The sequence below is a fragment of the Rhopalosiphum maidis genome, chromosome 2 (assembly GCF_003676215.2).
Source record: "Rhopalosiphum maidis isolate BTI-1 chromosome 2, ASM367621v3, whole genome shotgun sequence".
NCBI lineage: Eukaryota > Metazoa > Arthropoda > Insecta > Hemiptera > Aphididae > Rhopalosiphum > Rhopalosiphum maidis.
In genome coordinates, this window is record NC_040878.1 from 62,274,412 (window position 1) to 62,412,565 (window position 138,154).

The 138,154-nt window shown below is 26.9% G+C and overlaps 10 protein-coding genes and 3 non-coding genes across 27 annotated transcripts; 5 read left to right on the top strand and 8 right to left on the bottom strand.

Moving 5' to 3' along the window:
* The first annotated feature begins 5,114 nt into the window (after window positions 1-5,114).
* On the top strand, window positions 5,115-10,040 carry LOC113553360 (sterile alpha and TIR motif-containing protein 1-like). 2 transcript variants are annotated; one of them, XM_026956662.1, is made up of 6 exons: window positions 5,115-5,230; window positions 5,777-5,950; window positions 6,038-6,308; window positions 8,394-9,231; window positions 9,500-9,652; window positions 9,740-10,040. In XM_026956662.1, the coding sequence occupies exons 3-6, from the start codon at window positions 6,134-6,136 to the stop codon at window positions 9,831-9,833; spliced, it is 1,260 nt and encodes a 419-aa protein (XP_026812463.1). In that variant the 5' UTR covers window positions 5,115-5,230; window positions 5,777-5,950; window positions 6,038-6,133; the 3' UTR covers window positions 9,834-10,040. The 2 variants fall into 2 exon arrangements, with proteins under 2 accessions (XP_026812463.1, XP_026812462.1); XM_026956661.1 differs by having other exon boundaries at window positions 5,777-5,937.
* A 9,873-nt stretch (window positions 10,041-19,913) lies between these two features.
* On the top strand, window positions 19,914-30,888 carry LOC113554298 (sterile alpha and TIR motif-containing protein 1-like). Of its 6 annotated transcripts, none has more exons than XM_026958071.1 (10): window positions 19,914-20,148; window positions 21,119-21,313; window positions 21,960-22,173; window positions 22,966-23,479; window positions 23,664-24,480; window positions 27,773-27,925; window positions 29,775-29,857; window positions 29,917-29,998; window positions 30,152-30,341; window positions 30,433-30,888. In XM_026958071.1, the coding sequence occupies exons 4-10, from the start codon at window positions 23,017-23,019 to the stop codon at window positions 30,631-30,633; spliced, it is 1,989 nt and encodes a 662-aa protein (XP_026813872.1). In that variant the 5' UTR covers window positions 19,914-20,148; window positions 21,119-21,313; window positions 21,960-22,173; window positions 22,966-23,016; the 3' UTR covers window positions 30,634-30,888. The 6 variants fall into 6 exon arrangements, with proteins under 6 accessions (XP_026813872.1, XP_026813871.1, XP_026813875.1 ...); XM_026958070.1 differs by having other exon boundaries at window positions 21,119-21,309; XM_026958074.1 differs by lacking the exon at window positions 21,960-22,173.
* A 7,966-nt stretch (window positions 30,889-38,854) lies between these two features.
* LOC113554299 (sterile alpha and TIR motif-containing protein 1-like) lies at window positions 38,855-47,625 on the top strand. 4 transcript variants are annotated; one of them, XM_026958076.1, is made up of 10 exons: window positions 38,855-39,113; window positions 40,142-40,511; window positions 40,578-40,807; window positions 43,725-43,931; window positions 44,000-44,237; window positions 46,403-46,555; window positions 46,721-46,803; window positions 46,891-46,975; window positions 47,077-47,257; window positions 47,346-47,625. In XM_026958076.1, the coding sequence occupies exons 4-10, from the start codon at window positions 43,772-43,774 to the stop codon at window positions 47,520-47,522; spliced, it is 1,077 nt and encodes a 358-aa protein (XP_026813877.1). In that variant the 5' UTR covers window positions 38,855-39,113; window positions 40,142-40,511; window positions 40,578-40,807; window positions 43,725-43,771; the 3' UTR covers window positions 47,523-47,625. The 4 variants fall into 4 exon arrangements, with proteins under 4 accessions (XP_026813877.1, XP_026813880.1, XP_026813878.1 ...); XM_026958079.1 differs by lacking the exon at window positions 40,142-40,511; XM_026958078.1 differs by lacking the exons at window positions 38,855-39,113; window positions 40,142-40,511 and adding an exon at window positions 39,909-40,093.
* Window positions 47,626-48,914: 1,289 nt separating this feature from the next.
* LOC113553586 (prolyl 4-hydroxylase subunit alpha-2-like) lies at window positions 48,915-59,613 on the bottom strand. The gene is made up of 9 exons (XM_026956979.1): window positions 59,327-59,613; window positions 59,108-59,253; window positions 58,827-58,970; window positions 55,894-56,061; window positions 55,570-55,736; window positions 54,742-54,969; window positions 53,150-53,407; window positions 50,298-50,460; window positions 48,915-49,184 (listed from the first exon to the last, which is right to left on the bottom strand). Exons 1-9 carry the CDS (start codon window positions 59,515-59,517, stop codon window positions 49,159-49,161), a joined length of 1,491 nt encoding a protein of 496 aa, XP_026812780.1. The 5' UTR covers window positions 59,518-59,613; the 3' UTR covers window positions 48,915-49,158.
* A 1,149-nt stretch (window positions 59,614-60,762) lies between these two features.
* LOC113554062 (prolyl 4-hydroxylase subunit alpha-1-like) lies at window positions 60,763-66,926 on the bottom strand. Of its 2 annotated transcripts, none has more exons than XM_026957737.1 (10): window positions 66,757-66,926; window positions 66,339-66,493; window positions 66,099-66,251; window positions 65,815-65,979; window positions 64,126-64,274; window positions 63,735-63,968; window positions 62,461-62,688; window positions 62,084-62,128; window positions 61,844-62,012; window positions 60,763-60,842 (listed from the first exon to the last, which is right to left on the bottom strand). In XM_026957737.1, the coding sequence occupies exons 1-10, from the start codon at window positions 66,924-66,926 to the stop codon at window positions 60,763-60,765; spliced, it is 1,548 nt and encodes a 515-aa protein (XP_026813538.1). The 2 variants fall into 2 exon arrangements, with proteins under 2 accessions (XP_026813538.1, XP_026813539.1); XM_026957738.1 differs by lacking the exon at window positions 60,763-60,842 and adding an exon at window positions 62,244-62,364 and having other exon boundaries at window positions 61,961-62,012.
* A 533-nt stretch (window positions 66,927-67,459) lies between these two features.
* On the bottom strand, window positions 67,460-67,885 carry LOC113552537. The gene has a single exon (XM_026955401.1). The coding sequence runs from the start codon at window positions 67,883-67,885 to the stop codon at window positions 67,460-67,462; it is 426 nt and encodes a 141-aa protein (XP_026811202.1).
* A 6,354-nt stretch (window positions 67,886-74,239) lies between these two features.
* LOC113552904 (prolyl 4-hydroxylase subunit alpha-2-like) lies at window positions 74,240-80,570 on the bottom strand. Its single transcript, XM_026955920.1, has 10 exons — window positions 80,354-80,570; window positions 79,859-80,010; window positions 79,601-79,756; window positions 79,352-79,519; window positions 76,448-76,596; window positions 76,158-76,388; window positions 75,261-75,491; window positions 74,994-75,038; window positions 74,760-74,928; window positions 74,240-74,387 (listed from the first exon to the last, which is right to left on the bottom strand). Exons 1-10 carry the CDS (start codon window positions 80,536-80,538, stop codon window positions 74,308-74,310), a joined length of 1,566 nt encoding a protein of 521 aa, XP_026811721.1. The 5' UTR covers window positions 80,539-80,570; the 3' UTR covers window positions 74,240-74,307.
* Window positions 80,571-81,929: 1,359 nt separating this feature from the next.
* On the top strand, window positions 81,930-86,101 carry LOC113552318. Its single transcript, XM_026955140.1, has 4 exons — window positions 81,930-82,293; window positions 83,384-83,895; window positions 83,959-84,225; window positions 85,842-86,101. Exons 1-4 carry the CDS (start codon window positions 82,053-82,055, stop codon window positions 86,052-86,054), a joined length of 1,233 nt encoding a protein of 410 aa, XP_026810941.1. The 5' UTR covers window positions 81,930-82,052; the 3' UTR covers window positions 86,055-86,101.
* Window positions 86,102-87,039: 938 nt separating this feature from the next.
* LOC113555003 (CAD protein) lies at window positions 87,040-98,491 on the top strand. The gene is made up of 27 exons (XM_026959246.1): window positions 87,040-87,136; window positions 87,212-87,350; window positions 89,348-89,627; window positions 89,707-90,026; window positions 90,206-90,385; window positions 90,445-91,051; window positions 91,113-91,334; window positions 91,617-91,820; window positions 91,888-92,106; window positions 92,175-92,727; window positions 92,794-92,969; window positions 93,040-93,239; window positions 93,324-93,952; window positions 94,018-94,175; window positions 94,243-94,353; window positions 94,409-94,651; window positions 94,708-94,956; window positions 95,020-95,184; window positions 95,240-95,401; window positions 95,455-95,626; window positions 95,710-95,825; window positions 96,255-96,606; window positions 96,666-97,024; window positions 97,506-97,647; window positions 97,707-97,777; window positions 97,846-98,024; window positions 98,089-98,491. Exons 1-27 carry the CDS (start codon window positions 87,040-87,042, stop codon window positions 98,489-98,491), a joined length of 6,708 nt encoding a protein of 2,235 aa, XP_026815047.1.
* Window positions 98,492-99,930: 1,439 nt separating this feature from the next.
* Window positions 99,931-121,212, bottom strand: LOC113555004 (calcium-transporting ATPase sarcoplasmic/endoplasmic reticulum type). Of its 5 annotated transcripts, none has more exons than XM_026959250.1 (19): window positions 121,155-121,212; window positions 121,015-121,070; window positions 116,299-116,488; window positions 113,682-113,699; window positions 113,391-113,473; window positions 113,214-113,327; window positions 112,059-112,340; window positions 111,776-111,998; window positions 111,404-111,668; window positions 111,093-111,306; window positions 110,720-111,013; window positions 110,375-110,659; window positions 110,102-110,314; window positions 109,637-109,993; window positions 109,409-109,561; window positions 109,201-109,334; window positions 109,006-109,123; window positions 108,813-108,930; window positions 105,990-106,096 (listed from the first exon to the last, which is right to left on the bottom strand). In XM_026959250.1, exons 3-19 carry the CDS (start codon window positions 116,414-116,416, stop codon window positions 105,990-105,992), a joined length of 3,096 nt encoding a protein of 1,031 aa, XP_026815051.1. In that variant the 5' UTR covers window positions 116,417-116,488; window positions 121,015-121,070; window positions 121,155-121,212. The 5 variants fall into 5 exon arrangements, with proteins under 5 accessions (XP_026815053.1, XP_026815052.1, XP_026815051.1 ...); XM_026959248.1 differs by lacking the exons at window positions 121,015-121,070; window positions 121,155-121,212 and adding exons at window positions 117,730-117,850; window positions 117,913-118,203; XM_026959247.1 differs by lacking the exons at window positions 121,015-121,070; window positions 121,155-121,212 and adding exons at window positions 117,730-117,855; window positions 117,913-118,203.
* Window positions 121,213-122,033: 821 nt separating this feature from the next.
* Trnaa-ugc lies at window positions 122,034-122,105 on the bottom strand. Its single transcript has one exon. It is a non-coding gene; the product is annotated as a tRNA-Ala (tRNA).
* A 3,462-nt stretch (window positions 122,106-125,567) lies between these two features.
* On the bottom strand, window positions 125,568-125,639 carry Trnaa-ugc. The gene has a single exon. It is a non-coding gene; the product is annotated as a tRNA-Ala (tRNA).
* Window positions 125,640-125,795: 156 nt separating this feature from the next.
* On the bottom strand, window positions 125,796-125,867 carry Trnaa-ugc. Its single transcript has one exon. It is a non-coding gene; the product is annotated as a tRNA-Ala (tRNA).
* Between the last annotated feature and the right edge of the window lie 12,287 nt (window positions 125,868-138,154).

The following is a 138,154-nucleotide window of genomic DNA, read 5'->3' on the forward strand; positions in this document are numbered from 1 at the left end:
ACATAACAAGGAGGACGAAAAGCGAAGAAGACACAAAAGACTGAGAAGTTGACTGGTTTTCATTTTAACAAGTTAGCAGTTTTAAATGTTTTAAGTAACAATGCGTTAATGTAAATAATACAAATTATATTCAACAATAACTGTATTGAGATGTTTCTAAGTCAATCTCCCGTTGTTGTTAATGATGTTTACCACCCACTCTAGAAATAAATTGTAAACTAATAAATTTGAATGTTGATTCTAGTTATATTGTTGAGATTATGTACGATTGGTCTAGAGCAGATAACTGAATAATTAATTCAGATTTGGCTTCAATCAATTAACTTAGCTTATTTAATAATAATAATGAAAATTTTTATTTTATTATTACCTCTACTACGTATTAACAAACTAATAAAAATAATAATTGTTGTAGTTCTTCAAAAACAAATATTCATAGGTAATTGAAATTGTCATCAAATGATTATGTTAGTATTTCCTATAAATAGCATAGTTTTCTAAATATTTTAACTTGGTTTTATTTACCTGATAATATGATATTTTCGTTGTTTTAAATTTTGACCTCTGATTTCTGAATATGTTTTTGTTTCAACTATTTTTAAATTTTGATAGCCGATGATGGTAGATGGGGTTAAAATATGCAAAATACGTAGTACTTCATCTAAATAATCGGAAACACATAACAAAATCCAGCGGGAAAACGGGAATATCTACACAATATTAGATACTTAGAAAATAAATTATATTTTATTTGTGATTCAACAAGAATAACAATTCTTATTAGGGATATAATCGAAGACTTGAAATTTTATAAAGTTTATAGATTAAATTTTAAATCGTCTATAAAGTTTGTTAGAACTTAAAATATGAAAAATACAAAAATTATATTGCAATTAATATTTTATACAATATTTATTTACAATAGTTACAAAGCTCTAAGTTATAGATCAATTTAAATTGATAATTACATATTATTTTAAATAAATCATTTTGATTCTAATATTAATAAAAAAAAAAAAATGAATTACGATTGTGTGTCTTAAATTTTATTTGAGATATTCAAAACTTATACAAAACTATTTATTCATTATTTTATTTAAAATAAAAATATTTAGCATCAAAATAAAGTCTAACAAAAGTTATCAAGTAATCTCTTATAAGCCAAGATGCATGATTTGATTAATATATAATAATAAATTGAAAATAAAATGTTTAACAAAATTTTGTGCTGCTGCCGTAATGATAGCAGTGCAAAAATAGAAGTGTTGTTGGATCAATAATAAAGTCCTAAAAATTTTAAAAGTTTTCTAACAACCTCTAATAACTCTCCAACAAATCTGTTAGATGGTTTTAAAAGTTAACTGTTATTTTTTCAAGAATGCTTTGCTATGTAATCATCATGTTAGTTGTACATGAATTCAATATTTCAATATATTTTTACATGTTGTGATAACAATTTTATCTTCTTTATAAACATAAATTGTTTATAACAACAATTTATAAAAACGTTTTGTGTTTCTAACGAATTTTTTGGCTAACTAGACGTTCTCAATATAGACATATAGTTATAGTAGGCTTGTAGGCTGTAGATTAAAAATAATATGTGATGGTATTGACTCACACTATATAATAGTACCTATGCAACATTTTTCTGTAAAATTAACCAATAAAGTGTATGGGTTTTTATTTTTATACGAATATTTTTGAAGATAAAATCATAGGTCTTGCTGCATTTTTGAACAAAACTATAAAACTGATAAATTATTGAATTTTGTTATTAAGTGACGTATAATACACATATTTTTGTTTGTTATACTATTAAAACCCTATTGTGTAGCATGATTGAATGAGTTATCTTTCAATTAAATAAAATTCCATTTTAATTAGCCCATTATAAACTATATGTCTACATTACTTCAGTACTTATGTGATAGTGTTTCAATTACTCATGTTAGCTTACTTAAATAAAAATAACAAAGAAAAACGTTATAAATACATCTCCAAAACGACCAAACATCCAAACAATATGTAATTTTTAATTTTTTTTTTGATAAACTACAAGGCCAATTATATCTGCGATTCATTACAACAAACAAACAAAAATGATTATTTCTAAAACTGATTTTGTTTAAACATTCCCATTTTTTTTTATTGCTTTTCGTAATTATTTTGAAAAATACTTGGAACTTTTTATTTTAAGTTATTAAAAATATAGAAGATACAAAATACAATTTTTTGTCCGTAACCAACCCTAAAGTAGAAAATCGAACTATTTTTTTGACTATTTAATATTTATAGATATATACATACTTAGAAAAAATAAAAAAACACATCAATGTACAATCTATAAATTCATCAATCAGCTTAGAATTTATAAATTATCATGAATCGTTTCGTGCCAAAACTTGCTTACTTCAACAATCAAACACATTAAAAATATTATAAATTTTGTTAAAAATGTTCAAAATATTCAGATGGATTCTTTTTTTACATACCAATGAGTTCTAAGAATAGAAAATTGATTTTAAATTTATAAATAAAAATGTAAATTTGATAGGTGTTCAGTTATGAAAATATATAGTTATAAACATATACACAAACATACGTATATCATAGTTTTAGACCTCTATTATATGCTTTTCACGGCGTGTTCTGTCGAATTTAAAATGCATAGTTTTATATTGGAGTAACTGTATACGCCGGATATAAACCGAGCTTGTTATTCAGTGAGCGAATGCCCAAATATAATAAAAACACAAACTTCTAATTTTAAATTGTTTTAAATTAGGAGAGGCTCTATATTAGTGACTGAAAACGGCACAGAATACGCAACGTACGAAACGCGGTGAAAAACGCTGTATATAGCCCCGGAATAAGTTGACAAAACTTATTAAAATGTATTGAAATTCGTTTTTAGAAAACTTAGTACAGTATATTCTATATAAACTATATTCATTACGAAATTGTTAACGTATAACGGGTTAAAAGATAAGTGTTTAATATAGGTATACTAACTATATAATATAATAATATATTCAATATATTGTATATCATAAGTTATCATTAATATATCATATCTTGATCATCACTATTATACGTTATACATTATACCAAGTTGGTAATCACGTCGATTAGTGTAAATCGTAGATCAGTGTTGTGCGTTACAGAATTCATCAATCAATATGGAAAATTAAGTAAAGTTTATTACTTCGGAAAAAAAAATCACAGGCATTACTGCATTAGGTACTTAATCTTCATAAATATCATATTATACGAACTTGAAAAGATGGTTTAAAAAATGCTGATATATTTTATAAAAAAAATTGTGATACACAGCTACGTAAGCATTGTGACAAATTAACTTTTAATCTAAATATTTGTAGAGTATTAAAGTCCAAAGGTGTACATTTATAATTATTAAAAACATTTACACAATATATAGAATTATAACTTCACTAGTAAGTAAATTTTCTCAATTAACTTTTTTTATGTAAAAAGTTATTATTTAAAAAAAATTGAACAATTAGACAAATAATATAGTATAGTTTTAATAAAAATATTAAAATTGCACAGAAAATTTGGTTATATTGTTTTGTAGAAATCGAACGGATTCATGCTCCAATAAATGAAACATACAATATAGTACTTTACTGGAGCAATTAATAATGGTGCTTCCGGAAATATCACATAGCTATCCTATTATCAAACATCTTAGACATTGTATACAATGTCCAGGCATAGTATTACTATGGCTGATTTATCCACTTGGACCGTAACATATATCATATATCGCGATAATTTTAAATATCCAATATGTTTTAATATCTTTTTAAAAGATTAAAAGCTTTAAATCAAAATTTTAATTATTATTAAATACCAAACAAGAGGATTTTTCATTCATTTTTCTACAAATAAGTACCTTAATAATTTTGCGTTTTATTTGATGCTCTTTATTTAAATTTATATTTACATTTTAATACTAGTGTATACGTTGTCTTATCCTTTGCATCCTACTTGCCCTAATTCAGTATAAATGCACGATTATGGTACATGTGTCCATTTATTAGAATCCAAACATTAATTGTCATAATAAAATTTGATATTCATTTAAAACTGTATCTAAATAGTAAATAGTATACGTATGTTCACTTAAACTTATTTTAGATTAAATAATAGTAATATTACTATTATCTATAACATTAAAAAGCAAAAAAAATTATAATCGGATAATATTCTAACAATTTACTATATCATTAAACTCGGTATTTCAAGAGCGTGACGACAATACTCTTAAATTTAATTCTCATAATTATTCAATATTCCGATAATTTTAATTTTACAACTTGTAATCTATGGTATTTTCTTTGGCATTAGTGTTCTAAGAATATCTTGATAAATTCTTATTTTTAAATAGTTTTTTATTCGTGCAACGTGTTTTGGTCTTCGATCGAAATTAATGATAGTTTTCGATTATGAATTTAATTATTTATTTAGAAATTAAAAATATAACATATTATACCCAAAACATTTTTAGCAATACTTTCATGAACATTTAATTTTAACATTAATTTATAAATTAATGAGTGATCGAGAAATCATATACAAGGTGATTTTTAAACATGCTTACCGCATTTTTATGCTTAAATTGTGTATATATTCAAATTCTGATTTTTACGTAGTATCAAGATGTTAAAAAACAAGGTTTTTATTCAAAAAATTATATTTATTTTTTAAATATTTGTTATCATTATAATTTTTTAAGTTTTTACTTTTTTAAATGACAACCTAGAGTTTTAATTTCATATTCCAAAGCAGAATATTTTTCTGAGTATTTTGATACATAAAAATCAAATTTAAGGCGAGTAGTTTATGAATTATATGTATTTAAAGTTTATACAAGTGGAGTAGTGGACAAACATTTTGCGGGGTAATCCGTAGCACTCCATACAAAATACCTGACTCTATCACTGTTTAATTATAACTATATATGTAATATTTTGCTATCGACGTAACTTCACTTTTTTAGAATATAATACGTGATTATTCAGTGAGTGATAACTCGTCAAATACTATAAAAAGAGTATGTTATAATTGTGTAGACGAAAATATTGTATATTAGTATCGCCGGTGCAATGCGTATCGTTGATTTCTTTTTTTTATATTATTTTTCGCAAAAAAAACGTAATTTAAAAACTGGGCTCACTTAAATCTACTGATTCGTTTCAGAAAGGTATGTGTTATTATTTATTTTTAATAAGCACTTGAAATATAAACAAAAGTGTGTAATTTTTTTTTTTTTTTGAAGGCCTAACAAAATATTTTTAATTTTTTGATGTATAAGTGCATATTTGATGATTTTTTAGCGCCTAAAAGTTTTTACTCTATTCATGATATTTTTAATATCAAAAAGACAAATAAACAGTTATAAACATTTATAACAAAGATAATAAAATAATAAACATGAAATAGCTTAAGACATTAATTATTTTTTGCAAACATTAGTAACGATATTTTTAATAATGTTGTTGATGAAAACATATGACCAAATATACTTAATGATATAGGCTGGCAGACAATCTCCATTTGTAATTGTTCTTTGTATAAAATTATATATTATAATTAAATTCAAATTCAACACACCAATAATAGTGACCCACTCGACACATTTAATGTACATCAGAATTGTACCTACTTGCCTTACTTTTTAGTACTTTATTTTACTGTTTAGAACTGTTAAACTATTTAAATAATATCTTAAATTGAATAATATTTTTAGGATTTATTACCAATCAAGATAATCATAAACGTGATGGCTCCAGGTGCATTGGAACAGAAACAAATGATTTACTCGTCGACTAAATCGCAGTTAAGTTTGACGTTAAATAAAAACGATGTTCACGGAATTCAACTTCCGAAGATGCTGTCATCACTCATCAAGTAATCTTATGATGTATATATTAAGTATTTATCAGACGACATATCTGTTTTATGATAGACTATTTTAATAACTTTGCACATATTATATTATTGGTTTTAGTATACACAAATCGATTATTTTCCCTTGATAAAAACTCACTGGGATATCAAGAGTGACAACTACATCTTTAAGAAAAATTTCAACGATCTGAATCTGATGCAGGAAGCTATGCTGCTAGAAAATGTAATAAACATTTTTTTGTTGGTGGAGAGTCTGAATTTGGAAAATCCTGATTATGTGATCAAAAATAGCCTGAACAATATCAAGCACGTAATACACATATTTAGGCGTCAAGAGAAGAGGACGACTAGAGAATCAAAATTTATTACTGGTAATATTATGTGCGAATATGTATTTTAATCTCCATTTTGAATTTCGCTCTCAACATACGATTAATGGATAACATTTAAAAGCAATAAAAAAAATCATAATATGAATATTCAATATCTAAATCAGCACTGTATAAGGCTAATCACACGAGTTAAATTTAAATTTCAAATCACTCAATATTATATGCATATATGTACATAAAATATTGATATACTACTGTAATATTAGATTCTGAGAGGGACAATGAATTTACACCGATTTTACAATGATCAATAATGTTTGATATTTTTTTATTTTTATGTCCGTTATCGCTATTTAGGTTAGTAAAAATTATTCGATTTCAAAATTTCTGGTGATTTTTGACATTAAATCAGATTTAGCTTATTACTTTAGGCCCTAAGTTTAGGTGGTAAAATGTAAAAAGTTTTCAGTATGACCGCGAATAAAAATTGTTATTTGTATTCGACAATATAAATTTTGATTTTTTTGAAGTTACTTAAAAACGAATTGTCATAGTTACCTGATACATGGTTTTCATCAAATTTCAATATTTTGATTTCTATAAATTACAGAAGTTTTAAAATTTTTGACTATTTTTGAGCTATTTATAGATATGAAACTTTCAATTTTTTTAGTTTTTTTTTTTGGAGGAAAAATTATTTGCTTGGTCAATATATTAGTAAATTTAATATAAGATCTCACGTACATTTTGTTCTTTTATCTATATTTTAAAAAATTATATTGGAATTTGAAATTGTTTACAAAATTCGTCAAAATCATAAAAATTCACAAATTACAAGTATTTTATAGCAAAGTATTTATAAAATCTTCAATTTTTATAACTAAGGTATAAAAATTTAATGCAATGTTTTCCAAAAGTAGTTCATACTGGAACTAAAAAAATGTACAAACGCTATTATTGATAATCCAAGTTTTAAATTATTAAAAGAATATTGTAAAGTTATTATTTGATTATAATTAACTTGTTATAATTTAAAACTTTATTCGTCGGAATTTCAAACTTTTACGTGTATTATGAATTTAACTATATGCAATGATTTTTTCAAAATATGTAGATTAATCTTAAGATATTACCTATTTGTTCTAAGAAGCTATTCAACCTATTCATACTATTTTACGGTGAGGTGGTATTGACTTAAAAGTTATTAAGAATAATATAATATGGTCTAAATATATTATCTATATTATTATTGTAGTAAGTATTTAATAAATACTAATTATATAATAAATGCAATGTTTTCGGAAACAATTAAATCAACTTACCGTATACTAATAGTAATATACAGGCTCGGGAGTTAAAGCATTTGCTTATTTTTATGAATTGACTTAAATTGTAGCAAAGTGCTATGGAAGTGTATGTCATGTTGCAACACGTTCAATTATGAAATTTGAAAGTGCTTTTTTTGCTTTTTTTCAACAATTTTTTTAATAGATGCTTATTTCCAGTTTTTCTGATTATTTTTACTTTTTTGACCAGTTTTTCTACTTTTTATAATTTTTTCAGAAAATCCATCGGAAATCTATAAACAATAAGGCAAAATGTCTCGAAAGTGAAGTTTGATTTTTTTTATGATATAAAAATGTATTTCTTTTTTTCTTTTTTAGTTAGAAACTTTTCTTAATTATTTTTTTTCAATATTTTTTGTAATATTTAATTATATTATTATTAGCATAGTTACAAATTATATCTAGTTGTCTAGTACCTTACTTTATCATGTAAAATGAAGGTTTTTTAAATGGATATTTGAGTGCTTATAGTGATGTTTTGAAGCACTGTTTTAAGCGCTTATTTTACTGATTTTATGTGCTATATGTCCCGAGCCTTGGTAATATAAATTACTATAATAGCTATATCTAATAATGTATTATGAAGTATACATGGTGATATAAGCCGACAGATTATTATCGCTCATAATCGTTTTTGTATACAACGATGTATCATTAAATCAAAATGTAATACATCCATTGATTATAGCCCACTGGATTTATTATACAGCAGTTTTTTTTTTATCTTTCATCTATTCAAGTAATAAATGTATTGAAATAAATCGTGATGTTTACTTAGGTTTACTTGAACAATTATTTGTACACAGTGAAAATATGTGTATGGATGTAATCGAGTGTGGTGGTCTAGAGATAATTCTCGAAGAATGCCGTAGCCGAGATACCACGACTCTGCAAAATTGTGCACGTGCACTGGCAAACTTATCGCTGTTTGGCGGTGCCAAGATTCACAAGTTGATGATCCATCATCACGCACATACCTGGCTGTTTACGTTGGCGTTCAACGCGGACGATAACGTCAAGTATTATGCTCTACTGACTGCGGCTGTTTTAGCAACTGACAAGGATATTAAAGCGGCTATGGACAACTGTGATACCCTGAATTTAATCGATCCTTTCATCGCCACACATTTTACGGCGGATTTCGACAGAATTGATAGGATGATTGGCCGATGCCAAGGTGAAGACTGTCGTTGGCTGCAACGGCTCGTCCCAGTTTTGAGCTGCGACCGTCGTGAGGCACACACTTTGGCAGCGTTCCATTTCAGCATAAAAGCGGGTTCCCAAAGTCAGAGTCTCCGTAGCAGAACCGCTGAAACTTTCAGGACAATCGGCGCCATTGTACCACTGAAAAATTTGGCGGGTTCCCTCAATAATGTCACTTCTGAGTTAGCGGCAAAAGCGTTGTGGTGGATCGGTGAACAAGTGCCGCGATCACTCAGCCAGGAAGTACCACGGTGGACAGTCAATGATGTCCTCCAGTGGGCCAAGAGTGTTGGATTTGAAGAATGTGCAGAAAGCTTAGCGGAAAACCAGATAAATGGCGATTTATTGTTGAAGTTGACCGAGAAATGCTTGAAAATAAATATCGGATTGTACAACGGAATTATGCGAAAAAGGTTCGTCTAGGGATTTTAAAATCTTACGTACAGTAAAAACGCTTTTAACCATATTTTTATAACCTTAAAAACAAATAGCACATCCAATTTAACAGTTTAATGTAATTTGGGGTTAAAATTTTTTTAAAACTGAATTGCTTTTAGGTAAGCGTTTGGAAATTTCATTGCGTACAATGTGCGATAAATCAATAAAATGACTTATCGTATTTTTTCAATCAGTTTTAAGCTATTAAAATATATTATATTATTTTGTCATTATTAATTCTAGATTTACGAGGGAATTACACAAATTAAAACAATTAGCTGATTATAGCTGTAAAGACCCGACCAATTTAAACTCGTTTTTGCAATCAATTGGGCCAGAATTTTCCGTCTATACGTATTCTATGTTGAATGCTGGAATTGACCATGATTCTATTAGGTTAGATATTTTAGAGTATCTAATGAATACAATTATCACTTTATTTTTATATTTTTATATATTAATACACGATGGATAATGTTTTAGTTCTTTAACGGATGATCGCCTCGCATACGAATGTGGAATCGAAAACAGCATTCATCGTAGCATTATACTAAACTCTATAAAAGGTGAACGTTGACAAATTGACCGCATAATTAATAAATCTTAAATTTACTTTAGGTAAGTGAAAATAATAACCAATATTTCTTCATAATGTAAAATGTAAAAATGTATGCTTTATGATACATACACATTTTCTCGAATCTTGATTGATTTAAAATATTATAACAAATATAGTATGTAAAATATATTATGCTAAGTTACAAATAATTATGTAAATCCACAACTCATGTTCCAATGAAATATGTTATTTGGATTATTGAATTGAATAATAAAAAAAGTTATGAAGCTCTGAAAGTTTTTTTATTACCAAAAAACTGACAACTTTATTTTTTTCAACGTAATAAGTAATTATAATAACATTATATAAAAATATATCAATAATGTAGACGTAAAGAGAGATTCCGGTTTATTGATTAAACCCTCCAAAATATAATTTATTTTATTTAATGATAAATACACGACACTAATATTTTAAGAGAGTTCAATACGAGAACCTTTTGAGAAACGCTTTAAGGTTCTAAAAAAATGTTGTCAGAAGACTAATATATTAAATAAAAAAGGTTATCAAGTCTTTAAGCAAAACTAAGATACGATAATATATAAGTATTAATAGAAATTAATATTTTAGGGATAATGTATCTAAGTGATGTAAATTTTACTTATGAAGTCTATCAACATACACAAAAACTGTTAACGTGATAAATATAGAGATTAAAATCACATGTAATTTATGGGTAGTAGTGATAGTCGGTATGATAATATATAATATATGTTGAGCAAACTAGGATGCCAAAAACATTTATAGTATAATTTAATAAATAAAAATTAAAAATGTATTATTATTTATTAGTATTGGCTGGTCATTGGTCACCATGATCTAAATCTTAGAATATAAATTCAACATGTCAGAATAAAACAATTTTCGTAATAAATAAATAATATAACATAATAATTTGATCGTATGTATTATATATTATATGTCCTCTTAAGATAAATTGATTCGGCGATCGTGATGGGGCTAATACAGATCTATTTGGTTTACCCAAATGTTTATTTAAGGCAAAGGGAGCCTATGCTGAATTTAGCATAAATAGAAATACGATTTTGCAACTATGTACCTATCATTAATTGTCAAGGCCTTATTATTATTCAAAATGACGTTTTTAATACTCATAATAAAATTAATAAGCTAATGGTATGTCGTAGACATCGAAAGTTCACGCACTTTTATAGATATACGACGACTAATATATTATATCTATGACATGGTGAGTAGGCACGACTGTACAAAAAGGAGTGAATAGTCCACTCACGGCTTTTTTTTTGTCGACGATTTATCGTATGTAACGTGATCTCTCGTCCCATCTTGTGGAGTATTCGAACATGGTGGAGAGTAGATCTGTGACGCTGTTATATTCCGTAGTGGCGTAGAGGTGGTTGAAGATTGGTGGACGGGTCGTTACAGTATTTAACATTTATACATTTTACTTGCAACTTTTACGAATTGCTTCAATCCAACATTTTAATATTAATTGTGATATTTAAATAATATTTTCAACAACATAATTTATTAAGATACCTAAATAGGTATAGTAGGCACACACGTATTTGACTTGAGCAAAATATTAAAGCCGTACGCCCGCGTTTGAAGAGATAACAAATAACAAAAATTAAGAATACAAAACAAAGTCTAATCTATAGGTAGCCAAATTATAATAAGACGTATTTTTTGTATACTGAATATTTATTTGTTGTGTTATTGTGAGTATTTAAAAAATTAAAAAAGGAATTTGTTCAATCCACATTTAATGCGTAAGAACTTGACATTAACATTCAAATTTTTGTATAAAGTAATACGTATAAGTTCGTGTTAAAAAAAAAAAATAATTTGTTTTTTTAGACTTTTTTTTTAATTTTATAAATGTTTAAATAAAACTTTCAGAAGGTATACATACATTTTGTTTTATGTGTGTAATGAATTAATTCAATAAAATATAAAATTAGAATTAATAAGAATAAAAACAAAAAAAAAAAATAAGAAAATATTTAAGTAAGACCAATAACAACAAGAAGTTCTACATTAATAATTTGGCTGTATTAAACTGCAAAAAAAAAAAAAATCAACATTATACAATCTGCGACAAAACCGATAAGATAAATTAAACAAACTGGTGCAATTGATATTATATATATGTCGTAGGCCATATGGAAAATTAGTTTTTTTGTTAAAAAAAACTAGGCTCTTTGCAATGTGCAGTGGGGTAGCCCGTTTGCGAACTACTTAATATTTTTCCAAGCTGTTTTCAGGCTCATTGCATACAGACTAACAGCAGTTAGGCCTTTTAAGAAGTACGATCATTTTATGGTAAAAACTATTTTAATTATTTTATTTTAAGGTTATTGATAATTACACAGTACAATATACAGCTATTTAACATAAATAATGTAAAATGTAACATTATTATTCATTACTTATTACTTATTCATTTTGTACAGTTGTTGACTATTTGACTAGTTCTTTGATTGTTATCATATTATATTGATGTGTAAAATTTATTATAAATGTTATTACATTCAATTACTATTATATAAAATTCTATTTTTGTATAAACTTTTGTAAGATGTCATCTCTACTAGCGCAGCAAATACTAAGCCATCCTGTTGTAGAAATTTTAACACATTCTTTCATAAAACTTCAAATCATGAAAAATATGATTATCAAAATATAGATTATGTAAGAGTAAGTGAATATTAATGTCATACTCATAGTAGGGTTAATAGGGATTTATATTGTTATCATCGCATTTATTGCAGTATTATTCAGTCATAATTAATAATCATATTTGAATTTTAAAACGTCAATACTTGACTAAGTATTTCCTACACATAGTAAGTTATAATAATTTTTAGGATACTATTATTATAATATTTCCATTACTAAAATATTGAAATAGTTACAGATTTTAATTTATTATAGATTTATTTATTGATTTACTTGCATAGGTAATATTTTATAAGACTGTTCTTTTCAAAGTCGTTACACATTTCTCACAACATCCGTCCAAATAATAATAATACATTTTTTTTTGTTGTTGTTAGTAATATATAATAAAACTAGTAATTCAATAGTCAATAACTGCACAAAATTAATAAGTAATATATAATGAATAATAATGTTACATAGGTATATTGTACCTACTGTGTTATTATCAATAACTCTAAAAATAAAATGATTAAAATAGTTTTTACCATAAAATGATTGTAGTTCATAAAAGGCCTAACTTCTGTTAGTCTGTATGCAATGAGTCTGAAAAACCGCAGGCTGTTTGGAAAAATAATAAGTAGTTCGCAAACGAGCAACCCCATTGCAAAGAGCCTAGATTTTTTTGCAAAAAAAACTTATTTTCCATATGGCCTATGACATATATAATAGATATATGTAGATACTATGTACATACCGATACGAATGATATGATAACAGATATACTATATAGGTTTATACATGCATCCTATGTGTTATTATTATTATATCGTTTAATTAATAAGTTATGTTAGATACGAATTTTTAAGAAAAATCCAAATTTATTTTTAAATATTAACGCAATAAACTAAATATTGACTACTTCACAAGTGAAAGATTATCGCAAGTGGTAATTCTACTTAGTACCTACATAATCTGTCGTTTAATATGGAACAAAACGATAAACAATTAATAATTTTGAACAATTTTAAATTTAAATATAATTCGAAAATAAGTAGTTATTCAACATGAATTACTCTAAGAAAACATGCAGAGCCAAATTTTGGTCTTAAACAACAAAAATATTACTCTACGAGAAAAATAGTTTTTGGTACATAACCATGATTCAGATTCTACAATTAAACGTTAAGCCGTAAGTAATAATATAAAACTAAAAAAAAAGGGTGGGCAAGTGGGTATCGCTCTGTTATATAGTACAGGTGAAGAGTAGGGTCGCTATAATGGATATGTTAAATTTGTATGCAATGACAGTTATCATTGTATACAAAAAGCGATTCTGAGCGGAGTTAATTTGTCAGTCTAGGATAATAATTAGTAGGATATATTATATTATTACCTATATTTGATTTGTAATATATCATTATTTTACGCGATTTCGTAAAATGTTAAATTTCATACACTTATAAATTTTTTTCTATATTGACGTTAGAATTTTTTTTTAAAGTTATTTGAAGAAAAACTTATGGATAACCTTGTATTGAGTTTTTTTAACTTTATGTATAAATTACAAAAATTTTACGAATTTTCTTCAAAAATTCTTGCAAATTTTCGCGATTTTGATATGTTTTATAAACATTTGAACTTTAAATGTTTATAGACAAAAATTGTCACTAACGATTTTTGATTTTTTTTACTATAAGAACAACTTATAATAAAACTTCTATTAAATTTTTAGGATTTATTGGATATCCAAATTTTTTTTCGACATTTCAAAGAAAACTTGGAAAAATCTAAAATTTCAATTGTCTATAAATAACTTTAAAAAAGTAGAAAATTGAATCGTAAATATATAACGCTAATATAAACATTTGGTGAAAATTTCAAGTATTAATAGTTATTTGTTTTTGAGTTACAGCAAAATAAAAAAAGATCGTTTTGTCAAAAACTGCTTATGCGTAAGAATTCCCGTTTATCCGTTATTTTTTTAGGATTCCTGACGCTTTTGAAAACTACTGGACATTTTTACTTTTGACAACCCTAAAGTACCAACTAGATGAATTTTTATTTTCAAAGAGGGGCTAAAGTAAAAAATCAAAGTATTATTTCTACTCCAAAACATAAAGAAAGGCACAAAAAAAAAACATGCATCATTGTATAATTAATACATTCTCCGCTTCATTCAGAATCTAAAACAATAAACGTTTATGTGTTATTGTATCGGTATGTACATACTACATAGTATCTTCTATATAATAAATTATCGTAGTTTGTGTAATGTATCTTATTGGTTTTGTCACAGATTGTATAATGTTTGCCGCTGTTACATATTGACTTATAGAAAAGGTGTAATTTTTTCGCTGTTTACTATCTCCCAATAATTTTTATCACTCTTACTAGGGTAAAACACACGGAATTTAAAATCAATACAGTTGAGTATATAGAGATGGAAAATCTACATAGAAAAAAAATAAGAATTCGCACTTAACACCCTCTACAATATAACTCTAATTAATAGTTGGTCTATCATATTAATACAAATACTAAAATTTTATAACAGAGCGCACCAGGTCATTTTACAAGGACATAATATACGCAGCTATATTATATTAGCCGCAAACACGTCTAATACTGAGTTAAATGACAAAGCAGTTTGAACAACAGTTCTTAAAACACAATACTTTCATACATAATGGAATTTAAATTAAGTAATAAAAAATATAGTACCTAATTCATTAATCACGTTTTTTGTTCGTTTAAGAATAGTTGCACTGATACCATAATCAACGACAATAGAAAAATGAGATTTGAAAAATGGCACAAAAATAAATTTACACATAAATAAATAAATAAATAAATCTGTAGTTAAAATCTAAAGAATAACTGAATGATGATATAATTTTTCCAATGAGAATCAACGATTCTGATATGTTGATTCTTAAAAATAATTTCACGACATCAGCAAACATCAAATATTGTTTTTCCAGTGATGAACGAATGCATTATTTCCAGAAACTGACACAATGGTTAAACATAATAATTAATAACTGAAGAACTATACGTTTATAATATGGCCACAATACGATTGAGATCGTTCGACCTTTTTTAGCATACGATTGAGAACGCTCAAAATGGAACAATGAATAACCACTGATCCAAAAAAACAGTACTATTGAGAACGAATTATATGCAACGTTCATTGCTGAATTATTCAAATCAAAATTAAATTAAATAATTAAACATTAAACAAAAGAACTCGTAAATTATGAAAAACTTAAGCAAAATCTCATGTCAAATTTCATTGTCAATATATACATATACCTACCTAGAATAGGTACAGAAATTTAAAAATGAGTTATATTTTAATTTTTCGTTATAGATTTCCCAGATACATAAAATATAATGGTGGGTGCGTGGAATAAAACTGTCAGTCAAAAGTGCGATGGAAACTTTCTGCGGCATTAGTAATCCTGAAAATGAAAATGAAGCATAATACATTTTCTGAAATGTTAATTAATGTACAAATTTACCTAGGATGTCGATATGATTCATTTGCTCATAAAACTGGAGGACATAAATAATCTGGTTAAACATATTATGTTTTTAAAATATAATCAACAAAAATCTATGACCATATAATAAGTTTGGACATAACGCTGTATAAAACCATATTCTACACCTGAATGATGCTGAAAAATATTTTCAACCAATTACCAAATGCACTATGTGATTGGATTTTCAGATGGCAAAGTTTGGAACGTTGCGTGGAATTAAAAAAACTGAACGTTCTCAATTATAATAGTAAAAAAGGATCTAAAAAAGGTATCCGCTATAATACCCGTTCACAATCCTATTTCTGCCTCGCGATCCACTGTTTGAGAAACGCTGATATAGGCTAATCTACCAGAAAAAGTACAGTATTCTACAAAGTATTTTAGTTGTGTTTTTGTGGAAATAAGTACTTACCTATTTGACTAATTACTCTCTATTTGTTCTTGAAATTAATTAACTGTTAACGTTTCAAGGATTATTAGCTTATTTCAGCGTTCTTATGCTTTTATCATATTGCGTTTTTAGTTATGATCTAAGTTTATTATCATAAAATATAAAATTATGATATAAAATATTTGCATTCATTTCTTTTAATAGTTTTGACTAAATCCTTTTTTTTGTTGACAATTGATTCATGACAATTTTTCCAAATAAGTAATTAACTATTTCTAAAAAAAACATGTTTTCAAAGATAATTTAATTTTTTTACTTTATCAGTGAATTATGATTTTACTATTGTTATTAAGCAAATGGTAATTGTTATTATTGTACGATCGTCACGCTCACTTAATAATATGAAATAATTTGTATGCAATGAAATACTTATATGGATATTACTCGACTTATTGTTCTTATAATCGTAACTATAATGATTTTTAATAGAGTAAGAATAAAATACTTTTTCCGAATGATTTTATTAATGCATAATATTGGCTACTCTATAAAAATATATGATGAAAATATTTAATATATTATAATACTCATTATTAATTTTAAGTTATTATTATATTTGTATTTATATGCGTTAAGAATTTTGGAATTGTACAAGAATTTAAAGAATTCTAACATTTTTCAACGAATATGCTCTCCGAATATTTTTTATTGACAGTGGCAAATTATTGTCCAACAACCAAATATTACGTAAATATTATTACTGTGGAAAATAGTTAACATATATACGACATGACGAAAGTTAATGAGATAATATGTTCAGAATTTGTAATATTAACAATAATAAGCTTTTCATTTACCACACATTTTTTTACTCTTTATTTTTTGTGATTAATAGTCATTAAACAATTTTTTGTTGAAGTATTTAGTTGGAAGTGCTTTGAAGTAAGTATAATTATCTATAACAAAATAGTATATATTTTTAATGTTTATACTTTATAGTGTTATTATAACATATTCCAGTTTTATTGACAAAAAAAACCAATAGGTACATAATATATATTTTAATTTAAAATTATTCAAGGTCATTGTTACAACTTACAGTAGTTATATTTTTAAGATATTTAAATAATCAGAAAACAGATAAATAATAGGTTATTATAAATCATTAATTAATCTATTAAATAAAATAATAATAAAGTCATTATTCTAACAAAAATAATGTATAACAAAATTATAAAAAATCAAATTTTGTATACGGTTAGATTGAGTTTAATTACCAAACAATACAAAATTATACAATATTATGCATCATAAAAAATTATAATAATAAAAAGATGTCAATATTAATAAACACAAAAATAAGAATACTTGAATAATTTTTATTTTTTATCTGATTAAAGACTATTATTTGATTATTTGTATAGCTGTAATATTCCTTAAGACTGAAAATTGATTTTTAACCAAAGATGCTTTAACAAATGAGGCATTTACATTACAATTTTGTTTTAACCTTATACTAGTTTTACTATAAATATTTAAGATTAAATTTATGCATATACAATAAATTAAGACGCATAATTATACCTTTAAATGCACAGATATTAAGTTAATTATAAATTAAATTTTCAGAACAATAACTTTGTTTTACTAAATAATCAATAGAACCCATACATCAATATAATTATTATAAGAGCTAGCTCATTCTATGAAATCATAAATTGTGCTAAAAATAAATATTAGGGTATTATTATTAAAAATATGGCGTAGAACTTTAAACTTAAAAAAATAATTGTCTTATTAAGTTATTTACATAATATAATATATTATATATGATCTTTAAATTTTTAGATTATAGACTTATTGTTAATCATACAAAGATAATTAACACTATCTTTTTAATTATAAAGCTATATCTCGATATTGTATGGTTTAAATATTTTTTTTTAACATTAATAAATACGTACAAAAAGATAAATCAGAAAAAATGTTTATTATACTAATACTAAATATAATATACTTATATTTGTTTAAATTAGGTTGTATATTATTATATTACCGCTCCAAATTTTAACTTTATCTAAACAGGTATTATCAAGTTATCTCATATTTTTTATATTTTAATAAAATATCTGTTTTATTGGCATAGAAATATGCTGCTACATCTATATCATAAATGATATAGGACCAATAACAGTGTCTTGGCAATCTGAAAAAGTATTTACACAATCATTACTAGGCTCTAGATTTTTATGTAAAAATTATTGTTATTATATTAATATACACATATATATGCACTCAAAAATTTAAAAACATGTAAAAAAATATTCATCATGGAAAATATTTATTCTTCAATCTAACTTTCTGAAATCTATTGGAAATAAATGACTCAAGTAAAAGTAAAACTTTTCCTAAAAAAATATTAAATACACTTAACAAATTATATATATAATATACATATACATATGTATATATATGTATACACTGTACAATATTACTAATGAACTGTGTCCCGTTTCTTACATCGTTCGCAAATTCTCTTGCTGTTCAATCCTTTTTTTGTTAGTTAAGAATTTATACTTTACTCCTCAATGGTAATAAACATAAATTTGACTAAATTTTTGATTTTCAGATGATAAGCTCTATGTAACCTTAAATTTTACTTGACTAATAATTATAATGGATGAAATACCGCAATTGTTTGTGTTAGTAGTTTTACAATTAAAAGAAATAAGTATAAAATATTTATTATAAACTCTGATATTTTGTCAAGACGTTTATTTGTTTCACCACCGCTTTACAATAAATCATTAAATTCTTGTGGATAAATATAATTTTTTTAAATATTTTTCCATTTTAATATTATAAAAAACATTTTGAAGCTCTGAAATAAATCATTTATTTTCTATCCATCTTAAAACGCTTAAAAGAACTTATATTTTTTGGCATAAGTAATTATTTGATTAAAAATGATGTATAATGCATAAATGCTTAGTATATTATACTATTATATTATATAATGGATTTCATAATGAAATTCAAATATGTTACATTTACTTTATTTACGGAACATTAAAAAATTTAAATATTATAAGTTATAATAATAATAGCTATACCAAAAAAAATACAATCATGTAAAATACCATATTATTATAGCCTTTAATATTATTTGATATACTAAAATATTTTCCTAATTACATTGTAAACTATACAAATGTATATTGAATTAAGTATTATGTATTTTCAATTAATAATATATAGATTTTTATTAAATACATAATAAGTTTTGCTGATAATTAAAATATTTCATTTATCTTATAATCTAATGTCCATTTGTACAGTTGAACGAATGCTCATAAAACCGAAATGCCCATCGTATTTGTTATTTTTGTATGAATAATTAGTTTATAATGCAGCGGTAACAACTGAAAATCGTCAGATTCTATCAGTCATCAGTTTTTGTTTAGCATTTCACATTGCACGATCACGTATTTATTTGACGCAGATTTCGTCGTATCAGTGAATAATAGAAATTCCCATAAATATTTCTTTTACTTACATAAAATATGAACGTGCTTGAGCGAATATTAAACAATTAAAAATTTTAAACAGTTTTAAATATTAATTGAATACAAAATCATCATTTCAACTACATACAGATTTTGTTCATATGATTGTTGTCACTAAAAAGGTATTTATTGTATTATATTTATGTGAGCTCAATATTATAAACTTTTTAAGTTTAACGCATACATACCATTTCTACCCAAAATTACTTTTTAATCGAAAAACAGTTAATATAAAAGTTAAATACTTATTTTCAATCAAATACGTTCATATTTATAACTAAATAATAATAATAATTTAAATGATATAATATAATATAAATTATTATACGATGCACGTTATTCAATGTGCAGAACATCGATTAGAACATAGACACAGTATTAAAACTGAAAAAATCTAAATTTAACACTCTATATCTATTATCTAACGTCTAATGTCTAAATATATGAATTACTATAGGCTAGATGTATATCAATATTTAAAATTGAAATGTAGTATTCATTTTAAATAGAACTCAAAAAATAATAATATAACATAAACAATTATGTTAAATTGTTAATTATAATTTATAGCCCATTATAAATTTTGTCTTATGAAATAGCTTAATCATATAGAAATAAATGGAATAATACTATAATATATATGAAAATACTATTTTTATTAAATATATATATACATTAATTAATATAAAAATGTGAGTTAGTTAAAAATTGATTTTTTTCTTTGTAACTTGTAAAAGTTACATATATAAACAGCATTATAGAACACGAAAATTACATTTTATAAAATTATTATTTATATATTATATAGCAGTTAAATAAATACTTGGAAGAGTAATATTATTAACAGAAAATCAGACCATCTAATGATAGACTCAACTAACAAAAGTTATAAATTATTTAAATTAATTTTTAAGGGATCACAGTAATAATATCTTTTTAAATGTCAAACTGAGCTATTTGGAGGTGTAACTTTTAAAAGATTTTAAAGTAAACTTGTCGTGCATGACTGTAATGTTCTATGAAATTTCAAATTTATATAAAGTTGTAGGTATATTTTATAAGTTGCTATTGTCGCCAAATCGTTATGTCCAGATTAACATGGTGGAGTATTTGTGTGTCAAGTGGTCAATCGTTCACATTGAAATGGGTCACAGGAAAATTGGTGATAAAACTGCAACCTAACCATTTTGAAAAAGATACTTGGTGGTTTGTCAATATGTCTGATAATTTTCATATGCAAAACATTTCAACTGACCAGAAATTACATCACATGTTGTTTTCAAGTGTGTATGTTTGCGTTGTTTTTCTTTATTAAATTATAAAGTATGTAGAGTTATGCTTATATTTCATGTTTACTGTTATCAATTCATTGCAAAATTAAAACCTAACTATGGTGGAGAATGTTGTAATTGTCGCTAATGTTAGGTTACTTGGCTAATGTCGACAGGTGGGGGCATACAGTTTTTGGAAAGCGATAACAGAAAAATGAATTCACGATGGTAGTGTAGTTAAATTGCCTATTTATAACGCCGTGTTACCGTTATTCTAATACTATTAAAATATATCGTTAATATTAATTATTATTATTTTGAAGCATCCGGTATTCCGATGAATGAAATTCTGATACGCTGGTGCGAATAAATATGAAATTAATATTTTATATGCAATAATTTAACTCTTATTACTATCTCTCAACATATTATAACGTATTTTTGATGACGAAACTGCAACTTCTTAAAAATCATTTTATAAATATATTTATGTATTGTAATGTATGTTAAGCCATTAATTATTTTTCTCAGACTCAAAGTGTCAATTTTAAAATTTTAAAATCATTCTACATAGTTTATTAATTGTTTAATAATTGAAGTATACTGTTTAAATAATTAAGATGGAGGTTAAAATGAAACATTTTTAAAATGATATATTCTAGTGGTTTTCAACCTGTGTGTCGCGGCTTCCGAGGACGTCATCGGTTATTATCAAAGGATCCGCGGTCGCAATAGAAACTAAAATTTAAAAAATAAAAACTTGATTGGATCTGTCAAATTGTTATCTATGGAACACTTTTCACAACTTATTGTTACTTATTGTTCAATTCCAAAATTATTTTGCTGAGGACGATCTGAAAATGTGGAAATGAGAAAGTACGCCATGATTTTATAATATTATGCAACAAAAACAAGCACAGCCGTCTCACTAAACGTTCAAATTATTATCATTATTGTTTAAAAATGTTTCCTATTACTAATAGTTGCATGTTTATTTCATCATAAAATTATGTAAATTTGATTATTTGAAATATTCGTATGGGAGCCGTGGACCCAAAAAGGTTAAAAACCACTGAATTATATTCTGTACTCTTATACATTAAATGAAAAGATTCTGATTACCAGTTTAATAAATATACAATTACATAGAAATAAATTCCTAGTATTCTGTACCATATGACTTTGTATGGTTGTATTTTCGTATTTATCTATACATCTGATTATTTATTACATTGTATAGGAAATTATATTATTATTTTATTTTTTTTTACCTTTTTAAAATTATAATTCACAGTGAATAATTGATTTCTGAGATTAACGAAATTCTGGTAGGTTGTATATACTATGAGTACTTGTTATTAATTTACAGGAAGATTTAAATGTAAACTTTTTAATACAAATTATATTTTTGTCGAAAATAATAAAAATAAATAAATAATATTTATCAATCGGTGTTGGTAGTCAAACGTCATTGTTAGCTGAATTTTTGTGAGTTCAAATATCATAGCATTTTCTGACTTTTTGTCATTTTACAAGTAATTTTTATTATTTTCGTTACTTGTTCATATCGAATAGTTCTTGCAATAAATGTAAATAATTATTTTCATAAATATTGTTAAACGTAATATAATATATATATGTATATACATATAATTTTTTTATTTTTAGTTTTCACACAACATTTCTTCATCTGAATGTAAGATATATACAACTAACATTATGGTCAATCGGATAGACAATTTCTTTAATTTTGAATTCGACGATCTCAACCAGATACAAGATGCCGTAGACGTTGAAAATGCAATACAAAAATATTCTACATATTTAGAGAATACCGTCAATGTACTTAATATGTATGACGAGTATGCACATCTCAGAGCTCCAAATGAACTGATCGACAAAATATTTGATATGATATGCAAAGCGTGGGACGTTCCCAACTGCAAGCTCGGGTACTGGCTGTGCAACACGTTACGGGATTGTGGTGGACTAGATTTATTAATAAATAATTGCGTGTCCCAAGACCAAGATCTACAGTTCTCCAGCGCCAGATTGCTAAAGCAATGTTTGATAACAGAAAATTGTGAATATGTATTGGAAAAGGGGGTAGATAAAGTCATGCACGTAGTATGCGAGTACAAGAAACAAATTAGCTCGGTGGATAAATCGAATGTAAGCACTGGTGAGAAATTTTTTTTTAATATTTACTTATAATGCTAAACAATTTTTTTTTACTTTTTCATTATTACTAAAAATAATTGTTTTCAAATTCTGTTATAATATGTGATGACATTGAATATTTACAAATTTTCCCTAGCTTAATCTTATTATTTTTTGTTTACAATGCAATTTTGTTTTTTTTTTAGGAATTCTTGAAAACTTATTTAAACACAAAAAAATTATGTGTAGTAGTGTAATACAACTCGGTGGTTTAGACGTATTGCTTTATGAGTACCGACACCGAGACATTGTGACACTGGAACAGTGCGCCAGTGCTCTAGCGAACTTATCGCTGTATGGAGAACCAGAAAACCAAGATCATATGATAAGGCATTACGTACCCACATGGTTGTTTACGTTGGTGTTTAACACAGATGTTGACATCAAGTATTACGCTTTCTTGGCAATTGTGGTTTTGGTCACTAATAAGGAAGACAAGGTGACTATGATAAATCCTGAACATTTAAATTTGATTAATCCGTCTGTCACCACGCACATATCGACAGAATCTAATATGGCTCCACATACTCTAGGCCAAAGTCAAAACTGGCTTAAGAAACTTGTCCCGGTTTTAAGTTCCACTCGTGAGGAAGCGTGCAACTTGGCTGCGTTCTATTTTTGCATGGATGCCGGAATCAAAAGGCAACGTGGTGTGACCAGCATATTCAGAGCAATCAACGCGATTGGACCATTAAGAAAAGTAGCCAGTTATGGAAACATTATAGCATCTAAATTAGCAGCTAAAGCATTACGATTGATCGATGATGGGGTACCCCACCAACTCGGTCGAAATGTCCCCGAATGGTCAGTAGACGACGTACATAAATGGGCCACACAAAGTGAGCTTAACGAGTACGCCAATAACTTATCGGAAAATCTTGTTGATGGTGATCTTTTGTTACAAATAACCGAGGAAAACTTGAAAAACGACATAGGAATAAAGAATGGAATTATGATAAAAAGGTTGGTAGTGCGTATGACGTAGTCATTTGTGTCATATCACAACCATGGTTTGAAATCGAAATGAAATATTAAAATTTTAATTTTAATTTTTTTCGTTTCAATATAAAATAATATATTAATTTATGATTTTGACATTGTTGCACATTATAAAATTATTCGTTTTGTGATTTGTAGTTTATGTTTTAAACTTAACTATTCTAACTAAAATACCACTTAAATTTCTACTATTTTAATTTTAATTTCATCTTTACGAACACATGCAGGATCTTGATTTGTATGAATATGAAAGAAAACGATATACTATAATATATAGACGATATTAGTTATTATTTACCAATAAACGATATTATAGACCTAACTATTTAAAAAAAAAATTTAGTTAATTTTTTTAAACTTAAGTATACAAATTATAACGATTATTAGTTTGATATTAATCAATGATTTTAATTTTTTTCAACATAAATATTGATTTAATTTAAAATTAAATTTTGATATTATTTTTGATTTATTAGAAAACTTTTAAAAATTATTATTGATATTTTATTGAAATTTTGAGCTTTGTATTTACAACACAAGTATTGTTGATAATATTATCACGTGGATCGATCCATTTATTAATAAGATCAATACTATAATTTGAAAGCGTTTTCTTCTTATTTTATATCTTATAACTATTAATTACTTTATCTAGTATAATAATTAGGTGAAATATTATATATTATAGTGCTTCAGTATGTATTTTTTAATTAAAAAAATGTTTGGTCTTAACATAAAATATTTACTTTATCAAAAATAAAACTATTAACAATTTATATAAATAATAAAACCATATCACCACTTAATTTAGTATTTTAAATTTTGAGTATAGCAGTATAATAATTACTGTTTTGGCTTTTTAATAATGTGTGTATTTTTTTATATCCACCTGACGTCGCCTTAAAAAGTCTTCAAACGTTATCGTCTGATATTAAATTGTATTCAGCTTATACTAATTTAAATTTTTCAGTTTTTAAAAAATGTTATCAGATGAATAAGACTGTGTGGTAATGTTACCACGGAATAGCTAGCAGGCTCACTTTCTTATATTACATGTGTTCTTTTGGGGTATAGATTTGCTATACCGGTTGGTCTATCAGTGTAGCCTGTATAAAGGTAATACAAATACAACTATCAATACAACTTATTAATATAATAGATATCGTGCATAATTTTATTATTTTATAACATTAACAATCTTTAAGTATTAAAACATTAATTTTTTCTAGCTACACTTCTAAACTGAACATTTTATCGATTTTCATGTACTCTTTAAGTGAGCCTTCTGGTTATTCTGAGATATTATCGTGATAGTCACAGGTGAATGTCAACATACGAAACCTAAATTAGAAAATGTTGACAATTTTAAAAACAATGCGAACATTAATTAGTTAATATTGAAATTAACAGGATAATTTTAGCGAATATTAACACACACACAATTTGTTTGGTTAATAATAATAACAGTCTTGATACACAGGAATAAAGTTCAATTATAATACAAATAATTTGATTGTAGGTATATGTAGTACATAAAATAAGTATATAAATATATATTTAAAAAAATATATTGATAATATTATACAAAATACAATATCTTTAATTAATCGATGAACTACTGTTATTAGATAGATTTATTATTAAATTATATTTATACAAAAATAAAAAAATATGATATTATTAATAATTTTTAATTTTAATTAGGTTATTTATGGCAATAAGATAAACTTTCGTAACATTTTGAATTGTACAAAATTTCAATATTTTTACTTCTACTTGTTTTGTTCTGTATATTTAGTTTTGAAATGTATTACATCGATGCGTACCCTTGCCACTTTTTGAATTAGAAACCAAAGTTTGTTATTTCAATGACATTTGTTAATCAATTAATACTTCGTCGATCTATGTTAAATTTTATTTGAATAATGAAAACTGATTTCTGGAGTATATATAATACAAAATTATGTATCGCTTTTTTTGGAAGTAAATTAATACAAATCAATGAGATATATAGTAACTAAAATATAAGTTTTTGAGTTTAATAATAAAATGTATCAAAGGTATTAACTAATACAATAAACTAATATTCTACAATATTATATTATATTATTATAATAACAATTATTATTGTCTTTCTAACGCCAAAGGAGAATTTAACTTATTACAACATAGATGGTAGATAAGGCTACACGTGAATTATTAGAATATAAGAGGATAATAATTATTTATTATACTTCAATGATTATTACAATACCAACGTTCACCAATTTTAGTCTGTATATTATATCAATGAATTTGGTGTTCTATACATTCACCAGTGACTGTCAATATTCACAAACTATGGACATTCATAATAGTACTACTAAAATAGTAACAATATAGGAATATAAAAATTAAATTATAATTTATATATTTATCAAAACTGTTAAGTATTTGAATATTTGAAAGTATATATATATACTAAATATGAAAAAACTGACAAATTTTTTTGTACATAATATATAATATTTGTATTAAGACTTTTTCAATTATCAGATTTTAACTTTTAAGTAAGAATAAGATTTGTGTTTGTTATTAAAAAATAGTTAATTTCTGCATCAGCTTGTTTGAAGTATGATGTAGAACAAGACAAACTTCGTAAAGTATTCTGTTTGATACACATCGTAATAACTTACAGTATAACCGATGACACGTTTTAATACCTACTCATTTTTTTTTACTTTTCCGACTAATATTAATCAGAATATTTTACCTAATATTCATATTGAAGTATTTATGCTTACAAATTTCTAATATAATGCATTCTGTAATCTGTAAACTATTATTTGTCAAAATATATTATGTTAAAATTAATTTATAGTTACAATACATGGGTAATTTAATTGATAACGGTCTATATATTAATAATTTCAATGTTTATTCAAATTGTATTAGTTCTACTAAGCTCGTTTTATCTAATATAGAACATATATATATATATATATATATATATTTGTATATTTAATATATCATAATAGTTTGCAATTATATTATTCTGTTATAGTTTTCGTTTGCTTGTAGATAATCGAAGTTTTATTCAGAATTTATGCGTTCACCACGTCATTGTGAATATTAAACATAAAAATAATATCCTAGATTATCCAGTCGTGCTGTGTAGTTAGTCTAAATTTTGTTTAGATTTGGCTTACATCTCAACCATAAAGTTTTGTATTCAGCACAACACCTAAGCAAATGTTATATTATTTATTGCTTTTAGATTTATGAGAGAACTAGACAATTTAAAACAATCAGCCGACTACAGTAGTAAAGATCCAACTGGTGTGCAGTCGCTACTCGAGTCGATCGGGCCAAAATATACCGTGTACACATATCCCATGTTGAATGCAGGAGTTAACAGGAATTCGATCAGGTTGGCTGATTTTCAATGTTTTAATCATTCCTTTACATAGTACTAATATATTTATATGTTTATATGTGAATTATACGTAGTATATTATACATTTAAGATTCTGAACGTATATTGATTTTACAATAATGGTTTTATTTTTTTTTTTTTTGTAGTAAACAATAAATTATTGTCGATAATATGCTTTGGTTTTAAAAAATGAGGGTGATTTTGGATGAAAAATTGGATCTAGTTTATATTTTAAAAATATCAAAATAAAAAACTTAAAAATCCTCACTACTCATTTTTAAAATCCGGAAAAACAAAGAAACTAAGAAAAAACCAGAGTTTTTACACAAATCCAAATTTTGACAAAATCGGTTTTCTTTTTATATAATCATAACCGTAGATACTTGAAATACTTTTATCAAATATTTATATTGTCATTTTCTATTTATTATAAAGTTATAAAAGTATTTGGACTATTTTAAAGTTATTTATAAACATAAGACATTTCCAATTTTTTTTTTTATGTATAAATGACGATTGAAAATTATTTACTAAGTAGGAATGTTTAAAAATTTAATACAAAGCTCTTAAAGAATATTTTTTAAAGTATTTATAGTTAGAATTTTGAACAAATTCATAAAATTTGAGAAAATTAGTGAAAATTATTTTGTAGTTAATAATTCATAAAGAAACTTTATTTCTATACCTTTGATTTAAAAATTAATACAGAATAAGTTTTTCAGACTTTATAAGAAAAAATTTACCGGAAATCCAAATTATTTTTTATGAGTATATTTTATATCATATTTATGACATTTGATATTCACCTTTAAAGTTATTATTTCCCTCAAATAATTGTTGATATTTTTCATTGTTTCAAACAATAGATCCTTGAAATTTTCACTAAATATTTTTATTATCATTCTCATCATATGACACAATTTTAATTTATTTAACTTTTTTTTTGTTTTTTTATTTTTTTTTTTTGAGTTGTTTATAGGAAAAGGAAATTTTCAATTTTTTTAGTTATTTTCCATACATTTTGATACAAAAATATTTACCGTTTCAAAATTCTTGAAATTTAAAATACAGTATTCTTCAAACTTTATTCTTATACCTGTATAAATATATTAAAAATATATATGAGGGAATTTTTTTTTTATATGCCTTTAAAGTTAAACCTGTTAACGAATTTCGTCAAAACCGCTAAAAAAATGCCAACTATTTTGTATTTAAAAATTCATACAAATTTTTCTTTTTGTATCTAAGTTTTTTTCTACTGGAAATTTTTACTTTTGACCACCCCCAAAGTACCAACTAGATTCATTTTCTTTTTCAAAGAGGGGCTTATATCAAAAATCAAAGCACTATTACAACTCAAAAATGTGATGACAGACAAAAAAAAATAAATAAAAATAAGTCACTCCGTTCAGAATCTAATCTATCCCTTTAGCATATATCTACACATTACTTAAAAATATGCATAAATATATTATGTTAATTTATATTATTAAATTTTTAATAACGTTTTGTATTATATATTTAATAATTATTTAGATATTGATCAAATAAGTATAGACAAAAATCATATTATTATCATTATTATTTATTTATATTATTTAAACATTTTATACATCTTATTTTTTGAACACTTATCTATATGTAATACATATTTTAGTTTAAACGAATATATTTTTGTCAAACATGGTTCAATTCATAACCTAATCGCTCAGATTAATTTTTCATAAACAATGATATATCATTGAATTCAAATTTAACAAAACTATAATTGAACCTTTATTAATTTTTAAATAGTCTTCACGATAAGTGAATTAATACTTATAAGATTTAAATAATTATTCAGGGAATTAACGGTAGATCAGATTGTAAACGATTGCGGAATCACAAACAGCATACATCAAAGCCGTATACGATATTTAATTGAAAGTAAATGTTTTTATGAAGGAAATAAAAGAAATTAAATGTTAACCAGTGTGAATTTGTAGATCATATAGAAATTCATTCAATGGAATCGTCATTGGATGTATTTATCAGTTACAGGCGATCGAATGGATCTCAGTTGGCAAGGTAAGCATCGTATTTTAAATATCTATATTCATTGGAACAATAGTAATACTGTATAATAATAATATAACATTATAACGATAATGTTTTATGAAATAATAATACTTAATAATTATATTATTGTATTAATAATAATAACTGAAATTAAATTTGCAGTTTGATCAAAGCTTACCTAGAAATTCAAGACTATCGAGTGTTTATCGACGTGGTACGTTTGGAAAATGGAAATTTTGGACATAACCTATTAAAACATTTAAAACTATCAAAAAACTTCGTGCTTGTATTAACTCAAAATTCGTTGGACCGATGTGTTGGCGATAACGATTGCAATGACTGGGTTCACAAGGTAAAATAGAACATTTCGCAATGCTGCACATCAGTAGCATAACATATTATTGCGCATATTTATTACGTATACTTGTATAATCGATTTGTAGGAAATTGTGACTGCGATGCAGAATCGGCTGAATATAATTCCCATCATAGCAGAAAATTTTACTTGGCCAGAACTGCTTCCAGCGGATATGCGCGATTTACGAACGTATGATGCGATACAGTGGTCACACGAATTTCAGAATGAATGCATGGATTCCATCTCGATGGCTATTCGTGGTGATTTGATTTGGCCATCTAGATAAGGCCAGTTCTGGTCTTTCATCATACCTGTCCTTAGTGATGGGTGGTTAACCCGTTGTCAAGGGTAATTCTATAGTCATTCCGAATATTACCGTCCACCGAACTACCCTTTGGGGACCGCCTACCATCACCTACTGGCTACCATGTGACTCTGTCTCTGTAAAATGGATAGAAATTTAAAACAGCAGAGCATATTAAACATAATATACATTACTAATATCATATTATATTACTATTATTACAAAGAACGCACATTAATATATCAATTTTATAACATTATATTCATAAAATAAAATTATAAAATACATCTATATTAATAAAAGGAAATATTTGTGCGTGTGTACATGGTGTTAGCAATCCTAGCCAATAGTCTATTACATTCTCAATTTTAAAACTTGATCCATAGCTAATCCTATACCCGAGTACATTTTTAAGTAATTTTTATGAGGGATAACACAGCGATTTATTGGAAAAACGAATATAGCATATATTTTTTATATAAAAAAGGTGACATGATCTAAAACCATTTAAATATAATCAGCAAACAGGTGAATAATCGAAATAAACGAAACTAAATCTTTTCAAGTAACTTTTTCACTTAGAAATCTCGATTCACTGTCTGTTAATTAAATAGTCTAACAATTAACGGAAAAAGAATTTAAATATAATGGTCTAACTCTAGATAAACGTCTAACCTGGAGCCCACACGACCACACATAACATTTAAACGTAAGACTATTAACTCTAGGCTTCATATCCTTAGACCACTCTTAAAATTCCCACTCTCCCTATCCAATAAACTTACTATATACAAGTCGATAATTCGACCCGTTTGGACAAACGATATTCAGGTTCGGAGCACTGCAAAGCCATCCAATATAAAAACGTATCAGGCATTTCAATCCATCTGCCTACCAGTAATAGCATCTTCTCCTTAGTAATTCACAAACAATAATTTTTACAGACCTTAAAATTCTACACTTAATCAATTAGCAAAATTATATTACTTTAAATTTCACACCAATTTAAACTCTCACAGTAATCCATTAATAAAACAACTACCCTCCATCTCACACTTCCTGTTAATGTACTTAGAAGACTTAAAAATACTATGACCTAAAGACCTACTAAAATAAAAATGATAATAATACTTAAATAGTATCCGATTAGGTGATACTGCTGAGTGCCTATCCATAAATGCTAATCTCCTGTCACTAATAATTATTAACTATCAAATTTGCTTATTACCTATACTAGTAATTGTATAGATTGTAAATTATTTTAAATAAATGAAAAAAATATATATTTAAAATATTATATATATTATATTATAATAAACGTTTATATTTTCATTTATTTAAAACAATTTACAATCTATACAATAATTAGTAAATAATAAGAAAATTTAATAGTTTTTATTTTTCGTTTTTTCTGATGAAAACGCGACGTTTTACGACCGTCGTGTTAGCTACTCCGATACAAGACAGTGAATTCAACTTGACAGAAAATGCGCTGAAATACGCTGTGTATAGCCCCGGCCTAACGTTCGTTTTCTTTATACATATACGTACACTACGTTTATATTATGGTTATGATGGCGTTTAAACAGTTTGAAATTAAAACCTATTAGTGTCATGTAAACACTTTAAAACGGTTTAAAAAATCTAAACCGTTTTAAAAGTTAATACGCTCGCGCTATGTAGTTTACGAATTTAAAACCGTTTTATATGATTATTATGCTTTAACCGATTTATCAAATGTACACGCAACTAGACAAGGCTACAAAGAATTGCCTATACACAACTCCTTAGAAATGGTCGTACTGCAGTCCCCTTAACTGTAAATTAAAACTGTGAAAACACAGATGTACTCCATGTTTCCACAAATCATGCCGTATACTACTTTTATTTAATATTTAATTTCCCGTGCGTCTGTTCTGAATGTAGACTTCTAACGAATTGACTATCTTCAATAAAAGTTATAACAATATACTATTCCCTGGTATACGAATCGTATTTATAGTTTATTATTTAAAAACCTATAAGTTGATATACATAGAGTCTACAATTCAGTATTTCCTCATGAAAATCGAATATTTTTTATTTACTTAAATGATTACCATTGGTTACATATCACATTTACTATTATAATTATTAGTAGAAGTATGGAATATAAAATTATTTATTATGTTTATAAAAAAATTATTCACAACCATAATTTGCTTTCTTAAATATATTTGTGATCTAAACAATCTAAACACATAAAGACTAGTAACGACCTTAAAAATATTGGATTTACATCGATTTTTAAACACTTGTAGAATCTATCTCTAGTTTTCTAGTTTTTGGGAAAAAATATTTCCAGAATTTATAAGTGGACAATTATTAAATTATTCATTGTAATTATTGCAATGTTCATATCATATTTTGCAACTGAAACAAAACAGAAAAATATAGAGTAATACAATAATTTTAACTTGAGCAGAGTCATATAATATAGCTAGTAACTACTATTATATATAATACATTCTATATATTTTAGACACACATTAATATTATACAATAATATATAATATACGACATTATTCCATAATTATTGTGGCATAATATATTGTACCTATAAAAGTATAAAATGTATTAAAGTTTTTATGTCAGGTAGAATTTTTTCACAGGAGTCATACAAGAATACAATTACGTATGGCACGGTGTGTGGGCATAATTTTTAAAATATCTTGATACAAGTACTCACCTGCCCCGTCTTTTGATTCTCACTGAGAAGATAATAATTTAAAAGTAACACAAAATTATTACAATAGATTTCAAGATTAATACCATGATATAATGCAATATTTTTTATATAAAAGTTATAACAATAATAGTAATTATTATTATTGCGATGATAAATTTGGTTTTGCTAGGTATTTAAATTTTTTTCTGGAAGTGATAAAAATACGTAGATAATCTCGTTAATAGTCTTTTTAATGTATTTATAAACAATATCTGTTTTTATTGTGATGTTTATTTTATATATTATGAGCATAATGTGATTAATATTATAGAATATACACTATTTTATAATACTCCTAATTTATTCAAAAAATTAAATACTTATGTTCAAATGTGATGTCATGATGATTTATCAAATTTCAATAAATACATTATAGCACTGTCTCTTAAAATGTTACATTAGTATTCTATATCCATTTTATATTATGAATTTATATACTTATATTGTGTATTTGTGTTTCATTAAGTAGGTAGGTATCTATCTTTTTAACTATATAAAAATATAATTAATTAATGTTTTCAATGATATAATAAACAGGGCTCGGAGATTTTATAGTATTTAAAATAAATCAAAAATGAGGTGAATAACCTTGGCCCCACCACTTACTAATTATATATTGAAATAAGTGTATAATTATGTAATATAATTTGTAAACATTTGTAACCCTCCCCCCAAATCTGCTCAAAATAAAAATTCTAAGTGGCGGTACCATGGTGACGTCACTACAGCCCGCCGTTACAGAAGTTCCACTTGCAAGTAACTAAAACCTGGTGGAAATGAATATCATTTGTAATCATTTGTAATCACCATAAAAACATTTGTAACCACCTCCCCTCCACCAAAAAAAAAAAAACTACTCAAAATAAAGTTTTTAAGTGGAACCCATGGTTCCTTATAAATATCATTAATCAGAGTATCTATGTATGTGTACATGTTAAAAATTATAATATTTTCATTTTGTGTGCCATTATTTTCATTGGTTAAACCATTATAATACAAACTATGTATTTTCAAACAACAATCTATGTAAGTAAATCGAACTTGTAAATATTAAATATTATTATTATTTATTATTATTGATATTGTATTTATATCGAGCTCTTGAAATCGGATGAAAATGTTACTTTTAATTTGTTTATATTATAACGGAATCATTACCATTGTGTTGTTTATTTTTATAAATATAATATTTATCTATAAATTTAAAAGCAGATTATTGTTTAATAATGATACTACAGCAGTATTATTTATTTCTTTCTTAGATTATTCCATTTCTGGAATAAACCCCTGAACTCCCCACGATTTGGAATTTTATATTCTGTTTGATAGATCGTTTGTGCATGAATGTACACTAAGTCCTATTATTTGTGCACAACTATTGTAGATATCATCGCTAAATATAATTTGATTATAGGTTTTTTTTTTAGTTACGTGCCAAAAATGATGAAATACTGTAAAAATTAATGAATGCGTTCAAAACATTCGGATAGTACCTAACTATCGAATTAGCGAACTATTTGAACTATCATGAGTATCTAAGTTATCGAACTAAGTTATTCGTTATTAATAATTTTTTTACTATATTTTATGTTCTTTAAATGTTTTATTTGTATAACAGATCAATTACAATTTAGAAGGTTGCAATAACACAATTTAACTTACCTTAACATTTTGGAAAAATATTTTATGGGTTTCTCATAATATTATGTTAAGTTACATTTTAATATGACTATATGAAACATAAAAAAAAACTGAATACCTACAGGGTACAATACATATTAATGATACAAATAATGTAAAATGGTACTCCTTTGGCTTTTATAGTTGTATAATACATCTATCTAATGTGTACTATACCTATACACCGATATAGCATATGTATTACCGTTGATATAACAAGTACACGTTTTAAAATCTAAAATGTCATCGTTCTAGAATTTAAAGCTGGCCGTATATATATTAGCTTCGCGGTTCGGATGCAGCCCGCGTGCTACCTGTTGCCGACCACTGTAATTTAGATAGTTTTTTAGCTAATAGCCAAGAGTACAAGACACTTGGGAGAATTGCAACAAAAATACATAATCTTGTTTGTCAAAGAATGTAAGCATTGAAAGCCAAGTTAAAAGTGATCAACACTATGCAATTTTGTATGCCTTTATTATAAAAATAAAATAGCTTTATAAAGTGTACCTCAATAAAATAAATTATAAAAAGAATTTAAAGAATAATATAAGCTTAACATTACGACAGTCACAGTGACCCGTCTGTCAAATGTAACTGATAACCAACTAAATTACGATATATGCACAATTTCGCTGTACGATATATTAATCAATGGTACGTAATAGTTAGCCAGATGATTAGACGAAACTAGGAAAAAAAACGACACGGAAAAAAGCGACAGAAAAAAACGACATTTTATAAATAAAATAATAATAATAAATTATATATACTCTGTCCAGCTAGAGAACGCGCCGTAAACCGACTCTGGTCGGTTACTGATGCATAAAACAAATAATTCGCTCTGCTATTTTTATTTGTATCCTATAATAATTGGCAAAAACTATAAAATCCGAGCCCTGATAATAAATATATAAACAAATTGAGGCCATAATTTATACTCAACTCAAGCTTATTGATGATAAATAACTTAATTGTTCATACAGTGTTAAAATAACATTTTTTTGCTGTCTGGGAAAATTTGAAAATTAAATATAAGATTCTTCAACATTTTTTTTACTCGTATTAAAAAAAAAAAAATTACCGGAAGGCTTACAAACAAAAATTCGTTATTACATTTGTTAACATTAGTAAAAAAATTATGAAATCGAACTACTGGAAGTATGTTTAATTTTCTTTCGCTTATTGAGCTAAATACATGAATAAAATGGTTACTCCAGCCCCCTTAATAAGTTACGGAATTTTATAAAAATTAAATGTTTTTAACATATTCGGATATTCTTTACCTACTGGCTATATTATCTACATTACCTTTTGCTTTATATCTAGCGACTCCATTTTTTATGTCATGTTTGAATTTTAAATAATTAATACAATTTAACAAATTATCTCACTAAAAATTAAAATACGTCATCGTCTGGTAATTCTTCATGTTTTGGCTGTTTTGGTTATTACTAAAATCTGTTATTAAAAAATACATAAAACTTCTAGTAGTATGCCGTTTTACCGTGACTACGAAAATGTAACTATGCACTGATGCTAATACTTATCGCTGAACTCGCTAAATCTCGAATTACAAACTGATGATTATCTAACGTCATGCGCATACCTAACTGTGTACAATAATACTTGGACATGAATAATGAATAAACATAAAAGATAAAATAATACCTATAAAAAGTATAAATAGTTAAATAGATTAATCAATCAAACAAATAAATCCATAAATAGTTAATAACTAACACAAAACCTGATACCTAAAATAAAAATTTAACTAAATCAATATTAAAATGATAACAAATTTGAAATCGTAATTAAATTTTTCAATCACGTAATTACTTCCAGTTTTTATGTCTTTTTCGATGATTCCAACGAATTGAGCAATTTTTGACCAAAATCTATTTGTCCAAACTAAAAAGTAAAATATTTACTGTATTATACTATATAGACAAGTATTAAAAATATAAGTTGTATAAAATGTTAATATTATTATATAAACAAATAATAATGATAATATCATTTTTGTCTTTAACTATTTGATCAATACCTAAATAATTATTAAATATAATATAGAAAATTATTAAAAAAAAAGAAAGTGCTATCATTGAATGGTTTTTTCCTTTGCCCTTTTTCATGTATTAATTAAGATAGTAAGATACGTAAGATTTGACGATATAATTACTGAGTTCGCTGAGCTTAAAGCCCGCAAAATAAAATTTTAACTTAAAAAAAATATATTAAATATAAATCAAAATACACTTAATTTTTAATTTTTTAATTTAGATAATATTGTAATAAAAAAATAAAAAATAAATGCTTATGAATCTTGATTTTTTTTATAATTTACTAGCTGACCCGATAGATGTTGTCCTGTCTTAACAATAAATATTGCATTTGAATTGATATAATTAAAAAACAAATATTATTCCAAAAATTGTTTTATATATATATATATAAATGGTAAATTGTATTTTTGGAAGTTTTATAATGGGCCCGGATAATCATTTAGTAAAGGAGTCCTAGATTGTATCTGGGGACCTGGCACTATCAACAAAAAAAAATCGAAAAAATCGCGTAGGAGCTAATCTGCAACTATGCCAAAAAATCAGATAATACCTATTAAATTATAAAGTATTAAGTTTTTAGATATAATTATTATACATATGTGACATATATATATCAAGGGCGTACCCAGGATTTTTTTTCGGGGGGAGGGGGCTAAATTCAAATCATTTTTAAATATTAAAAGTATTTATTTTGAAATATATACAAAAAGTGTACATCATTATTTATTGTCAATATATATTATATATTATATATATAAGGTCTCCCCCGGGGCCCGGAATGGCAGGTATGTCATAAATAATACAGGTATATTATATGTTATACCTAATGTTTCAATTTCGATAGTTGATAATTTTTTTATATAATAATTCAAAGTCAATATACCTTATAAAATTATAAAAATGTTTGGGACTTAGCATTTGGAGTGAGGGGGGGGGGCTAAAGCCCGTTTGTTCCCCCTGATTAGGTGCGCCCTTGATGTATATTACAGTTAAAATTATTTATTTAGTAAAACACATAACTTATCTGCATTATAGGAACGTGCGTCGAAGCATATTTCCGACAATCGTCATAAATTCATAGAACTACAGTTATGATATGTGTACAATATCATACACAATATCATGCGTGTATACACTCAACAGGCAACAGCACATCTTACACCGGTTGCATTTATTCTATTGTTAATAATGGAAATAATAAATGGTATATAAGTATGCGGTTTTGAACGACGACCTTTTTTTGAGTCCAAAAATAATTCTATCACCAAAACCAAAAAAAAAAAATATGTAAACAATCAAAAAAACGATTTCCATTTTATGGAAGCATAGAAACAAAAAATAGCTAAGATGCAATGACAATTCAATACATTTTGATCGATGGCCACGATAGGGGAGGGGGGGTAAAAATGCTTATATATTATAATAATGGAAAAAAATAATCGAATATAACATTAAATAAACAAACATAATAATAATATAATAATATAATAAATAAATAAAAATATACAGAGTTTATTCAATTGGGCCAGTGACGCGTTTATGTGATCCGCTCGTTTTAAAATGAACAAATGGTCATACTGACTCTGTGCTGAACGACATTCAATTTTATAGTGATTTATTAGTATAATATAATATTCTAATCTATGGTTCTGAATCGTTCATTTTAGAGACTCGTTCAATTGAACTAGTTTGTTGGCGAACGACACATCTCTATGGCCGATTAAATTTCAGTTGTAGTTGAATGTTCTAACTAATGTTCTGATAAATTTTATTTTCCTCTTTTTATAATTTGATTTAATTATTACTTATTAATATTTATTCGTTTTCATCAGCTTTTGAATCTACTTTGTAATTTACCAGTACAATATTCTTCACTACATCGCGTACCTAACTACACCAAACATCCATATCTTTAACAAAATACATATCTACGAAATATAAGCAGTCAGGTAAGTAACATTTTTTTAAATTACTAAATATATTTTATACAAAAAAATAAAAATATATTTTATTTAATAAGTAGATATACCTACGTTACACGTGATTATATTGTATTCGTATTAATTTGATTATTCGGGGCAATGATTATTACGATATAGGTATACTCTACAATTATTATATCTAAAAAAAAGCACTTACATTTATTAGTAAACATTTATAACATTTAGACATTTTTTTATAAAAGATGAGTGATAGTTATATCATTGTTATAACAGCCATTTATCATAATTTCAAAATTTATAAATAATTTTGAAAATATTATTTACATAATTTGAATTACCCAGGGCATAAAATATATTATAATTTTATGAAGTATTCTTTAAGGCCAAAGTTATTTTTGAAATATAGAATACCTATATTAAGTAACACAATTATATTAACATATAATTACAATTTTAGATTCTGAGCAGAGCAAAAGTGTATTGAATTACAAAGATGTTTGTTTTCTTTTGCCTGATAAAAGAATAATTCACTTTCACAATAATAATATCTAATACTAAAAAACTCAAAATTTGTTTGTTTTTTTATTACTTATTACTTTATTCTATACAAAATCTATAGATTTGTAATCTATATAATTTTACATTATATGTATTTCTAATAATGAGGTGTAAGCGAACTACGAATTGTTGATACAGCATGCAACATTCGCCAGTACAAAGTACAGGTACCGCAACGACCGGTCTACAATTCTACATGCGTCATGCACTATCACGACCATAGAGATATAATATATGCCTATGGTAATTGGTCACAACCATTATCCGTGGTAAAGACGCTACACCGTCAACTCTCCCTCCAACGCCGCAAAGGCACAAGGCGGGACGGGAAGACAAGTCGTGGCGAGTACCTACAACCGGAGGTCTCCCTCTCGTTCGACAACTTCTGTTTTTCTCGTTCCAAGAATACCGCAACACCATATAATTGTGTACTTTTTTTTTTACTACCTTCATAAATATCATGATAAAATATATAGGTATGTCAGCAACTCGTGATACGCAGGTCTGTGACGTACCATTTCTCCGACTAGACTAGCGGTGGAGTCATCGGCGGGGGCGGCGGCGACGGCTGTGGTGGTTGTGGTGGTTGTAGCGATGGCGAACCAATAAGAAACGGAGAAATGCTTACATCACGGTACATGGATGGGCGGAGGGAGGATGCGCGATTTGTTTCAAAACCGGTTATTATTGCTGACATGCCTATATATTTTGTTATGATAACTATGAACTCCGGCCCACGAGAGATCAGTACCGCATTTCAACCAAAACTCGTCCGATTTCGCGCATCCCCCCCACTAATCTGCCCACCGACAGTGTCGCTGCCATCGCTGCCGGCCATTTTACAAAGTATGAAAGTACAGATCTCTCGTTGGCCAGAGCATAGTATATTTGTGACTATTATTTGTATTGTAGTTTGACATCCGAGTACGTTCAATCTCCAATTAAATCGTAACGTGCGTTTACGAAAAAAAATAAAACTGTGATGTGTAATTTAACTTACTCGTTGTTCTACGCCACCATACATCGCGACCGACTTACCGCGGACCAAATCATCATTCGACCCGCCGTAGCCGCATCAGTGTTTTCAGTCGTCATCATTTTTCCTGCTGTGGCTGATAACAGCAACTTATAATTTATAAAATGTATGTTTATATAGTATAAAATAACAAATATCTTAGAATCTATAAAATTAAAAAAAAAATTCGCGAACCACCAAAAATTAACTTTTGACACACTAGTAGGTCGAAACCCACAATTTAATAAACGCTGAATTATACTCAATAAATGTTTATAGTTAAGTTGAGTACCGTTTATAAACATAGTTCCGAGTTCATCCACTTCTCGATTATCAGCCTATACTTACTACTGTAACTGTATACTGTAATAAATTAATAATTCAATACCCAGATTATTAAAATCGTACACTCGTACCTACAATAAAAGCACTTTTAGAATTATTCACTGTTGATATTTTAAAAATTAACACCAATATTCGAATGTCGATAGCTCATCCAATTAATGTAAACAACCCAACAAAATTCATTAAAAATTAAACTGTGTACGAATCATATTTCAATAGGTTTCCATTTGAATTTCATAAATCGTAGGTATATAGTAATCAATCACTGAATTCAATTTTATCATATCCATTACAGAAGCCTACTCAATAACAAATTATACGAACACCTACTACACAGCACATTAAATTCTGTTTTTTTTAAATATTTTATTGTTAGCCAATAATTAGATAGAAGATAACACATTTACTTCTTCAACAAATTAAAAGCTGTTTAATAAGAATTGTATTTACAACTTATTAAGAACTATTCAACATCATGAAGAAATGTTGAAAATGTGTGAATGAAATGTGAATATTTTTTTATACTATTCGATTCAGATATTCAAATAAAAATAATAAATAAAAAACGATTTATTTTTTATAAATTTATTCAACTTTATTCGTCTTAACTCATATTGATATGAAGACTTTCACAGTTCTTATCACAACTATTACGTATTAAAACATAAAACTACGCAAGAAATAAGTAGGTAAACGGTTTAACTTTCCGAATTTTTGAAACTGTTTCATCTTAACTAAATTAATAATAATAATACAAAAACAAAATACTAAACTTAGGTAATGCAGAATAAATAAACAATATACTGAAAATAAATGCAATCACCATGTATCTTTAACTGAGCGATCGGTTGTTATTTATTGTTTCCGTAATACCTATTCCACGTTCAATAGACAATAACCACTTAAAATAGATAGACATTATCGCATTCGTACATACAACTATATACGTATATAACAGAACAATTAATTGACATTAGATTTGAATGAAAAATACCTAAAATTATTGGGTACACCGTTAATGAGCAAGTATTATTATTAAGACCATTTATAATACATCATTGCTCCGCAACCCGTATACTAAGTTTTTTTAACACCCTAACTACGCACATAAGGTTTTTTAACACCTTAACTCCGTACTCAATATATGTATTTATTATTATATACACAATATACATATTAGATAATATAGGTAATATCGGAAACAGTCTGAACAGCCTAATCTGGACAATGTATTACTAACATTAATTATATCTAGGCCTTGGAAGTTGATGCGCATTTTTTTTTAACTTTTTAGACGATGCTCTCCTGGCCACAAATCTGTTTCATTAGTATGTGAATTTGAACAACTAGTTTTTATTTTACATTTTTTTTTTGCATATTTTAGTGTTTATTACTTTTTAAATAATTTTTTGATATTTTTAGGTTATTTTCCCACATTCTTAGTCATATTTTTACAGATTTCACATTAGTTCATTTCTTATCGTTTCTTTTCTACCAATATGCCGATAACTTACTTAAAACGTCTACTATATTTGTAATTTTTTTTAGACATTGTTTGTCATTTTTATGTTTTTAAGGTCATTAACTTCCGAGCCCTAATTATATCTAATTAATTTCGTGTTTTTGCGTTAAAATCGACGCTGCTACTACATAAAGTTACTACTTCAAGTTTCATTAACTTAGAGAGACGATTAGTAATATAATACCCTTCTGTTCTATCACATAATTACTAATCGTTTATTGAACATTACTATGATTCCATGAAGTTGGCCGCCCAAAATAAAAATTTTTTCTCCAAATTTTGTCAATAATTTGTAAGTTATTTGTTAGTTCATTTAAGCACAAATTGAAAATTTGTAAGTTTAACCATTTTCAAATATCCACAAAAGTTTAATTCACGGCTAACTTCCGCGAAACTTTGCCGTTTCATAATTTTAAAGTTTTTAACCGTGCCAAATTGTCATGCGCAATTTGAAGGTATTTGCAAGCACGAATTTAAAATTAGTAAATCGTCCCCTCCCTTAATTATCCCCAAAAAGAAATTGATCATGCTTCGTCGAGCTTATTGAACTTTGACCGTGCCAAATTATCATACGCCATTTGAAGGTATTTGTAAGCACGAATTTAAAATTTGTAAGTAGTTCCTATTTATCCCTAAAAAGAAATTTCCGTGCTTCGACGAGCTTTTTCCGGATAATTGGCGTAATTTTACCGACTAATTTTGAATTTTTGCTTTAAAAAACATTAAAAATTTTACAATACTTTAATTATGAACTAAAAACTAATAAAATGACCAGATATGAAGTTAAAAAAACACATAAAAAATACGAAAAAATGACAAAATAAAATTTTAACCTTTGAAATATGTGTTATATAAAACAAATCATATCCTATAGAAATTCATTGGTCAAAAGCACTCAAAAAAACAATGCACTTAATATTGAAATGCTAACCTGTTATCCTATTACGTAAACGCTTCACTGATAAATAAACATCAACGACAAAAATGACGACTATAATGTGTAAAAATCGCTCAAATTAAATCGTAAGTGGTCAACTTGACCCGAAATGCATGCTGATCAACACTCATTAACGAATAACGATTAATAAGAACTTGTTTTTCTATAGATTATCTATTATGAAAATTAAATAAAAACTGTTTATACGAATATTGTTTACCTATATTTTATCGATTTTAGAAACCACACAACAATTATCATCCTCAAGTGACAGTGAAGCATTTACAATGCGTGAGATAAATATTGATCAGACCGATAAAGTTAGCAATACATTTAGACACAACCACTGTTTTGAAAATGATTTTTTAGTAAACAGCCACGAATCTGATAACGAGGAAGCGACTAAATCATCCGAACTCACCGAAACCGAGATTAAGAAGCAGCTTGGTATGGCAAATATGTTCAGAACAAACTTATTCAAATCCCCGAATAATCTATTTACTTTTACGATACAGCATCCAGGTTAGCACCTCAACCATGTCAGTTGATCGGCGAAGATGTTTCTTACAGACTTGACAAAAAAGTCCCACAGTGGCCAATTGAATACGTCCTTATATGGTTCAATCTAATCGGGGGTAGCGATTTTATTAAAAATTTATTGGAAAATCGAGTTGACGGTGATCTATTATTGCGAATAACTGAAGATGAATTAAGAGACGATATTGGAATACACAACGGTATAATGAATAAAAGGTTTGTATTAATCTGAACCACGAAAGAAAGGGCGTCATTCGATTGCGTCCCGTTTCAACCTTTTATAGCTTTTCAGTATGTCGATTGCGTCCACAAGTCGTAAAGGTAAATTATTTTTTCTTACCTTTTTATGTTCCGATTGCGTCCTATTGTATGATATATAAGCATAAAATTTTGTAAAACGAATAGTCATAATTAATAATTATTTTGTAAATAATAATAATACAAAAACCAATAAAAATAAATCAAAATATATAGGAAGAAGTAATTTAAATAATATATTTTTTGTCTGTGTTATAAAATAATATTAATACAAAAATCAATAAAATTAAGTCCAAATATATCATTTTTAAAAAAAAATTTTAAGTGAAATAGTTTTAAGGTATTGTAAATGAGTTATAATTTTATTATTAAAGTTGTTTATTTTTTATCAATAAATTTCTATTATTTCAAATACTTTGCTCTGCGTTTCACAGGTATTAAATTATAACTTGACGTTATTTTTATGTATGTATCTGTTTGACATTGTTTTAAAATATTTAGAAATTGATGAATATTGGGATGAGATGTGTAGAAAAAAAGAGTTAAATTTTGAATGAAAGCTTTCGCAAGCGTAATAAAATGTTCGTAAACTTATCTAGTAAAAACCAATTCATGTTTAAATATACCTCCAAACCATGTATGACAAAAATATTAGATTTAATATGTAAATTTATCTGTCAAATTAACGCTTACCTACTATAGTAGTCCTGTTGTATACAACAGGACGCAATCGGAACACGGAAAAAGTGGGAAAAAAATCGTTTACCTACATCTGGGACGCAATCGACAAACTCCGGAAAGAAATGGCCAATTTTACAAAACTAGATCGTGGTGTTATCTATTAAACTTAAGAGGGCGTCACACCCGCATGTGTTGTCTCTATCTACAAGTAAGTAACATGGAAAATTTAGCTCAGCAGATCACGTTTAGCTACGTCAGTTTAAAAATAAGAGCAAATCTGTGTTTGTATGTTGGTTTTTACGATAGTTTTATTTTAAAACAAGTTGCATATATAACATAGCGAAAATTAAAAATACTCATTCCTCATTGAAACACTTAATAATCGTAAAAAACCAACATATTAACACAGATTCACTCTAATTTTTAAATTAACAGAGCTAAACGTGATCTGCTGAGCATAAATTTGCTTTGTTACGTACTTGTAAGACAGAGACAACAACACATACGAGTTTTGCGGCCTCTTAAGACTAGTAGTCTACAGAAGATTAGTTGTATACAAAATACTTTATAACAAAGGCGTAACATAGTACCGACGGTCAACCGACATCGGACTAAAATAAGAATATAAAAGATTAGGAAACGATAAATAAATAGTTGCATCACAAGGGTACGTGATGATTACCAATTTTTGGTCTGAGAGCAGTACATTTTATTTCTATACACAGTCTGTCTTATTTATTATTTGTCATATGAGATCTTAATTATTCGTATACTAAAATTCTAAAATAATATCATTACCATACTATTTATTTAAATTGGAACTCAATAATAGGCTAATAGCACGTATTGCACCCTACCCATTTGTTGTAAGGCTTACTACGATTTTCAATATTTTATGAACGAGAAGTACCGAACTGTCGAGATTAATAATTTTATGTTAAAATCATTATAAAGGAAAAAATAGATAGTATTACCATGTATCAATTAAAAATTAAATCAAAGTTATTCTTCATCTACTTTCTAGTCTCTATTGTTCTTTAAATGTATATTATTTATTATTTTATTGTTTATTTAAACCGTTGTTAATAGCACTATGGTAAAAACGACCTCGATTTATTTGCACGATTAATAAAACATTTAAATGTTATCCCTTTTTTTTTTATAGATTTGAAGACTTTAAGTTATAAATAATAAATAGGTAAAAAGTAATAATTTGAAATAATATATTACAATATTGTAATAATAATTTTTTTTTTTAGTTAAATTAGCTCTCTTACCAATGATAATAGATACTATTATAAAACCAACATTTTGATTTTACTATATTTTGTGTACTTATATTCATTTCGGACCACATAATGTACATTTATTTATTATTAAATTCAAAAAATAAAAATTTTTTCATAATACACATGTTTCTTAAAAGTATATTTTTTTTCTAGAATTATGAGGGAACTAAACAATTTAAAACAATCAGCTGATTACAGTAGTATTGACTCAACAGGCTTAAACTCGGTCCTAAAATCAATTAACTCGGAATATTCTGTGTACACGTATCCTATGTTGAACGCTGGAGTCAACGTAGATTCATTAAGGTAATACTATTTCTATTATTAAAATTTATAGATTAAAAATACTTATACTTTAAACTAAATTAATCATATTTTTGTTTTTGTAAATAAAATTATAATATAAATTAAAAATTCTCAACAAATAATAACTAACAATTGATTTGAAATAAGAATTCTTTATTAATTTAGGTTTTTAACGGATGATCAACTCAAAAATGTTTGCGGAATTTCAAACGGTATTCATCGAAGTTGTATAAAAGACTCAATACAAAGTACATTTTTTATTTTGAAATATTAAATTATTTTTATAAATTAACTAACATCATTTATTAAACATACACAATTGAAAAAAATTATAGAAATGTCGGGATACACAGAGAACGTAGATAAACCTTTCGATGTATTTATTAGTTACAGACGATCTACTAGTTATGTGCTGGCTAGGTAATGATCATACTTTATAAAATGCAATTAATGTAGTATGCCATTAATCATTATACTATGTAAAATAAATAAAACAATAACATTGTTTACGTGCATTACAGTTTGCTTAAAGTATACTTGGAAATTCGAGATTACAAAGTGTTCATCGATATGAAACGATCAAATGATGCCAAATATCGGCATGACGTATTACAGACCGTAAAACAGTCAAAAAACTTTATTATTGCGTTGACGCAAGATTCATTAGACGGAGATATCGAATCTTTAGATATGATTAGTGAAGTAAATGTCACTTCGAGACATAGTATTATTATAATCTGGTGATTATATGGTACAATAATTATATTAACACTTATTTTCTAATCAATAGGAAGTTGCGACCGCGAAACAAAGCCAGTGCAATATAATACCAGTATTGGACGATTTCTCTTGGTCTTCGCCTGTACCAGATGACTTGAAGAACTTGAATATGTACAACTCGATAAGTTGGGCACACGATTATCAGGACGCGTGCGTAAACAAGTTGGTGAAGTTTATGATCAAATGATAGTAACTCAAATAGTTTACTTTTGATCTAAACTGTATTTAAAACATACTAATATTTATAGTAATTCCTATTTATATTTTAATTTGTATACATACAAATATACAATAATAATATATGATATTATATTGTAATGATAATTTATTAATATAGTATATACACATAATATACATTATATATCATTATCGATTGTTTTTTGTTTTAATAGAAACTATAGGTATTAATTCAGCTATTATAATTCCTCATACTTAATATATTAATTATTAAAATTAAGTGTACATTCATATATTATTTTATAATAAAATCTGAAAGATTTCAACACATTTAGTTTTGTTTATTTTAAATTTTTCATTTTTTATTTTGAATAAAATTATTTTAAATAAGTAGTAATTACCTACTTATTTTGTATTTAAAACAATGGTTTTTTTTGTTAAAGTACGTTTTTATTTAAGTATTTGATGTATTTTACCGTTCTTAATTGTAGTTAATTATATTATCATGTTAATAAGTGACTAAGTGAGGGTTTTCATAATACTTAGGTATTACGCATCCACTTACACTGATTCACTTACAGTATTTTGTTTTTAATCATAAATAGATTTAAAACAATTACAGAAGACGCCGCTTATAAGACTTGCGGATATAAGGTTCAGTCGCTTATTAGACTCAAAATCGTCTGGAACGGTCTGGACGTATCCAAATACATTATAAAAAATTCGGCTATAAGAGGTAAAAAATAAACATTTTTGGTTAACATTTAGAAATAAATTGCAGGTTTTCAAAAATTTCATATTTTTTGGGTTATTTCTGGTTTCGATTTATATTTTATATTTTATAATATGTGTATATACACCAATTTTTATCGCATTTCACATTTTTCACAATTGTTATATGTAATATATATTAAAGTAGGTTAAAATTAAAGCAAATTTTGTAAAATAAAATTCATAAATATGTAATTAAATTTTTATTTCCTATTTCACATATAAGAGTCATTTGTTTATATGACTCACTTTGTGCTGGTCCCAAAGTGAGTCTTATAAGCGGCGTCCACTGTATTATATTAAATTGTTTATACGACGACTGACGAAGTTAAAATAGTTTGAAGTCCACCGATGTTATCGCTTTATATTACTGATAGTGCTAGTAATTTTACCAGTAAAAGTACAAGGATCTGTGGTTTTATAAAATCGTTTTTTAATGGTATTGTACAAAGTATTATATATTATTTATTTATTTTTAAAATAGATAACTATATTATAAATAATAGTTTAATGTTAATATTTATCCAAAAACAAATTGTTTAAATTTAAACACAACTAAACATTATTATTCAATTATATTTTGATGTACACACTGTAATGTATTTTACACTTAAAAATAATTTATCATCAATTATCGTCTAAATCATTTATTAAAAAAAAAAAAGTGTAATCTACTTTAAAATATAAAATAATAATAAGAATACATACATACTACAAATTATATAAGTATTATTTCAGTATATGTGCATAGGTTACCTTATTTTGACTTTTCTTATCACTTCGTAGATGTAGCGTTTAATGATAAACATAATATTATAATATTATATTATAGGACACTTGACTATTACTTAGTACATGTTTAGTATGCGTTCATTTTATTGTTTTAAATACACTGACATTGCTGTAATTGTAATAATTAATTAAAAATATATTAATAATATATTATTAATATAAATATATTAATAATATTAATATATTATACATTTTGAATTAAGTTAGATTGATCTGTAAGCTATAATTCATATTTTCATCTACAATAGTAATTATCCATTTAACATAATACTAAAACTCAGTCTCGACTCCTATAGTCGTTTTTTTTCGAGTTTTTTTTTAAATACATGTTTCTATTTTTTGTCGTAATGAATTTTTAGAATTTGTAATTAGCTTTTTTCTCAACAATCAGCTACTCTCTCAGGTCCAATGTGTATGCTTCTTCGATATCTTCATAAATCGTTAATTTACTTATAGCAATTAGTAGTAACTAGTAAAACTCAAACATTAAATGATGGTTTCCGATTTCTTCGACCACCTCTAACTTCTAAGTAATTCTAATTGCACGAAACTTCCCAACAAACTCTTGCTCTACAAACGTTTGTTAAGAATCATGTGGATATACAATATTAAACTATGCGCATCCAAAATATCTAACATTAACCACATTAGGCACTACGTGTCATATCTAAAGCCCTATTTTATGTCTAAAAATTCCCCTCTTCACTCGGATCTTAAAATACCTCATATTTCTAAAATTTTCAAAACTCACTAAAAACGCTTAAAAAAATGACTAACTCACCATAAAAATCCTTTAATCTCCGAATCATTATCTGTCTCTATCCTAGGCAACTCAAATAAAAGATTCAAGAGGCAGTGCTATCGTAATCTGCTAACCTAATTAAAAAAATTACCATATTATAATACATTGAGAGATCTCTACAGTCTGTTTTAACTATTCTTTAGCTTACTTTCTAAATTCATCAATTGTTCTTATTGTTCTATTATATTGTAACAGATTGAATAGAAAACTCTTAAAAAAATGTATTTGGCTTTTTAAATAAAATCCCGCAAATCCAAAATTAAAATTGAAATCTAAGTTATTTTATTTTAGTCGCGATATAAATATCACTAATATCAAATACGTCTCTGTCACCTATTAATAAAAATAAATTAATCGGCAAAACGAGTGCAACTCTAGTCTACGGAGCATTGCCTAAAAAATATTATATTTTACACTCACTCCATTTGTCACCATAAATTATTGGACAAGAGCCGTATTGCGTGAATTTTAAAAGTTGTCTCATCGGCGTATTATATATAACTAGGGCAGAACCTTTGACACTAGGCACGTGTGCGTTTACTTCGGGCAACACGGTAGCACCTCCTTTGGGAACATCGTCCATCTAAATTTGTAAATAATATTAAAAGTTAGAATAATCATAACACACTTTCAATTCATTTCTACAAGCGTCAATAAGTTTAGGTAAATAAATCATTTAACGCTTTGTTAGACGCTTTCTATAGTAATAAATAATAATATCAGATATTTATAAAATATAAAATATTAGATAATTATTACGTGAAATTTTCAATCATTCTTGTTACCTAAAAAAAAACCATATTTACAAGTTGAAAAATAATAATTATTATTGCAAGCCAAATGATTTCTATTATAATTTTAAAGTAATTTTCTAGGTCAACTACGAAATCAAATCATGAATTTTTGAAAAATTATTTTTACATACCTATTTCAAAATAGAGTATGGTTTTTATAATGGAGTTCAAATAATTTGATATATTTTATTAAAATACGATGTACGTGAAATTATAATAAGTATGCTATCATTTAAAAATAAAAGCTATTATAAATAACAACGACAGAAAAAGGCATAATGTATAATTTTGAATGTTATATTTTTATACGGACAAAGTAGGGAATACCCGAAGGACTATTCGGTTATGTCAGTGTACCAAATTTAACGGTTTTAAAGACCTATTTCACTTATTTGTGCCCAACTATGCGCCTGATAATTTATTGGAAGGCAATTTAATCTATACTCCTGAAAGTGCAATGGTAGACAATTTATAATTTATGTTAAGTTACCCAAAGACAATTCTCGTATATAATATAAACACGAATATACAAAATAATGATAATAAATAATATATTGATACGAAATAAATTAGTAGAACCAGTGTACAAGTCGATTCTCATTGTTTAGAATTTAATATTATATTATAATAGTGGTGGTCCCTTAAAAAAGCCCAGTTACCGATGTTGACACTAACTATAGTAATTTATTTTATATCTCCTCTGAGGAAAAATAAATTCTTAGTAGGTTTTTATCAAAAACAACTATTGACCACTTCTATAATATAAATACCACTGGGAGAATTGGCTTTTCATCGTATAAAGAGATCAAAGCGTGTAAAAAAGTACAAACAAAACCATATAGTTAACATTATTATTTTATTATCCGAAAAGATACACGTATATCGTATACAGATAAAAAAAATTACTATTTAATCTATTTTGTGTCATAGCATGTACTAAAATATTTAAGATATTTATCTAACTATATTTGTAAATTAGACATGGCTGTCAATTATAATTATTATTCAGAATTCCTATGGAACGGTAAGCTGATAACAACTGGCCTTTATGATAATGGACCAACGCATAATTCTTATTAAATATTAATTTTAATCTACATTTTATTAATATAAAACATTAAAAAAATACATTATTATTATTGTACTTGTATGTACCCAATAAAATAAATCAAATAATATTTTAATATTCGATAAATACTTATTATTTTTTTTTAAATAATATTATAATCATCTGATTACTATCTTTATTTTTCAAATAATTGCTTATATTACATCATTATACATTTATACCTATTAAAGTTTAAAAAAATATATCAAACTGCTGTAAAATTATAACATATGACAAATGCTGCTCATAGAAATATTTATTCTTTTTTATAAATATAATTATAAAATTTATTTTTTTCCTAGTAATAATAATGAATTTTTAGATTTCAGTTGGAGCAACGTATTAATTTTACAATTATGTGTGTTTTTTGTATCCAGATACACGACAGTCGAAAAGTAGTTGAAAAAATATTTAGATTTTCTACTTTAAGAGTATATTTTTGGATATCAAAACACTTAAATTAGTGTATATTGGTTTAAATATAGATAACAAAAATAACGCTTTATATCATCGTTGATAAATCATTATATTAAATCAATCGTTACGAACCTATCAGTCGGATTTTCAACAAAATCGATTTTGTTTTTCGATGTAACACGAAAACAAATTACTATAAATACTGGACATTTTTACCAAATATTTGTATTACCATTATTTATGTACGATATAATTTTCAAACCATTTCGAATATTTTTGAGTTATTTATAAATTTAAAAAATGTTCAAATTTTTTTTGTTTTTTTTCGTTAATGTTGATTAAAAATTATTTGCTGGGTAGAATTGCTTGAAAATTTGATATAAAGCTCCATAAGTTTTTTATTTCTTGATTAAAAAATATCGAAATCTATAATCACAATATTTTTTATAAGCATTTAAATAGCAAGAATTTTGACAAAATTCATAAAATTTATGAAAATTATGAAAGTCACAAAGAACAAACTTTTAAGGTATTATTTAGTAGAATATTGAAATTAAAATTAAAACTGTAGTAAAAATGGCATTATTTGGAGTTATAATAGTTTAATTAAACAAAAATAATATGTATATATTTAGTTAGATTGATTATATATATATTAGTTGATAACATAATAAAATAAGTTTAAAATTAAAAAAAAAAATACGATAAAAAGTTTAAAAGTAGAAGACACATCAACAATTTTGGGATAGGTACGGGTTTGTTTAAAAAAAACTTATATAGGATAGTAACTAAAAATTAAAAGAATTTGACCCCTTTATAAAAGTTTTATTTATAGCTTATTGTATACTATTTAATTATTATATAACATATTTTGTCGACTAATTTTACAATTATACTACTATAATATAGTAATCATAATATTATATTTGATTAAAAATACAAAGATACGTTACATGGAAAATAACTATGGCGTCACGTCCTTTGCTGTTGATCAAATGGTCATCGTCAATGTACTTAGTATGCGGTAAGTAATGTCCAGCAACACCGTAATTAGTAACGACGTATTTATCCACAATGTTTGTGGCGGACTTTGAAGTAATCTGAACAAGTCTGCGGTTAATTGTCTCAAATACTTGATCGTTTTGTTTCCTAAACGATGCCACTTTTCTAAGGGATATATCTTCGTTTGTATCGATTGACAATTTTTCCAGCTAAAGATAATGAGTAAAACATAAAACTATATTAATATTATGATTTATATCTAATAATTTATTAATGATTAAGATGACGTTATCCATATCGCATATTATTGTTATCTCTATCTAACAACGTACTTATGGCATAACGCACAACAAATTTATGTTAATCTGGATCAATTTTTGTTTTTTTTTTTTTTTTTTAATTATTTATAAATAAAGTAAAAGAGTCCCCAAGATTCATCTACTATACAAACTTTAAGTGATAGTATGTTAATAAATGTTGTATTATGATTATCCCACTATCATTATTTATTGGATTGTTTGTGACCTTTTTTAATTTTTTAAACCATTTTTTCATGAAATTTTACCGAAAAAACTCGGATTTTTTCGTCAAAACTATATTTTTAGGAAATTTTAAATGAAACCAAATTTTCCCAATTTTCCATTTTTTTTTTTTTATTGGAAATTTTGATTTTTTTCATATTATATTATAAGTATAAGTACTAAATTGATCTATTTTTTAATTTTTAATACTTTACATACTAAAATCTCGTTTAAAAAATAAAATATCGAAAAAATCTATTTCTTAAGTACAAATCTTAGCTTTAAGTATGATAATAATAGGCCAATCCACTCTAATATTAAAACTAATAACATTTAATCGATTAAGATGAATGCAAATTTGCTATGCAATACCTTTGTAATACGAATACAGAACATTTTGCACTCGTATAAGTAGCATCCTCTTAATGTATAATAATTATAACATAATTTATAATACAATGAAAAATTAAATTTCAGTAACAACAAAATTGAATTTATAAATACGTATGATATAGCTGTCTATAAAAACCCACTTATATAACTGCACAAATAACCATTTATTATAGGTAATATTTAAAATATATCCCTATCAGACGCTTCATGTCAGAGAGGTAGTGATCATCAAATCTTATTATATATTATATATATAATTATTTAATATTTAGTAAAATATTATATTATTATATAATTCTTAAGTCTTAATTTATAAATTATATATTATATATATATCAAATAAATTGAATTTGTAAATTTAATTGATATCTATGATATCTAGTAAATGCTATATTTTTGTTTTAGAAAATACAAGCTTTATAATGTCTCCCCATCTGCGGAACTAACTTGAAGACGCTCTTTATGGGTAAGTAGGTATATACGTATTTTATAATTTAAACGCTATTTCGTATAAACATTTAAACATTCAACTTAGACCTATGTTATACAATAAATACACAATCCTTATATAATGTCATCTTATTAACGTGTAATGTAGTTATCATAATGCTAGTACGATAATACTTTACCTTTGGTTTCGCTAATTCTTTTATCCTTTTTATTTCGTCGTCATACAGCACGTTATGATACAACTTCATGCTCGGTACTAACGATAAAATTTCTTCACGTAATGGACCAATTATCAAATATTTACAATTTCCATGATAATAACGGCATTCTAAATAAGGGTATTTGCAATCCATCGTATTCATACATGCGGTTTTGAAATAACTCACTTCATTTTCTGAATCTAGTTTCTAAGTTTGAAAATAATATTAAAGAATATCTACATATTATTGTTTATATTTCACATATAATAAATACTATACATTTACAATATACCTATATACCTATAGTTATAGAGTCAAGTCACCAAATGATAACTTGTGTGTGTTTTTTTTTATGACGAATTAAATTATGTGGACATGACATAAGTATTCATTTAATTAATTGATTTTTCCTACGTTGTCTTTGGTTAAGTAATATGTATACAAAAATACAATATACGTTATACATTTATACTTGACACTTCAAAAGTATTAATTGGTGACCCTTGGGCCCCGATGAAGAGTTTAGTTGTGTACTTATACAATTTATATATGTATTGCCATAATGTTATGTGTTATAAAATTCTGACTTAAGAGTAGAAGGGGGGAGCAGGAATTTATCAACTTATTAATGTAATACTGAAATGCACCTATTTTTTATTTATTGTTTACACATATAAATCAAATATTAGTGTACAATGTACATTATTATTTATTATACTTTTAAAATATACTGATATATTAATAATAGCCACGATACCAATACAATAAATTATAAAAACACATATTAAAATGTTATAATATATTTACTTGAAGTGAATAAGAGTAGAACTTTTTATCATAATCGTTTGCCGTGTTTCGTTTAAAAACGTTATTTCCGGCCCATACCGTGTACCGCATATTCGTCAGACTTTCGTTCATTTCATTATTTTGTTTAAAATATTTTTTAAATATATCCATTGCACGGCTAATGTCACCTAAATTTGTTTTAGTATAGTAATAATGTGCCACATTTATTATACGTGCCTAGAAATTATAGGTACCTAATTCATACTACACACTATAAATACTATAAGTATTATGTATTTATTTAACGTATGGTTAAGTATTGTGTTGACAAATATAGATACTCACCAACTAAGTAACTTGACCAGATAAATTTTATTATGAATGTGCTGAAATCAATATTTAATTCATTTTTGTCTTTTTTGTTTTTATCATAGACTTCGACAAACCACCAGTATGCACAATGATATTCAGCATTATCGTAACACAAAGATGCCATATCATAACAATCGTTGACTAGAATTCATATATCAAATTATTAATATATTATACATATTTATAAATGCTAATATATAATATTATTACAGTGAAATTACTTTCGATATTGAATACTTGTGCAGGGATATTTTTTGTTTTTAATGTCGATTATTAGTTTAGTTAGATTGTCTATGAGACATGAGCATATTATGGCTAAGTAGGTACATTTTGATTTATTGAGTTCATACGCATGGTCGAGACGATTCTGTCGACCAAAGAAAAGGATGAACGCGAAGATGAGGCCTTGCAAAAGGCACAAAGGAACGTGCGCGTTGCACGGCTGTGACTGCCCTGATGGAGAATGAGACAACCAGAGCGGCGGGCTCCAATCGGCTGGCCAACCGGAGGACAGGCACGCGAACTCAAGGTCAGCCCGAGAAGATCAGGAATAGGTCCAGGAAGTACTGTTAATATAAAATGTATAATTTTGAAAAGGCGCGAACGGGGGGGTAAGTCGGGGAGCTGTCCCGTCTACCCTTCACATATGTATAAATATTTGATATTGTAAATAAATCAATAAACGATGGCGACGCCGCGGAAGCAATGCAAAAGCAGATCCCGCGGCGTCGTCGGTTATAACGAAAAAAAAAAAAAGGTACATTTTGATTTAGAATTTTTTCCTAATTGTAAAATTTTACTTTTAGTCAAATTTTATGTTAATATTTTACTAGAGCAATGTATTTCTATTAAATACCTACTTCTTTAAAATTATAACTATTATTTTTGATTTAAACATTTTGACTTAAAAAATGAAATTAACATGCATATTATACAAATAAATATTGGGGTAGTAACGGAGTACCTATCTATCTTGTCTTAACTTTTTTTCCAGATTAGGTTAGGATTTATCATATCAAAGTTAGGTGTTTAATAATTTGTTTAATCTCTTTATATCTGTTATTGAGCATATAATACCATGTGTACGGGCCGGGAGCATAAGCTAATAATACGCGCGCCCGGTTACCTAACTACTTCGTAAAACAGCACGCACACACCGACCGACCTGTGTAAATGTGGGGGGCTATTAGAACTCAGCACGGTCCGTTATTTTAAAGATCGGATCGGACTTAAAATTTGAGGAAGGACCGAATTCGGATCAGACCACACTTAAAAGTTTAATAGAACACCAAATTCGGACCGAACCATGGCTACGTATTATTTATAGACCAGACTGGACCAGTTATTAAAGTTATTCATATAGAGTAGACCGGGACCGGAATGCCGGTTCGATCTTAAAACATTTCGGACCTTTAACGGATCGGACCGTAAGATTCAGTCAATATTAGCTCAGACTGGACAATGATGCGTTTTGTATTACAATGGAAAGATATTGTTTTTAAGTGAGCTTTTTATAGTATTTATAATCAATGGTATTACGTAAAATTAACTTACTTAGATTTTAAGAACCGTGATTGGGGCCGAACCGAACCGGACTGAGCTATTTTCATTTTTTTTTTTTTTTTTTTTGAAACCGAAAAGGGCTGAAAATAATGCATTTTATCTGAGGACTAGACTGAATTACTCCTAAAAAATAATAAACTGGACCAAATCGATGATTCATAGTTTTTGTATGTTAGGACCGGACTAGACCGGACCATGGTCCAGTTTGGACCGGACCGGACTAATTAAGACCGGACCATGCAGAGCACTAGGAGCTATACTATGTCAGAAAATATATCATCCGAAAATAAATTTACGAAAAATATTTTAATAGAAACGTATTTTATCCGAAAATTATTAAATACGAAAGTAAATTACACGAAAAATATTTTATTAGAAAATATTATACATGAAAATAAGTAAGCCAAAAATATTTTATCTGAAAAATATTTTAATTTTAAATTATTAAATAATGTAGCACTCAACAGAAGTTGAACAGGGTAGTATGTGGGTGATGTGTGTATGTGTGTATTTATATTGTGTGTATGAACTTAAAACTAGGGACACGGGTAACTGATAAAATGATGGTAACTCAAAATGTAGGCGATATAATGATATCGAAACTACGGCCCTAGCTATTCGTTGTAACGGGATTTTCCTGGTGTATAAATGGTAATAATATAAAATAATTACACCGATTTGCGCGCGTACACGATTTAATAATACGGGCGGCGATTTGTGCCTACAATATATTAAAATATAAATAAATGAGTGGCAACTCGCATCCACGCAATAAAATACAAAATAAGTGGCGATTCGCGTGCGTCGTAATAAAATATATATAATTAGTGGCGTTTTGCGCACACACAACGAAATATATAATAGGTGGCGATTCGTGCCTATACAATGTAATATATAATTAGTGGCGCCTATTGCTCACATAATATAATAAAAAATAAACCGTTGCGATTCGCGCCTACGAAATATATGGTCCGCGTTGACAATACGTAACGAACTGGCGATCTTTTGGGCGGCCGTGCTAATCGGTGCCCGGTCGTGGCCTAATCTACACATTATATAACTCACAGATAACATACATCTAATACAAAAATAACAATATAATTTACGGATATGTTAGCGTGTGAGTGTGTATCGGTCGGTGGTGGTGCGGCGGCGACACCGTGGTATTATGGCCAATTATGCATAATACATTATAATAAATACTACCCATATAATTTAATTTAATTTCTAAAACTACAATAATCTTATTGCGTGGATAGGTAACGGCCGGTATATCACTTACTAATGTTATATTATATTATTAATTCATACACAGATATTTAATTGTTTGTTGCGGTTATTACCATCAAACGGTTGATATGTGTGGCCACCAATGTTTCCATTTGATATTTCGTGTGCATCGAGTTCGTATATAATCTGTAACCTCCTTATAGCTTTTAATCCACTGACAATGTTATCATAAATCAATAATTCATGTTTGAATTCTCCTAAAACAACAATGTATATTTATACTATACCCACACGAAGAATACTTAACCCTTTACAGGGCAATGGGAAATAAGATGGAAGTGAAACAAATTTAAAAATAAATAATTTTGATTATTTCAATAATATTTAAATTTACCAATTTCAGTTGTTTGTGTCATTTTGTCTTTTAATGTTTCCCAATCACTCTTAACGCGTAAAATAGTTTTGAATGCATTTATTGAGCTCTCTGTGTACGACTCTGCCAACTCTTTTTCATTTTGTTTCTTTCGTTGTTCAATAAACCTGAATATTTTCCAAACTTACAAAAATTGATTTGAAATACATAACTCTTCTTTTTAATTTAATTAATGATTACTTTTTGATATTATGTAATCTTTTATACTCATTGTTGATGTATGTTTCCGTCACAATTAAATATTCGATTTCCAAATCGTACAGTTCATACATTGAAGATAGTGCGCAATGCCAATTGCTGCCGTGGCATAAATTAAAGTTAATTAAATATAAAGCAACAATAATTTTCTGTAAATTATACATTTTATTCATCAGCGATAAATTTTATCACGTACACAATATACCAATTAGTTACTAAATAGGTAGTTATACCTAAATATCTAACCTATATATCTAACAAACACAGACTACTCGTATGATACGTTTCATAATTTTTAAAGTCATGCATGTCAATAAATCCATAGGTATATGAACTGTTTGGTTAGGTGTTGATACAATGAAATGTAATTTATAACTATTAAACTAGGTAATAAATTATTTGAAAAATGATTTAAAATTTACATTTTATTTCATTACAATGATCATAATACTATAGTATACATGTACATAGTCATTAATCGGTATTATTTTACAAATTTTAGAAAACTGATTGTCATTGTTTAAAAATAAATAAATTATATGCATTCAACTGTAATAAAATAATTTTACCAAATCTCCGACTATTAGAATATTTATAAACTACAAATATATCATTGGCTATAAGAAATTTATTTTGTATTTTGTAATTTAAAAAATAAAATATATTATCCACTAAAAATATGAAACAATAAATATAATATAAGTAACAATTTATTATGATTTTTCATTCAGTCATGTCATTATTATTTTGTATATATTATTATGATACAGTGATTTCAAAAATATAAATTAAAATCATACACATTATGATAAATACTTATTAGTAAGCGACTATATCTATTTTAATTAAATGGAAAAAATACTATAGTTGTAGTAAGCTCCACATTTTTTCGGGAATGGGGAGGGGATCTGAAAATATCTTCTTTTATAGTATGTGAAAATACACAATAGATCTGATTAGTTTTTTGAGGACGTTAATTGCTAAACAATATATTTGTAGGGAAATCTTAGAGCTCTATCTAAGTAATTTGTGCTTATTCCTATATTGATTTGGGACTTGTAAATATCCGAAAATATAACTGAAAAAGCTATAGTTTTTGATAAAATTGTTTTCATATTTTTCAGTAGATTTTTAATAAATAATACTTAGTATTATTTCACAGCAAAATGATTTTTATCGCTCAAATAAACATTTATCATAATATATTATGTGGAGTGTATATATATATAATACAAATATATAGTGGTTAGTAATAAAATGTATTATTATATTTTAAGTTATTTAGTAAACAATTATTATAAAATTAATAAAAGTACCTACACATATAAGTAGGTATATATTATACAATATGTACTATATAATATTTGTTATTTGAGTAAAAACTAAAATATACACATCTAACAAATTGAACAATATTTTTAAACAATAGTTATTATTTTATTATCTTTCCAATTGTATGTTAAATGTTGTCCTTCTTCATATAGTCCCTTTGTCATAACTAAAAAACATAAAATATTAGTTAAAAACTGTTGAATTGAGCAGCGTAACAGAGAAATCAATTTGAATATTTTCAATTTTTTTACACTTTTAATCAAAAATATTTGTTTTTCAGTTAGTAAATATTAATGCTGGATAATAAATTATTTTTATCAAAAATACCTCGTTACAAAATCCTGACAAAATCCATGGGTTAATTTTTAAGAAAAAATTAACAAACAGACACGCTCAATTATTCCTCTGCTAATTGTATAGGGATATATGTTATCGTCAATAGGAACTGTTTAAGGGGATGTCAGTGCACTGTTTGTTTTCTCTGTCTGGCCCATGTGCAACATAGACAAATCGCATTTACGCAGTCTGAATAGAACTCACTCAATTTTGGTTTTAGAGTAAGATATACCTTTTATAAAATTAAATGTTGATAATATTTTTAATTACAAGGCGATGAGTTTTTTTCATTATTCCTAATACAACGTTAATTATATCGTTTAGAAATAGCTATAAATTACAACATTTTTAAATAACCTTTAACTTTTCAAAATTTTAATTTTTTGTTAAAAAACTTATCGTTTTGTACTCAAAAATATTGTCAAAATTTAATTTTATTATAGGTATATTTACTCTGGAACCAAAATTGAGCGAGTTCTACTCAGACTGCGTATATGCGTTTTGTCTATGTTGCGCGTGGGCTAGAGAGAGAAAACAAACAGTGTGCTGACATCCTCTTAATTAGAAATTGTAAAGTCTACGTAATTGATAAATTCATGAACGACTCCGAAATAATAATAATGCTATCGAACTCGTGATGGACGGTTTTTTCTAACTGCGTAAGTACGTTGATTATAAAAGGTGTATAATATTGAATCTTATCTATTCTTCAATATCATTATCTCCTTATTCCTCAAAAAATGCTGGCCCGCAATGAAAAAACATATCTCAGATTTGACCCACCGTAAAAAAAGGTTGGAGATCCCTGATCTATATTCTGAAATCACTCACCCCATTTATTTCCTTTTATCACAGGACAACCTCCATGAAGAGTTCTACTATTTACAGTACCATTATTCAAGTATAAGTTTTGCCAAACTAAAGCTGTTCCTTTATGACAATGTGCAACAAAATTTATATTTGGAAATACTGTATATCCATCTTCAGGTACGTCAGTCATCTATAAAAAATAAAAATTTGTTTGGTCTATGTATACGTGTTAAATCTAATAAATAATGATAAATAACGAACGTAAAATAATATAGTGACCAATCTGTTGCCATTCAACTTAGGGCCCTAAAAAAAAGTAGAAATCAATCCTACAAACATAATAATTCAACAGAACAATATATTTATTTATAATGGGGATACTAGATATAGGTATTATTATGCTAACTAATAAAATACTAACATTTAAGTTTAAAACACAATACACGTATGGTAAAAAACACGTGATTTAGAAGTTTACAACATAATTTTAATGATAGAGCTGCTTTTATATGTGGTAAGGGGAAGTTATTTGATTCAAAAATCTGTAAAAAATATAACAATGGTTATACCTTGTTACTAATTAAGTATTATAATAAAGTATACATTTCGTAAGTAGGTGTATAATAAAAATCACGTACGTCTGTAAATGCATCCACGTGTTCAGCAAAATGACCGCCTAATCCATAATTGACTATTTGATATCCTTCGGCTGTCTTGGTCGAATACTCAGTAATGCATTCTATTCGTTCGTTTAGCTTTCCAAATAACACCGGGTTCGAATTTTCTGAAAACCATTTCAGCTGACCCAAACGTTGGTCGTCGATCAAAGTAATCTTACCGTCAAAGTAACTCGCTGCGTCAGTCAACTGTAAAGTGAAACATAAAATTATAATTTCTGTGGTTACAGGAAGTTTGAATTTTATTCATATATATTAGATAATTATATAAATGATAATTATATTAGTGTATCATAAAATATACTAACTTATTATGTTATAAATTAATTTAAATCCTACTTGGATATTTAGTCAATCCACATTGTGAAATTACTTATAACGATCTTTGATTGTGTTCAATATTAAAATCACAAATGACATATTAATCTCATTACTAAAACACTATTTTAACAATTATTTGTAAACATATGGTTGTAACCAGATATTAGGGGATAATACAGTGAAAACTGTGTAATTCAGACCCTGAATAAAACGGAAAACTATCCAATAAGGAATTTTTCTATGGTCCCGACATGTTACTATAGTTTTATATAGACGTTGAACCTCAATAAAACGGAAATTTTCCAACGCGTAAACGCAACGATTTTGTAGGTCCCATGCAATTAAAAACCTTGCATAAGTCGGAAGTATGACACGTGTTACGTTATGATGATTTGAGCATGTATATTGTAGGTACATCGTAAAATGATAATGAAGATAAAACTGCACTACCTACATATATCTGTTAGGTAATTTGTATCTTTGGTTATCGTATTCGGCATCTGCGATACAAACTTATCCCGTATGTATAGCTGTAAAACAGTTATGCTTTATGCACCAACATTCAACAGTCTTACACTGAATAGTTTTCTTGTACATACAAAGTGACATCAATTCAAATACATATAAAAAGGCCAAAATATACGTATTTATCATTAAATGAAAAGTATCAATTTATCGATATCAAAAATTGATACGAATTTATAATCCTGAATTTTTCCGTCATATTCAATAATGCGGAAAACTGCATAAGCCTTAAAGCGGAATTTTTGGTTGGTCCCACTATTCTACATTAGACAGTTTTCACTATACTATTATATTATTGCAATTATTAAAGGCATCTAAACACATTAAGTATGTGTACATCGTACATAGTGTGTACATAGTGTGCAGCGTGTATCTAATAATTTACTTACATCTTTCGATGCCATTTTTGTAATAGTCTTAATCTCTTCGTTGTAGATAAAGTCGTGATAGAGTTTAATGCTCGGATTGATACTGATATCTTCTTCTTTAAAAGGCATTAATATCCAATATGGAGAATTTTTCGTTTGATAACGGCATTTAGATTCATATGTTAACGGTCTCACAGATTTACCTGTCCTACATAAATTGCGGAAATTTTTATGTCGACTGAATTGTTCAAAACTCTAGAAACAAAATTGTATGTTCAATAATATAGTAGTAAGTTAAAAAAATAAATACTTCAAACGCACGTTTATATATTCAATTATAACGAATGTTGATCGTATAATATTATATTTAGGTAATTAATAGTTATTAATTATTATTTATAAAAATTCTTACATCGTATATATTATATATATCTGTAGATGGTGTGTTAAAATCACGGATATTTAATGCGTTTGCCATTAGAGAAAAATGTCGTGCAAAATATTCACTGTTTTCTGGATGATTTAGATTACTATAATCCGTTAAAGTTTCAAAATTAAATCCTGAAGAAAAAACAAAGATGTTTTTTATTTACATTCCAGTACAGCCTATATGTATTATGTACCTATACGGTAGATTATATTATGTTTTCACTATATTACTGAATACTTATTTGTTTTTATGAATAATAAATAAAACAATTATTATTAATTATATTACACTGGGGCTGTGTAGGTTAGCAATGATAAACTCTCCCGAATCAACACTATGTTTCCTTGAAGAAAATACATGAACTCTGTAAAGTTTATATGTTCATAATAACATAATAAAAATAAAATTTAAATGTATACTCGTATTCCACTTAACCAACGTTTTTTTATTTTATTACTACATATTATTAGCTCGTATATAATTTGGTTAGCAGCTAAAAAATTGATTTGTATAATTTTTATATTAACCATAATTTTTATACTTGACTTTTTTTAAATTTGTGTTTTCATATTACTTTAAATTATAAATTATGATGTACAAACGAAGTATTACAGTCTGTAACTTATAGACTCAAGATAATTTACATATATATCTAACATAGCGCCGGAGCTAATGGGAGGAGGAAACCTACTAGTAGTAGTGAAGTAGATAATGAGGGAGCTTACCATCAAAAGAGTTTTTGAGTGCACTCGCATTACGTACCACGATAAATAACGTACGTTTTTGAATAAATTGCGTCCCGGCCACCGGGTGCAATTCGGTTTACCCTTTTACCTATAATTGATTTTCATAACTGATTTCTAAAGTAAGATTACCATATGAAATTTACAAATTTACATTCAGAGTTTCCAGATTCATCAACATTAATAAAATTACTCTTCATAAAGATATCTTTATCTCAACAGTACAAAACGTTGGCAAGACATTATGCGAACACCTTCAATCCATCCTGTACAACCCCCTGATCTTAGAACTCTCCGTGACCACTTTTACTGTCGACCACAGAAAGCTTTTCACTCCGTGTTACAAAGTACCTTCACTAGGTGGCTTGTTCTCTCAAGTCCTCAGTCTAAAATTTAGTTAATTTATTTTATTGTATTAACCTTTAAACTTCATTCTTACTTATTGTAAAATGTATATATGTTTTGGGTGAAGAGAATCAAAAAATCTATTACATTAAATTTGATAAAAAAATTTGCATGTATTGATGATTCTTTGTAAACTTAAACTTTTTTTCTGCCCATAAACCCGAAGATAAGTGAATATTTAGTATACTTTATCAGTATATTATTATACTGTTATATGTATCCTATTTACGATTTTGTCTTAGTAGTCTCGCCTGTATACCATATTTTCTTACCGATAAAAAATCCAGTATAACAATACTGCCCGACAAATTACATAATATGTCGCGTACTATTTGTTTCGAATTAGTTGTCGAAGTACGTATGCCGTACGGTAATTGGTCAGCATAAATATAAAAAGTATATGGCGCAAAAGGTGGTGGGTAATACGAAATAATTTTTTCCCCTCCCCCAATTTAATTTTGGTTCGACATTACTGCTTACAGGTCGTTAAAATTGAAAGAGTTTAAATTAATCGTGTATGTACCTGTTAGCATTGATACTGATCTTATATAATAATGTAATTTTTCGATGTCCACACATTTTGGACGATACGTCAACCATTTATTATAAGTTTGAATAGCCCATTCCATTGTACCATAAGTGTCGCATTCTTCGAAGCTATATTTCGACATGACATTACATTCACAAGCTAAAAATTAAAATCAAAAATGTTGATAATCATCTAAAGGTTACGGTTGGAAATTGTAAGTAATAGTAATAATATGTATATTATTATAGCAAGTGTCATTCAGTGCTCATAGCACTTACCATTCATTGGATCACCAATAGTCCGGTCCTTATATTTACCTACAGCCATTTCGGATGCAGGAATCGCGTAGACTTTTTGAATCCTTCTTAGAGACCGATATGCAGATTGAATATTTAATTCATTAACGTTGTGTTCATCAAATCGTTTAAAAACTTTATTTTACGTAAATTACAATAAATTATAAATCGGACTCAATGATGTGGTATAATACATACAATTTAAAAAAATAAATGAATTACCTTCTACTGATTGTTTATAACTCATTAATTTTTTAATTTCTGATAAGTTTTTGTAAACCCGTGACATCATTTTTAAACTATCGATGTGACTCAGTATAAAAGTACGTTTCTTCAATGTATAATTTATATTCCCATCATCAATTGGAATCAAAAAACTAAACAAATTGAATACTACAATGAGTATTGTTAAACAAAATTATCAAACTTACACAATATCCAATTAATTAACTAAAAATAAGAACAAATGTTTATGAAAACATGCAATCTGACATTTATTTTATAGATTGATGATAAGTTGGATTCAAGACAATAATTTTGAATAATAGTTATTCACGTAACTTTTTTTTTTTTTACAAATTAGTGAAAAATATAAATCTATTTAATTATTTAAAAAAAAAGATAAATAAAAAATGTTCACCGCTCTAAGTCATGTATTCGCTTTGTTTCCAGTTCCAAATATTCTTTAGCCACTGCAAACTGTTCGTCTTGTAAGTCATAGAGATGCCTTAATATGACTTGTGACGAATGCCAATTTATTCCATTCGCAAACATGTAGGTGGAAATGAAAAACATTAAATATCTTAACATATTTTTGTTGCATGTATTCGCTCTATTTATACATAAGTTTGATATAACTTCGAGGTGTGTTAAATAACTCAGAATATAAATAATTTTATAATTTTATAATTTTTATAAATAATTTTTTCAGAATCATTGATAAGTAAACATAATATTATAATATATTATAGACAAATGGATGATGAAGCCGGTTGATTTATTTGAAACTATAATGTTATAACATATTATACATACCTATATATCAATACATACCTATATATCAATATATTATTATTTATATAACGCGAATATTAATAAATTATATAAAATTTAAATACAATAAAAATTTGTGAAATAGTATTAATAACGAAGGCTATTTCAAAATCAACCTCCGTAGTGGAAAATATTTTTTAAAAAAACCAAAAACATTAATTTTTTGCACAAAATAGTTTTATTAACATCTAAATTATTGTTCTACATAGTCTCCGTTTAAATCTATACATTTTTGGTAACAGGGGACAAGCTTTAAAAAACGGCACCGCCAGTGCGTTGAGGCATTGCTTTCAACAGTGCTTTGACTGTTCTTTGCTTTCTAAGTTTACATACTGGACCCAAGTCTTATCTCCAGTCACAATTTGCTGTAAAAATTCTTCACCTTCCATTTCTAAACGTCCGAGAAATGTTTTTCCTGAATTGACACGTTGGGTCTTGTGGACATCTGTGAGCTGTTTTGAGACCCAACTGGCACAGAACTTGTGGTAACCCAAGCTTTCAGATACGATTCGGTATAGAGTAGTTCGAGAAATTTCGAAAAATCTTGTCGCAAGTTCTGAAATTGTAAAACGCTTGTTTTGTCGAACAAATTGGTCAACTTGGTGAACCACGTCTTCGGTCATGATCGATTTGTGCCCTTGGTCTTCTTCATTATGCATATCTGTGAGTCCGTTTTTAAATTTTCTACACCAATCATGTACCGAACCATCACTCATCACCGTATTGTCGTAAACAACACATAACCGATTAAGCCATTTCCTTCGGCTTGCAAAAAACGAATTACACTTCGCACCTCACAGGCGGCGGGAGATAAAATTGTATTCTCCATGTTAAAACGGCAGCTATTGGAAAAATACTGAACGAAAACTTGGCATATTATTAGGGAATAATGTACTGGTTGCGACATGAAAAAACACGTACCCAAAGTGCACGAATGTAATGAATTGTAACACATCGTAGGTTGATTTTGAAATAGCCCTCGTATTTACAAGTAAACATAAAGAGGTTGTTTTGAGGTCAATTTGTAGTTTGTACATAAGTAATCAATATATACCCGGCCATCACAGATTATAAATTTAATTTAAAGTTATAAAACAATAATGATGTAAAGCAGGGTTATCCAAACTTTTTTATTCAAGAGTCACGTATAATATTAAAAGTTCTTAACGGGCCAAAATGTATAAACACATATAATTTTTAATTTTAGAGAAATACTATAGCTAATACTAATAGCTGACCTGGCAAACGTTGATTTGCCACATGAATAAATAGTTAGATTTCTAATGGATGTTCATTTCACATTTAAATAGTTAAATATACTTTTAGTATAGATATTAAAAAATAATATTTATAATATACTTAAATATACTTAGTATTAATTTTTCTCATCATTTTTTATTGATGAATATTATGAAATTAATGTTTTTTTTCCGATACAGGTGATAGTTATTTACACATGTGCGCGAACGACTTTAGATAATAACACATGTTTTTAGAATATTTACCTACTTTGGGGACTGGTTCAAACTTGTTCGTGGGCCGAATGCGGACCGCGGTCCGTAGTTTGGAGACCCCTGATATAGAGTATAAACTTAAACTATATTTCTATATAAATATGTAAATATACATAATAAACTTATCATATTATGCATCTAAAATATACACAGCAAAAAAATAATTGTTTTTGACGACACCGATTGTATATACAGCATTTAAATGAAACATCAAAACATTTAAATAAAGCCAATAAAGGTCATGAATTATTGTATATCAATCTATTCAAATAGTTTTAAAAAACACTCGCCAAATTCTAGCCAATACTGCCAAACTGCTATAGATTAAATTTATGTATGTAAATAAAAACAAAAAATAAACATATCATTCTCTTCAGAAAAAGTTGAGGTTTAAACTTCACGAAAAATAAGATCGGTAATAATATGCCCTCTCTTCTAGCCCTACACACGATCACTTCATCCATGAAATTCTCCATAACTCAATCATATTTACCTGATACCCACTATTTTTCATGTTTATACCTCAACCTCTTATGAAGAGAATGATGTTTTTTTTTGTTATTTTTACATAAATAAGTTTGATCTATAGCTATAATAGCTGTATTCTTTTTGAGACACTCTATATAATATATATAATATTCAAGGATGTACATTTAGTTACCTTCTATAGATCTTAACTATGACTTTTACCATAAATATTATAATATAATAAATAAATATCTAACTGAGTGAGAATGATGGGAAAATAATTTCTTTCTTAGTTTATAATATATAAACTCTTTTAATTCTTCTAAACATTTTATCTCTAAATCCAAGTATTTATTGAAGACATTAAAATGATCGTTTTGCAGATCATATAGTTTCGTTAATGCTATTTTCGATGTATGCCATCTTTGTTCAGCTTCTACAAACATCAATAACAAAAACACAATAATATATAAGCATATTTTTTAACATCTATTCACAGTAATACTTGGATATTACTACTGTAACAATTTTGAACTAGTGAATTTAGTAATTTTAATGTTAGATAGGTACACAAATTACAAATAGTTCAAACATTTACATTTTTACACATCAGATATACCCATATGCAGCAATACAAATATATGCCGTTCTGAATGAAGTTTAATTTGTTAGGTAATACTAATGCCGCAACGGGAGGATAACAAAGAACAATTTTTAGCGTATGATCTGCACATCGATTATCTTTATAACTATAAGTGATGAATATAGTATATTTATACTTTAAAAAAAAAAAATTTAATTGTTATATGTTAAAATCCATTTTTTTGAGCCAACTTATCCAACCCTTCTATGGCCTCAACTTTTGCCAATAAAATTTAAACAAAAAAGAATTCATTAATTTGCAAAAACTAAAAACTAGTTGTCAATTATTTGCAATATATAATAAAATAATAATAATAATTTTTATTTATCGATATTAAAACCATAACTAAATTTAGCTCTTGGTTCTGAAATCTTATGGAGGATTTTGGTAATTGCTAAATGTTACAAACACATATTTTTAAATTAAAACTAAATTAATATAATCGCTGTTCTTCGTTTAAACATCTAATTTCGCCCAAATATAAACCGAAAATATCTATAAGAAAAAAACAATGATTATGTGTTTTTAAGATTTTTAATTACAGTATGAATTACTCATGAGATACCTTGTACTTATTTTTCAAACCTGAACTATATAAATTGAATATATTATTTTTAATTACAGATTTATTTGTAAAATTTTATAATTTAGACAAATAATGTTAAAATTTAAATTCAAAACGTTTAAAAATAAAAATTGTAAATATGTACCTATTATTAATGTTTTAAAATAAATATTATAGCAAAATATAAGGAATCTTGTGTCAAACTTTCAAATTTTTTGACTTATTGAAACATTTTTATTGATATTTAAAAAAAATAAACTAAGAATTTTAGATAGTTAAAAAAAAAATTTAAAAATGCTATGTCTACAACTATTCATTTTTAAATTACAACAAAATTTCAAAAATTATGTTTAAAATTAATAGTTATTTTACGAATGGATATACAATGTATGTATTCATATAACACATATTAGCATGTAAAATTATTTAGGCAGAGACTGCGTTCTTATTTGATTTTTAAATCAAAAAAGTTATTAACAATATTAAAATCATTGTGATTAGTTATTGAGAAATTAATTCGTGATAACAGATCAAATTTTAAAAATATGGACAAGTGATGGGTATTGCTCAACTGTATGCAGTATACTATGTATTGAGTGGGTTAAGATAAATTATTTGTAATTTGTATTCATAAATGTCAAATAGTTATATGATATAAGCATGGATTTTAGATTAGAAATTCAAGTGGATCCCATTTTTGTTATGAATACGAAATACGGCTATAGTCTTATTATCATGTATATCATTTATTTAGCTGTTTCATCATAACATTCTTTATTTTTAATTATTTCAGTTGTGTAAGGTCAATCTATGACTTGTTTTATTTTATATGTTTAATAAAAGTTAAAAGTTATGATCTTGTAATTTTTTTAATAAATAGTAATAATATTCGAACAAAAAAAAATAAATTTTGTGTTTACAACACATATTGATATAATGATATTAATAAATACATTCATCTATGGTTTATAATAATATTAATACTAATATACATTGCTATGTTAAATGTATGGATATCATAGTTATTAACATAATTGTAGTTATAAAAAAGTTAATGTATATTAGTAAAAAATTTATAAACAAAGATCATATAAGGTCATAGGTGATAAATAGGTATTCTAGCAATGCAAAAATTTGAAAAAAAAATTTAGCTACGGCACTGTATGCACACAATATTATTATGTACATGTATCAATAATATATTTTACTATAAATTTATAATATTACATATTAGGATACAACTTTCGATTGTTATGCGGATATAAGTTATGACTTATGAGTATATGACATCAACGATGACATATAAATAAGAGTATAGAACCTTTCGGTGAACACAAAGACACTCGTTAGCTTTACGTCGTATTGTGTATGCAGTCCAATTATATGACAAGTTAACTATTGAAATTTTATATTATAATTAGATTATACAGTATTAACTTAATCATAAAATCGTGTTATTTATCTACTTGAATACATGAATACTAAGTCTACTCAAGCTTAGATTTCAACAATAATAACTAACTTATACTGAAGTTTATTATTATATAATAATTTATGAAAAATACAACAAAATATTATATATAAATATATAATTATAAAATATTTAATACCTATTATATGGAGAGTACACACTACGCTAAAAATCAGTGTAAATACTAAAATGAGGGGTATAACATTATATTGTTTCACATAATTCGCATAAACTCTATATATATATATAGAGTATTCGGCGTATAATATAGATAGTATAGTCAGTATAAACAAAATGCAGGACACATTATTGCAGTGTTCAGTATTGTCTATGTTACATTTTAGCTCATCGCATTTCCGTTAGTCAAGAAACGTCATATCGTTTTAATATGCATAAAATATATATAGGTATTAAGTAGTCTAAGCCGCCTTGAAGCTGCATATCATAGACCACACCGTAACTGCCTTAAGACAAATAGAAACAAAAACGACTACACAACGAGTTGCGTTCGGTGTACACGCAGCGACAGCGTGTACGAGAAACGAAAAAATATTTTTATTAACCTAATTCCGTAATAAAATAAAAAACCAATCATAAATTCAGCGATATATCCGACGTGCCACGACACACGCACAATGATAGTTAAAGCGACATGGAGCAACATATGACCACAAACAGACCTCATTTCTAAATATTTCTTGTGTGATTTAAAAAGGGATATTATGGGGTGTGGGGCATAGCCCCCATGGCTCAATAATGTTAAATAAGTAATAGAGATGCTCTTTTTTTAAAAGTAAACAGAGTCCCCCTTCTTTAATTTTGACAAGTGGATCACTAGCTATAACATAATAATATGGCTGTAGCCCATTTGCACCCTAGATTGGCCCATTTGCACCTCGGGGGTTATGGACATTTGCTCTCAAAATAAAAAAATTAAAATCCTGCTTTATATCCCAAATGCGCCCATTTTGCATGCAACGTTGCTGTCATTTATTGTTTAAAAAAGTAAAATCGTACGTAAAATTAAAATTAATAATTATTAAAAGTAATCATTTTAAAAATAATGATAAATACTACACAGTATACATTACATATTATTATTTATATTACATTAAATTATAAATTAAGTTAGTAGTTTAAAATGTCTTCAATTTTTGGATCATAGGTATGACTGTCTTTAATTTCGGCTCCGTTTTTTAATTATTGGTTTTGACGTATGCACTACAGATTTTGTTTACACAATCCCAACTTTTATTTCCAGAAAAAAGGTTTCTACTCACGTGAATACTTGATATTTAAAATAACGAAAAACTAAACAAACTTTTTGTTTACTTGAAATAGTTATATAAAATTCTATTATATTATAGTAGTACTCACTATTCATGTACTAATGCAACTGACACATAAAATACAACTGATAAATGCATTTATAAATAATATAATCTTTATCGATTAGGATTTTACAATTTAGATTAACGACTAACGACAAAATATTATTATCTTTATCGATTTGGATATTGTTTTCGATAAGCATGGGAAACGATCAAATATTGTTTTAGATTTTATAGTGACATGCCAATATACTCTATAAATGGCAACATTATATTATTATTTATTAACTATATTTCTTTAAATTACGTATCTAGTTATACAAATGTACAATATTCAAGATCAATAAAAATTGAAGTATTATTACAGCAATATTAATTTTTTAAGAATTTTCAAATTGTAGTTTGTAGATACATAATTAATCAATATACCTGCCATCATAGATAGTAAATAAATTTTAAATTATAAAGCAATGATGATGTAGAGTGTAAATATAAACTATATTTCTATATAATATGTAAATACACATATAATATTATGTGCATACTAAAATATACACAGAAGTAAGATTATTGTTTTTGACGATACCGATTATATATATATATAGCATTTAAAATTTAAATGAAACATCAAAACATTTAAATAAAGCCAATAAAAGTCATGAATTATTGTATATCAATCTATTCAAATAGTTTTAAAAAACACTCGCCAAAGTCTAGCCAATCCTACTCTTGTACATTTTTTTAACTCTCGCAATAAATTAACAAGTTTAAAAATGGAAGTATGTAAAAATCGGTAATGCCAAAATCTAAAAACACCGTTATAGTTGAAATAATAACCACAAAACGTTGATATACTAAATACAAATAAAGTAAGAAATACAAAATACATGAATACTATACATATATGTGCAACAAGCATAACATAATATCTGGTATATGTATAGCTACGAGTAGGTATCTATGTTAGGTGTACCATAACTCATACCATTTGAACACAATTTACTTTACTTAACCGGTTGAAAATATAATTGTATATTTAATTAAAAAGTGAGTAGAGATAATAAAAGAAAACTAAAAATAGATTATTTAAGAAACCTTTATTAATAAATCCACATGCAAATATTTGTTATTTCATCGTATATTATCTTACACTTCGTACACGTTTCCTCTGCTTTTCCAATCATAAGACAAATGTTGTCCTTCTTCGTACAGCCATCTAGTCATGACTATAAAAATATAAAAATAGTTTATTAGATATTGCATTTCATGTAATAGTTTCGCATTAACACTATTCTTGTTTTAATAATCACTCATATCTTGCCCAATTATATATATGTATAAAAAAACACTTAACGAAGTAGTATACAATATACATCATTTTATTTCATTCAAAGTGTTTAAATAATTTGTAAGTTCATAAGCAATATAATAAATCTAATAATAATAATTAATTTATATAGAAATCTTATGTTTGTTGTGTATATGAATCATTCAAACTTAAAACGTTTTCAGTTAGAATGTAGATTTTTTTTTAATTAATTTTTGTCTCAACAATGTAATGTGTATAAATAAATTATAATTATAAAAACAGAACTAACTCCATTTATTTCCTTTCAATAAAGGACATGACCCATGAAGTGTTGCAAAGTTTAATTTTCCATTAGACATATTTAAATTATACCAAACCAACGCAGATCCTTTTTCAACAGGAATAATAATATTTAGCATAGGAAATGACGTATATCCTTCATTTTGAACATCAGACAACTAATAAAATAAAACATTAATTTTTATACTTTATATAGTTGAACAAAAATATAAAACTGACTAACATAAAATAATACTGTTACAAATCTGTTACCAAATTTTTCAATTACCTGAAAAAAAAAAACAAAAAATCTCCCATTTAATGTATTCAGATAATACATAATAATTATAATAGTATAATGATTTAATAATTCAATATTTTATAAATTATCAGGTTTATTTTCAAAGTAATGAATATATATACATAATACTTCATATCGTATCATATTTTCGTTCGATATTAAAAAAATATAGTATTAAGGTAAAAAAAATATTAGTATTGTGTTACGTACAGTTCCTTTATGAAATGGATCAAAATGTGGTAAATAATGACCACCTAAACCATAATTAACTATTTGATATAATTCAGCTGTCTTTGTAGTAAATCCGGTAAAAGTTTCTATACGATTATTTAATGAATCAAAATATTCAACAGAATCATTGCTATTTATCCAGGTGGCTTGACCTAAACGACTTTTTTCTTCTGAGGAATTATTCTTTGTTTGAATTCTTGCATCACTCATCTAGAATAATGTGATTAAAGATTTTTTGTATATAATTAATATAGATATGTTACAATAAATAGTAATATTTCTATATTCTATATGTGTTGTACAAAGTATAAGGATTTTCAAACTGAACACTCCTGATTCAAATCTGATTTATGTTCAGTGTCTCGTTCAGTTTGCAGAACAACGTTTGAACCACATAAGAACCCTAATTTTAATTTACAATGAAATGCAAGATGATAGCTGCTGTGTTGTTTGCTCCTATATAAACTCGGAAAACAATTTATATGTCTCTATGCTCTTAATCGTAAAAACAAATAACAAAATGTACAGTTATATTTAAAATCGATAGAAACTTTGAAGAATAGCATCAATTATTAAGCCACCAAATTAGCTAAGGTAATAATATAGTAAATACTTAATATATAAATTTAATGTAGAGAATGGGTAGTCAAAAACTCCAAAACAGAGAAACAACAGAATTCATAATGAACAAATAAATATTTAAGCTACTGCAATATAAATTATACCAACGAAAAATGACATTAATTAAATTATTATCCTTGATAACTACGTAAATACATTATATTATAAAAATGCTTAGGTACGTTTCTATCGTTTTTATCTCATTTATTGGTTAAATAATATAACAGTCATTAATTTAAACAAAATTATACTTACGTTTCCCGAAACTATATATTTAATTTTCGAAATTTCGTTTTCATATAATACATCATGATATATTTTAATAAATGGCTCACTGTTAATATCTTCTTCCTTAAAGGGCATCAGTATTCGGTAAAATGAATTTTTTGTTTGGTATCTACATTTTAAGTGTTTTGTTATTGTCCGTGATACCCCATATTTACATGAATGTCTAAATTCTTTTTCAAATTGTTTTCTTTTCAAATTCTTAAAATCAAAAAATTAAATTTAAGTTCTGTATTTGTAAGTTTAATTTTTATTCTTACATTATATATTTCAAATACAGCCAACGTTTTCTCCTTATCCAATTCAAATAATTCATTTTTTATAAGATGATAATACCGCAAAAATTTGTCAGTGTCTTTTTGAAGATTGCTTGATCCATTTATATGTATTATACTCATTAAGTCAAATCCTGAAAAATATTTTTAAATGTAGTTATCCATAATTTTCATTACGAAATGGAACATTTTGGCGTGGCCGTTTTGGCGTGGCTGTTATGGCGTAACCGTTTTGGCATGAAGCTATTTTGGCGTTAGGCGTTTTTGGCGTAAAATACTTCTTTTTATTTTATCAAAATTTGTTATTATTATTTATACAATTTAAAATAATTCAGTCTATTAAAAAAATATAATTGACAATTTATAGTTAAAAAAACTTACTATTGTAATGAAATATTATATGCTACACCTGTTAAATATGTTAACATATATCGTGTACCTGATTCTTGAATTATTTTTAATAACTGTTTATCTGTGTCAATATATTTTTTAAGGTTTTTAGGGGGAGATCTTCCTGATTCCAATTGTAATAAATATGTATCCTTTCCAGCTTGAATCTTTCTTAAGCACGTTATAAATGACCATAATGTAGAATGGATCATTCCCATCTCAACATTTATTCTGCGGTTGGCCGCCTCTGCATGATTATTGGTTGTGTGTATACCATTTAGTACTCGCCCGTATAAATTCCAAATTGATAGTGGAAATCTCCGTCCACGTCCATTTCGATTTAATCGTCCAATATAATTCAAACCATTCAAGTAAGGGTTGAAGTTATTCTAATAAATACGCATCTAACACGTCGATTGCTATGTCAATATTGTTGATTGAAACAAATGCAATTGTAATAACCAATTTAACATAAATAGAAAAATCTGCATCGTTATTATATTTTGATATAAGATGCAATTCATCAATTTTTTTTTTTTTTTAATTTTTTGTGAGATGAAAGAAACAACTATAAATAATAATACTTGAGAAATATTTTTTCATTGCATTTATAACAGCTAGTTCAAAGTCTAATGAAATAGATGTAGGATTTAATTCAGGACATAGATTTATCAACATTTGAAAAAGTTTTTCATATGTTTTTGTTAATTTATCAAGCAGTAATGCATATATAATAGGGTGTACGCCATTTAAATATTCGTCAAGTATGACGTATACTTGAGTAAAAAGCGGGGGTGAAATTTTAAAAGTCCCATCTCCTAACCATGTTTTAGAATTTCGTAAAATATTTAAATATCGACGTTTTCCAAAAATTAAAATTCTGCCTGCCCCGGGACCACTATCAGGCAATAAAAATTGTTCTTCGTGCCCTTCAGATGGTAAATATATTTTATACACTAGAGTTGTGAGATCTTTGGGGGCTTCGGGTACGGCTTGTATTTTATTTCGTTTTCTCCGAACTTGTTTTTTCAATGCGTAGTTTGATTGAATTGCTCTCTACAAATATTGTAATGACATAATAATTAATAGGGATAATAATATAAAATTTATAAAAATCCTGTCCCAAACTAACAAATAATCAATAAATATCGAAAAAAAAGTTGTTTGAAATTAGCTGGTGTCGATCCCTCCATCGTCAATTTTGACGTGTATGACTCTAACCACTGCACTAGAGCTATTTCTTGTTATCTTAATAGTATGGATTGTAAAATATTTTATTACATATTATATATTACTTACTATATTTTATTTTTATTTTCATAATTAGTATAATTTTTTTATTACTTTGGCCATATTTTTGTATTATATAATATCAATAATATTACACCTACCTTAGCTGCTTCTGATAATCTAGCCAGGCATTCATTTATAACATTTGATGTGGATTCCGTGGTTTCAGCCGCACCCGCACGTCGTTTTATTTGGTTAACTGCTACATTTCCTTCGATCTTTGATGCTTCAGAATCATGACTATTTTCGTTTATTGATTTTATTATATCAATATCATCTACAGTTGTATGTACCCGAGCTTTACACTTAGTTTTCTTTCGGCAACGCCAAAAACGACGTTTTCCATCACTACTTAATGCATCAAATAAATACATGAAACCATTATTCACTAAAACACCTCGTTCCTTCGTGGATTCAATTAATTTTGACATTATAAATAAATATTAATTAATTAAATAATTATTAAAATTAAATATAAAAAATTATAAGTCATAATATTAAAATATAAATTAAAATTAATAAATATTAATTAATAAAACTCACTATTTGTATAAAATATTTTTGCTGTATCTAGCAAGCGATATTCAAGGACAAAAACTTATCGCACAGCAGAAAAGAATCGATGAAGGTAGGTACACCATTATTAAAAATATACGTATCACTAAAAACGTAGATAATCAAACTAATTGATAGTATAGGTACAATTTCGTCTGATCAACTGGTTAATTTTAATTTTTATAAACGTACATAGGGCTCAAGTACAGCATAGTAATACAAACTTATCATTAAATTATTAACTTCCAACAATACAATAAATATTATTAAAAAATAAATATATATATACTTATAATGGTAAAATAGAAGTATTAGTAAATTAGTAGTTAATTAGTAAATTAATTAATATAATAATCTGAAACATTTACGCCAAAACGGCCTAACGTCGAAATGACTTCATGCCAAAACAGCTACGGCATAACGGCCACGCCAAAATGTCCTAGATCCTTTTCTTATTATAATATATTAATATAATTTAAATTTTTGAGAGGAGACCAGAAAGTACAATTAGTATATATTTTATCTATTTTCCATGATCATCATAAATGTTGTTCTTATTATTGATGTTAATAAAAGCGTTGATTAATATATATATATTTGTTTTTAATTTGGAAGATAACATTATGATATTACATTTTTTTAAACGCTTTTCACCTGTAAATACTGATGATGACATTATGTAGAAATTTAAAATTTCGGGATCTACACATTCTGGTTGACCATCACTCTTCCATTTATAATATGCTTCAACGGCCCAATCTATGACGCCATACATATCGTTTTCCTCTGAACAATACTTCGCCATGACGTAACATTCACATGCTAAATAATAAATACATTCAATGGTGAATAATTAATGAAAATACTGAATTTGAACGATTGAAAACGAAAAATATAACATACCATCCATTTTATCACCGATAATTTTATTATTAAATCTACCTTCCGACATGTCTGATGCAGGAATCGCATAAAATCGTTGTAGTCTCCTCATTGCTTGATACACCAACAATATATGATTACCACTAAGATCTTTGTGCTCGTCGATTTCTCTTAACGCTATTTATTATGTGTTTTTGTGAAATTTGATATGATATTTAGTATAGGTAGTTTAGTTGTTTATATAATATATAAAATATTCAAGCATGTACATTTGGTTACCTTCCATAGATAGTTTATTTTTTATTAAATCTTTAATTTTTAAAAAATGTTGATGCATTTGTTTCATTAATTTAATAACATCCAAATGATTGTGTAAAAAGGCTCTGTTGGTTTTTTGATGATGACACCGTTCATATACCGCAGCTACATGACTTAATAATGCAGTTAAAATTAATATTTAAACGAAGATATCACTTAAAAACATAAATTATATTATATTATACTCTTGATAATTCATTAAACAATGCAATTTTTTATATTGTGATAAACAATCAGTATTTTTATTTATTAATTAACTATAGCATATAATAATTATAAAAAAGAATTTCATAATTAGGCATAACTTGGTACGAAAAATTACTTAAATTCGATTTATTTTAATTTATTTTTAATACAGGATTTTTTTACTATATATATTATAATATAATAAAAAAATATTTAGCTGAGTGAGAATGATGGAAATATAATTTCTTTCTTAGTATATAATATATTTACTCTTTTAATTCTTCCAAACGTTTTTCCTCCAAATCCAAGTATTTATTGAAGACATTAAAATGATCGTTTTGCAGATCATATAGTTTCGTTAATGCTATTTGCGATGTATGCCATTTTTGTCCAGCTTCTACAAACATCAGTAACGAAAACACAATGGCTAAATATGTAAGCATATTTTTTGACATATATTCACAGTAATAGTTGTATATTGCTACCGTAACAGTTTTGAACTAGTGAATTTAGTAATTTTAATGTTAAATAAGTACACAAATTACAAACAGTTCAAACATTTACATTTTTACACGTCAGATATGTATACCCATATGCAGCAATACAAATAAATGCCAATTATTCTGTTCCGAATCAAGTTTATTTATTTATTTCATTTTTATTAGATTAACAATCCGTGGCTGCTGTGGCCATATGGCGCAACAGTGTATTATTACAATGCAATATAGATATTAATAAGACATATAAATTTAGTTAATAATGGTGAATAAACTTTTTTTTTTTGTTTATAAATTAGGCAAATCAAAATTTTTTTTAAAATACAAACTAATTCAAGTTTAATATTATTATATGTATACCTATATATTAACGACAATTACAATTAAAAGATTACTTTTTAAAGCTCATTTCCTATATAGGTATGTATTTATGATCAGGATTCTTTAATATTAAAATCTAGCTGATAAATTAATAAATGAAAATCGTTTAATAGTTAAAAAAAGTTTTAATCTTCTTTTAATTAACAAATTATAACATAATAAAACATACAAATTTCTTTTTTTTTAATGTAATTATTTCCAATAATTTAATAAAATGCGATTTTTTCCATTACATTTTTAAAATTAATTTCGTTAAAATATTTTGCCGTCCCTGAGACATGCTGCCCCTGGTCATTTGCCTATCCGTGCCACTCCCCCTAAATACGGGCCTGACTGAGCGTCTAAGCGCCAGATGCTCGCACTCAGCCCCGAACGAAAACATGCATGTGCAAAAGTGAAAATTGAATGAAAATTCACCCCTGGAAATCATCTCAACGATGTTATCGCAATTTATTTCCAATTTAAATTCTTTATTTTGTCCCCTAATTTCCCTCCTTACCAAGGTTTAACATAAACGCGTATCATCTTCTTAGCGATTTTTATCTCACTGACTAATTATTCTAATATTTTATTCTATTAATTATTATGCTCATATCTATTATCCATAACAATTATAAATTTGTATTTTCCATATTATTTTATTGTGCAAAAAATCTATTCTTATTATTTATTTTAAATACTTGCTATTATGCAAGTTTATTTTTTAAGTTATCTGTAATATTAACTACAAATATGTTCAATAAACTTTAATAGTTAATACTGATAGCTTAAAAAATTTAAAAAAAAGTTATAACTTAATTTGTAAGTTTGCAAAACGTGGAACACATATTACAACATTCTCAACTACACAAAAACCGCTAAAAAATTCATTTAGGTTGACATTTTGAGAGCATAATGTGGTGGACACACTGTAAGAATTCCGGGCGTTTCCTTTTATCGATTTATGTTTCTTATCAGTCAAGCAGTACTTAACTACTCAAACTCAAGTACTAAAGTACATTTCTATTTTCTAATTTTTTTTTTAGTTAGTTACAACATTCAAGGATGCTTTTTAATTTGTGAATAAGTTTAATTACCATTTTTATAAAAAAATGTCCTATTATCTTATTTTAATACTCGGGTGTCTAAGCGCACTTTCGCTATCCACCACCAATGAAGTGCCAACAATTGTTATTTCTTGTGGTAATACACAATTGGAGACCTTACCCAAATATCAACAATCTATGGACACACTTGAGTTTAAAAAACTGCTTTTATCTCTCTGGAATGAAGATACCAAAGTAGTAATGGTCTTAGAAAATGAACTAAGTCTTGAAGATTTCACAATGAAAGGTAACAAAATTACAAACACATTTTAGAAATTTGTTCGCCCAAACAGGTGTAAAAAAAAAATGTACCAGGATGTTTACAATATATCATTAATATAATAATATATATAGTGTGGGTTTGAACTAACAAATATCTGTATAGATTTAACAAGCAATAATACTTTCCAGATTTAAAAATGTACTTTTCGCACAATTCATTAAACTCTATTAATTATAACTCTAAGTTTATCTAGCTTATGTTGATTTTAAAAATGTTTTCCAATAATTTGTTATTTGGTTTTAATTTTTTATTTTAGTTATTATTTTTGTTGACTTCCATTACTACCCTTTAAAAATAAATTAACAAGAATTCAATCTGTTTATCATCCTTATTTGTTTTATTTTAGGATTGTGCCTAATTGCTTTTAACTTTATTTCAATAGCAGATCTAAAAAAAATATTATAATACCTAATACCTACATATAACTGTTTTTTATTTTTTTTATTTTTTTTATTTTTTTGAATAATAAAATAAATATTGGGTGTGGCATATATTATTACAATTTAACTAATAATATGCTTCTATAATGATATACTATGTACACTCTTTCTATTAAATATTTTAAATTGCCATTAATAATAAACATACCTTGCTTTTTATATTAGCCAGTCAAAATTATTTCCATATGTTGTCAATGTATTTTATCAAAATAAATAAATATACATTAAATATTTTATTTAAAATATGATTACATAAATTACATTTACAAACCAACAATTTACATGATATCATTATTTATTTTTACTAACTTTTATTGATAATATTCTTCCTCTTAAGTGTTTTTTTACCACTTAATTATACAACAATACTAAAGTTTTCCATCCACATTTTTTGTTTATCATCTATATAATTTATAATATTGTAATTTATACAGTGGTATAAAGTAGGTTATAATAAGATTCTATATTATTAATTTATGTATTAAAATTTTAATTGAATACTGAATATTGATAGTAGAAACAATTTTTAGCATAAGTCAGCTATAAAAACATTGATTATGAAATATTAAATAACAAATGTGCAATATTTAATTCATATTTTGTTTGTATTATAGGTACTGATGGTCACAGCTTATTCCAACTATTTGAAAATGCTGAAAATCGTCGTTTTTTCCCATCGGTTTATCAACCAGTAAAAGCCCTTGAAATGTTATCAAAGAATGGGTTTTCTGTAAAAGCTTATAACGCTGATACATATACAAATAATTCTGGGAAAATTATAGCTTTTGCTGATCTTAATGACAATAACCATGATAGTATTGATGATAGTAGACAGTCAATATTGCTAAAACATAATAATGATATTTCAAAAATATTTACTGCTCTTTGCACGCAGTACAAAAATATAGTATTAGTGTTTTCTGGTAAAATAAATCCATGGATTGAAAAAAGCGAGGCATCAAATGCACATCATTTAGTAACTAGACACCTGATGGCTGTAGATGATCAATCTAAAATATTCAAGATTGTTGACCCTAAAGGAAAATCACTTATATACTCGGCCAGCTATCCAACTGTATCTGTTAATAATGGGCCAGATACTCTACTTGAACCTTCAAATACTAATGTATGAAAGTTTGTGTAAATTTGTTAAATTTTAAAATGGAATATATACTATGATTTTTTTTAGGTATACCTTGATGATTCACGTGATTCATTACTTAAAGTTGGAACAACATTTTCAGTTAATAACACTAAAGTAACATTACGTTTTCGTTTTGAAAGAATAACATTCACATGGGAATTGAAATCAATTGAGTATGAACATGATGACAATACTGTTCTACTTTCACCCAAACAGCAAATTGGGGCTCAAAAAGGACTATCTTACTTTTCGGCAGGACCAGTAATCTTCTCAAATGATTCTATCGTATTGAAGTTTAACGACAAATTCCAGGTTAGTCATTTATTAATGTATTTTTATTATCTTAAATAGCTACCAGGCATAATAACTTACGTTTACAACTAAAGAAGTTGTAATGTATTTAGACTAATCACTTTTTCATCAGCATAAAAATTGCAATGAATTTAAACAATATATAATATGTGTTTGTAATGCTCATTAATTTAAAGTAAATGATGGAAAATTACAACTTATGATAATAGTTTCAAAATAACATTGAATTTTTGAATAAAAAATTAAGACTAGTTTTATATTCTGAAATGTTATTGTAAAAATAATTATAAAAAATGAAAAATAAAATTTAAAATGTTTGTTTTTGATGCACAGAGATGTGTAATTTTTGGTAATTATTAATTTTCACATTTTTTTATTAATACATGTATTTTTAATCATACCTGTGATATTCATAGACAAACCCTACAATTCTATTTAAATGAGATAAAAAAATGCATTGTGTAAGATTTTACTTAAACGCAATGTACCATATTAAAATTGTTTGTCGATACACATTATACTTATTGACCTAAATTCATTAAAAATTACATAAACGCTCCCAAACGCTAACTTCTCATTAAGAAAGAATTTTAAATTGTATACTTTTATGAGTAAATAAATAGTACTAGTAAAAATATAATTTAATTTTGATATTTTATTGTATGATTTACCAAGCGTGCTCAACTTTTATTCTTTAAAATGCATAATTATTTTAGTACTTTTAATTACACATATAAAAACCATATTTTCTTATATAATTTAAAGACAATTGTGATTTTTGAGTTATTAAGCTTTCTATTCCAAAGATAAATATTAGTCTTTAACAATGATTTAACATAAAATATAAATTATATTATATAATATTTAGTCTAATTCTTATTATACTCCGTCTCATATAAGAATAATTTTGGGAAAATTGGATATAACCATTGATTTAAAAATCAATGGTATAACTAATGAACGCCAAGCGTTACACTCTTAAGAACATTACTTTATTATTTGAACAACCTCCTTGCTTGCATTATGTTAAAATTAACATAGTGCAGAAATTTTTCTACGGTGGTCTATTGTTTTGAAGCAAAACAGATGTAATTGAAAGGTGTGGTCTCTGTCAAACCATACTAGATAAAAATCAATCAGCCGCCTAAAGTCATTCTTATATAAGACATTGTACAATTTTTTAATTTCATTAAAATATGTATACTATAATTTTCAAATTATCTTAACCCCAAACTATATTTAAAGTGTATACTGGTTTTTAGATACAAGCTATAAATAACTGGTCTAATTTTAGAATAGTTAAGAATGTTAAATTAGTCTTATATAATTTACACTCAATTTGTTTTTAAATAATATGATCTTTATGTTTAAATTATTTTTAAATTTTATTTTTTTCAAAAAAAACTGCGTTAATAGATTAGTTTATGCAAGAACAGTGTATTAGATTATAAAATTAAAGTTTTAACTTTTAGTAGGCATTCTAAATGTGCGACAACTGACAATAAATACCAGCTATAGTGAAACCAGTATACACTGGTACAATATTATTATTTTTATTATCAGAAAGAATATTTTTTGAATTAAAATGTATGCTAAAAATATATTTTTATTCCTAGGTTCAACCATGGTTGACATCAGAAAGCCCAAAATTCAGTGACCCTCAAGAACAAAACTCTTTCTTTACGCCACCTATATTAGCTGGTTTATTTGTTACTGCCATTATGTTGTTTATTGTGACATGGGGTATCACAATGATAATGGACATCAAAACTATGGATAGATTTGATGATCCAAAAGGTAAAACTATTACCATCAATGTTGCTGAATAAGTTTACATTCCACCAATGTTTTTAAGTAAATAATTTATTTGTTAAAACTTGTGTTAAAAATACTTTTATTTCCTTAAATTTAAATATTATTTTAGTTAATATTTAGGCTTATAAAGAACTCATTTTTTGTTTATAGTAAAATAGATAACTTGTATAATATTATTATGATGTTTATTCTATCCATTTAAAATGTGTTGTTCATTATCCTTCTTATGTAGTTTACTAATTTAAATTCCCTTGAAAAATAATGTTTCACAAATAAATTTTTATGTTTTAAACAATGGCAAACTAAATTAAAATAATTGCCCTGGTGAAGTAATTGTGCTAGATACGTTATTAATAATTATGATCAAAAACGTTTATAATTATTTTTAAGAATAGGCTTATGAATGTAATTATTAATTATTAAACGTTTTATTACTAAAATCATATCGACTTCTGATAGTTTAACCCTAGTGGCCCGAAAATATGCTACCTACACTAGATTTAAAATTAATGTATTGTTGGACATTCATTACTCCTTGGATAAGAAATGGTAAAAATGATTTAGTTATTTATTTGTGTAATATAGCCAACACATCCTATTATTTAAATAAATTTCAAAGTTTGTGCATTGAATGTTTGAAACGTGGCAGTGCAACATACCAATAGTCGATACCGCTCTAAACATCATATTTATTAATGTGTTATAAAATATTATATCATCGGAAATATCTAATTTGATCTACGTAGTCTTTGACGACCAACCTCGGTAAGTACCATTTATCTTAAACTATAATCAATAAGGTTATGTACAAAGTACCGTTATTTAACTCGCATGTTTTCTCATTGGTTTAATAACCAAAACCCAAAATCTAGTTGATACATTTTTTGTTTTTTTATTATCGAAAAGTACTTTACAACTTACACTCATCACTAAGCCGCAGACATTAATTGTTTGTGTTTTGTGTTATCGATCATCACTTTTTAGTACTTGACAATCACAATGGCCCGCCAACCGTGCGTACTTGTTTTAGAAGATGGTACTGAATTTGCTGGTTATAATTTTGGCTCTAAGGCCTTACCTGTTGATGGCGAAGTTGGTACGTCACTTTTAAAAGTTGTTTCTAATATTCCAGTGCATGATTTTAATTTATAGTGCCTATAATTATATTTAGTATTTCAAACTGGTATTGTCGGTTATCCCGAGTCCCTGACCGATCCTTCGTACTATAAACAATTGCTGGTATTAACATATCCATTGGTGGGCAACTATGGAGTTCCAGGTGATGAAACTGATATTCACGGAATTAAACGGTAAATCTATATAAATAATATACTTATTGATTTAATTTTGTTTTTATTTAAATAATTAAAACGAAAAACAACAAATTTTAACTATAGGTAAGCTCAAAATGAAAATCACCAACAAAGTTAATGGGTTATGTAGTCTATTGCAGTCTATGTCTATTGCATTTAATGTATATAATATTATAATTTCCCTAAATAATTAATCCTGTAATTTATGTTATTTTCAATCTACAATTCAAAGGTTACCTAATTATCTAATTATAAAATATATACAAGTCAGTAGGTTTAATTGATTAATTAATAGCATTGTTTCAAAGTTAATGTAGTATTTCTTATTATTTTATATAAAATACTTTATTCTTTTCTTTTCTTTTTTTTGTTATGAATTCATTAATCTCTGCATTTAAATCTGGAGTTAAATAATTATTTAGGTAGATATGCCTATAAATAAATTGTATACAATTTCTTGTTGTTTTGTCTCCTCAACATTTTTATTGTAATTTTAATTCCCTCTTTAATTTGTTTAAATCGTATTCTTATCAATTTTTCTGTATTGCAACACTGATTCTCAAATTTTACAGGTTTTACTAAAAAAAAAAAATTCAGATTAAAAAAATGAAAAATCATTATTATGGTCCAATAATAATAATAAAAATAATTTAATGTTAAAATAGAATTATAGTGAATAATATAATGGACCAAAAAGTGTAGGTATATTACTATTTTTTGATGTATTATAATTTACTTTATTGGGAGGCTTTCTGCAAAGTTTGAGAAACTAGGTATAACAAATAGCCACATTTATATTTTATACATTTATTATTATTAAGTCTGCATAAATTTGTTCTCAAAAAAGCCAAATTTATAAATGTAACCATATAATATTTATAGTTTATAGTAAGTACCAATTCAGAGACGCAAACTAATTGGAATTATGGTGGAGGGAACAAATGTATTCAGTACCTACCCACATATGAAAAAAAAAATATTTTAATATGAACATTTTCATTATATCATACCTCCTATCCATTACCATAAATTACATAATATAAGTATATTGATTTATGCTTATTGTTTTGTCTGAAATGATGTATAAATTGCTCTTCTACTTACCAAATTATGGAGGTCAATTCTAACCCTGCTCCCTAGATAGCACCTCTGTGCCTACTAGTAAAAATTGGTAAAAATAAAAAATTTGATGTTTAAGTAAAATAGCGTTTACATATAATAATGACTCATCTTATAAGTATCTAAAACTTATTATTAAACTGTATACCTAAAACTTAAAAAATAATAATAAATAATAAAAATCTTTAATTATTTAATTAATTTCAAAAATGTATCATTGCTATTGGGTCATCAATGTTAATAAATTAGTGAAAAATATTAGCCGCTAAGGCTCATTTAAAATACAATTTAATAACTGTTTATGTTGTATTGGTTCTATCATAGTAAAATATGAAATAATCATAATTAAATCATTTTTGAGAGGACATCATACTTACACAAACTTAACATACAAGTATTGAGGTTCAATAATTCCAATTATGTGTCTAACTTAAATATTAGAGAAAATTGATCTATTATCAAACTTAAAGGTAAGAAAATCATCTGTTTTCTCATTGGCATCTTATAATATTTAAATTTTTAAGAAGTTAAATGTTAAATTATACATTTATGTGCATTATTAAATTTTAATATCTTACATACTAATAACTCGCTTACAATATTCTAAAAGCCAGTAAGAAAACTATTAATTTTTTTTACCTTCAAGTTTGATAATAGGTCAATTCTTTAATATTTAAGTTAACAACACAAAACTGAAACTGCTAAACCTAACTATTGGTATGTCATATGTTAATAAAACAAAGACAACACGAGGGTATGACATTCACTTAACTTATTGACCATAGGTATTAGTAAAAAAAATATAATTTATTAAAAACTTAAATTTATAGTATTATGTAAAAATATTTTTATAAGTAATTAAAGTTATTTTTTAGATGGTTTGAGTCTCATCGTATCTGGGTTTCTGCCCTAATTATTGATGAATTATGTGATCGTCCAAGTCATTGGCGTAGTGAAAAATTATTAGATGAATGGTTAGTTGAAAGTGGCATTCCAGCTATTTGTGGTGTGGATACACGTACACTAACTAAACATATTAGAGAAAGTGGGACACTTCTAGGAAAAATAGTGAATCATACCGAAAAATTAGATAAAAGTTTTGATAATGTGATCGATCCAAACAAAATCAACTTAATCAAAGATGTCTCTATTTCAGTTAGTAAATTTCTGATTATTTTATGTTTTTGTTAAAATAAATATATATTTATTTTTAAATTAAAATGTAAATTTTTAGAAGCCTATAACATACAATGAGCAAGGATCGCCTAGAATTCGATTTGTGGACTGTGGTTTAAAATACAATCAAATTAGATGCTTTATAAAGCGTGGTGCCAGAGTGGATATTGTACCATGGAATCATGCTTTAGATGATATTGATAATTATGATGGTTTGTTTCTTAGTAATGGCCCTGGAAATCCTGAGATGAATAAAGAAACAATTCTTAATATACAAAAAGTGTTAAATAATACATCAACCATTAAACCAATATTTGGAATTTGTCTTGGTCATCAATTACTTGCTACAGCAGCTGGTTGTAAGACTTATAAAATGAAGTTAGTAGTGATTTGTTTATTGAGTATCATATAATATGTTACATTATTACTATATAACAAATTTATTATTATTTTTAACTTGTTAAATTAATATAGAAAAAAAATGCAAATTAAATGAAAAATGAATATTCATACATAAGAAACTTAGTTCAGTCTAGCTAATTATCTACTATTTTTAGATTTGGAAACCGAGGTCAAAATCAACCTTGTGTATTTGGACAAACAGGAAAATGTTATATGACATCACAAAATCATGGATTTGCTGTGAATCCTGAAATATCTGATTGGGCTCCATTATTTACAAATGTTAATGATAAGTCTAATGAAGGAATTATTCATAATACATTACCATTTTTTAGGTATAAATTTATACTAATTAAAAAATAATAATAATAAAAAAAAATAATTTATATTATAGTGTTCAATTTCATCCAGAAGGATGCCCTGGTCCTGAAGATTTAGAATGTCTATTTGATGTATATTTAGAAGCTGTTAAAAAGACTAAAAACAACAATGAATTTAAATTAATGGACTTGCTTCAAAAACGCTTAAATCCAAATATCCCTAAAACATCAATAGATGTTCAAAAAGTTTTAATTCTTGGTTCTGGTGGACTGTCTATTGGCCAAGCTGGTGAATTTGATTATTCAGGGTCTCAGGCAATCAAAGCTTTACGTGAAGAAAACATTGTTACCATACTAATTAATCCTAATATAGCAACAGTACAAACATCTCTTGGACTAGCTAACAAAGTATATTTTTTGCCTTTGGAACTTGATTTTGTTTCACAAGTAATTCAGTCTGAACGGCCAGATGGTATTTTACTAACTTTTGGTGGTCAAACTGCTCTAAACTGTGGAATAGAGTTGAAAAAATCTGGCATATTAGAAAAATATAACATAAAAGTATTAGGTACACCAATCCAAACAATTATAGCTACAGAGGATCGCAAAGAATTTTCAGATAGAATTGTAGAAATTGGTGAACGTGTTGCTCCTAGTGCTGTTGTCACGTCATATGAGGAGGTATTAATATTATACTATCTCTCTATGAGATAAATTAACTCAATTTATTTTATAATCTTAGGCTTTGGAAGCAGTCAAAACTTTGGGATATCCACTTCTTGTGAGAAGTGCTTTCAGCTTAGGAGGTCTAGGATCTGGTTTTGCAAATAATGAGTCAGAATTAAATGTACTGGCAAAGCAATGCTTTACACATAGTAATCAAATGATTTTAGACAAATCGTTAAAAGGATGGAAAGAAGTAGAGTATGAAGTAGTACGTGATGCGTTTGATAATTGCATTACAGTAAGTTTTCTATATTATTTTTATGATTACATATACTTAGTTCTAAAAGAGAATATTCAGTTTTCATTAATGGCCACTAGCCACCTTGATTTTTAATTCCAATTTACCCTCATCCTATATTATACCTATGTATGTATGATCTTAAGTCAATAGTGTCTGACAGTCTGGTTTTAATTTTCCCATCTACTAAATAAACATTATTTTACTGACTTGATATTCTCTTTTGAAATAGAGTATAGTTTAAATTAGTATTAATTAATTACATTTGAATTTTATTGAAAGGTTTGTAACATGGAAAATGTAGACCCATTGGGGATCCACACAGGTGAGTCGATTGTTGTAGCTCCAAGTCAAACGCTGTCAAATAGCGAGTATAACAAATTAAGAACAACAGCAATTAAAGTTGTTCGTCATCTTGGAGTTGTTGGCGAATGTAATATACAATATGCACTAAGTACAACATCTGATGAATTTTTCATCATAGAAGTAAATTATAAAATAAATTATTTATACCATTTTATTATTTATGTTTTAAATTATTATTTACGCTTAGGTAAATGCTCGACTTTCAAGAAGTTCAGCTTTAGCCAGCAAAGCAACTGGATATCCATTAGCTTATGTAGCAGCTAAACTTTCACTTGGAATTGCTTTACCTGAAATAATTAATTCTGTAACTTCAAGTACTACTGCATGTTTTGAACCTAGTTTAGATTATTGTGTTGTAAAAATGCCTCGTTGGGATCTCAGTAAATTTTTCCGGGCTAGTACCAAGGTAAATTATTAATACAATGATAAGTGCCAATTATAAGGATAAATTAATGAATATATATTTTTTTCAAGATTGGTAGTTCTATGAAAAGTGTTGGTGAAGTTATGTCAGTTGGAAGACATTTTGAAGAAGCTTTTCAAAAAGCTTTTAGAATGGTAGATGAAAACTTTAATGGCTTTGATCCGTCATTAAAAGCTGTGAACGATGATGAATTAGAACAACCAACTGATAAACGAATATTTGTGTTAGCAGCTGCCTTAAAAAGTGGTTACACAGTGGATAAGCTATATGAACTAACAAAAATTGACCGTTGGTTCTTATACAAAATGCAAAATATCATAGAACACCAAATTGTATTAGAATCACACAATTACCCATCTGTTCCCTATGAAGAATTATTAAAAGCAAAACGACTTGGTTTTTCTGATAAACAAATTGCATCATTTGTACAAAGTACTGAATTGGTAATACGCAAACGACGTGAAGAACAAGGAATTACGCCTTTCGTAAAACAAATAGATACAGTTTCTGCTGAATATCCAGCAGAAACAAACTATTTATATTTAACTTATAATGCTATTAGCAGTGACTTATACTTCCCATCAAATTACATTATGGTCATTGGTAATTAAATGGAAATAGTGTTTTAAATATATTTTATATAATATAAATATTTATTGTTGCTTGTAGGGTCGGGTGTGTATCGCATTGGTAGTTCTGTTGAATTTGATTGGTGTGCTGTTGGATGTCTTAGAGAACTGAGAAGACTTAATAAAAATACAATTATGGTCAATTGTAATCCAGAAACAGTTAGCACAGACTATGACATGTGTGATCGTTTATACTTTGAAGAAATTTCTTTTGAGGTATTGATTACATCTTCTACTTGATTATTATTATTAAAGTACTAATCATTTAATTATAATTTATTTTTAGGTAGTAATGGATATTTATAATTTGGAAAATCCCGATGGAGTAGTTTTATGTATGGGAGGACAATTGCCAAACAATATTGCTATGGATTTGCATAGACAAAATGCTCGTATTTTAGGAACTTCTCCAGAGAATGTAGATGGAGCAGAAAACCGATTTAAGTTTTCAAGAATGTTGGATAGGATTAAGATATCTCAACCTAGGTAATAAAATTATCCAAAAAATGCATTTAAATTATTTAGATAATAGAATATCATAATATATAATAATTTTGTTTATAATTTTAGGTGGAAAGAACTTACTGATCTTAAATCTGCTGTTGAATTTTGTCATGAAGTAGGATATCCATGTTTAGTTAGACCGTCATATGTTTTAAGTGGTGCCGCTATGAATGTAGCTCATAATGACGGTGATTTAGAAGCATATTTAAAATCAGCCAGCGATGTGTCTAGAGAACACCCTGTTGTTATATCCAAATTTTTGGAAGATGCCAAAGAGATAGATGTAGACGCTGTAGCTAAAGATGGTGAAATACTTTGCATGGCTGTTAGTGAACATGTTGAAAATGCAGGCGTACATTCGGGGGATGCAACATTGGTAACACCACCGCAAGACATAAATGAAGAAACATTGGAAAAAATTAAGTTTATATGTCGGGCTATAGCTTCATCATTAAATGTTAATGGACCTCTAAATATGCAACTTATTGCAAAGAACAATGAACTAAAAGTTATTGAATGTAATGTAAGAGTGTCTCGATCATTTCCGTTTGTTTCTAAAACATTAGGACATGATTTTGTCGCAATGGCTACAAGAGTGATTATTGGAGAAGAAGTAGAACCAATAGATGTATTGGGTGGAGTAGAAGGAAGAGTTGGAGTAAAAGTTGCTGTATTCTCATTTTCCCGGATAGCAGGTAGTGTTACAAATAATTGTAAGATAATTGTTCAATATATTTTCAAGTTTTATTCCTTAACATAGGAGCTGATGTCATGTTAGGAGTGGAAATGGCTTCAACTGGAGAAGTAGCATGTTTTGGTGAAAATCGTTATGAAGCATACTTAAAAGCAATGATAAGCTCTGGAATGCATCTGCCTCAACCTGGAGCCAAGATATTCTTATCGATTGGAAAAATTAAAGTAAGTTAAATGAATAATTAATTTATATCCTTGTATCAGTGTTTTATTTAAAGACGTGCAATTTCAGCATAAAGAAGAACTACTGGATAGTGTAAAAGCATTGCAAGCCATGGGTTACAAACTATACGGAAGCAGTGGGACAGCTGATTACTACAATTATAATACTAAAGGAATTACTGTAAGATTATAAACACATACTGTATGCATTCTCAGTCATAACTCATTATTTTTAGGTGACTCCTTGTGACTGGAGATTTGATAACATTGGAATAAATACAACCAGAGGTGACCTAATTAGTATGGCTGAATATTTAAGTAACAAAAATTTTGATTTTGTCATAAATGCACCTATGATGGTCAGTGGAGGGAGCAGAGTTGCTTCGTTCCTTACTCCGGGTTATCGAATGCGTAGATTAGCAGTTGAACATTCTGTTCCATTAGTGACTGATGTTAAATGTGCCAAACTGCTTATTGAGGTAAATTTTACATATACAACATCAATAATATTGATGACTAACGTGATTATGTTTAGGCGATGGTTCGGAAAGGATGTAAACCACAAATGAAGACTCATATAGATTGTATTTCATCACAGAGATTATTAAAATTACCTGGGTTAATTGATATTCATGTCCATGCACGTGAACCAGGTGCTACACAAAAAGAAGACTTTGCGTCGTGTACAGCTGCAGCATTAGCTGGTGGTATTACGTTAATAGGTGCTATGCCTAATACCAATCCTTCAATAATAGATCAAGAATCCTATGAAGTAGCCAAAAAAGTAGTGAATATTATTATATTTATATTGATTTAAAATTGCTTATTTGATTATTTTTATTTACAGTGTGCCAAAAATGGAGCCAGGTGCGATTACGTTTTATTTGCTGGCGCATCTTCAACTAATAGTTTTGATATTGCCCAAAATGCTGGTCAATTTGCTGGTCTAAAAATGTATCTTAACCAAACTTTCAGTACTTTGCGGCTAATGAACCTTTCATCATGGATATCAGTTAGTACCAAATATACAATTTTAAACCAATTGTTAATAATTTTGAATTTATTAGCATTTTGAAAATTGGCCAAAACATGCACCTCTGTGTATACACGCAGAAGATCAAACTTGTGCAGCAGTACTTATGTTAGCTTCCCTTTACAATCGTTCTGTGCATATTTGCCATGTTGCTCGTAAATCAGAGATAACCATTATAAAGGCCGCTAAAGAAAAGGTATAGTTTTTTTTACAATTTTATAGACATATTTTAATTTTTTTAAATATTAGGGTATAATGGTTACGTGTGAAGTAGCTCCACATCATTTATTTATGTGTGACGAAGACTTTGTGCATCTTGGTCCTAACAAATCTCAAGTACGACCTGTACTTTGTACCAAAGAAGATCAACAAGCTCTTTGGGATAATATGGCTTACATCGATTGCATTGCTACTGATCACGGTAAAAATTATAATGAAATAAGATGAAGAATACCCATTTTTTGTAAATACAGTATACTCCAATTTGAATTTTATCTTTATTAGCACCTCATACTTTGGATGAAAAACTCAGTGATGCTGCACCACCTGGTTTTCCAGGTCTTGAAACAGTTCTACCATTGATGTTAAATGCCGTGAATGAAGGTCGATTAACTATTGAGGTATGTTGTAGTACATCTATTTCAAATTTTTTTTATTGTATCAAATTTATATTTTAATATTTTACATTTTAAGTAAAACAATTAAATCTAGTATTACGGCCCACGAGAGACCGCTTCTGAGCGGCGACCAAAATTTGTGCGTTCTTGCGCATCCCCACTACTAAACCCTCCAAAACATTGGCCTCTGTCAACACGCGCCACTTCCACCCGACTAGGCAACTAGGTGATAAAGTGGGAGAAATTTGGGTACGAAACCGCGGAGCTCAATCATTTGTATGAGCGAAGGAGTAGTGCTCTCTCATGGGCTGGGGTATAGTTATTACCTTAAATTTAAACTGTATTGATTAACGCTTCTTTTTTAATTTTATACAAAATACACTAAATTGAAATGAAACAACTTAACTTATTAAATTTACATAATAATTACAGGATATTGTTGAAAAAATGTACACAAATCCTATGCGAATTCTTGGATTACCAATTCAACCAGATACATATATTGAAGTAGATATGGATGCCGAATGGACAATACCATCATCTACAACTTATTCTAAAGCAAAGTGGACACCATTTGCTGGAAAACAAGTGAAAGGCGCCATACACAGAGTAGTATTACGTGGTCAAGTAGTTTGTATTGAAGGCAAAGTATTAGCTGAACCAGGATTTGGACACGATTTGCGTGATCCATTAATAGCTGGTAAAATACTTAGTACAGTTCACACTGGATCACAGGCTTCTTTAAATCTTATGGCTCCTCTTTCAATACAAACTGATGTTCATGGTAATCTATTGTTTTCTTCATTTTTACATAAATTATAAATAAATTTTAATTATTTTCAGAAATGTTCAATAATGTTCTGTCTGAAATCAAAGAGAAAGTAGTACAAGAAATTGAAAATGTTACCGGTGTAAAAGCTGAGTTCAGAAAACCTCGTTTGCTATCTGGTGGTGACTCCAGGGATACTACTAATTTATTGACCATAAATAAAGAAATGGTTAACTTGGCAAACAAACGTCAACATTTAGTATCGGACGATGTTATGAACTTAATGACACCTGTTCATACACATGGATTGGCACATAGTCACATTTTATCTGTTGATATGTTTTCTAAAGAACAATTAAATGAAATATTTAACTTAGCTCAAACACTTAGAGTTTATGTCCTGAAAGGACGACCTCTGGACAACATACTGAAAGTAAGTAAATTAAATTCTTATTTTACTAAACTAGGTCAAAAATATATTATCAACCACTTTGGTTCACATTTTCTTAAATTTGTTTAATTCTGATCGTTTTTCCCATTTTTAGCTCATGCTTAGTAAATTTCATTCTTATATATCATGAGATTCGTAACCTAACTTTTTCAAATAAAAAACTATTTCAAGTGCACAAACTTCTACAGTTCTACAATGATAGAATGATGGTAGTTGAAATTTTGATTTATTTTCTCAAATCAATTTATGTTATTTTTGTGTATATTATTATTATACTGTGAATAAATAGTATTGTTTTGTATATCATAATATGTTGCATGTTTTATTTTTCTTTGTCCTTAATGTTATCGCCATTAAGAGTGAATTAATACATTTTTAAATTAAAACTTAGTTTCTGATCATATTGGTGTCTGTGGTTGAAAAGTATTCTAAGGAAATTAACTCTTAATTATTTATGTTGCAGGGCATGGTTATGGCTTTGATATTTTATGAAGTCAGTACTAGAACGAGTTGTAGTTTTTCAGTGGCTATGCAGAGATTAGGTGGAAGAGTTGTACATGTTGATGAAACTAGCAGCTCAGTCAAAAAGGGAGAAACATTACAAGGTAATTCACAATATAAAAAAAAAAATATCAATAATGCTCTACTGAATAATATTTTCTAGACACTGTGGAAGTAATGAGCGGTTATGTGGATGTAGTTGTCATGAGACACCCAGAGCCAGGTGCTGTTAGAGTAAGTATTATTAATATTTGTAATTATTTCTTACACATAACCACAGGATAAACAAGTTTTTGATCTAGGAAGCTGCAAAACACTGTCGTAAACCTATTTTGAATGCTGGAGATGGAACTGGTGAACATCCTACACAAGCATTACTAGATATATTTACAATAAGAGAGGAAATCGGTACTGTCAATGGCCTTACTATTACATTAGTTGGCGATTTAAAGAATGGCCGTACCGTTCATTCACTTGCCAGGTAAATATTGTGTGTGTTTCTTATTTATTTGTGGTCACATTTAAATATTACATTTTTCCTCAAGATTATTGACACTCTACAAAGTCAATCTACAATATGTGAGTCCACCAAATCTAGGTATGCCTACATCTGTATGTCAGTTTGTCACTTCTCGAGGTGTTCCCCAAGAAAACTTTTCATCCCTAGAAGCAGCATTACCCAAGACTGATGTGTTATACATGACACGTATACAACGTGAACGATTCCCTGACGAGAATAGTTATAAACAAGCATGTGGTCTTTTTGTGGTTACACCTGAAGTGATGAATAAAGCCAAACGTAAGATGATAGTCATGCACCCATTACCCAGAGTGTTTGAAATCAGTCCAGAGTTTGATTCAGATCCAAGAGCTGCATACTTTAGGCAAGCAGAGTATGGTATGTATGTGAGAATGGCTTTGTTGGCTATGGTACTTGGAAAATGTTAAATTTTCCATTCATATTTATAGCATAAAACGAAATGATTTTCATCAAATTTTAAGTTAGATATGATCTTCAATTGTGATAAGTTATTATTATTTTTTTTTTTTTTAATACATTTTTAATGATATTAATTTTTTATGGACTATCTATATTCTACAATTTTTTACAGAAAATTATTGACAATTAAATTATATAGGTATTAGGTACCTATGTATGTTAAAAACAAACAATTACAGAAAATTTGATAATTATTGATGTTTATGTTTAAATTAAAGAAATGTACCTTTATTGTTTTTTAAATCAATGTACTCATAATTTCAAGTAAGTTTATCCTTGTACATTTTATGTTTCTATATTTCAAAATCTAAGTAAATTTTTTTAAATCAATTGCATCGTCAGTAAATATGTATTTTATAATTTATAATGTTCTAGTATAATATCTAACATCTTATGAAAGTATTCATACACAAGACATAAGTCCATAAGTGTCTGATAAAATTGTGACTGTAGAGCAAGAAAAAAGAAATGTAAAATCTTTCAATTTTATTCGACTCAAGACAAAACAATGACATTCATAATTTGTTTTTTATACATAACAAAAAAATAATAATAATAATTCCACAAATAATACACAAGGTAAACAGATAAACAACTAAATTTATTTTTTGTATTCTAAGTATATTATTAAAAATATTTCATTTTATATACACGAAAGTTCAAAAACAGAAAAAAAAACGCATTTCTATAGAGCATGCCTAAAAGAACATAAAATTTGCATTTATCATAATATTAATAATCGTATATTTTTCGTTTAACAGTTCTACACGCCTACTATATACCTCTACCTATAATAATAATTAATAATAAACGTCAAATATAACAATAATGTATTATATAAAATATTTAGTGTCAAGCACTGCGGCGTTTTTCTGGGTACTAATAACCGATCAAAATGTTGTTATCATTGTTATTATTATTATTTGTATCGTACCTATATTATGAAAAAAGAAATTACTGTAACTGATCAAACGGGGGTTGGATATGGGGAGGATAATTTGCACCGATTCTAATGTTGTTTATATATATTGTGGTGGCATGCGCATTAGTGTAATACATAAAGTACTGAGGGATAAAAAAATATAAAAAGCAATCGAGAAGTACAAACGTACCTAAAATGTTAAAGAAGTCCATTGCAGCAGTCTGATTATTTTTCAAGCGCCTAAACTTAAACCACTTCCCGTCTAGGTACGTTCGCATTTTTATAACGATATAATATACATCGTACACGATGAGAAATATAATAGTAACAATAATAATATATGTAACACTAAAGATTTATTATTATTTATAAATAATATTTTAATAATTTCAATTAAAGTTTGTACTTTATGTCTACTAAATCAAAACAGTCTAAACGCGTTAAAAACAAAATAATTCTTAAACATTTTTTTTTTGTCCTACAATATTATAATCTTACCTAACACACACAATTGATGAGACATGATCTATATTATTGTATTGTCCGTGTACCGTATTTGAATATTAAATTATGGATTTTTTTGGGTTTTTATTGTTTTTTTTTTTCGTGTTCTTGTCGAAAATGCGCTAAGTCGCCTATGATGGTTGGTCGCCTGCAGCCTCACTGGTGCGGTGTGGTGCAGTCCACGCGATGACCAGCGGCGGCTCACCATTTCCGTTCGATTGCCAGGGGCACTGGAAACAAACATATATCCGTCCACAGTCGTTTTACAAATATTGCTACTTTTTTTTCAAAACTACATCAATCATGTTTTACGTTTTATGTATCAGCTAAACTACAGTAGCGCAAAATCACACACACAAAAAGTAACTGGCCTGTGTACAGCAAATTATTGTTAGTAACGCGCAACATACGAGGTAGGCAATGATGAGATTCCACCGTGTTATAAATAAAGACTTAAAAGTGTAATAACAGACTCAAAGAAATTTGTACCAATTTGAAATGACCTATTTTATCTGTGTACATATATATAGGGCCCTGGGAAAAAGGCGAGTATGAGAGATCGCCAGTAATAGTTGTTTCGTTAAAACTTAAAAACAGTCAATAGATACTTAAGTTTATTGAAATATTTTTACATTTACTACTTGAAAAAAAATTATTGAGCGATAAAGGTTTTAACGAAAAAATGTGTGCATCTTTATATATTTAGGTACCTATAATTACGTAACAACGCGTTGACGAACGATTTACCTTGACGTGAGTATTATGAATTACGACCATCTTGTGCTGGTAGAGAAAAATTTCGCTATTTTTAACACTGCGATGAAACATCTCTCCCGCTCTGGTCACGAGAGACCTGTACGCAAATATAAATGTTTTATATATTCATTCTTGACTTACAAAAACGTTGTGCCAGTAACGTGTTTTTATTGTTCTTATCATCGCTCAGCCGTACCTATATTGGCACGATGACGTTTGACGGCAGCGGGTCAGTGGTAGCCAAAAGTCGTGTACAAATTGAAATTTAATTTAAGCACACTGCAGTGCCTATATAAGTATAAATATAATGCCGTCGCAATGTGCTACAAACAAGGAAAAAAGAAGGGATTTAAAATCGAACACCTGCTATTATAGGTCTATAAGTCCACCGATCCGTTTAAAAATACAATTTAATGTATTCCGTTTTTGTTGTAAACCACAGTGGCCGATGATTGGGATTTTTAATAATGTTTACAGAAACTTATCACAAATATATAATGGTCAATAACAAAGGCCTCATGAAATTATTTCAAACTCAGAATTTCCCATCGCGTAAAAATATGTATACTGTACATATTTAACGTAGGTAGGTAAGTACTCGTATTATTATATTAAAATTCTTAGTGATTGATACTTATAATAGTGCAATAAGTTTTATTTTTTACCAATATTTACCTAAATATTTCATAAAAAAAAAAAACAAAAATTAAACTCATTTTCAACTGTTTCGTGTTTAGGGAATAGGGATCAACATTTGTTTGCTAGTTTTAATGTAAGTTTAATTAAAAAATATGTACTACTTGCACCTTTTTGTCAGTCTAGTACTATTAGTACTAATCATTTTCGGACCTTGTAAAATTCTCATTCCTTAATCGGTGAGACTTAATAATACGTTTTTTCCCGTCAAAAATGATCAATGACGTCTAATGATTGTTTTTAATGTTATATAACATAATATTATAAACAATTGATTTGAAATTCACGCGGGAATAGGCATTATGGTTTTTGATGTGTTGTTACACGTTTATCGAAATTGTCAGTGGGACGTTAATTGCCGCGGCGCTACACGGGGGCAATGGTGGGAAAATGTAATGTTAAAAATATGTAATTAAATAAATAAATTGTAAATAATTATTAATGCAAAAAAATAGTATTAATTAATTTAATGAGTTTTTAGACTTAAGTTATATTATTTTAAGTTTGACTGTTATATTCGAATTAAATATGCTTTTTTTTGCACATTTAGAAATAAAAATACTCAATTAAGTTAATAATAACTGCACACTTTCTAAAATCTCGTACATTAAAAAATAAAAAGTAATGTATTGTTAAATACAAATAAAAGAAAACGGAACGAATTTGAAGTTTTACTGTAGTACATTTGTAATAGTAATATAGTAGGTATATTTTTTGATTATTTATTTAGAAACATAACATATTATAACAAAAACATTTTTAGCAATACTTTTCTGAAAATATGGTATAAACAAGTGATCGAGTAGTCATACATACATGCCCCCCAGAAAAATTTGGTCTGATATTACCCCCCCCCTCCACCACCAATTAAAGATATCTGGCGCCGCCACTAGACGTTATTGATGATTTTGTTTGAATAAATACCAACTAACTAGAATTCTCATGTTATTATTTTATTTATATATTGATAAATGATAGGATAGTGACTTAATGTTGGACGACAGTAACCATGCAACCAAAGTCCATACCTTTCCGTGGAGAAGCAATTTATTACTCACTTTATTTCCACTAGAAAATCAGAAAAAAACCAGCATGAAACAGTGAACTTCGATTTTCAAACTCCTCAATAATTGCACCCGGGAAAACAACATGAAATAGGTATAATTTTACGGGGCTATCAATAGGCAATTTCAATGATTAAAAGTTGATGGGAAATTATTATACGGACCCCAACGTCGGTATTGCAAAAATGTCTCTAAAACGTGACTTCTCAGTAGGTAGTGAGATCATTGTCCGAAGCCAACGGCTTGTATTATAGATAAAATTGCGTAAGTAAGGACTAAGGAATATACCACTAACCGTATGTTACGGACAGACATTTTATAAGCCTACGTGAAAGGTGGGCGGCTAGTTCTTGCCAAGAAAATTCGCATGGAGCCAATCACGTTCAGCTCGAAAATAGACTGAATCGTTAACACCACTGTATAAGTCGAATAATTTCTAGGCTTTAAGGGCGATCCATGCAAGCCCCGAACACACGAATTTTGAGTCAAGTACATAAGTCAACTAATATGCCTTATACATTTTCCTAAATTAAAATATCAACAAATGTATCGATAGAAACACTCAATAGTAGTACCGTAAGCAATTTACAGTTAATATATATTAGTAGTAATGTTTCGTTTCATTCTATTGATTTGAAAATGTTTCGACAAGTACGTAGAATGTCTAATAAATATGAGCGATAAAATATTTAAACAAAATTGTATTTTATATTTTCATGTTTGCTAAATAAAGGAAGTAAACGATACATTAGTCCTTTAAATTGACTAGGTACCAAGTGATGCGTACGTAAATCTTGGAGCGTGCAGCGATCGAGCCCCCTACGATTTACAAAGATGTATTTTACGATTTTCGAGTATAAAGACGTAATACATTTGACGTGGTGGCATTACATATAATATATTAATACACCACTGCTGGATATATTGAATTGTCCCACAAATATTTTTGGATTGTTTGAATCGAGTCTCTTAGTACTTTTTTCATTTTTGTTAAATTGTTCATGTGTTCATTGACAGCGCATTACGTTATTGTTAATAACACTAAATCATTTGCTTGTTTTTAACGCATTCTATCGCATGTTTTATTTATCTATACGTTAAATTAATTATCGTGTACGTACCTGTTGTTTCTGCGTCACCCTGAAGTGGTAATTCAATCCTTAGCGGGCCACGGCTGTTTGAATCGGTGCTCGTGCGCAATATACATAATATTATATACCTGAAGTTGGCCGATTTTCTTCAAACAGTTTAGCAACGTCGTATATTAATCGTTATAATACTAATATAATTTTGTTATGTTTATACTACATCATATTATTACTAAGATATGCGCATTGGCTGCAGCGGTTAATCAATTTACTACATATACTGTTACGTAGATATTATATAATACATTACACAGAATGATTCTCTGAACGGTAACGCATCATGTATTATATTTTAGAAAAGCATCGACCTTTTTTTCGTTTTTATAAGTCACCATTTTCAGAAAAGTATTCTGCTTCAGTAGATTATCAAACCAAAAACACAATAATATTATTATATTACAAAATTAGGTACACCAAAAGTCGACAGTAATGTCATCAGACATCATCAGACTTATAGGCGAGCAAGTGTAATATATACTTTTTGAATCGACGAATTTTCACTGTCAAGAAAATAATATTATATGTATGTGCAACAGTATATGGAAATTGTTTTATTATTTTATTAGTAGACAAATAAAAAATATAATATAATATATATTTTGCGACGTGTTAGATGAGTAAACGCAGAAGACAATAAAATTTTTTTTTTTTTATTAATAGCTATTAATAATGTAAAATTACATTTCTGCATTTCACAGGTCACATCGTAGGTTGTCTGCTGCCGACCAAGAAAAAAAAAAGGCACAACTATAGCGTTAGCACTTGGCAATAATCAATAATCTATAGGTAAGTATTATAATTTGATGGTAAAAAAAAATCAAACTTCCAAAGGGGCAGTCAGCAGCAGCACATAATAACTAATAAGTTGACGGTTAATTTTTACGCTAAAAAATATCGAAACAATTACTATGTCTATAATTTGTCATTAATCATAGTACTTCCGTATTTAAACGGTTTATTTTAATTTATATATATGCTGTATAATAGAAAAAAAGATAATTATGTAATCATCACAATTTAAATGAAATCATATTTTCACACTTTTACAGACATCCATGAGTTTTAAATATGCCGCCAGGTAGATTTTAAAAACTATAAAATTTTAGGTGTTTTAGTATTCAGCCAAATGATTTTATTTTCAATTTATTAGAACAATATTATTAGGTTTTCTGTCATAATTTAATTTTAATTCACTAAAAAAATATCCAGCTAAATTCTAGATCCTATATTAATAATACTCTTAATTAAGAAACTAAAATTAGAAATCTTATAACATTATATGAATTAATAATATAGGTATAATCATACATAATTGTTTTAAATTAAAATAGGTGATATAATAAGTTAATATTTAATTAATAACTAATAAATTCATGGTTGTTTTTGTGCTTAAAGAAGTCCGATGATATATGTATATGATTGTGAGTTATGCGTTTGTTGTCAATTTACAAAAAAATAGATTTATTATACTAGATAGTATTTTTAAACAGAAACTCAAAAACTTTATTATTCAAACAAGTTATTAAAGGCGGTGAGTTGCGTTAAGTATTAAATTATAAAGGATTAATGACCTACGTATAGGTAATAACTTCTAAACCACGTCGATACGTAATATAATATGTGTGTATCTACTGTATCTATTATTCAATGGTTTTTTATCCTATCACACTGTTTAGTGAAACGTATAATGAATACGATACAAATATGGTTTTTCTACGAATTAATATTTTATACGCAATCCGATGATATATAATGTCCAAATGTCCAAAACTGTAATAGTTCGAACATTGTAAACGAAAAATAAAAGTGTTAAAAGTAATGTATTTATAGATAGTTTTTACTAGGTTATAGAACCGAATGAAATGATGACGAAAAGGAATGTGTGAAATGTGACATGTGTCGATGAACAAGCCACTGTAAGCACAATATTTACGTCTACAAAATACGTCAAAAGTAAATTAAATACTAAAAAAAAAAAAAAAAAATAAATAAATACAATAATAATGTCTAAATACATACAGCACTGATGTTATATAGATAAAACATAAAAATAAATAATTCGTCGAAACGCATAAACAGTACAGCTGCACAGAATTAAAAACATATCACGCAACTACATACAATGATTATGTGTTAAATAATTGTTATTATTATTTTTCTACGTACACATGATATTATGTATGAATACGAGAAAACGGAACATAAAAAAAAAAAAAAAAAGGAAAACAAAAATGTCTCTTAAAAAGTAACAGCGATCGGCGGCGCTTTTAATAATACAAATAATATCATGTATAGGTGGTACGCGCAACGGTTATATAGAATAAAATGCGTGAAATTGGCGCTTGGAAATTTATTTTTAATCAGCGTGTGATTTGCACGATTTCGACGGCATTGCCGTGCCGTTGTCTCGTTCTACCATCTGACCATCGATTTCATAATAACGGCTTATACTCGATTGCGTACCTATACAAGTTATATCATTATATTTCATCACGCGGGCGCCATTTTTTGCCGTCTTTCCCGAAAAATTAGCCGCAATTATAATATTATGATGTTGGATAAGCCGAAAGAAAATGTGCAGTTTCGTTCACTCCCTTTTTTACACCCCCAACCGTAAAAATAAGCCAGCATTGTTTTATGCTGTTATCACTATGTAAAATCCACAATAAAACAGATGACCAATGATTGCGTTCGAAAAAACAATTCTTAGCGAAGCAAAACTAGTCAAACAGTTTATTGTTTAGTTACATCCAATGATTGAACATGCAATGAAACTTGTGGTGTTACATGTTCAGTGGCATATTGAATGAGAATTATTTTCACTATAAGCCAATTTCATATTTTAAGGGCACTGTTGGCTCCACTCATAATCTAAAATTAATTAAGCTTAAAAACAACAGTAACAATATGTTATGTGCATACAAGATAAATATTTTGTTTTGAGTGTTTCAAAATAAAGCGATTGGTGCAAATGTGCAATAGAATAGTTTGATATTCCGTTATAATAAATAATAACACAACATATTGATTAGAAATCACAAGTTAAGTTTCACTTTCGTGGAAAATAAGAGTGAAATGTTATGATCTTTATGTCTAAGCTATTCTTTAAATGCACCAATAAATATTTATAATTTTAAAAAGGTTAGGTTCTATTGATTTTAATTACTAGTATTACACATGTCATCAAGAGTTTTTTTATTCAACAAAACAATAATTCAACTTCTCAAGTTAATAACTATTTTGAAATCAAAACAATAACTTAATGTTTTAATGTTAATTTTAATACTTAAACAATAATATTTACAAATATTTTTATTAACTAACTAGTAGAATATTAATATTTCAATAATAAAGGTATATGTATACAAATTGAATAGTTAAATTTACTTCATAATACAGAATGTGTGATGTCAAAAAAAAAAAAAAAATGACCAAATAAATGCTTTTTTATATCAATTATGTATAAAAAATAAGTTTGAGTTTAGATTTATATTAAAAACTGTAAATACCTTTGATTAATCACTAATTATTATTATATGTTTTTTTGGAATCTATTTTTTAATAATTTGAGTTGTTTTAATCTAATTTGTTTAGTTCACAATAAAAACATAACATATAAATATACTCAATGTTATACTCATTGTGTTTATTTATGTCTGAAGCGCATAATTATTTTTTTTTAAATATTAAAAAAATATATTGACTCGACAACTATTCTGTATTATATAAAATTAACCCACCCATTAAATTAAATAGTTTAAAAACAATGTAGGAATTATTCATAAATAAGCTATCAAATAAAAAAAAAATTAAGAAAAAGTTTATCTAAATATTGTAATACCATTCCAGTTTTTGATATTGGCTTATTATTGTAATAAGGAAATTAATCTACTAGTTTAACACAAAATAAGCTTCTGTCCAAAAAATATAAAAAAAAATGTATTCGGATACAAAATTAATACATTTTTTAAATTTAAGCCTATAATTTGGTGTTATTAAATTATTTTTAAATGCCCTAGTGTACGAATATGTAAAAATAATAATAAAAATAATAATAATAATAATTGCAATGCATTAAACTCTTGACTAAAAACACCAATCAACACAAGTTTATTAGTAAATATATAAATATTTAATATGCGATTTATTATTATTTAGTTTTAACTCTTTCCAAGTAGATTGAATAATGTTTTCATGTTCAATTAGATTATGAATGAATTATATAGAATGTATGTTAAACAGAAAACTGATGTTCCTAAAGTATAAAGACACATGAATATTATTGAATTAATGATAAACCGCACATTTTATTTATTCAATACACATAAAGTTTAATTATTTTAATAAATACAATTATATAGAACTAAAAAAATGTATATATATAATAGTAAAAAATTTAGACTGATATGTTCGCCCACACACTGCATTATAGTATATTGTTTGTTGTAAATCCAATAACTTCAGAAAATAATATTATGTGTACATTTATGTCAGGTCAAACGACATATGCATTTAAAGGTAATTTTAAGCATCTTACAACATTAAGTTAAATCACGCACCAGATGTTAATTATAAGTAAAAAAAAAAATTAAAAAAAAAATACAAGTATAAAACAAAAAATAAACATCTTATTGGCAGTGAAAAATCACAAACGTATATTGATTTGTCTGTTGTTCTAGACACACCTTACCATATGCATTAAAATCACAGGACCGAAGGCACGCAGAATACGTTATTTTAGAACTAATTCCTTACCCAACAATAAATGCCGAACATCTTAAAATTAAACATGGTTTTTTTTCTTCTGTTGAGGCTTACTACAAGCTTACAAAGAGTTAAATGTCTTTTCTAAAAATTAACTATGGTAAAAACAGAGTTAAGGGCAATGAAATTTCTATATGTTTTTAAATGGGTTAGTTATTTTTCAGTCTTGATTTCGTGTCATAATACGAAAAAGCAAAGAAAAAAAATTATTTAAAAATTGTTTAATTGCCAGAGAAATTATTTTGTACATGTATCAGAATGTATTTTTAAATATAATTTTTTTTTAGAGGGTGGGGAAAAAAGCAAAAAGGACGGTGGCCATCTTGTGTCCTTTACAAGGGTCCGTAAATGATGACGGCGAAAAACACGGACCACATGAGCACGATACCCCACACCGTTGCGATAACGCTCTTACCGTCAGTGAACCGTCGGGCAACAAATTTCAAAGTCTCGTCCAAAAGTACTACAGGTATAGAAAACTTCATTACTGTGATCCATTCATCAAAAGTAAGAGGAGTCACTTGGAACACGGTCTGTAAATTAATATTGTTTAATTTTTTAAGCTCATAAGTATTTAGGTTTTTAAAGTAGAGAACTATTTTACAAACCGATAAGAAATCAATGTGTAGAATAACAAAATGAAGAGTGAAGGACAATAACATAGAACCAATAAGCCACAAGTTTGACCATGGTGGCATGCTAATCAAAGATTGATTTTCTGATAAACTGTAAAATATAAAAATCCCATTATATTATATCTATATTTGTGTAATAATGAGAAAATTATAAAAATCTCATTTAACCTGTTCATTGCGTTCAACATTTCAATTGTAACTAATACAGAGAGAGCCATTGTCATTGGATGAGGATCATGGAAAACTGCACAGTCAAGACCTCTGAACTCACTTCCTCCGCTTATGCATGATAAATGGTGAGTCTAACATATAAAAATTACAATATTAAAATAAATAAATAAATAAATATAAATCAAACAAGTAGTGTATAATTTACCAGTTGATAATACGATATTTGTGGACCATCTTCACAGTACATGAACCACCAAGCAGCAGCACCAACAGTAGCTGCACCAACATATCCACCAATAGCCATATAACGGAAGAACAACCAGCCAGAAATCAAACCTTCATCACTTTTACGGGGGGGCTAACAATACATTATAATAATAAATACAAAATATTCATACACATAAATATATTAAAAATATAGTTTTTCCATTACTTTATCCATAATGTCAAGATCAGGTGGATTGAAACCTAGAGCAGTAGCTGGTAAGCCATCAGTGACCAAGTTGACCCACAAAAGTTGTACAGGAATCAAAGCTTCTGGTAATCCAAGTGCAGCAGTCAGGAAAATACTAACAACTTCACCAATATTGGATGAAATCAAGTACCTAATAAATTGTTTCATGTTGTTATAAATAGCTCTGCCTTCTTCAACAGCTGCCACAATGGATGAAAAGTTGTCATCAGCTAACACCATTTCAGAAGCAGATTTGGCTACAGCAGTTCCAGAACCCATAGCAATACCAATTTCTGCTTTTTTCAATGCTGGAGCATCATTTACACCATCACCAGTCTAAAAAAAAATCAAGTAAAAGTTAGGAACAATAAACATGTAATATGTACCATTAGCTTATTTTCTACAAAAAAATTTAATAATGAAAGAAATTTTATATTTTCTTACCATGGCAGAAATTTCGTTCATGCTTTGTAAATATTCAATAATTTTTGATTTGTGGGATGGTTCTACTCGAGAGAACAGCCGAGCTTTAGCTACAGCAGATTTTTGTTCGGACAGAGATAAATCATCAAATTCTCGCCCTGAGTATGACTTTCCAGTTGTATCTTCTTCTTCAGTGAACACACCGATCCTACGACAAATGGCTTCAGCTGTGGCCTAAAAATTCAATTTAAATTAGAATATACAAGTTTTAAAGATTATCGAGAAAATGCAAACCTTGTTGTCACCAGTGATAACAATAACTCTAATACCAGCTGCTCTGCACCTCTGGATTGAATCAAATACTTCTTTACGAGGAGGATCCAACATACCAACTACTCCCACAAATGTCAAATTTACTTCATAAGTATGGAATTTGGTAGAATCATTAAGATCCATTTGTTCTGGTTTGGTTGGTGAATCAGCAGTAGCAAGAGCTAAACAACGAAGAGTGTCACGTCCAGTACCGTATTTACGGGTCAATTCTAGGATACGGTTTTTGAGTGTAGATGTCAAAGGAACCTAAAATCAATATATTGAGCAATAAATAAATGTTGTACTAGATTAATATCACAATATTACTTTTTGAGAGCCAACTCGGGCATGTGTACATCTTTCAAGAACACCTTCTGGAGCTCCCTTAACAAACAATTTGGGGCTATTACCCATTTTAGTAGTTTTGATGGGTGTACAGTAAGAAGACATAGATTTACGATCTCTAGAAAATTCAAGAGTAAATTCTTTCTTCCATTTGGTTTCAATATCTTGTTTCACAACAATAGCTGTTGTTCTGCGATCCAAGCCAGATTTAGAAACATTATTTGGGTTCATCTTTTCTGCTAATACTATCAAGGCTGTTTCAGTGGCTTCGCCAACCTAGTAAAATATAATTCAATTATTAAAACATAAACAATGGTAGTTATTTTTATATAATATGATAAATATTATAATCTACCTTTTCAAAAGCTTGTTTAAATTCATTAAAATCAATAGCTGAGTCATTGCACATCACACAAATTGTTCCTAATTCATTTAATGCTTCATAATCTGAGGTTTTTATTCTTTGGCCATTAAGGAATACTTCACCAATTGGTTCATAAGTTGATCCTGTGATCTCAAATTCAGTAAATGAACTGTCATTTCCTTCAATGTTCTCAAAAATGAACATTCTATTTAAACAATTAAAATATCAAAATAAAAAGGGCATAAGCTAAAACCATATAAAACCAAATCTGTGATTTAAAATCAATTTTTATTTTTATTTACCTGCTAACAGACATTTGGTTGGTTGTAAGTGTACCAGTTTTGTCAGAACATATGACAGAAGTACAACCAAGAGTTTCAACTGAAGGCAAAGATCTAACAATTGCATTCTTTTTAGCCATACGGCGAGTACCTAAAGCCAAACAGGTAGTAATAACAGCTGGTAAACCTTCTGGAATGGCAGCTACAGCTAAAGCAACAGCAATTTTGAAGTAGTAAATGGCACCTTTCAGCCAAGAACCACCATGGGCAGGGTCATTGAAGTGACCTAAAACAAATAAAAATTAATAAAGTACATAGTATAATATTTAATAATATTATATATTTGTTTGAAAAGTAAAAAAATTAAATAACTAAATAATAAATAGTAAATACCAATGTTGATGGCCCAGACAGCAACACAGATAACTGAAATAACTTTACTAAGTTGTTCACCAAATTCATCCAATTTTTGTTGCAGAGGAGTTTTGATTTCTTCAGTTTCACTCATTTCAGTACGGATTTTACCAATGGCAGTATTTAATCCGGTACCCATAACTACACCTCTGGCTTTACCAGCAGCAACATTTGTACCACTGAATAAAATATTTTTTTTGTCCTAAATAAAAATAGATTAAATTAGCATATATATTGCAATTGCTATTATTAAATATCCAACCTGGTTCACAGCCCTTGGGTCTGGAATGGCATCTGTATGTTTAATCACAGAGACTGATTCACCAGTCAAAATGGACTGGTCAATTCTCAATGTGGTTGAGTAGATTTTAATCAACCTAATATCAGCAGGGATTTTATCTCCTACCGATATTTCAACTATATCACCAGGTACAATTTCTTTCGCCCGGATTTTTTGTACACCAGATTTGTCGCCACGGACGACTTTACCCATTTCTGGTTCATATTCTTTAAGTGCCTCAATGGCTGACTCTGCATTTCGTTCCTAGAAAGATAATTATAATAAATATGAAGAATAAAATGTATAAATTATTCAATCTATTTTATGCACTAGAAAAAAAGCTAGTTATTATAACCTTTCAGTTGTTTAGAAACCTAATAACTATATAAAAATCTAAAATGAATTTAAAAAATAAAATAATAAACCAAATTACTAAAATATTTTTCAGACCTAACAAATATACATAAAAAAGGGCTCATTATTATTATATTTTTTTTAATATCAAAATTTACAAACTAAAATATGTAAAAAACTTATGGTATGTAAGAACATATAGTTCTAAATCTGTAGGCAGACATACACCTTAAGTTATAAAATACGTCACTAAGTGCTTGTTTAAAAAAATTCAGTAGGCGAGTTATACTCATGCCAATTATTTTAGTATAGAGCCAAAGTATATATCAATCATCAACTGGCAGGGCCACCATAGAAGTTCTTACAGCTACACGCAAACAAAAGAGATTCTAAAATTCCTTTTTTTATTTTGAACATTAAAATATCTAAATATAACAATCAATTGAATGGATTGTAATAATGTATTTTTTTTTTATTACTATTACTATTATTTTTTTATGGTGCCTACCTAATAACATATTTTGCCAGCAGTTACATGGATGTACATTTATTACTTTGAACTGAAGCCAAAATAGCCAACTATTCATTTTGAAGATTGTATTTAACAATTCATATACCAATATAAAATTATATTGTGTATTAAAAATACATAGTATGAAAAGAAAAATTTCTCAAATAACTTATGGGCCACACAAATGTTAAAACAAATTGTACAAATATTCTATAAAATAGTATAAATATAAAAACTATAATTTAAGTCAAAATAATTTATTTTAGAATTACCTGCCACACTCCAACTACAGCATTTGCTATAAGAATAAGTAATATAACAAGTGGTTCCACAAAGGCAGTTAAAGTTTCATTAATGTCATTGTGTTCTTCAAATAATGCTAATACCTAAATAAAGAAAACAAATATTACGCATTGATAAATCTAAGCTCATATTATAATAATACTTACAAAAGATATAATAGCAGCTAATAGTAGAATTTTAACTAGTAGGTCATCGAACTGTTCGAGAACAAGCTGCCAAATTGATTTGCCTAGAAATTTGGTTAGACATAATAGTTATTCTACAAAATCTATAACTATCAATATTATAGTATAATTTATTATACTTGAATAAAATAACCAAATTAAAAATGACAATAAATAGAAAAAAAAATTACAAATAAGAATATAAAATTATAAATACTAATAAATTAAATATATATATATAAATTATATGGTATGTGTATTCTTAATTCTTACCTTCTTCGGCGGGCAATTCTGAAAAAGAAAAGAAATTCATATAAAAAATAATAATAAAAGATCATATAAAATTTAATTTAAAATTATTTAACTAAAATATATTGTTAAAATATAAATATATATTAATTTATAAAATAGTACGTAGGTACCAAACCAAACTATTAAAATACTACATTGTATTTACATTTTTTTCTAATTTTACTAAGTCATTATATAGTATATAGTGCTAATAAATGTTATCCCAGATATATTTAGACAACTGATAATAGTTTATACTACTAAAACTTGCATGTTTCAGTTTTCAAAAATGATACATGAATTTACACAATTAGTATCATTGAAAATAATTTTAAAATATTATTTCAAGGTTTTATTGTTATGTACTTAACAATACCATTAATGAAGTTATATTCAATGCCTATTTAAATATTAAAACTAAACATAAAAGGGTAAATGATCATGAATGCAGTATATATTATATTGTATAGGTAAAATATCACTTAATACCCAACAACAATTATTATGAAACTTTATACTTCTTTTAATATTTTCAATTTTAAACAAAAATTTCTAACTGCAATTTTTAAATTAAAGACAATGCATTAATCTAATCTTTATATTATACACATCAATAAGAACATTTGAGTAAATTTAAAAAGTGTCATTTAATAAATAATAAAACAAGTCATATAATTTAGTACTGAAGCAATTAGTTCAATACTAATTAAGCAGGTTTTATTAAATTATTTTACACAAAAGAACATATGTTATAATACATTAATATAATATGTTTATTTCTAATGATTAGCTAAATATTATGAAACATACAAATGTACATACTCGTTATTTAGTTCCAACTTATGGATTATAATAATAATATGAAATATTAAAGAAAATTATTGATATTTAAAATTAAATTAAATAAATGAATTATATACATTTTAACTCTTGTTATTTTTGAAACCTTAAAAGTAAATAGAAAAAAGTTAATAAATACCATGCTAGAAGAACAGTCTTGAGAAATTATAATATTGTATAAGTACATAATTAAATTCTCATTTAAAAATGGCTGTATTACAATATAATTATTTAAGTACTTTGTTTAACTAGGTATTCATCATTTTATAAATTATTTGAAAATGAATATTATTTTTGAACAAATTTGTACCTTTACAAAATGTATTAATTAATAATAAAAAATATTAGATCATAATTAATTAATTTAAATTAAATAACTATCTAAAGGTTAGATATTCAACTTTAATAAATAGTTTTAAATATGTTTAACACGGACAGTTTGCTTATTTCCAAATATTTTTTTACAATAAAGTAATGAGTTCTTATAATTTTAAACCCAAAATGCAAAAGAGATCCAAAATTAAATAAATTTACTGAAAACAAGTGAGCTTATTGAATGAACACTCTATATAAGAAAATAAATAGCTTATAAAAATGTAATAACAAATCTATAAACTCATAAAAAATATAAGTTAACACACTTGTTAAATTTTAAGATGATAAAAATATAATAAAATTAATTTAACTTTTAAGACATGTTAAAATATTGGTCAAGGTTACAAAAACAGATTAATTTATTTTAATTCAATGGTAATTTAAAATAAAACCAGTTAAGTAATAAAAAAACAATACCTATAAGTATTATTATATTTTGTTAATGAGTATAAGCAAATAAATTAACCAAATAATAATTTAAATTCAATAAATGATAACTTGAGTAAAAATATCAAATATAATAATATTGCAAAATAAAATATTCTCGTTTAAAGAAATTGAAAAATTTGAATGTATAATTTAATATACTTAAATAGGTAGATTGAATTAAATTGAAAAAAAATCAATACAAGTTATTCTCATGAAAATAAATTTAATATAAATAATAAAACTATAACAATTAATAGACCATAATAAGTAAAATTAGCCTGAATTCATAAAATACTTTTATTAATAAACCTATCATCAAGATTCATATTAACTATAATAAAAATAATATCAAACATAATATATGTAAATAAATATAATATTATTAGATACAATATTATATTTTAAGCATTATGAATTAAAATGTTAAAAGCAAAATAAATTTAATATCAGTGTATTAATTATTTAACACAGAAACAGCTTATATATTTTGTTTTCTTTTAAATAGCATAAATATTTATACCTATCTAGTTAATTTATCATATTTTATTTAAAAATTATTTAATTAAAATAAAAAATCTGAGTAAAATTAAAATTTCAAATAGATAGTAAAATGTATTTTACATATTACCTAAAAATGAAATGTTTATCAGTTTTAATTGTCTACAATCTTATTTACTAATAATATAATTTTTATAATAATATATTAACACAATTTCATTATTTTAACATCAAAATAGTAAATAAAAGTTAATTAATTTGTAATTAAAATGTGGATACTATTGATTTTTAATACTGTTTGAAATAAACTTTAAGATAAATATGTGAATACAATATAGTAAGATACGTAGTTTTATTTAATAATTATGAAACTTGAATTGAATTAACCCAATTTTAACCTTAATAATAAGCACACAATTTACTTTTAAATATTATATATTTTAATTATTATACATACCATTAGGTCCATATTTAGCTTGATTTCTTTTTATTTGATCAAGTGATAAACCTTTTTCTGGGTCTACGTTGAAGAAGTTTTGTACCTCAACCACGGTTTTCGCGTGGGCGTCCTCCATTGTGGACGGCTTGGTGGTTTAAAACGGTGATCCTTTAATATAACATTCACAACGATCCTTAATATATGGCTTCTAAAAAATAAAAACAACAACTATTTAAGTAACTAACCTAAGAAAAAATAAAAATAAGTAGATTGATATTTTTATTGTAAATAGTCTATATATAATATAAACAACAGGATAATAAGTATACAAGTTAACAACTAAGTTTATAAAACCATACCCATTGAACTGTAGTAATCAAAATGAAATAGTTGTTTGTGAATATAAAAACCCATATAATAAGAAGTACAAAAAACGTAACAAATATTCCTAAAATTAAATGTTATTTTGTAACCGCTTAAAAATCAAATACTTTTAAAGCTTCAAAAAATCTAATAAAAATTGTTTTTTAATTATTTGGAAGTTGGGATATACTTACTAAAATTTTAATTCATATTAGGTAATATTATAATAAAATATTGATAAATTTGTTAATTTGTTTTAGTTTTATATAAATATAATAATAATACCGTTCATATATTTAAAATTAGTTTTTACCTTGTACCTACTTACTGGATATTTTACTAAAATTATACAATTGAGTGTTTGCGAGGAAAAGATTGAAAAAACTACTAAACAATTCACAATTAACACAATTGATAACATGAAACCCTTACATTTTTATAATATTTAAAAATTTAATTCTCATTATAAAACTATATACCAGAAACAGATAAAAACGAATAGCCTTGATAAGCCAACAACTTACACAATGTATTAATCTCCATTATCATATTTACTGATATGCTTTTTATTCTAAAAATATTAAGTACACACCTAATTTATATTAGATATTACCTAATATTTGTCAAGGGATTAATATTAAGAACGCACATTTTTAAACTTCAGAATGTAATAAATATAATCTGAGCACAGCATTAGCAAAGAATCTGGGCAGCATCTTTACAGTATATTATTGACCAAGACCATTTAGACCTTATCTAGGCTGCAACAATGTGGATTATCGAAAGTATATAATATTTATAGTCATACACGCGTTGCCCGGAGTATGACATTGATTCGAGTATTGTCATTGAAACTGTGTTCCCGGAGGAGTAAAACCACAAAAATGCATTAAAACATTACACGAGGTATTTGGACAAGACAAACCTAACCACCTGTGCATTGTGCAATGACGACATAACACCAAAGAGGAAAGATGGTGTCTCGTTCTAAAATCAGTGAGACAGTGACTGTCGTAGGTACATCGAGTGTTAATGTGTACTGTCTGTCGACTGCCATACCCACCTAATATGGTTTTGCACACTAACCTTTGAACACCACAGCGTTACGACATAATAACAAATCCGTGGTGTGCGTGACGGTGGCAGTTGATAAAATGTGTAGCAATAGTCGTCGGCTTTTGTGGAGCGTACGGCTTTCTTTCGACGTCTGATCTATATGAATAATAAATAACGAACGAACGAATTGTACTTAAACAATATTTTAATTACCGTGTAGGTTAGGTTGTTTGCACCCGCCGAACAATTAGTGATTGACAATTATATTACTAAAACGTCACCGGACGAACGCGATTTATATGGGGCAAAACGTACGAGGGGGGAACGACAAAAACGAAAAAGCCGTGTGCCGGGTGAACGATGAACTCGCGAGTTAAAATGTATTACTGTATTAGGTAATATTATTATCGTCAATCGTAATAGTAATGCGACGTTTCAATAATTAATATAACACGAACTGTCGTATTAGTAAATGGCGTATAATGAACCATAAAGGTGGCGGCGACTCTATCGGGAGGTCGCACGGCGGTGTGCACGGGAAAGAGGAGGAAAAAAAACGCGAATAGATAAGGATAGAAGAAGGAAATAGCCGTCGAAACTTACACGTTGCGGGCCGTGCGACAGAGACGGAACGCACTTCGGTTTGGCGGCCAATCGGAACGTCGTACGTAAAATACACGGCGCTTGTTATCAACGAAGCCGGTTTGTTGCCACCTTCCCACCACGTCCAGCCGGCCGTCAGAAGACGGTGTGACGCACATTAAAAATCAACGACGTCAGTGTTATGGTACCGATTGTTTGCAAAAATTTCGGTATCGATGCCGAACGGCGGGCGGGCGACGATAACGATTTTCATTATTCACGGACCGCGATGATGTCGCGGAAGAAAGACAATAATTTCGAATCGATGTTAACAGCAGTATACTTGAAAAGTTGAAAATAGCAGTCCGTCGTCTTACCCGTGTCCGGGCCAGTACGCACTACGTGTCTACATAATAAGATTTTAATATTTCTTCGATAATTATAGTCATTACTCATTGGCCTGATAAATGATTTTCACGGTATAGAACTAATAGTAATAATTTATTAATTTTCATGACGTACGTTTTCATCTGTTATCTCCTATCATGTTTTTTATATCGATATTCCCGTTATCGCCTGTTGGATTTTTTTTCACCGTTTTATCAGCAATCGATCTTCGCAGTAATTATTAGCGCAACGTTTAAAATATGTTTTTCCCATCATCCGACATTCATTTAACACGATATACAAGGTGTACTATGATCATTGTAAGCAGACCAACTTCTTTTCATTGTTCCGCTATGTTCGTTGATGTTTTAAATACTTTTTTAAGTTTTAAGTTAGGTACATCTATTTAGGTATCGACATTTTGTACACAGTAATTCACATATTATTATTAGAAATGCATAATATTGTCATTTAAAAATTATCAATATTATTTTTCATATACATTTTGCCATAATATCAAATCGTGTGAAAAAAATTAAAGCTTCAAAATAATGAGTAAAGATAATTTTTGAAAATGTTTGTCCATATCATCTTGCTTATTTATTTTTTATTTTAAAAATAATTGAAATATTTTACAGGAAACAATTTATTAAATAGACAACTAGTCCAATTAATAACTATACGTAGGTAAAAATGAAATAGTATACTTGCTTATTATGTCATCGCTGATAATAATGCTAAGCAATTATATAACATTATGATGGAATAGTGTAAAACAAAACGTTATCTTAATTATTGTGATTTGAGTCATTTATTTAGTCAAAAAAAAGTATCTTTAATTTAATCAAAATTGGGAACTAATTTTATATGAATGAAACGTATACTTACCTAATACATTAAAAGTCGCTTTAATAGTTTAAACAATAGTATGAGTTAATCATACATAACGTTGATTAATCACCACATGCTTGACTAATTCAATTATTATTATATTTATTATTAGTAGTATTAGATTTTGAAATAATTAGCTATTATATAAAAAATAAATATATAACGATACCTATTTATCTTCATTCAATTAATTAACAAGTATAAAAAATACTTCATGAGAACACGGGAGCAGCAAAATAAACATTTGAATGCACCTCTAGTTTAAATACCATTAAATTTTTATGGAACACATGTTATTGGAAAGTTGCCATGGAAGATTTTTGGTGAAAAAAAATATTCTAGGTTTTAGTATTTTTAAAGTCTGCTGTTTGTAAAATGATATTTTCTACATGACCTGTGCCAATTGTTTTCGGCACGTGAAATTATTTAATAGTAGTAATAGTACATTCGTCGTACACATTTTTAACTTTAGGTCAAACGTTAAAACAATTTTTTAATGAACGTTTACGGTGTATATATATAACATAAGCCATAAGGTTAGTTATATCCCTTTTAAAAAGTTAATTTGAGTAACTTTATAGCCTTATAGGTACTTCTATAAGCTTAATTCTTTTAACAATACAATAGCTTAAACAATTACTTATTCAATTTGGACAAGTACATAATCTAGTTTGGTCAAAAATATTATCCTTGAAATTGAACTATTAAATATTTATCTCAAATTCTTTGACGCTAAAATATTAAACTGTTGTTTTGTACTCTAAAAAAGGTTAAGATATTACAAATAATAAAATATGTATAATTTTGACAGTTTTACTTATAATTTATTAAATTGTTTAATTAATAATCGTCTAATACTTACTGATTATTTGAAATAAAATATATAAGATGAACTCATTCTACTGTATACTATATACATAGGTACGATAATCAAAATGTTTAGGTAAGTTTACTGTATAGTGTATATCCAAGAGGATTGATCGGAAATATCATAATATATATTATATATATTACTTATTACATTGTATTGCTGTATGGGTAATATATAGTAATAATTTATTAATTATTGTAAGGTAAAATATGATGGAATAGTTCAAATTAATTATAAACGTTTGTAAAAGTTTATAAAAGTAATATTATATATACATAAACATAACTAAAATATATCAAAATATAAGATATCAATAATAAATATTTATGTGGAATAAATGTAATACAATTTCTATACACAAAAATAAGTATTGTAAATTAATCTTTATAAATATTAGATCAATTTAAGAAATTATAAAATGTAATAATTATTATATAATCAATTTGCAACAAATAAACATATATTTTTATTTTTATTTGAACCTAAAATTGAATAGCGTTTAACTAAATGAAACAATCTAAGAATAACAAAAGTAAGTAAGTAATAACTTAAAATTTAAAAAAAAAAAAAAAGTAAAAACTCACATTTATCTTATTTTCGTCCAATTTTCGGACGATTTTTGTATCCCAGTTCACAGCCACTTGAAAAAATAAAAATTCTGTTAAACACTGAACACTATTTAAAAGTATCACCGAGTGTTAAGAAGAAAAAAAGAAGAAATTACAGAGTACAATTATCTCGTCCGCGGCACTTCTAAGTATGAAATGTTTGAGCAGCGACGAATGCGAGATACGAGGGACTAACGCGGTGATCAAAAATAGTCGCCCTCGTCGCTGCTGGCCGCCGTGGATTAAAAATATTTTTTTCCCCGACAATTTTTAATGCCAATTTTTCTTATACTATATAGAAACACCAACTACCACCACTCCTTAGAAAAACCCCTCTGAGCAATATTGCACCAGAATTATAGCGATTATTATGCTTTTACTGGGCATACAGCATACGAAATACAATTTTACATTATTTCGTAGTTTTGCAAATATTATTATTTTAAACTTCACAAAAAGTCAAAAATAATTTTCGTTATTGATATTTTGTCATACGACACAAATAATACACATAATACGATTACGATACATTCAATCCAACAAAATTTTAAATAAAATAATTATTAATTAGGTATAGGCACTCATAGAAATTTATTTTACTCGATATAATTTTGAATTATTTATTTCAACAAGTTAAAAATTTGAATATAAGTTTATTAAGTACATAAATTATTTGTTGTTATTAATATTATTATTTATTTCAATGCTATTTTTTAAATTGATACATTTTACAAATTTTTTAATTTCCTAAATTTTAGTTTCTTTTATCAGATTTAACGTGTTTTAAATTACATTCAACTTGTACAAATAAACATAGATAAATAAATCAATATATTATAATATAGTATACTAATAAATGATAATAGTGCTTTTTTTTAAGTTTTTATTTAAGGAAATATTAATTTTTTTATAAAAATAATATATTTACTAATAATTAAATTCAAATTCAAAGAAAAAATTATTAATATTTATTATTTAAAAAGTGCAAAAATTCTTGGAGATGCCGGGGATCGAACCCGGGGCCTTTCACATGCAAAGCGAACGCTCTACCACTGAGCTACATCCCCGATGATAAGATGAGGAATTATCTATATAATATAAATAAAATATTTTCACTTCTATCTTTATTTATATAGGTAAGTATTTTTTTAAAATAAAATATAAATATTTTAAAATTGTTAGTTATTGGAATAAATATTTTTCAAAAAAAAATTACAACACGTGACATGACATAGCTATAAAGGTGAGGTATATCGTACAAATATACAAGAGTATAAACTCTGTTTTACCCACGTAAAAAAATGAGTTTACGGATGTTTCATATTATATTATATTCATATTGATTAAAATCACTTTGATCTCTTTCTTTCTTGATTTTTTCTGTGATGAATGTATTGATTTTACAATGATGTATGTTTTTTTTTATTTTTGTGTCTGCCATCACGTTTTGGAGTAATATTAGTAGTAACTAGTAATACTAGTAATAGTGCTTTGATTTTTGACTTCAGCCCCTCTTCGAAAAGGAAAATTAATCTTTTTGGTGCATAGGAGGGGGGGGCAAAAGTAAAAATTTTCCAGTAGTTTTCAAAAGTTTAAGGTAAATCCCTAAAATAATAACGGAAAAAACAGGAATTTTTCTGCATAACCAGTTTTTGACAAAATCGTTTCTTTTTTTTACTTTAACTCAAAAACGAATCATTGTAGATACTTGAAATTTCCGCCATATTAGCGTTATCTATATACGATTAAAATTTCAAAATATTTTGACATTTCTAAAGCTATTTATAGGCAATTGAAATTTTCGATTTATCTAAGTTTTACTTTTGAAATTCCGATAAAAAAAATTTGGCATTCCAAAAAATCTTTAAAATTTAATACTTGGTTTATAATAAGTTGTACTAATCGTAGTAAAAAAAATCAAAAACCGTTAGTCACAATTTTAGTTTATAAGCATTTAAATTTCTTCCGAGAATCATTGTATACCACGTTTTTAAAACTTAGTTGTTTTAATTAAAAATAAGTATTAACTATTAAGACATTAACTTATAAAAATATAATAACATCATAACATTATACATGTATAATATTATTTATTGAATATATAGTAGTTTGTATGAAGACAGAAAAAATTGTTTAATGCATTTTATGCCGTACTCTTCACTTTCTATGTATTAGAGTAACCGATTTCTTCTACCGACTTCTACAAAGAAGGTCTAACCTGCACGACCTAGCCTTTAATTACGTTAATAATTTATCCGCTACGCCACAACAATTTTTGTTATCACTTATCATTTATCAATAATTTTACTCGTAATATAGTCATTCTGATTGGCGATTTGTAACATGATTTGTATCAATGTATCATGTAACAGAGTATGTCATCGAAGTGCTGACTCACTGATGACTGATCTGAATTAATAATTCTGAATACAGTTACAGAAACTGCAGCAGTATTCAGTATATGCTGACCAATGACTGCGAGCTCCATATTTCAGTTTCGGAAACATATATTATAGGATGTATTAAAACTTAAAACTGGTATAGTTACTAGTTACCGACTGAGTATATAATGAGTACTGGAGTCCGTACTCCGTCATCTGGACAAGAACGTATAATTTAGGAGGGAGGCGATAAGAATGATCGCCCCCTCGCCCAAAAGCATTTAAATTTACGTACCTGCATCTGGAGGAGTGTTATTAAAATTAATTTGAGTAAAATAAAAGATGGTAACCCAATATTGTGGACCCTAACATTTAAATTTGAGTAAGTATACATAATTTTACTGTTTAAAAATACTGAATAGTAAATACCAGCTATAGGTAGATTTATTTTGAACGTAAAATTAGGTATGTTATGTCTTATGCGTTATTACTAACACGAATGAGACAACAATCGCCCATTACTAATAGGATATCATATGGCCTATAGGCTATGGTTATATAGGCTATTTTGTGGCTATATTTATAGCATTTATTATTTGACTGATTGTCTAACAATGTCAAACAATTATTTGCATGGCAAAATTTAAGATCTATTATACGTTTAGACTGTTAACGTTTTTTTTATAATCTATTATTTAAAATTATTACAAGTTAGATATATATAGCTTTGATTAATTGATTTTACAATAGATAATTTTATTACTTGTATAATTTGCACTAAAATATAAAAATATAACATGTATTTTGTGCCACATTTAAAAATTAATATTTGTAATTTGCGTTACGACAGAAAACGAAATGGATTGCATATTATATACCTAGGTACATTTATTTATAATTATAATATGACTGATTTTTATATGGTTTTTAATAACCAGAATTATATTTATTTAATACTTTTTTTTAATTACTTTTAATAATTTTCTAAAAATGTAATTATTAAAAATAAACTCGATTAATCAATGATTAAAAGTACAATATGTTAAACAGAAAAAAAATTGTTTAGTTATTTAAAAGTGGCGCGAATTATAATTTTTGTAGGTTCAATATGGCGCAGATTACATAATGTACTTTTATTTAGTTTTATGTGGCACAAACTACATAAATTAATTTTTAAATGTGTCGCAAAAATTACATGAGCCCAATAAAATCAATAGTATATAAAATATAGTTATATATATATATATATATATATATAGGTAATCATATCTATAACTATGAGTCGTATTACATCAAGATGATTGATGGTAAATGAACAAATTATGGTTATTTATTTATATTATTGCTTAAAATATTATCTTATCCCAAACATACAACAGAATTAATTTGAGTGTGAACAAATCATATAGGTAATAATATATACGGATGCCGCTGCCGCATATTATATAATATTATAAAAGAGATGTTTTATTATTTCACGATATAATAACGCTAATTCGATGTGATGGTTCTAATAGAACTGTTCTATTCTAATGTATGTTGGTATTTAGCGTAATGTGTGTAATATAATAATTATACATAAAAGTTTAAGTTCCATTGAATAACATTTTTTTAAATTATAACAAAATAACTATATAACATATCGTTATTTATCATTTAAAAAAGTAATTTATTTATCTTGCAAAATGAAACTTAAAATGCATGTCAAAAAATTATGTTTATATTTTTAGTATTTTTTATACAGATATAAGAATAACTTTTTTAAGATCTTGAATTAAATTTTCAAGAATTTTGATCCAACAAATTATTTTTAGTCGAAATTTGTTTAAAAAAAATTTAATCGTATAAATAAAAACGATAATATAAGATAAAATTTTATGAAAATTTCAAATATTTATTATACAGTTATTCAATAGTTGCATAAAAAAAGGAAGATTTTATCGAAAATTGGATTTGCGTAAAAATTTACTTTTTATCTTAATGTTTTGTTTGTTTTCTCAACTATAGAAATAAATACTATAGACATTTTTAAGTTTGATCTTTCTAAAATACCATCTAGAATTCGCTTTATTATTAAAATAAATATAGAGTAAAAAATCTATATGGCTATTTTTGTTAAATTTTAAGTAAAAAATATTAAAAAATTCTTGGAGATGCCGGGGATCGAACCCGGGGCCTTTCACATGCAAAGCGAACGCTCTACCACTGAGCTACATCCCCTGATGCTATAATTTTGAGAAAGTTGGTTATTTAAAAAGTTATTAGTTAAATATTTGTTTTAATAAATTATTTAAAAAATTTGTAAATTAGTTTTGAATACATTAAATGAGAAATTTTTAATTAATAAATACAACAAAATAACACGAAAAAAATTGTTGGAGATGCCGGGGATCGAACCCGGGGCCTTTCACATGCAAAGCGAACGCTCTACCACTGAGCTACATCCCCATGTGAAAGTTATTAGTTTAAACGAAATGATTTAACAAATTCGTAATTTTTATTGATACATTTGATAATATAATTATTAAATTATGATTATTTTATTTTATTTAAGAAACCTATTAACTAGCCAATAGCCACATACCCTATATAAACTATATATAAGAATTAGTTCAAATTACATAGGTACCTAAGTAATTATAGTAGGTACGTAAATAAAATATTTAAAAACAAATCTAACCTAGACACCTAATGCCTAGTAACCTACTTAAAATACTTAGGTAGGTTATGTTGTGTTGGTAACAATTATTTGTATTTAATATATATTCAATATTATGTATTATTAAGTACTGAGTATTGGTTTAACACTAGTGGCGTAACAAAAAAATTTAGACTCCCCGCAAAAATAAATGGGCCCCTAAAATATTGATCGTTATTGTTTAGGTAGGTACTAGGTAGTATATTAGTTTAAAAACATTAATCAGATATAGCATATAGGTAAAGTAAAGCACTTATTTTAATTAAAATTTTGTTATGATATGATAAAAAATAACAATATTCATTTGATATTATACAATTATTACTTAATATTGTATAAATAACTAAATTTTACTGAATTATTTTATTTAAATTTCTGCGATCTTCAAGCATTTTTTTGGGCAAACTTATCAACTAACATGTTTATATCTAAACTGCGCATAGATTAACATTGATTTAATTTGAAAAAAAGCAATTATTCAATTTTTTTTCACAGAAATTTAATTTACTTTAACCAAAGGCCCCAAATTACCGTGGCCCATATTGTCTATAGGTACTATAAAAATACCAATACAATATTATTTTTTATAAAACATGGTATTATGACGAATTCTATAATAATATATTGTTTCATCTATAATTAATAACAATAAAAAGGAAAACATTTGAAAGTGAATAGATAATTAAATTTTGATTTAAAAAAAATAGATATTTTGGTAAACTTATAATATTTCTTTCTCTATAGAAAACGTTATTAGTATATATTTCTCAACACGTTTATTGTAACTTGAAAGTTACCAAGTAGGAATACGTTTCGCTGCTATTAACGCATTAACAAGAGATGTGTATTTTCATCATCACTTAACGTCATAAAACCGATAATTTCTGTTAAAGATCGGTTGATTCTTAGTTTTTTGATCATTAAATACAATTTCAATAATATAAAACAGCTATCTCAAACAGGCCAAACGTCAATAGTTTAATAAATCAAAATTGACCAACACAAAATGTTAATAATAAACTATTACACATCTACATTCTACAGTAATATTTTAAACAATATTTAATTATGCGTATGAATGAGGGGAAAGTATAGGTAATTTTCTGTTGTACATTAGTTGAGTATATTTTCTCATTATTAAGTAAGTCTCTGTAATGTATATGTTAAATTCTTTGTGTTATTCTTCGTTTAAATATCTAATTCATCCAATTGTTTACTTAAAATGTGCCTATTATTACTGCAGGTATTACATTTTCAATCGTTTTGACTGAGCTTAAAACTTTTTGATTCTATAGTATATACTACTTATGAAGAATTCTGTATTAATTATTTATAAGACTTAAGTATAAAAATTAAACATTTTATAAATTTAAAAAAATAATTACCTATAGTAAATGTTTGTGATACATAGAAATTATATAGAAATTTGAAATTTAAATTCTTATATAAGAAAAAATTGTGCCTGTTTAATGTAAAATTTTTTAAAGTAACTATGATAACAATTTAAGAGAAACTAAATTTAGTTTAATAAATATTGTATACATTTTTAAGTTTTTAAATATAAAATAATTTGCAAATTTTCGTGATATTGACGACCGAGATTCCAACTTCAAACACTTATCAAAAATTATTCCTAACCGGATTAACGTTCAATTTTTTTTATATTTATTTAATAATAACTAATGAAACATCTGAAATTTAGTTTTAATAATTTTTTGATAGAACAAATTGTTTTAAATCATTGAAATAACTAAAAAAAAAAAAAATCAATAAGGTCTTTAAATAGTTCATAAAGAGACAAAATATTTTAAAAAATATACACCATTATTTATGAAAATGCTTATTTCGAATTACAACGAGATTGGAAAATTAGTCTTATTAAAAACAGGTTTTGACTATTTTGTATTATAATTCCTGGGCGTTATAACCTAATTCATTTTTTGTTTTCCCGATTATTAAGAAAAGTATTGAAAATGTTTACTTTTGATCCCTAACGTCCATCTAGATTCACTTTCCTAATTCCTATTAGAAAATATGATGAAGTAGAAAATCTAAGTATTCGTTGATGATACACAAAAAAACACATATCATTGTTAAGTTCATATATTCATTGCTCCGCAAAGCAGAATTTAAAATAATAATAATATTTTATTAACGGAATTAACATTTTGAAATTGTCTGTAAATACTAAATAGAACATAATAATATAATTAAACTGTTTTATATTGTTATAAATAATATGACTAGATTTAGGTGTATAGACGTATAGACGTATAGTTATTAGGTAATAATATCTCATTATGTAAAGTTTGTTTATGTATAAAATCCTCATTATGATGGATAATAAAGAAAGATATATGACAAGGAATTTGGGATAATATTTTGTAATTAAGTTAGTCACGGCATGTATCACGCTTATCAGATAAAAATGCTTATTTCTGGTAGTATTATTGTAGTAACGTAATGTTGACTTTGCCACATCATTGCAGCATACTTAGAGATAATTATGAGTAAAATAATGAAAGCACTATTTTGTTTAAAATATTATTTTTGTAATTGAGTATCAATTTTATATTATGTCAATAATCAGTAGGTATTCAGTAATACTACAATGTTTAGAAAATATAGGTACGTCGCATGTCTCAAATAATTGTTTAAATCCTAACATCAAAAAATTAAAACTATCATAAGTTTGAGTTGTATAATAATATTTTATTTTATGAATAGAACAATTATATTTTGACCATATATAAGTTAGTATGAAACAAATGTGAGAAGTACAAGTATTCGTTTTTATTTTTTAAAAGAGCAATAGATAGACCTCTAGATAACTATAATAGTAGGTACATATATAATATATAATATTAATATGTTGTCTGCTTATACTATAGGATTTTCAATTTTGAATATGTTAATCATGACAGGTGTGTGGTGAACAAATGGTTCGACTAAGGTTTTTTAAACGAGATTTTCTAAATTTGAACACCATTGGCCAACGGCTATTTATATAATTTTCCACGGCTCCATAGACGAAGTGCACAACTAATGCCAAAGTCTCCGGAACGTCTCTATGCCACCGCACCTGCTCCCTTCTTTTCACGTAACATTTCCACTCAGCCGCGCAAAACAAATTAGGTTAAACAGTTTCAGGGAGACCGCATCATCCAGACCAATAAACGTTTTTAAATTACCATTAACTTATAATAATAATAATAATAATAAAAAATTATATTTAAATATTTAATAAATTGAGTAATAAATATTATAACCACAATAATCACATTATAGAATTTAAACTGTTTCTAAAAATTCACATGTTTCTATATCTTATCCATTATCATACAGTAATATCAGTTTAAAGTTCTTAATTATATACATTTTTTAATACTTTTCTTTTTAAACCTTTGAAAACAATAATCTTTAGTGTTGAAGTAAAATTGATTCCTTATACAATGTTTCTATAATCTAAAATTTCAATATTATTTAAATCTGAAAAACAAAAATTTATTTTGTCTACCTACTTTGCTTTTTAAGAAGCCTTTGAAGTTAAGATATACTTTATTTATACTTTTGAAGACCTACAAGTGAATTTGTTAGGTTATTTACTCATTCATTTTAAATAGTAGGCAATACCAATATAATATGCAAAATAGATAATCGAATAACTTATTGTAATTTAATTTATATAATAAATGGTAGCAATAAAATACTAATTATAATTTCTTATTAAACGTTATATAATATGTACTATGTATATAAGTATATTGTATAAACACTACTAGAAATCATATATTTTCGATAGGTAATTGTGTTTCAATGGTAATTGGTAACATATTATTTTGTATAATTTATTGTGATGTTATTGTATATTATAGTATATTACTATTATAATAGTCAATTAATTAGAATCTATTAAGAATTGAACTGTGCACGTGATTTTTATAAAGCCACAAATATTTAAGTTTCTATTAGAAAATAGTATTTATTATTTATATACATATAACCTACCTATAATAATAATATAATGTATCGATTGATGAAGCACAAATTAATGAGTAACTAACCTACTTCTTTAAATCACGGAAATTGCATAGTCATTACTCCTTAAAATATATCATTAAATGATTATCAAGTTATTTAAATTTGTATAAAATTATTTAACCTATTTGTACAGTCTAAGATATCTAGTTATTCCAATAAAAACGCAGATCATTCAACTTGAAATATTGCCAAAGTATATTAGAAAATACTATTTTCTTCGGTTGCAAACGTAAATACCCACTAATTCTGTATACACGTAATATAAAATCAATAGTAATTATGTATAGGTTCTTAAAAGCTAGTATTTAGATATTTAAGAACAAATAATTTTTTATTATTATTTATTTACAGCAAATTATATTTTTATTTAACCTAATATTTGGAAACAAACTTTTTTATAGTTTACTTGATATATTCGTTGCCAGTAAAAATTTAAAAATACTATTTATATAACAAATAGAGATACTTAAGTATAGGTATTTTAATTACAATGAATATATTTTATTGTATTATGTATTTTTATATAAATAAATTATAATTTTGATATTTAACTATAATACCATAGGTACCTTTCGAGATTTTGAACCATTAGAATTAAATATCTTATATAATAAATATGTTTCTACTTTTAATTATCACGTATTTTATATGATGTGTTATATATTTGTAGTATAATATATATTTTATATTTATTTAGTGAAAATAAATATTTTTTTTATTTATTTAATGCATCAACTGCGTAGTTATTAGCTAGTGATTACGTTATTTACATTATAGCTACAATAATGCATTTACATTACATTTATAATACATTACGTTTATCTATTTAATTTGTACATTGATTTACTTAGGTTATATTATTAATTTAGGTATCGGATGAGTAGATTAATTAATTTATTTTTAAAGAATGGTGTTCTATTAAAATGTTCATTTTTAGTTTTGTATTAAATTAGTCTCACAATATAATAGGGTTCAAATAGGTAGTAGGTAGTATCTATATATATATTATATAAAATATTATTCGTATTAATAGATATTTTTCGGAAATTCGTTGTAAGTATACAAAAGGTTCGTGTTTTTACAATAATTTATGGCCAGTGTTGACCTTGGAGATGTGAAATATCCTTATAGTCTTGTCAAAACATGAAGGTCAAACGCGTGGGCGCACGGAACGTTGTAGTCGTCGTCTCTCGTTTCTGCACATATAGCATAATGTGGTTTATACTATAGTATAATATGTGTCTATTTTTGTGTGTGTCACCACCGTAGTATAGTGTAGATAGGTTATCTGATGAAGTCCCGCTATAGTTACCACACTCCATTTGGTTTTGCCCGAGGTCAACGTAGCGTATACCCAACCTAACATTGTCCGTCACGGGTTTAAAAAGTATACTATTATAATAGGGGTAATCGACGAGTCTACTGAATCGCATACAACTATCGCGCTTTCCGGAGGCGTGAAAGTATGAGCACAATATTAGGATCAAAATTCTGGGCAGGGGTAGGAGAAGGAGTTAATATGTATTATAGTCTCAAAAAAAAAAATAATCAATACAACCAACGTATTATATAAACTGTGTACTTTATGCAATCAGTTCCCTAGCAAGCTATTCAAACTGTAAACAGTTTGGAGTGGCTAAATCTATATATGTTTGTGTTTGAGTGGCGTTAGCCTTATAGCCCTAGCCTACCCATATAGTTACGCAAATGGCTATCAGTTTTGTAGTTTCTCCGTACCTACATTTGGTTTAATTTAACTCGGTGGGGCTGCGGTACCAGTCCAAAGATTCAAGGGCTGATGAAAAACACCCACAGTGGCGGTACGATAATAATATTATAATATTAAGCGCTTAAGGTTTTGGCCGACAAACGAATTTGTTTGATTTTATAAATAACCTTGCCACGGGATGCCGCGCTAATTCAAAGCTACGCAAATTATAATATATATAATGTTATATCGCTTGCAATAAACAATTTCCCGGCCGCCGCGTAGTTTTTTACCTTGGCCAATGAATGTTAATAATAATATATTAATATATACATAATAACGGTCCCTTTAGAATATAGATGGTACGAAATTCATCGAGCAAAATTTGCAGCGCGTTGCAGGCTCATCTAATATTTAAATGCTTATTAATTAAAAATAATTGATTCAATATTATCAATGTGTTTGTTACATCAATATTTTTTAAAAATGCAAACTTAAAAATCCAAAAAGTGTTTATTTTACACACGTGTGATATAGTTTAAACCTCTCTTCTTATTTCGTACATTGTCATTACAAAATTATTAATAATAAAACTGTAAATATAACTAAAGAGTTAATAAAGAAAAAAAATGTCAACTGTAAACTGAAAGATGAAAAAATAGATGCAGTTTATAATTTAATATTTAGCCAAAACCTATGAAATATGAACCAAAAAAAATTACACAAAATGTTTAGTTTTTGCCAGTGAAAAGATTCTCCGAAAAGATTATTATTTATTATACCGTAGTTACTAGTTTTACATAACCGTACTATTATGGGATTCATGGTCCTAGCTCTAAAATTCTGCACCCCTAAGATCTGCACCTATTATCATATCTATATTATTACATACACTGATGTCTATTTCATTAGGTACCACTATAATTACCGGTACTTACGACTATGATAATATACAGTTATATATAATTTTCATTGTGATGTATAAGTTATGAGGTTATGACATAGCTCGAGGAGGCGGTGTTTTTTTTTGGCTGCAAATTTCGTACTAACATACCTACTATGCGACATACGCGCGCGCGAGTCGTTTTTTTTCCCCGTGTCCCTTTTGTTATCTCGTTCGTGTAATCGAATTTTGGCGTTATTATATGCGCGGTGTATTTTTAAGTTGTCAGCCAGTAAAAGTTGTAGGACGGCCAGCCAGAAATACAGAGCTGTCGCGCGGGGTTACGCTCGAAATAGATCGGAGCCCTGATGCTCGTGCATATATGTGTATGTATGTAGAGACGTAGGCGCTGCCGTTTTCTACAGCTCCTGGCTGGCCGGATCGACCAAAGGTGCGCGCTGTTATGTATAGTGCTTCGTCATTATATAGTCAAATACGGTACTCTAGAAATGTTAATAATATACTATTATGATATAGTAATAGATAAGTAGGTATTTACTACGCATTCCACGGACAAAGTATAGTACAACGAAAAACAATTTCGAACGAAAATAAAAATAATGACAAAAAATATTCTCGGCTGGCGATGTGATAAAACATTATGAATATATTAATAGTGGTTTGGCTCAACTACATGAGTACATTACGTTATTGAAGTCGATTTCGTAATATTTTCTTGCCAAACTTAATAAAATAAAATAATAGTGATTTATTGCACGGCACATATAGGTACCAGCAGGGGCGTATTTAGAAATGTCTTGGGGGGGGGGGGTGCACAAACAAAAAGTTCAAATTTGCGTACATGAAGCGTAGAGTTGTAAAATATTTTATATAATAAAAATAAGTATAAAATACGATAGATGGGGGGGCACGGGCCCCATTGCCCCTCTCTTAAATACGCCCCTGGGTACCAATTGCCGCTATTTTACATGAACGCGATGGACGATAAATAATAATACAATATAGTTATATTTTATTCTGAGCCTAAAATTGACCAAATTCCTGTAGGTAATAGTAAATGGATAATGTATTATGTTTATCTATATTCTATACATTATATAGGTGAAATAAGCGCGAGAAGTTTAAACTATAAAGATATCTTTGTATCGCTTTTATTAGCAAATCTATACTAATAATAATATCTAATGTCACCTTTTGTTTACCTATTACTGTATAAACAAAATAATTTATTTTTATTTTTTTTATTTTGAGAAATAGAAATTTATGTCAAAAGTAATAGGAACAAAATAATTGTTCTGGACATGTAGTATAGACTATTGTAAAATACGCATACAAGTAAACTACGATATTTATTTTGGTGCCAAAATATAATGTATATACAGGTATAGGTAACTAGATAGTTGAGTATTTAAAAAAAAGCTTGTTGCCAGACGTCAATGTTAAACCGTAAAAAAAAATATTTTAAAACTGAAGTAAAATTGATCTGTTTTAACATTTATGTAGATATCAAATATCTCAATTCTATGAACTTTGGAGTTATTATACATATTTATAAACTCTAAGGACTTTTAGAACAATATAAGAAAAATAAACTAAGTTTTAAATAATATTTAAGATTTAAAAGTGTAGGACGACCCTAGGACTCAAAGTAAACTGTAGGCACAAGATACGCAAAGTATAAATATAAATTATTGCTGACATTTTTAAAAATATTGCGTATTTATTATCTACCGAAGTGAAAATAATTCGTAATATACCTAGTAAATATTATGTTGTTTTGATTTATTTTAAATCTGCTGCAAAATACCAAAGGAATTCCCCTTCTTTCAATATAGATTTGTATACGGTGCAACACGATTGCGCACTTTTTACCTAAAAAAAAAATCACAACACTGATTGCACACTTTTTACCTATTAATTTTTTTTCAAATAATTAATGACAAATATTATATATATAGATTTTAATCATTTTCGATGTGTATAACATAAAACGTAATACAATAAACTTTTTGTATCGTGTAATTTTCAAAATTACCTATTTTATATAATATTATACATATTGTAACATATTAACATAAAAATAATGTTAATATAGATATGCTTATATTTTTAATCATTTTCAAAATTATATAATAATTTAATTGTTATTATTTTACAAAAATTATATATAAATATTATTTTGTTTTGGCCGTAAGGGAAATCGGTTTTTTTTTATATTTGGTCGAAAAGTGAATCGGCCGAAAAGGGAAGGGTATGTTTTTGGTCGAAAATGGCCATTCCCGTAAGTACATTAATTACCATCACAGGTAATTTATTATATACACCACTGTAAATTAGTTTCGTTATTTTGTGGTGATAGTTTTGGTAGGTCACATACTAAACTTGATTTTCGATCGGTAGGTCACAAACTGTACGAATACCTATAACAAAAATCAAGTTCTTTAACCTTTTTAGCACAAAAACGTGGTCCTAATGTCAGCAAATCATTATTTAAATATATCTCATTGTTTTTTATATTTTTTTCCGAGTATTTATTATAAATGCAATATTTTCTGCTTGCTATTTACAAGACTTATTAAAAATTTTGTTGTTTAATATTATATATTTTTAAATAAAATTGGCTTTGAATATCCAATAAAATATGCTTAACTTGGTAAATAGACGGATGAAATGTATAAAACTGAGCATTATAGTGGCTATGGAAAGATTCTGGCCCATTGGTCGTTCTTGTTTCTGTAAAATGTTCAGTAGTCCATAAAAATAAAATCGGTATAAAAACAGCATCAGATGATATATAATTGTAACCTAAGACCTAACGTAGGACTACATTCAACGTTTTTGTGCTAAAGGTTAGAAGAACTTGTTTTTTGTTATATATATTTTTTTTTACTATACATATTACGTTATTATCATGATATAATTAACATGTTAATTACCTAAATCATGGTTATTATCAATGTTGGTAAATTTTTTGAATTTATATTTATTTAAATATTTGTATTTACTCAAATTAAAAAGGTAAAAGATGCTCAATCGTGTTGTATTTTCTCAAATATAAAAAGGAAAAAAGTGTGCAATCGTGTTACACCTTTTGTATAATACTTAAAATTTAAATCGAATAAACAATATTGTAATATTAAAGGGCGCAATTTCAATGAAAAAACTGAGCTGAGGGTGCTGAAGCTCCTCTATCTTTTTTTTATAGTGTTATCTTGAGGTTATGAATACCTGTTACTATTAAAATCTAAATTAACATGAAACAATTTGCTGGTGCTAATTTTAAAATTGAGGGTGCTAAGCACACCCAAGCCCCTCTCAAATTGCGCCTATGACTATACCTTGATAGTTGATATACTTAAAAAACAATAGGATATTTCAGAATTGTTTTTTTTTTATCCGTTTATAACACTTTCTAATATTTATATGATTATCTAAACACTGTATCTGTTATCAAACGTCCCGAACATCCGAAAATGTTATTTTTCATTTAGGTATTTAATTTAAGTTTTTATCATAGTCACCTTTAAAAAAATAATATTATATTTAAATGTATTTGATTTTGTTTAGATTTTCTATTTATAAACTTATATTTTTCAAATAATTGAGAAATAATGATTTTTTTATGCCAAATTGTTCGATCTGACGATTGTCTCCTTTTTTAGCCTACAGAAACTACTCGATATCTTCTGTTCACAAGATTGACATTTTAATTTGACAAAAATAGTAAACACTATATAGTTGTTATTTTGCCAACAAAAGCAGCCAATCCGGGGCTAAAAATGATTAGGAATTAGGTAAATGAGGCCATCGCTTAGTACAATTATAAATAAATTATCCAGATTCATATTTTTCTCAGTCTACAATAAAATACCTTATACTTGTAAAAGTAATAAACATTTAAATAATATTATCTATATGACTGTATTCTTTAAGATTGTTATAAGAGTTATGAAAAGTTTTTCTTTTAATCATTATTGTGTTCTTAACATAAATAAGTAAAAGTTTTGTTGGTAGGTACTTTATTTATAAATTTAATGTATGAGGTACCTATATCAATTATTTTATGTTTAAAAATTAGGTTTATATATTATAGGACCTATGATATAAGTAGTTTTATCATTGACTAAGAAATAAATCTGTGTTTGTAAAAACATTTTAAATAAGTGTTAATATTATGAAATTATGTAATTTATTTTTAAATATAATTTACAGTGTTGGTACCTATATATATGATGAGTTTAATATGTTGTATATATAATGTATACCTAAATCGTTATGAGCTATATTAAAATTAATATTGATCAAAAATGTTTCATTTATTAATATGGATTGTCAGCTAAATTATATGCTAAAAATACTTATAATATAATAGGTAGGTAATATGTTATAAAATCAATGCTATACGCCCTATATGTTAATACAGTAGACCTCTCTATAATGGACCCTCTATAACAGTGGTCGGCAACTTTTTTGGACTCCCGGTCCACATTCATAAATTAATAAGAGTTCGTGGGCCAGACAAAATAAAAATTTTATATTCCAAATTATTTATCAAAAAAAAAAAAAAATAAATAACTGTTTAAAACTTTAAAATAATAGAACATAAAAATTACAGTTTTTTAATAATATAATTATAGTGTAAAAGTATGGAAATTACAACTGCTTAATAGGCTTAATGTGATTTTTGTTGTTGGATATTGTTTAATATTATTCAGTCTTATAGAGTCTATAAGAAATAAGACTGAATCTTCCTGTTAACAGAAAATGTTAATTTTATCCATTTAAATAATACAGTCATTTTTTTCAACCTCTCTATAACGGAAAATGTGTTGGTCCCAAGCGATTCCGTTATAAAAATTTTACTGTACAAAAGCATTATTTCCAATTATTGTTTTTTGTTTTTAGGCTTATTAGTAGCAATGATAAATATATTAATAATCATTTTACAAGCAATTGTCTAATCTATTACGTGTTATTTTAAAAAGATTTAATGTAGAAGATACAAATATAGTCAGTGTCGTAGCCAGGATTTTTTTCAGGGGGGGGGTCTTTAATATTGTAAAATAAAATTTAAGATTTTTGTATTGGTTTTCATAATAATTTTTAAACGGACTTTAAATGAGGGGCTGCAGCTCCCTTAGCTCTCTCCCTAGCTACACCACTGAATATAGTATACATACAATTAAAATATTATTTCAAATATAATCAACAAGCTAATGAGATTAAAATAATTTAGGTTATTTATTTCAAAAATTATTAGCCCCTTTACAAATATTGAGACTACCAAGCCTGGTTTAAGATAATTTTGGGCCCGGGGCCAAATGATTTTAGGGGCTCATAACCATAATCAAAATATTGATGACCCACAAATAAAAATATTTAGG

Bases quoted from the DNA above. Each gene is read 5' to 3' on its own strand.
- LOC113555003 (XM_026959246.1), top strand. From the start codon at position 87,040: ATGGCCCGCCAACCGTGCGTACTTGTTTTAGAAGATGGTACTGAATTT. The intron at 93,240-93,323 runs GTAATAAAATTA...TTATAATTTTAG, and splicing joins ATTAAGATATCTCAACCTAG to GTGGAAAGAACTTACTGATC. The intron at 95,627-95,709 runs GTAAAAATTATA...TATCTTTATTAG, and splicing joins TTGCATTGCTACTGATCACG to CACCTCATACTTTGGATGAA.
- LOC113555004 (XM_026959251.1), bottom strand. From the start codon at position 116,416: ATGGAGGACGCCCACGCGAAAACCGTGGTTGAGGTACAAAACTTCTTC. The intron at 109,562-109,636 runs GTAATGGAAAAA...ATGTATTGTTAG, and splicing joins ATCTTGACATTATGGATAAA to CCCCCCCGTAAAAGTGATGA. The intron at 108,931-109,005 runs GTTTGTAAAATA...ATTAATTTACAG, and splicing joins TACACATTGATTTCTTATCG to ACCGTGTTCCAAGTGACTCC.
- LOC113554298 (XM_026958069.1), top strand. From the start codon at position 20,128: ATGATTGTTGTCACTAAAAAG. The intron at 23,480-23,663 runs GTGAGAAATTTT...TTTTTTTTTTAG, and splicing joins TAAATCGAATGTAAGCACTG to GAATTCTTGAAAACTTATTT. The intron at 24,481-27,772 runs GTTGGTAGTGCG...TATTGCTTTTAG, and splicing joins AATGGAATTATGATAAAAAG to ATTTATGAGAGAACTAGACA.
- LOC113552318 (XM_026955140.1), top strand. From the start codon at position 82,053: ATGTCCTATTATCTTATTTTAATACTCGGGTGTCTAAGCGCACTTTCG. The intron at 82,294-83,383 runs GTAACAAAATTA...TTTGTATTATAG, and splicing joins TGAAGATTTCACAATGAAAG to GTACTGATGGTCACAGCTTA. The intron at 83,896-83,958 runs GTATGAAAGTTT...GATTTTTTTTAG, and splicing joins TTGAACCTTCAAATACTAAT to GTATACCTTGATGATTCACG.
- LOC113552537 (XM_026955401.1), bottom strand. From the start codon at position 67,885: ATGAGTGATGGTTCGGTACATGATTGGTGTAGAAAATTTAAAAACGGA.
- LOC113553360 (XM_026956662.1), top strand. From the start codon at position 6,134: ATGCAGGAAGCTATGCTGCTAGAAAATGTAATAAACATTTTTTTGTTG. The intron at 6,309-8,393 runs GTAATATTATGT...ATGTTTACTTAG, and splicing joins AGAATCAAAATTTATTACTG to GTTTACTTGAACAATTATTT. The intron at 9,653-9,739 runs GTTAGATATTTT...ATAATGTTTTAG, and splicing joins ATTGACCATGATTCTATTAG to TTCTTTAACGGATGATCGCC.
- LOC113554299 (XM_026958076.1), top strand. From the start codon at position 43,772: ATGCGTGAGATAAATATTGATCAGACCGATAAAGTTAGCAATACATTT. The intron at 46,556-46,720 runs GTAATACTATTT...TTATTAATTTAG, and splicing joins GTCAACGTAGATTCATTAAG to GTTTTTAACGGATGATCAAC. The intron at 46,976-47,076 runs GTAATGATCATA...CGTGCATTACAG, and splicing joins ACTAGTTATGTGCTGGCTAG to TTTGCTTAAAGTATACTTGG.
- LOC113552904 (XM_026955920.1), bottom strand. From the start codon at position 80,538: ATGTCAAAAAATATGCTTACATATTTAGCCATTGTGTTTTCGTTACTG. The intron at 80,011-80,353 runs GTAAATATATTA...TGCATTATTAAG, and splicing joins CGTTTGGAAGAATTAAAAGA to TCATGTAGCTGCGGTATATG. The intron at 76,597-79,351 runs GTGAAAAGCGTT...AATATTTTTCAG, and splicing joins GTCATCATCAGTATTTACAG to GATTTGACTTAATGAGTATA.
- LOC113554062 (XM_026957737.1), bottom strand. From the start codon at position 66,926: ATGTTAAGATATTTAATGTTTTTCATTTCCACCTACATGTTTGCGAAT. The intron at 63,969-64,125 runs GTAAGAATTTTT...TTTTGTTTCTAG, and splicing joins ATATATATAATATATACGAT to AGTTTTGAACAATTCAGTCG. The intron at 62,129-62,460 runs GTACGTGATTTT...ACTTTTTTTTAG, and splicing joins ACGTGGATGCATTTACAGAC to GGCCCTAAGTTGAATGGCAA.
- LOC113553586 (XM_026956979.1), bottom strand. From the start codon at position 59,517: ATGAATAAAATGTATAATTTACAGAAAATTATTGTTGCTTTATATTTA. The intron at 54,970-55,569 runs GTAAATATATTA...TTTCAAACTTAG, and splicing joins TCTACTCTTATTCACTTCAA to AAACTAGATTCAGAAAATGA. The intron at 53,408-54,741 runs GTAAAGTATTAT...CATTATCTTTAG, and splicing joins AAGAATTAGCGAAACCAAAG to CTGGAAAAATTGTCAATCGA.